Source organism: Lathamus discolor, chromosome 5 (assembly GCF_037157495.1).
Source record: "Lathamus discolor isolate bLatDis1 chromosome 5, bLatDis1.hap1, whole genome shotgun sequence".
Lineage (NCBI taxonomy): Eukaryota > Metazoa > Chordata > Aves > Psittaciformes > Psittacidae > Lathamus > Lathamus discolor.
The window spans coordinates 97294891-97439069 of NC_088888.1; the positions used below are offsets into that span (position 1 = coordinate 97294891).

At 40.6% G+C, this 144179-nt stretch overlaps 1 protein-coding gene across 6 annotated transcripts; it reads left to right on the forward strand.

Annotated features, from left to right (window-relative positions):
• The first annotated feature begins 9069 nt into the window (after positions 1–9069).
• LPIN1 (lipin 1) lies at positions 9070–61330 on the forward strand. Of its 6 annotated transcripts, XM_065681638.1 has the most exons (22): positions 9212–9277; positions 11458–11635; positions 18775–18975; positions 20321–20416; positions 21632–21966; positions 22342–22461; positions 23724–23831; positions 29089–29218; positions 31095–31404; positions 32895–32988; positions 34317–34504; positions 35693–35786; positions 38089–38158; positions 40851–40943; positions 42306–42382; positions 44385–44526; positions 46108–46256; positions 47011–47097; positions 52101–52253; positions 54081–54195; positions 56547–56650; positions 57811–61330. In XM_065681638.1, the coding sequence occupies exons 3-22, from the start codon at positions 18784–18786 to the stop codon at positions 57974–57976; spliced, it is 2823 nt and encodes a 940-aa protein (XP_065537710.1). In that variant the 5' UTR covers positions 9212–9277; positions 11458–11635; positions 18775–18783; the 3' UTR covers positions 57977–61330. The 6 variants fall into 6 exon arrangements, with proteins under 6 accessions (XP_065537714.1, XP_065537715.1, XP_065537710.1 ...); XM_065681642.1 differs by lacking the exon at positions 11458–11635 and having other exon boundaries at positions 9070–9277; XM_065681641.1 differs by lacking the exon at positions 11458–11635 and having other exon boundaries at positions 9267–9290.
• Positions 61331–144179: the final 82849 nt, after the last annotated feature.

Below are 144179 nucleotides of genomic sequence, written 5' to 3' on the forward strand. Positions count from 1 at the left end.
GGTGAATGAGCTGGGCCGTCACCTCGGGCTGCAGGGGAGGGGCAGCTGGTATCACGGGGATGAGTGCACACGGAGGCTTTTTTGTTTGTGCCCAAATTGCAGTGTGGGGGTGGGCAGGGGGAAAAACAGGGTGTCTGAAGAGTTCTAATCAGAAGCAGATGTACCTTGACATGACTCTGGGCTACGTGAACTCTGAGTGGGTACAACTTTGTTTTTTATTCTATTAACTAGAATTATTCCCTGTATTTTCTGACCAGGCCTTTGTCTCTTGTACTATGGCACAGCTTGATATAAGGTACTAGCTGCTTGCCTGTGCCTAGTCTTGCTTTTAAAAAACAAATTCCACCTGTTTGACACAATGAGCAAGACCCTTTGCTTGTGTAATGCAGAATTCACTGGCTTGAACAGGATTATGTTGCTTTGTGTAACGTGAGCATTAGGCCTGATACTTTTCAGACTCTAAGCTCACTAGGACGGGAATTCTCTTTGTGCATGATATGCTGAACACAATGTCACTGACATGCGAATAATAGTATAACGAGCTCATGTTGCTGTTGTGGGTAGAAGCTGCTAAGTTTGAGAGGCTGCTTGTGATTTGTCTGCAGTAGATAAACTGCACAGTAAACTGTAATGAGGGTAGCAGGAATAAGTTTCTGAATGAAAGTCTCTGACAAATTCTCAGATTTGCATAAGGGGACATGTAATGCATACAGACCACCAGGACAAAGGCTTTCTACCCAGAAATGTTTAAGAACTACCTCTGCTGAATTTATAGAACAGGGATAAATGATTTTCACAGTGTGCTACTTCTTGAATGCCAGCTTCTCAAAATAACTCTGAAACTTCCAATTTTTTAAAAAAGTTTACATATGTATGTGTATGTGCTTGTAAGAAGCTTCTTTCAAATTGTGAACAGAAATACATGGACACAGAGTTGACCCTCATTGGCTTTTATATAAGGGCAAGATCTAGAGAATGACACATAGCGCTGTCAGAATTCATTATACATTCATTTACAGTATTTTAATACTGGACTATCTAAAATTGTTTCAACTTTCTCTGTTCAACACTGAATTAGATTTCCTTATAATGGATCATTGCCTCCCAAGTGCCATTCAAATACATACTCATTTATGGTCAGATTACATAGCCACAATAAGACCCTTTTCATACAGGTGGCACTTGCAAAATCTTTTGTGCATTTTATTCTTCATGACTCTCATACTTCAGAGTCATGAAACATAAATTAATGAAATTCAATTATTAATATTTGAATCCTGACACTTCCCATTAGGATAAAATTCTAACTTTTGCTCAGCTTTCAGCACAACAGAAAAAATCAGAAAAAGGCAATCCTTCCTGTCAATCCGCAGGCTCTAGTTCCCTATTATATACTTCATTTTCTAACCCCAAATTGGCTGATACACACTGTCACAACAAACCTAAGTTGAGTTTTCTAAATAATTATTTTAGATTGATGGAGATGAAATGCTGTTTAGCTGAAGGTCTAAAATAACATTCATTACTATGATCAGGCATTGTAGTGCTATAACACTTTTTCAGAGACTACACTAATTTTGACACCAAGAATATTTTGAGGGAAGGATTTACTGCTGAGTTAAAAGGGACACTTCTCCTACCCATGGAAGTTTGAACATGAAACTGAAATAAAGTAATATTTTCATGATTTTGCAACACCAATCACATGTATTAACTATATTAATACTCTGGTTTTCTAAATAATAAAAATGAAGCCAGTTCCTCAGATGTCACATGGATATGCATATCCTCACAGAAGACGTAGTTTTTAAAAGATAGCGAGTACAAAACTGAAACAAATGACAGTGTTCCTGCTTTAACATACCTGACTGAGAGGTACCAGTGAGAGTTTTATATCTCGGCATAAACCAGGGAAATGAACTGCTTAGATAAGAGAAAGACCACAGTAAACAACCTTATTTACTGATTAATTGCCCAGGCTTGATGTAAGTAATTAGAGAATTTAATGTCCTGTAAATGCATGGGCAGGATCTAATTCTGTGCCTCAGCTCATTTCTAGCATTTTGACACAATCTTGATCAGGAACTTTATAAGTAACAATGCATTTTTGAGAACAAATCAGCCCACAACAGTAAGATTAAGTCAGCTCTGACAGCAAGCAAGACTGAAAAGATCATTTGCTTAAGCCAAATATTTGCTTAAGCCAAATATGTTTTAAAATATAATTTATTTTTTTTAATATAAATTTAAGCCAAATATATTTTTAATGTCTTTTAAAATATCATCATTGTTCCATGTAGCTCAAATTTTGCCTGAGGAAATTATTATCGCAAGCATTCAAAGGATGACTGTACTTTAACTCAAAAAAATGCACAGTCCTTGGTACAAGCTGCAGTCAGTAAAATCCCCAACAATGGAATTGCAACGAAAATGCCTCTCAGAAAGGTTACCCCGCCACAGTATCTCATCTCTCTCCCTGAATCACCCAATACTGAATCTAGAGGTTAAAGATCAGAGAGATCTGAAATACATGCTGCCAGATTATGGTGTCCTTACAGTTTAGCACACATGAAGGAATAACTGCGCAGTGCGGGAAGACCTGAGCGCCAAAGCTCTTGAACAGACAAAGTTCTTGCACCCTTACACCTGCCTCACCATTACAGAAAGCCTCATGGGGGGAAAGCGGGCACCGTTTAGGCAGAGGCTCAGGATCCACACCTGCTGCATTGGGAAAAGTGAAAAAGTGCCCTTTTCCATCATACAGACAAAAGATTTTTTTTTTCAAAAATTTCAAAAAATGCCCTAACCTGGTTACATTCTACCACTTCAAATATTCGAAAAAGTTCAGTCTTAGTGAGAGTGGAAAAAAAACCCCACAAAACAACCCAAAGAGTAGCAAGTGGTTGGATTATCTCTTTTTTCCCCAGCAAAACAAATAAGATAGGGCTGAAGAAGGAAACTTTCAGGCAAAGCTTACAGACGCCCTCCTACCATCCAGTTTATATGACAGCCTGAACTAATGGCAGTACCTGACATAGTGCAGAATCTTCTGACTTCAAAGCCAAGCAAACCTGTTGCTTCTTGTAAGTATAAGCAAGAGACAGAGTGCCCCTTCATTCACCAGGAGCCACACACAGAACAGCCACTTCCATACTATGGTCTGCACACAAGTGAAGATTTTTTCTGTCACAGTGAGAAGCCCCAAATATTGTTACTTTTATTATAAAACTGATTTTGGACACTTCACTCTCACAGTGGAGTTACAGAATGAACTTCAAGCTGAGCTCTGTTAGCATTTCATGCTTAGCATACCCTAAGGAAAAGCTTTAAACAAAATATCTCTTTATCTCACTATTATCTTAACTTTGCTATAGCTGTTATATCTTTATTATCTACAAGAAAGAGGTACTTAGTTTGCATAGTAAGGAGGTAACAATACAGTGGGCTAATCAAGATATGCCACTTTATAATCCCCAAGCAATAACCTTCAGAGCCTGTTTGCAAAGATAATTCAATCTTGGTAGGCAGTCTTACGCAGAAATTGCAGACATGAGGCTGAGAGCAAAGCAAGAATCTTCTCAGAAGAAGGAGCTGGTTTCCAAATATATTTTCCACTTCAGGATTAACATTGTTCTTTTAGTTTTCAAGAGCTGCAAGACAGTAAAGAAAAGATTATACCCTTGGAAGCAGAACAGCTTTGAAGTTCTCAAAGCATGTTTTGCACTATTTTGTTCTAAACAAATAATACTGATGATCGTGCTTTTGATTTGCTGTGCTGTGAAAACAGTGTTCTGGCCAAATGCATAGATTACTGGACTGACTAAAAGCTAGCTTTTGGGCTGGAAAGCATTTCAGTCCAAAACAGCACAGAGGAGTTTCCTATGGAGTTGTGTATGGTATCTAATTTCTCACATGTGTGTGCATTTTAAACATCACTATCTATTTTGCCTGAGCAGAGTACGGGTCTCTGTGTGAAGATGCCTACACAGGAATTCTGGCTTTTGGTCAAAGAAAGAACGTGGTAATGATTTCACTGTTATATCCTTAATCTCATACACTGTGGTTGCTTCGCTTTATCAGGTCTCAAGGTTTTCTAAGCTTTCTAAGATCGTATTTAGGGAGCTCAACCTTGGTTATTTACAGCTTTGGAGCTAAATTACATTCTAATGAGATTGGACTGGTACAACTGGGCCTCCAGCAGGGTTTATATATTTAGTCTCTCCTGTTTGTAACTTTAATATTCCTACAGTCTTGCTTTGGCCATGTTTGACTCGTAGGAGTCAACAGATGCCTCTGTTTCTCAGTAAGTATTTTGTAGCAGAGAACTGAGTTTTGACTCTGGAAAGAGCTGCTAGGATATAAAGGAAGCATTGAGGTTTTCATGGTTTTGCAAGGCTGGATATGGATTTAGAGGAAAAAGAAAGGTTCTTTTGAGAACCTTCATCATCAAGACTGGTTATATTCTGAGAAGGAAAAAAACCTCAGCCACCTGTCTGGTAGTCTGTCAGCTACAGAGCCTCTTTTGGGGACTGTATTTTAATGATGGGGGGGGGGGGGGGGGGAATGTGTCTGTCACACAACCAAGTCCAAAAGTACTTGGTTCAAAATCAAGTTTGATTATGCAATGCAACCCCTGATGGCACGAGAACTGATAAGGGTGATATCGTCACAGGTGAGTGTTTTGGTACATGATGGGTGTCTCCTGCTCTGCCTTTAACTCCAGCTATAACAGTTCCTGGAAAATTACAATCCTGCATTTGATCATTTGACACAATAATCCTCTCAGTTTCCCTTTTCATCTGTCACTGCGCTGCGTCATTAATGAGTTAAACTTTATAGTACTTCTGATGACATTGGGAAAAGTGACCATGTGGAAAACAAAATCCAAAAGCTGAAGTTGGCAAAGTGTGAGGAGCTCAGTCAGGGCAGATTTGATGGCTGGTGCAGGCCAGAAGCATCTGCCTGAATGCTGCAGATTGAATACACTGCCAAAAAGCAAGATTATTTCATATAGAATAAATATGAAATGGCTTTATATTGGACAAGGCTTTCATATACAGCTTTATATTGGACAAGGGTGGCATTCTTTCTCTTTTCAAAGGAAGCTGTTTACTGCTCAGATCTTCAAGCACCTGACACTGAAACAGCGGGGACAGTCAATCCCGGCAATAGAGATAAAGCAAACCCAGCAGGACAGACCAAGCTGACAAGTTGAAGTCAAGGGTAGCCAAACATTTTACAAATCTCTGTAGCTAAATACCATCTACATACACTTTTAAGAAAAAAAGTTCTCAAATTAAGCACTAAGAGGCAGATTAAATGCTAGGATTTACATGCTGCAATAACCAGCACTCTTGTACCTTCAAATGAAGGGCAAAAGGAAAAAAGGGAAAAGAAAAAGAAAGGGAAAAATAATGTGAACTGGACAGAGAATTCAGTAGATTATCACAGGCAACTGTAGGTACTGTATAAAATTACCTATTTATGTTAAGACAACTATTCCCTTGTTAAGAGGGTGGAACAGTTAATTAGGTGACTACAGAATCAGCGTCCAATTACTTTCTGATGTTTACACTGGAATAAAACTAGATCAACTCTTAATTTATATTGCCTGAGCTAATCCGAGTTTAGTGCTAATATAGAGGATGTCAACACCAGACTCCAGAGCCATCTTTGCTTATGAGTTCATCATAAATTAAAAGCTAAAAGCTCAACTCTTCTATTTACTGAATCATCTTTACATGCACAGTGTGCATGCATTACCAATTGCATGTATTTATACCTCAGGTACTATGCTCCTGAACATGAATTCCAGTTTTAGTAGGAAAATGACAGACACTACTGATAATGTATTATTATTTTTTTTTTTGTTTAAGTAAGTGGTTATTTTGCTCACTGGCAACATACATGCCAGGAAAATCTAGTGTCCCAAGCTAGAATGAAAAGCCTTTTTCTTTCTCTGCATGAATTTATGCAATGCTCTCTAGAAATCTGTTCTTGAGTTTTACTAAACTCTTCTGTGCTTGTAGCTTTTTTTTTTTAAACCTGATTTTATTAATTCACAGAAGACTACATAGCTCAACTTTCTTCTTACTTGTATTTTCATAGTAACTATGAGCCCAGATCATAGGCTAGAACTGCACTGTGCCAGAACTGTCAAAAAAAGTGAATATGTAAACTATAGGCTCTTTGGGACAGGAATCAAGAGTCAGGTAACAATGGATGGATATAAAAAATCCAGCAAAGTAGTGGAAATGAAAACTTTCATGAGCGGGTCCTTCGAAGGTCTGTGGACAGTTTTAATTCAAACCTTAGGAAACAAATATGTTGGCCAATGCAATGCCTCCAGAAAGAAACCTGTCAAGGTGGAAATGTTACAGAAAGAAAATGATAATAGTTCAGAATTTCATTATTCCTGAGTTTGTTTTGGAATGACACTGCCAGGGACTGTTCTTTTGCAAGGGCACAGCATGCCTCCTGACTGTACTCCCTCAGCCATTTAGTTTTTTGGGTAATTCCAGATTACTTTTTAGGAACTGTTCCTGACCATAGCGTCCACCAAACTCCACACTGGGCTGAGCCAAAACCACAGTCATGACCATGCTAAGGCATGGATGGTAGTGCTTGGTCCTTTCTATAGATTTAACTGGTGGGAATAGCTATGAGCTGGAGCGCAACACAAGCAAGGATTTCAGAATCAGTTGGCACAGGTTGTTCCAGAGAAGAATCTGCTGTACTGGGTTCAGCTGTAATAGTTATTTTTCTCCTTTCTTGTAGCTGGTGAAGTGCTGTATTCCAGCTTTAGTCTGAGAACAATGCTCATAACTCACCAATGTTTTTAGTTCTTCCTAAGTGATGCTTACCCTGATCAAGGACTTTTCAGTCTCATGCTCTGCCAGTGAGGAGGGACACAAGAAACTGGGAAGAAGCAGAGACAGGACACATGACCCAAACTAGACAAAGGGATATTCCATACCACAGCATGTCATGCCCAGTATATAAACTGGGAGGGAGTAACCCAGACAGGCAGATCACTGCTTGGGTCCAGTTGGGTACTGGTCAGCAGGTGGTGAGCAGTTGTATTGTGCATCACTTGAGTTCGTTTGTTATTTTCCCTTTTTAGCTTTATATTCTCCCTTGCTATTTCCATTGTTATTATTATTATTGGACTTAGTTACTGGACTGCTCTTATCTCAACCTGTAGCATTTACATTCTTTCAATTCTCCTCCCCATTCTGCCCAGAGCAGCCAGCTCCACAGCCAGCACAGACACAGCCTGTATTTACACCAGGGATGGGGTTATTTACCAGCACGTCTCATCGCCTACTGACTGCCCGTTGACAAGGGATTAGATACGATATGCCTGGGAAATGAAATTGCAGATACTTCTGAGCTCAGCTGCATATTGTTTTCTCCTTGGAATTAAGTAAACACCCTTGTTTGTTGCGCCAAGGCAGAAACTGATTTTACTGACTCTTCTGTTCTAAAACTGAGGTGAACTCATTAGTGTAGTGGTGTTAACGGGATGAAGGAGAACACGAAACAGGGATTTGAGTATGTGAGCACCAAGGGCCGTCACCCAGCAGTGCTGTCGTAGTTTTGTGTTGTAGAAAGTTGAGCAAACATGGAGACCGAGTTCACAGAACTACAGGAGCAAACGTGTCAGAGGAAGAATACTTTGAAGAATTACAATTGAATGATGACCTAGAGGTGATTGCACTGAGATTAGAATCATAGAATCATAGAATAGTCAGGGTTGGAAAGGACCTTAAGATCATCCAGTTCCAACCCCTCTGCCATGGGTGGGGACACCTCACACTAAACCATGTCACCCAAGGCTTTGTCCACCCTGGCCTTGAACACCAGCAGAGATAGAGCATTCACAGCTTCCCTGGGCAACCCATTCCAGTGCCTCAGGAAAAGAACTTCTTCCTTATATCCAATCTAAACTTCCCCTGTGTAAGTTTTAACATGTTACCCCTTGTCCTATCACTGCAGTCCCTAATGAAGAGTCTAACAACAGAGATTGTTTTACAATGTAACTGGAAAGTTAACTGAAAACAGAAGGCTTAAGTGCTAATTGCTCAACAAAGAACTCTTCCCAGGTTTCAGCTACCTATACCTTTTGGGAACTGCAATGTGTACATGCATGTAGTCCAGCTCTTGAAAAACTTGTTTTCAAGCCCACAATTAGCAGGCTGGTCTTCAGGTAATGAACTTCGATCGTTTTTTGTGCATGTTCTTTGTCCTCTTTTTAGAAGTGTTACTCTGTTTCCTGCTCATTTGTTTTGCATTTCACACCATCTTCTCCTGCCTTCTGTAAACAGACTTGGAAAAGCCTGGAAGAATCCTTTATCAATTAATTTTTATCACAGACATCCACTTCCTTATTGAGTTGTGTAAGGTGCTCAGTGCAAAAGCAGGTTACAATGTGATTAAATGGAAGGGGACCACTATCTGGTGGAAAACTTTTATTAATTCAAATCGATAAAACACATCACAGCAAAGGAAGCAGGTCCTTTGGTTGTGAGTGCTGTGGGTGGAGAACCCCAGCTTCTCTGGGTGCTTCCCAAGGATCCTGCCCGTGAGCCTGGGCTGCACAATTCCCTTCGCTGCTCTCTGGTTTTCCCACCTACAAACCTGAGTGAAGATGCCTTCTTTGACATGGACTGAAGCTGATAAAAATGTCTTCCGTGATCATTTCAAGCGTGAAGTAATGGTTTAAATAAACAAACAGACCACCCCGAGCTGCCAGACCCCCCCCGCCGGCCAAGGCACAGCAGCGGGCAGTGCAGCGGCCCCGCCGGTCCCTGAGGAGGCCCCGTCAGAGGCGCCGCGGCCCCGCGGGACGCCAGGGCCGCCGCCCTCGGATCACCTCAGCGCACCGCCTCCCGCGCTGACTCAGCCCTGCCGCGCCGCAAGGCCGCGCCGGCCAACCGCCGCCGCGCGGGGCCCAACCGGCTGCGGCCCCGGGGCTGCACTGGGAGGCGGCGGCGGCGCTGCCCGCCCCCCTCGGCCGCCGGTAGCCTGGGGCCGACCTGTCCGCGGGGAGCTACAGCACTCCTGCCTGCCCAGTGCGCTCCCCATCACCATCGCCTTACCCCGGCGGGAGGCGGATCAGGCAGGGACCGCCCCTGCCCCCCAGCCCCGCCGGGCGCTGCGGTCCCTCCTCCTGGGCGGCACCACCGGGCGGCCGGGTGCTTCCCCGTCGCCGCGGCGGGCGGCGAGCACAAAGGCGACGGCGAGCGGAGGCTGCGGGAAGCGGGTAGCGGTAGAGGTGGGTGCCGCCGGTGCGTGCGGGGAGAGGGCGGCCCTTCCTCCCGCGCTCTGATTGCTCCCTGAGCTGAGCGGAGAAGGCCAGGCTTGCCCCGCGGGGCGCTGAGGCGCTGGAGGCAGCGGGTCCCTCTGGCCTGGGCATCCCGCCGGCCGTGGCTGGGCTGCGGGCGCCTGTTCCCAGCACCTGCTTTATCCTTGCCGAGGAGCCTGGCTTTTGGAAGTGAGAGTGAGCTCTGGAGCTGACGGGTTCATCTGGGGTTGACAGTGCTTTGTGTAGGGTGTTGGAGGGGAAACGGAAATCTGATGCTTTCCTGGCTTATCGTCCGAGGGAGGTACCGAGCGCTGGGCAGCTGCGGGGAGTGTCGGTGCGGGGTCCCTTCGCCTGCCGAACTGTGTGAGATGGTGAAGTCCAGTGACTCTCCTAGCGCTGTTTCCCTTTTGTATGTTAGAGGTGGTATTTTGCCTCCCTTTGGCTGACAACTGCTGCTGCAAATTGCTGCATGAGTACCACTGCTTCGCTAATAGTTTCTTTGAGATGGAATAATGAAAGCTGTAGCAGACCAGAGGGATTTAATGGCATAGCAAAGCCTGGCTGGCAGTAGGGCAATCGCTCAATGCGAAACTAAGCTTTTAGATAATTTGGGTTTCTTTTATGGGATTCTCTTAAACATCTGTTAGTTTTTATTTTGATTAGACTATCTCCTCTACCTTCAAGAAGAGAAAGTAAAAGAGAATGTATCTTGTGGAGAGTGGGGAGAAGACAAAACTGTGCAATATTTGTGTTATCTCTGTCAAAAATAAAGGAATTGTGTAGTGGCCTGTACTAACAAAAGGATCTCAGCATTGATGTTGCAGATGTAGTCTTTGACCTCAACAGATCTATTGACCTCTGCTTTGCTTTATGGTCTGGAGGATGTTTTGGGGTGATTTGTTGATTTTATTTTCTGGGTGGCTTTTTCAATGTGTCTGCTGCCTTAGGGAACAAATACAGGCAAATGTTTAGCATGCACAACCTACTTAGAAGTGAGATGAATATACTTCTATTACTGTAAAACGAACCCAATTCTATGAAAAGAACTGAAGAAAAAGTGGGGAGACAGTGAAGGAGATAAGATGGGAAAGACTCAACATCATTGTGCATGGCATAAGGCCATGAAAATAGCTTCTGATTGCTTTAGATAGTTTCTGCTTTTCTGACAGCTTCAATTCACTAGCATGGAATATAGACTACCTGATAATATCTGCTTACCAGACTTGGTGGGTTCTGTTTGTAAGGGAGATAAGCAAGTTTTAGTCTTTGGCCCTTTTCCATACCTGAGGATGTGCAGGTGCACACATTTGTGTATCTGTGAACACACATAACACACAGCAAATATGAAAAACAGTTGAAATACAGTAAGAGCTTACTTTAAACTGTGAGAATGCGGAAAAATATAAAGTTACAGCTTAACAAACAAATTTGCTTTCTGATCCCAGTGAAGGCAAGTTTGCCAAGTCACATGCGGTATCAGCATAGAGTACAGCTATTGCTGTGCTTCCACTGTAATTTATGTTCTTTCTCTGACATCAGAACAGTAGCATGGGGCAGCACAGTACATGATCTACCATATATTCTCCACTTAATTCAAATGTTTTTCAATTTCAGGCATCAGTTTGTACTTTTCAATTTGTTGTAAAGTTTGATGCTGTTTATGCAGCACTGGTCCGAAGGGGTGTCAGCCGCTGTGTACATTCCCTCCAAGTGTCTCTGTAAGGAGGGGAGCGCTGTACAGCTGGGAAGCTAAGGCACAGGGAGATCAAGGGAAATGTGGAAGGACACATTTGGGAATGTGTCCTGGGGAACCCAGGACACCTTTGAGAATGCCAGAGACACGTCTTGAGCCGTGACTTCAAGATCGCCTGAAATGCCAAAAGAGGTGTCCCTGCTGCCACCCACCACAGACTCTTTCTCAGCTTCTCTCTTTAGTTGATACTAGCAATTGTGTGGGTATATGGTGAGTCAGATCATCCCATTGATCCAGCTGGAAATTATTTTTGTATGGTTTTAGTGGTATCAGTTTTCAGTTCTGACACCAGGGCAAGACTGGGGGGAGTTGGGAATATATGGTTCGGAGGTTGGTAGAGGGACCATGGTTGTACACTCTAACTGGCCATGAAATAATTCTCTTGGTCTCTTTTCAGTGTCAGTCCAATACCTTGACTGTGGGACTGAAGGCTAATCCTCCATTTGTTTGAACATGAAGATTCATTACAGGCCGGTTTTGAGTCTTCAGATTAAGTTTTTGCTTTCAGCTGCCCTCCAGAAAATATTCCATCTGTAACAGGCAGAATACAGGGACTTTGTGAAGTGTTGGACAAGGTAATGTTTCAACTATTTGAAAGACAGTGCAATACCAGAACCAAGTGAATAGTCATCTCATGGTCAAAGTCCATATCTGTGTATGAGTGAGTGAGTGAGTTCTGGGAGGGACTGGCAGCTTGGAAGATAAGTTTGACATTTGATCCATATGGCTCTCTGGCCATTTTAAGACGTCACAGTTTTTGGCACTGGTCTTGGCTAACTTGGAATAGGAGTCAAATAGTTCCTAATAGAATTAAGCTCAGAATAATCCCAACCTGAAAGTATTTCTGAAGATTTGGCTGGCAGGAAGCAAAATGCTCTTAACTCTGGTGTTGAGCCAGCCACTCACGTGCTGCGTGTTCCTTTCTGATCTGGGATGTACAAGTGAATTCTACCTATCTCCTGACTGATAATTTGATGTATTATCAAATCACCTGCAGGAATGTGTCTGTCACATGCCACTGTGACTGTGGGGAAGTCTGGCAAAAATGTGGTCACAGAATCATAGAATAGTTAGGGTTGGAAAGGACCTTAAGATCATCTAGTTCCAACTCCCCTGCCATGGGCAGGGACACCTCCCACTAAACCATGTCACCCAAGACTCTGTCCAGCCTGGCCTTGAACACCGCCAGGGATGGAGCATACTTAGGTTTAGACATAGTTTACCCTCCTATTTACAGATCAGCCGCAGTCACACTGCTCAGCAGAATGCTCTGGAGTTCTCCCTCAACAAACTGTCCAAATCAAGGTCGTGGCTGCCTATGATTCCTTTCCAGGTCACGTGCCCAGGTTTCCTTTCCCAGAAAAAAAGAATATGCAAGGAGCGTGCTTGTCTGTGTCTCACTCTGATGAGCTTGGCACGCTGCAGTTGGGATGTAGCCACAGTGATAGACCCTGCCTGAAACCAATGGGAGTGAAACATCCTCCGAAATCTAAGCCTTAGTAACTTGCCCAAGACTGTGTGGGCATCTTTTAGGTAAGTAGGGAGCTGGGCAGTAAAAAAGTGGGCCATGAATGGTATAATTGCTACCTTTTTCACTGGAATTAGGACATAGTCTGGTGTACCTGTATGAAAGATGTGGATTATCCCGATGGCAGAGCATTTGATATTACTGTGGCATCCAGTAGAGTGGGACTGTAAAGAATTAACTTTGTCAAGTCAGTCTTTGCTAAGTTAATAAATCAGTAGTGGGAACACCTAGCTATTAATTTTTCTTGTATTACTTATTTACTATTTAATTTATTTAGTTTTCATTCATTATGTCATTTAATTTTTTCCATGAGATGATCAATTCTGAAAAATGACTGCTGTCTCCAACAATCAGAGGAGTTGGAAATTTTCTGAGGCTCCTGGCAGGTGCTGCTACTTAATTTGACAGTAAAAATGCACTAGAAAATACTTTTAATTTCATTATAGATGCATAAAGTAAAGCTGTGGAGTGTCTACTGGCAAAGAAAAGAAGTCAAGCTATTTGAAAATCCTGACAGGAGCAGTACAGACTGTTCCTGTTTGCTGCAATCTTAGATCAAAAGTGTTCTGAATTTTCCCAGGAGAAAAAATACTATATGCTATGTCCAAGAGCATGGTATGAGAACAAGACTTTTACTAAATTCAGTCTAATTAACTGGTAGGCACTGAGTGTTTAACCTGTGACGTAAACTCATACTTGCTGCTGAAGTTGCTGCTGCCTGGTTAGTAAGTGAAAGACTTCTTGGAGTGGCCGGAGTAAACTGCCACATGCAAAACCACATGCAGTCTCTCTGGGGTTTGAAGAATGTTGATTTCCTGGAGTACTGGCACAGCATGGACTGACTGTAGGTTCGGAGTGTAAACTTACAAACCTCAAACTCCAAACAACCTCAGCTTTAGTTGGCATTTATAAAAGTTAGGATAAAGGGCCTACATCCATCAGAGTCCAGTTTGTGAACTCTCCCCTGTTTTAGCTACAGCGTTTTTTGTTCCCCATATTTGTAATATAAAACCATCTTTAGTTTCCTGAGGAAGTGGAGTATATAGACTCAGAATCGTAGAATAGTTAAGGTTGGAAAGGACCTTAAGATCATCTATTTCCAACCCCCTGCCGTGGGAAGGGGCACCTCAGACTAAACCATGTCACCCAAAGCTCTCTCCAGCCTGGCCTTGAACACTGCCAGGGATGGAGCATTCACAACTTCCTTGGGCAACCCATTCCAGTGCCTCACCACCCTTATAGTAAAGAACTTCTTCCTTATATCCAATCTAAACTTCCCCTGTTTAAGTTTTAACCTGTTACCCCTTGTCCTACCACTACAGTCTCTAATGAATAATCCCTCCCAAGCATCCTTATAGCCCCACTTCAGATACTGGAAGGCTGCTATGAGGTCTCCATGCAGCCTTCTCTTCTCCAGGCTGAACAGCCCTAACTTTTTCAGCCTGTCTGCATACGGGAGGTGCTCCAGTCCCCTGATCATCCTCGTGGCCCTCCTCTGGACTTGTTCCAACAGTTCCATGTCCTTTTTATGTTGAGGACACCAGAACTGCACACAATACTCCAGGTGAGGTCTTACGAGAGCAGAGTATAGGGGCAGGATCACCTCCTTCGACCTGCTGGTCACGCTCCTTTTGATGCGGCCCAGGATACGGTTGGCTTTCTGGGCTGCGAGCACACACTGAAGCCGGCTCATGTTCATTTTCTCATCAACCAGCACCCCCAAGTCCTCCTCTGCAGGGCTGCTCTGAATCTCTTCTCTGACCAATCTGTAGCTGTGCCTGGGATCGCCCTGACCCAGGTGTCGGACCTTGCACTTGGCACGGTTAAACTTCATAAGGCTGGCATCAGCTCACCTCACAAGCGTGTCAAGGTCCCTCTGGATGGCATCCCTTCCCTCCAGCTTATCAACGGAACCACACAGCGTGGTGTCATTGGCAAACTTGCTGAGGGCGCACTCAATCCCACTGTCCATGTCAGCGATGCAGATGTTAAACAAGACCGGTCCCAACACCGATCCCTGAGGGACACCACTCGTTACTGGTCTCCAGCTGGACATTGAGCCATTGACCACAACTCTTTGTGTGCCGCCATCCAGCCAGTTCTTTATCCACCAAGTGGTCCACCTATCAAACTGATGTCTGCAATTTAGAGTCAAGGATGCTGTGTGGGACAGTGTCGAATACTTTTCACAGGTAGATGACATCAACTGCTTTACCCTTGTCCATCAGGTCCGTAGCCCCATCATAGAAGGCCACCACATTGGTCAGGCAGGATTTTCCCTCAGTGAAGCCATGCTGGCTGTCACCAAGCACCTTGTTGTTTTTCATGTGCCTTAGCATGCTGTCCAGGAGAATGTGCTCCAAGATTTTGCCAGGCACAGAGGTGAGACTGACTGGTCTGTAGTTCCCTGGGTCATCCATTTTCCCCTTCCTGAAAGTGGGGGTTATATTTCCCTTTTTCCAGTTGTCGGGCACTTCACTGGACTGCCATGATTAGTCATGTGATTAGATATGTGGTTAATCTTCTAGTCCGTCTTTTAATTCCACAGTGATTTTATTGCACAGGCCAGGTTCAGCTCATCTTGAAAGGAGTGTCTGTCACCAGCTGACAGCTTGAATACGTCACTTTCTTTTTAAGGGATAAAGGATTTTCACTGTATGGGAGCAAGCTGTGCTGTGCCAGTTGGCCTCAGAGCCTGAAGATGGTGCCTAGCTTTTAATTCTTAAGTTTAAAAATAATCTCTGTGACCTAAGACAGGGCAGGCTGTGCGGCTAAGATTTCTTGTGAACAAGAGTAGTTGCAAAATTCTCTGTTTAGGAGTTTAGAAGATCTGATGGCTGGTGTAACTTGTTAAAGAGTATGAGCGCTCCTATTTGAGTTGTTTGCCCTTAACTTTCCTGAACAGTGGGGTGTATGTGTGATCTCAGCAACTGCGTCCCCACCAAGGAAGTTCTGGCTGTTTAACACCTAGAAATTTTGTTGCTTCAGCAGACCAAGCATTAACTGTGGCGAACTACACCATGTAATTCTGATTGTAGCCATCTTTCAGCTTAATCTAGCTCAACGAGAAATGTGTTGTCTTACTGTGCTTTGGGTTAGAAAAATCCCCAGTAGAAATGGAAGTATTTCTGCAAAGCAAAAGGATAGTTTTAAAAGTTTGCTTTCATCTGTCACCCTGGAGGCTTACTTCTGAACTTAGGGCTGTTCCTGTTTGGTGCCAGCTTTTTGAAGAGTTCATATGATGTCCACCAAGATAATTAGGGGGCTGAGAGCTTATGGCTTATGAGTGGAGGCTGGGAGAGCTAGTTTTGTTCAGTCTTGAGGGTATTCAGTTACCTGTTGTGGGGTATGGAGGAAACAGAGCCAGAATTTGAGAGGTACACAGTGTTAGGACAGGAGGCAACAGGCACAAGTTGCAACATGGGAATTTTAGATTAGGTGTTGGGAAGAAAATTTTCATTGTGAGGACAGGCAAACATAGGAGCAGGAGTGCAGGAGGGCTGAGAAATCTCCATCTTTGAAGACATTGAGAACTTGACAGGACCAAGGCGATGGGCAACCTGGATGAAGCTGGCTGCCCTTTGGGCCAGGTTGCCTCCAGAAGTCTGTGCCAACATGTTGTTCTGTGACACAGCATAGGGTGTGGCATGTGTTTCAGGTGCAGTTCCCTATGAAAGAGCTTACCACTAGATTTGCATTCAGGAAGGCATGTTTCTGATGTATAATAGAGGCCCAGAAGTGCTAATACTAATTGAATGCTGGAGAACTGAATATAATTGCTCTTTCTGCCATGAAGTTTTCGTGTGTTGACTTTCCAGTGGGCGGCACTTTCTAGATGCCTGAATTGAGGGCTGTGCGGAAATGCTTCTCCAAACAGTATTTAGGGATTATTCTTTCATTAGTTAGCATCTCTCCTGGTTTTGCCTGGAAAAGTTATGTTTCTGCCTAGTAGCTGTTACAGTGCTGGTTTTTGGCTTTAGTCTGAGAATAATGTTGATAACACACTGATGTTTTTAATTGTTAAGTAGTGTTTATACTAAGTAAAGGGATTTTCAGCTTCTCACATCTTGCCAGCTAGAAGGCTGGGGTAGGCACAAGAAATTAGCAGGGGATGCAGCCAGGACAGCTGACCCCAGCTGGCCCCAGCTAACCCAAGGGATGTTTCATACCATATAGTGTCATGGTCGGTATATAAACTGGGGGGAAAGCTGACCAGGAGCTGCTTCTCGGTAACAGGCTGGGCATTGGTCAGCAAGTGGTGAGCAGTTGCATTGTGCATCACTTCTGTTGTATATTCTAGTGCATATTTTGTATATTTTGTGTATAATATTTTATCATTATTATTATTTTGTTCCTTTTCTGTCCTATTAAACTGTCTTTATCCTTATGCAAGAGTTTTCTCACTTTTACCCTTCCAGTTCTCTCCCCCATCACACTGGGGGCAGGGGAGCAAGCGAGCAGCTGTGTGGGGCCTAGTCATCAGCTGGTGTTAAACCACAACAACATCTTGTACGCTAAATACTTCAAAAAAGGTTTCTTTGGTTTCCAAACTTAGTGCCTAGTTTTAGTCTTAGTCTTTTTGTGATTCATCTTCCCAGTTGTCAGATAGGGAAACCATCATTGCTTTTCAGGGGCAATGTAGTGATGATATCATAAACCTCAAAAGCAAATAAATAAATCTTTCTCGGAGCATTGTTTGTGTTCCGGTACCTGTGTATTGCAATAGAAATAGAGAAGAAAGTGAAGTTTCAGTACATCCTTTTGGAAAAAGAAAAACCACAGATGATCATTAATTAATTAGAATAGCTATGCCTGAAGAGACCAGCCTTAATTATAGCATTTCCTAACTTTAGAATTTTTTACTGTAATGCTTTCACTGTTGTGTTTTTTTTAATAGTTTTTTTGTTTGTTTTTGAGTGTAAATCACAGTGAAAAAAATGAGCTATTTTTGCAGCATTTCAGATTTAAAGCATTTTTGTTTTTTATGAGAGAACTCAGCTGAAAGAGAGTCTCTATTGTAGCAGATGATGCCACACAACTCAGTGCAGTGACTGTCTCTCAGACTCTGAGCTCAGTTCTGTTCTCATCACCATCAATGGGAGTTTCAGTGTTGCCTTCCCTGCAAGTGGTTCTTTTATTGATGTCCAGGTCATGTAGTACAGCCTAGCAAAGGATTTGTATGTGAGGTATGTGCTCTATACTGAGTGCAAAATGCTGAAATCAGTATCTTAGAATCTTCAAGAGGTATTGGAAAAATAATGAAAGCAGTAAACACTTGAATTCCTTAAAATATATACTACTTGGGAATGTATCTGCTTAAATTCATCTGTATTTTGAAAGCCCTTAAAAGACTTTTTAACTTTCAAGTGTGTCTAAGTATGCATGCTGTCTCACCTAGGGGTCTCAGTGTATTAACGAATCATAAACAGGATGTGCATTAACGGAGTAGAATCAGGAAACTAAATGCTAATTAAATCAATGAGCAGAGAAGATAAAGCCAATCACTTCAAACATATGCCTTATTTTCAATAAACCTGCTGTTACTAAAAGGTTGGTTTAAAAACCAAGAACAGTAAAGTTTCATTAGGAAGCACTCTAAAGTTCAGCTGCTCTGGGTTGAAGGTTGCTTGTCAAACCTTAATGTGTATCTATTGTGTGTATGCATTATAATAGTTTTTAATAGGAGAAATCACTGTAAAGTGGGAGAATAGTCTTTGACTTGAGTGTAGTGGAAAATTACATCTGATAATATCCATTCACTTGCCCTGCTCTTAAAAGCCTGTAGAAATGCAGAAGAAAAGTATATTTGTTGTTGATGGCAAAATAAATGGTAGGAGGAGATGTTATTTTGGAAGCAGTGCTTTTCTCTTCAGAGACAGTTGGAGGCAATTATGGGCTGCAGAGTCTAAAAGTCTGACAGTGGTTTTGAATGCAACTGACTTTTATGAACTTTTTGAAAGCTGTTACAATTCTCTTACTTTCAAGGTCTCTTTTGCTTTTGTCTTTGAATAGCTGTCTACAAACGCATCAGCTGTAAATAAATTAGGTGGGAAATCCTGATTCTATGTGAACTTGTTAATTTGTGAAACAGAAGAATATTCCACTGCTGGAATCTCCATCTATCAAATGTCTCTAAAATATAGAGTAGGGGTTAAAATCTTACTTATTCTATCTTTTGCCTTGCAGGTCCAAACCATGAATTACGTTGGACAGTTAGCAGGGCAAGTGTTTGTAACTGTGAAGGAGCTTTATAAAGGACTAAACCCAGCCACATTGTCGGGATGTATAGATGTAATTGTTGTATGTCAGCCAGATGGAAATCTTCAGTGTTCTCCTTTCCATGTTCGCTTTGGCAAAATGGGAGTTCTACGTTCTAGGGAGAAAGTGGTAAGAAAATGGAGAATTTTGATATGTTCTGTCTGTGGGTTGTCTCTAATGGCATGAAAGTTACTGAATGTTCTGTGGTGTGCTAGTCAAGGTTTTCTTTAGGCACCCTTTATAAAGTGGCCAGATTGAGGCACAGTTCAATTAAAATGGTTGTTACTGATTTTTCTATTTCATAGCATAATTTGTAAGGCTTTGACTATTGTAAAAACAAAACAAGAATGACATTTGTAAGTTTTATTTTCAAAAAGCAAAATTTTGAATGTGCTGATTTGGCCCTATACTAGATCTCATTAGTGACTGTGCATTAAGACCCCTTTTTTTAATGTGTTCAATAATAGTTACAAAAAGGGGGTAATAATGAAGTAGTATTTTTGGATAACAGAATGTTGAGGTTAATTGAAACTAGATAAAGCAGCATGGACCTTGAGATAAATGTAACCACTCTGAATAACCTGGCAATATGATGTCAGATGTGAAGTTGCCAGTGAGTGATGCATGACAGATTATTTTGGGAAATAATTTGTAACTGCATATAGTCTAGAATATAGTTACAGTTGTTCAACGGAAAGATCCTTATGTTATCTTGGACATTGTTCGAATCTTACATAAATCAGAAAGGAAGTCCAATATTTAGGATGGGTAAATGTTGAAAATGTTACTGTGTCAGTAATGTGCTGTGTCCTGAAATATAACATTAATATAGACTTTTCCAAGCCTCAAAAAAACCCCCAAAAACCAGAACAACAAACTTCAGTGAAAATGGAGTTGATGGCAAGAACAGTTATGGGCAAAGAGGGAGATCCCCCTGAGAAGAAGTGGAAATAGTTGGGGCTGTATAGTGGTGAGATAAATGCATGGAAGAAACAGATGCATGAATTGTGTCGAGAATGTAGGACAATTTTTCTTACTTGTGCTTTTCATGGTGTGAAGAGGAGCCTGTTCAATGAATTCAAGAGACAGCATATTAAGAAGTACTTCCACATGCAAATTCTTACACTATTCAAAATTAAGCTTTGAATTAAAAAAGCAAAAAGACTTGTGTGGCGAATGAAGCATTCAGACTTACATTTTAAAAGATTGAGGATTTATATAATGACTATAAACCTTCCTGAGTAGAGGAACAAGACAGCAATGAGCTGAATGAGTAAGGAAAACATTTTGACAGTTGATGACCTTGTGAAGTGGTGAGAAAAGAAAGAGAGAAGTTCACTATTTTGCTTGTTATAAGGCTTCCTACACTTCCCTGAGAAGCATTTGCCCAGTGACAGTGGTAGGATAGCTGAACAGGATCTGTGTATCTAAAAGAACTTTCTTTTCCTATGAGAACATATTTATTTTCTTCCAGGTTGACATAGAAATTAACGGAGAAGCTGTAGACCTGCACATGAAACTAGGAGACAATGGAGAGGCTTTTTTTGTGCAGGAGATGGATAACAACCAGGTAAGAGTCAAAACTAATTTAAAGTTGTCAAAAATTCAATGCCTGCTCTTCAGTCACTTTTGAATTTAGGAATTTTTGTTGAAAAATACACTTCTACCCATAGTGTAGTTTCAAAGTTTCTGGACAGCTTTCTGTTGTGGAAATTCAATACTGTGCAGTTTTTTGGGTAGCTGAGATTTGAAAAATCTAAAGAAGGCAATCACATAACTGAAAAATAAATAACAGTTTATGTGCATGCCAGTGTGTGAGCAGAAGTAACATGTACGTTGTTCACATGCTTCAAAGGTGTGTACGACAGAGATTTATTTGTCAATGACCTGTTTTTTGCAGAAATCTCTACTTTGAACATAAACACTAAGCAGAATGTCAGTAGAAGTGCACACACTGTATAAACATCTGTGCACACAGTGATTTTGGTACTCACCAAAGACGTGTTCATGGAGAATTATATCTAAGTGAGAATGCCTTCTGTTGAGTTGTGTGATTAAATATCAGTCCATATAAGTTGTGGACCATTCAAAATTAGTGTGATCATATGTAATGTGTCATAAGAAAAGCTTCCTGCAGCTATTTCTCATCAGAGATCCCCAACAAATTTTGTCACTGTCCATAGTGGAATGAGTTTTCAAATTCCACATTGAATGTGACAGTAGTTTTAAGTTTTAAGTGAGAGCTGTGTGCATGTGCAGTATTAATTTCTATATCTTTATGTTTAAATCTCTGTGTGTTAAACGGTTATTTGGTGACTGAAAATTGCTAGAAATTTTGCTTGAGTATCTAGAGATGTATATATATGATTAAGAGCGTGACCCAGTTATAAAATTCTGACCTATCAACTGCTGACTGTTATCTGAGTTATCTGAGTTGTGAAGAATTAGCTTTTACAAAATGTTCAGGTTATAAATTAGGATTTTTGTTTCTGCCCTGTATGTAGCATCAGGTGGATAGAGATTCATGCCATAACGTGGCCAATATGAGATACTCAGAGGATCCTCTTTATTACAAGTATTGTTCCTGGCTTGTCTAGGGAGATGCATCTGTGGAACAATTTCCATATGCTATAGAATCATACTGAGCATCCAGGTGTCTAATCTTTGTTACTTTTCTGTGGAATAAATCACTTAGATTTTGGCAATTGTGAATAGATTTTAGAACCAGATTTAAGACTGGTGGAGGAACTAATACGTTGCATGGTTTGGATTTTTTGTTCCTCAGGAGATAATTCCTCATCATCTCTCCACATCTCCCATTATGTCTGAGGGAGCTGCTTTAATGGAAGCTCAGCTGAAGAGGAACTCCATAGACAGGATAAGAAACCTGGACACCAGTGCATCCTCACAAGTACCACCCCAAGCCCATGGATCCCAGCTTTCTACTGAAACATCTCCAGTCTGTAGCTCTGTGAAAAAACGGAGGAAGAAGAGGAGAAAGTCTGCCCATAAAATAGACAGCTTAAAAAGAGAAGACAATGGAGACACATCGGAAGATGAAGACATGTTTCCCATAGAGATTAGCTCAGAGGAGGAAAAAGAACCGTTGGACAATTCACGGTATAACAGCGGAACTGAGATATATAATGGAAACCTGATGCTGGGTTAATGTTCCATTCCATGCCTTCCAACAGTAATTTCTATTTAAGTCGGTACGCATGGCTGATGAACATGTGTCTATAAGAAAAAGCTTTAGGCTAGAAAGCCATTGGGAATGATAGTAACAAAAATAACAAAAATTACATAGAAAACATAAGAACAACCCTCCATCATGCTGTGAACTAAAAGGTGTCAATCAGATAATATTTCTCTATATCCTTTTAGTTCAGGTTATAGTGATTCTGCTCTACAGTAGGGGTTTTTTGTTCTCTGAAGTATATGACAGTTCAGTTATCAAGTACGGTTTTTAAATGTCATGTCTTTCCCTATACCTAGAATCCCTGTTCCAGATGTGTGTGTTGATGGTGTATCTGACATGAAGGCTCCTGCAGCTTCTATGTTTTCTCAGTCTTCATCTTACCCTCATTCAGATGGAGAATGGTCACCTCTTCAAAGGTACTTTTTCTGTTAGTACAGTTCTAAATAATCTTCCTCTTTCCATTAATGTCTTATAGGCTAGTGCTATATGAAGTCTTACTAAAAATGTTGGTATCAAACATGGTCAGTGTCAACTACTAGATGAATGCTTTCTATATTTGAAATCAGGTAGTGTTAAAAAACTTCGGGTTAGCTTTGCCCTTGGTTCAACAAATGCATACGTACAAATGCAGGCCCATAAATTCTGAAGAATGTTTCTACCTGTTAATGCTGCTGTTTGTGTAGAAATACTATAGAGAGGATGAATATTTTGTGAAATCTGAATTTTTGCCTAATGCACACGCCTCGTAAGGACTTCAGTGAATGTCTGTATATAAATCTATAGTACTTTGGGTGTAATCCTTTTAAGAACTTTCAAGATTGGAGTTGATGTATAAAAATAAGATTTACTTAAATGAATATGAGCTTTTTGTGTCCCTTTCAAAGCTAATTTATTGAATTGCACAGTTAAATAGACATGTAATCATAGAATCGTAGAATCACAGAATAGTTAGGGTTGGAAAGGACCTTAAGATCATCCAGTTCCAACCCCCCTGCCATGGGCAGGGACACCTCCCACTAAACCATGTCACCCAAGGCTCTAAATATTACCCAAGTAATATTTACTGTGTGAAAAGAACACATACAGAAATACGGTTATTCTTTCCTGTATGTGTATTTATATGTGTGTGTATACCTTTGATGTCAGAACAGATCAGTTTGGACTGACTTTCTTGTGTCTGTGGAACACTGTCAGAAGGAGACAATTTTTTGCCTAATGTGTACTGCATTATAATTCCAATGAAATCTGTGTGTTTGTGTGCTCCAGTGCAGATGTGCCCCACATCCTCCATGCAGACCACTGGAGTGGAGCAATATTCACAAGACATTATTCTAAGCAGTCTAATTTCAATATACTGTCTGTGTATTTGAGGGGCAACGTAAGCAGAGCAAGGGCTTAACTGAAATGCCTTGAATTGCATTCTGGAAGAAACTTTCTTCACTGACTATAAAGCTTAATATGATTAGCTTTACCAGTTTGGTGACAGCATATGTCAATACCCTGCCCCTTTGATGCCTTTTTGAACTGTATGTTCTGTTTGTTTTTAGAGTGCAGTATTCTGATTTTTGAAAGCTCTAGATGTAAATTCAGCATTCATGCATAAAGAGCTAAGTGTTAATCAGCACTTGTGAATAATGACACCCTGTTTTCCTTTGTACCAACATGCTGTGCTGTCCAGTAAGCCTATAGATTGCATGGGGCAAACCTCTCTTCTCACTGTTCCAGCAGACGGAGGCCTATCTAACTCTTGTCCTCAACAATCTTCTCACTTTTCTCCTTCAGACAGGTAGAACAGTTGTCCTTCCTCTTTTCATTTTTAAATACTTTTAACACATTAATAGTATGTGAACTTCATGAACTTCTGATTGGGCTTTTTGCTAACCCAGGCACCTTGAAAGAGGCACTGAAAGCCACTTCCTCTGCTTGCTTCCTTGTGGCATTAACTGGAGGTAAATTACCTTGGTGAATCATCTGTTGATGATCGCCAATATAAAATCAGGCCAGTGAAAACCTGGATTAAAATTGAAGTTGATGAAGATGATTAAAAAGAAGAAAAAGGGAGGAATTTAGCTAGTGAGAACTTACATTCCTGTGAAGACTGGCATTTCTGTGTGGCTTTTTACAGTCAGTGTATATTTTAAGGACATTTTTATTCCATGGCTTTCCTGACTTGTTTGCTTGTGCATAGGTTGCAAAAGTAAAAGCAGAACAAAGGTCTTGGAGATAAGTGAGTGGCAAGGAGTACAGAACTTGGAGTGGGAGAAGCCCAGTACCAGAAGAGAACTTCTCTTCCTTTGTTCCCTGGTGTGGGGGAGGGGAAGACTTTGCAGGGGGGAAGTATCAGAGTAAAAATGACACAACAGATAAGGCATACTAATTTGCTATAGTATAGGATTCCTGTGACTGCATATTCTACAGAGCTGTAAGTGGATGCAGACACTTTTGATGATATCTTAAATTTGAGATGTCTCAAGATTCTGCAGCCAGGCTGTTTGTCTCCGTTAAGTGAGTGGAGAGCAACTCAGTTGAAAAATTTAAAGTAGGTGTCTGAATATGACCTGTACAATTCTCCATTAATGCTGGGGAAGCTTTGAGTAATATATCAGGCTAAATTGTTCTTTGCTTATCTCAGCAGAGATGCCATGCTAGATGCGTAAGTCTGCATCAAACTGACGATCTTGAGGTTTTTCCCAGCTTCTGGGTCTGCCCTCTTTAACCTGACCGTTACCTGATAGATAATGTTGCTTTACCAATCAAGGTGAGATCCTGGGACATTCAAGACTGTTCTCCCTAATGTTTTTCATGGCAATGTAGGGCAAGCGCACAGGTTGGGATGGAGCAGTGACGTGCTCTGGGTGGCTCCATGAATTCAGCTGTAGTGTTCACTTTCCTGCAGTCTAGATACACAGCTGAAGTGCTGTAGTAATTTGTCTGAGTAAGGTCCTCTCTGTGTCTGCAACCGTTCTCCTTGACGTGAAACAAGAAGCCCTACAATGGCCACCTCAAAGGAGCTTCAGAGGTTCTCAGCTGCTGTGACATGCATATGAAATAAGTCTCTTTCCTTCTATCTTTTCTCAGTTTATTTGGCCTCAGTCAGGACAGGACTTCTTCTCAGGTCACACTGCTGCTTTCTCAGGACTCTATTAGCTTTCAGTGGGAAACACTGCAAAGATCAGCATGGTTTCCTGTTGCAGAACTGCCAGCTACAGGTCAAGTTCTGTATTCTTGACACTGGATTAGAATCATAGAATAGGATCATAGAGTAGTTAGGGTTGGAAAGGACCTCAAGATCATCTAGTTCCAACCCCCCTGCCATGGACAGGGACACCTCACACTAAACCATCCCACCCAAGGCTTCATCCAACCTGGCCATGAACACTGCCAGGGATGGAGCACTCACAACCTCCCTGGGTAACCCATTCCAGTGCCTCACCACCCTAACAGGAGAGATCTTCCTCCTTATATCCAATCTAAACTTCCACTGTTTAAGTTTTAACCCGTTACCCCTTGTCCTGTCACTACGGTCCCTGACGAAGAGACCCTCCCCAGCATCCCTATAGGCCCCCTTCAGGTACTGGAAGGCTGCTATGAGGTCTCCACGCAGCCTTCTCTTCTCCAGGCTGAACAGCCCCAACTTTCTCAGCCTATCTTCATATGGGAGGTGCTCCAGTCCCCTGATCATCCTCGTGGCCCTCCTCTGGACTTGTTCCAACAGTTCCATGTCCTTTTTATGTTGAGGACACCAGAACTGCACACAATACTGCAGGTGAGGTCTCACGAGAGCAGGGTAGAGGGGCAGGATCACCTCTTTCGACCTGCTGGTCACGCTCCTTTTGATGCGGCCCAGGATAAGGTTGGCTTTCTGGGCTGTGAGCGCACACTGCCAGCCCATGTTCATTTTCTCATCGACCAGCACCCCCAAGTCCTTCTCCGCAGGGTCGCTCTGAATCTCTTCTCTGTCCAACCTGTAGCTGTGCCTGGGATTGCTCCGACCCAGGTGTAGGACCTTGCACTTGTCATGGTTGAACTTCATAAGGCTGGCATCAGCCTGCCTCACAAGCTTGTCAAGGTCCCTCTGGATGGCATCCCTTCCCTCCAGTGTATCAACTGGACCACACAGCTTGGTGTCATCGGCAAACTTGCTGAGGGCGCACTCAATCCCACTGTCCATGTCAGCGACAAAGGTGTTGAACAAGACCGGTCCCAACACCGATCCCTGAGGGACACCACTCGTTCCCGGTCTCCAGCTGGACATTGAGCCATTGACCACAACTCTTTGTGTGCAGCCATCCAGCCAGTTCTTTATCCACTGAGTGGTTCATCCATCAAATTGATATCTCTCCAATTTAGAGAGAAGGATGTCGTGTGGGACAGTGTCAAACGCTTTGCACGAGTCCAGGTAGATGACATCAACTGCTTTACCCTTGTCCATCAGGTCCGTAGCCCCATCATAGAAGGCCACCACATTGGTCAGGCAGGATTTTCCTTCAGTGAAGCCATGCTGGCTGTCACCAAGCACCTTGTTGTTTTTCTTGTGCCTTAGCATGCTGTCCAGGAGAATGTGCTCCAAGATTTTACCAGGCACAGAGGTGAGACTGACTGGTCTGTAATTCCCTGGGTCTTCCATTTTCCCCTTCTTGAAAATGGGGGGTTATATTTCCCTTTTTCCAGTTGTCGGGAGCTTCACCTGACTGCCATGATTTTTCAAATACGATGGCCAGTGGCTTAGCAACTTCATTCGCCAGCTCCATCAGGACCCATGGATGGATTTCATCAGGTCCCACGGACTTGTGCACGTTCAGATTTTTAAGATGGTCTCGAACCAGATCCTCTCCTACAGTGGGCCCAAGGTCTTCATTCTCACAGTCCCTGCGTCTGCCTTCCAAGACCTGGGTGGTGCAGTCAGAGCCTTTGCCGGTGAAGACCAAGGCAAAGAAGTCATTCAGAACCTCAGCCTTCTCCAAATCCTGTGTAGCCAAATTACGGATTACATTAATCGCAATCATAGTGGTTAAGGAATACATAGGACTGTGACACGAATATTCAGCATTTATGGCATGTGAATCAGACATGCTGATCTAAATGGTTGAACTGAAGTTTACCTTCTTGTGCATTGTGGACAGGAAGGGTGGCTCTTGTTTAATCTGGAATTATCACAGCAATCTATGTAAGGCAAGAGAATTTCAACTGGGCTGGGTCAGTGGCCAATTTAAGGACAGGGGAATTGCAAGGCATAGTTCAGTCCAAGACAAACATGTTGCTGGTGTAAGGAATAAAAAGCCCATTTTTAGTCTGATCCACAGATGCATTTGCAGGATACTCTCACTGGATTACAAATCCTGCACAGTCTTGGTGTTCAGACTTTCTGACCCCTAGTGCAAGTATAACATTAATTTGGGATTTAGTTTGACCTAATTGAGTTTAAAAATGAAATGAAAGGAATGGCGTTGTGAGCTTTATTAGTCTTCAGTCTTATTTTACATTGATGGCAATGGTGTGAAATGAACAGCAGCCAAAATATTCCCAGTGTGGGTAAAAGGAGGTGACATCTGGCATTACATATGGAAGCAGAACTTTACAAACAGGAAGAATACAAACAGGACTGTAGTAGGCATAATTGCCTATCTGTGTCCATAAACTACAGAGATTACTGTTGGTGTTCTAGAAAGATGTTAGCTGGAGACAGTAGGTATGAAGTGTTAAACAACAGTGTGGCTTCTGAAGAAAAAAGTAAAGGTATTTCTCTGTAATTCTCTTACAGCTCCATTTTATGCTCTGGATGATATAAGGAATGAGAATGCTGTAAAGTTTTTTATATACAAAATAATTTATCCCTGTTTGCCTTGTGGCTTCATGTTTGCAGTCTGATTTGCTCATGGGCTTTTCAGATCAAGATGACATTGCAATGATAATTCTAGTTTACCCTGAGGCTGTATTCACATTTATACACTAATCTACAAGGAGTAATCAACTGAAAAGAGTTCTAAAGATCTAATGGTTTGTTACTACTAAATCCGCACTTTTTATTGTATAGAAAAGTAATATCTATAGAATGAGAATTAAGATGTCACCATTGTGTTTGTGTCAAAAGTTCATCAGACAGTGGCATTTTTTCTACTTTGTTTTAGGACAGTGGGTAATATTTTGGTGGTTAGATGCCTACTCCAATCCCAGCCTACTTGTGGGTATATATGCTCAAAACCAATAAAGCAGACATGTGCATGAACCGTTGGACAGCCTTTTGCAGCAAGAGACTTATTCAGGGCTCTCGGGGCAAAACTCTGCCTTGTATTAACATACACACATATGGTATTAAAGGCAGAGTAGATAATTAGAATATTATAAATAAATAATGATTCACTAATTCAAGGACAAAAGGAAAAATGTGACTTGCTGTCACATTGTTGACTTTACCACATTACATATATGCTTCAAACTAATAATTTACTGATTATTAAATATTTTTTTTTATGTAGTCAGCAAAGCAAACAGTTAAACTTTTTTGAACTGGAAGAACTCAAATTCTTTGTACAGCTCTGCTGCTGTACAGGTTTCTCAATAAACTTGCATCCAAGGCTAGAACTGAGCAATTTAGTAGAAGGAAGTAATCAGCTGGATTCATTAGCTAATTTATTACTTAATCAGGTTAAAATGTCTTGCTGATGCGAGTAATTTCAGCACTTTCCATCCATTATAACAGTACTAACATCTATTCGTCTGCTGCTGCTGGTACCATCCCTGTACTTTTTTTCCACACAAAACCCTCCTGAAATGTTCAGGCCCAGTGGTCCTGTTTCATCTCTTTCAGCTTCTCAAATCCTGCTTCTGTGACAGCACTTAATGAAAAATGTATGAGACCTCTGAATGCCAGTCTGAGAGGATCTTGAACTGTTTTAAACTGTTTTTCCATGCTTTCACACTTTAAGTTGGCCAATGGCTGTTTAGCTCTCCAGTGCTTTCTGTTGGGGATATCAGTTTGGAAAGTGCTTAATGTGTTGTGGTTGCTTTTGGTTTTGTAATATTTTCTGTTTGGTTTCCTTCAGCCCATCAGGTTCACGTCCTCCTACTCCTAAAAGTGACTCAGAATTAGTCAGTAAACCTACGGACAGAAGTGGGCTGAAGAATAATCCCCACATGCACTGGGCATGGGGAGAGCTACCGCAGGCTGCAAAGGTATCCAATGTAATTTAATTCCTGCTAGCATCTCTTGTGCATGTGGACTTATTCTGTTGCAGACTACTAAGGAGGGAGTGGATCCTGGTTTTACTGAAAATTGTCATGTTTTATGTAAGAAAGAGAATTGCATCTTGCTCCTTAGGAGGTACAGGAAAGTACCCTGTGCTGGGTATGTTATGAACACCCATGATACATGGTAAAAAATGACCCTGAGACCTAACCTTGTAAAAGGTAGAAGCTTAAATAGCATATAAAATCAAAACAAATGTCCTTTGGTAAATCACTGAAATTCATAAATGATCTTAGATGGACATTAGTGCTTGGTATTAGCAGTGTGATTCACGAAAATTGAAATTGGTTGTTTTGAGTACATAAGCATCCAGAAACACAGTTCTGTGTCAGTGCATGCCCAGGCATGCTGTTCTCTTGGCTCAGCTGACTGGCTTGGTGCCTGTCTTCTCCCTGAAGCCATTTGGCTCAGTTAGGTGGCAGGATCTGTAGTGTGCCAGCAGCATTGTCTCCCATGTTGCACAGTAGCCATGTGTAGCTGTGTACACTGCAGGTCAGTCAGGTATTGACCAGCTCCATGTGACAGCTATGGAGCCAGAGCTTTCATAGAGGAAAGGGGTGACTTAGGGGTTGTGCCTGCCTCAGGGTATGAGAAACAAAGGTCAGTAGCATACTGCAGCTACAGGGGCAGGGATGGTGCAGGATTTGGCCTCTTCTTCTCAAAGCTGGCTTCTCTGCAGAAAGGTCTGCAGGAGTGTTGGGGTCAGGAACAGTATGAAGAAACAAAATAGCTGCTTTGCAGGTTGAGGGAGTGGGTATCCTCTTCAGAAAGAAGACTACATTCTGGTGGTGCCACCAGAAGTATAATGGTGCTATTATATTTTATCTTTAATTCACTGTTGTTAGCTAGTGACAAAAGAAGGGATGGAAATCCAGAATTCTTAATTCCTTCAGAAAACCTCTGGCCTCTTTAGTAGGCTGTAGATGAGCTGCTTCATCACCTCTGTGTTATTCTCCTCCTCATGTATGTTAGAAAATTGGGAGCTATTTTCTGTAAGTGGAGAACTAAAGTGCACAGGTTCTGGCAGGAATTTCAAATTGGCATTTCCGGTCTATAATTTAGGGTTTCCTGTTAATGGATTTAGGTGTTTCGTTTTTATCCCAGTCACACAGCCTAGTGTGTATAGCAAATCTTACTTTTGGAAGCTTTTGCCTCTGCAGTCCCTGCCTGTGTCCCTAGCCAATCTATTCAGAGTTGATCTGACCTTACCTGAATTGAGAGTTATGCTTTGGACAGTCTTAATTTTTGTGTAAGAATTCGTTTGCTATCATGTGAAGGTTATAGCAGCAGGGGTTCAGCTTTCCTCTGTAAGAACTCCTCCTGTCCCACACTGACAGAAGATTTGGAATTGTTCCTGTGAAGTGATTTTAAAGTCTAAATCTGGGGTATAGATGAATGACAGTGTCTGGTCCCTGGGAGCATCCTGATTGTGTACGGACTGCAGTCTGCACTTTCTTCTTATGCTTGTCAGGGTTACCTTCTGAAGAAAAGCTAGGATTTGTGCAGGAAGCAGGGCAGGGTAGGAGCTATGATATGCTCCCAGGCAGGTGAGTGGGAAATTAAGACAGTAAAGCACATTGCAGAGCAAGTCTTTCCTGGCCCCAAGATAGAGATGAATTTTGAGTAGCAGATACACAGCAGAAAGGCATTTTGTACACTGTAGTCTCCACCTCAGTAGTAGCTTTCTGCTGTACTTGCTTACCTTGAGAATCTGATCTCACTGAAGTGATCAGAACAGATTAAACCCTGGCTGTTTAGCTTTTAATAGCTTTTCTTTACAGCAGTCTTCATTTTTCCTCACAGGCCAGTCCTCTGCTCAAAGCAAAGGAACCCAGTGTGGTGGATGTAAATCCTTCTGAAAGCACTCACTTTCGGGTCATCCAGAGTTCTCCTATAGAGGAGTTTAACACCGAGTCTCCTCTACCTGCTCTTAGACAAGCAGATGCAGCAACTGCTGCTGAAAGTGAGCCCTTACCAGCTGAGACAAATAAGCCAGAGACAGAGTCTCCAGGAGCAGCTGTACCACCATTGCCTGCCAATGAAGAAATAAAACGAGCTACAGCTTGCTCAATGCAACCAGCTAGCAAGACAGATTCTCCATCCAGAAAAAAAGGTAAAGGTCTTGATTCTTCACTTTTATATGTATGATTTAATCTTTAAATTTCATGGTGATAAAGTATTTCATTGCCATTTAGATTAATCTGTTCCCTGAAGGCACTTTCACATCTAGAAAACTGTAAACTTTGGAAAGAACCTTCCAAACCTGAGCTGTGCAGCCTTCTGTTCACAGGAGCCATGTAGTAAGGCACAAGATTCTTCTTGGTTTGGGATTTTTGGCAGCTCTGTGTACGTGAGCAAGACTTACAAAATTTGTTCCAAATTCATCCACACTGATTCAGAGTTTTCAGGTTTTGGTACAAGCAAACTGGACAGCTGGTTCACCTGCTCTGACTACTTTCTGAGTTGTTATGTGTTTCTGGTAATTGTGGAACCTCTGTGCTCTGGTACAAAGTGGTAGTATGTCCTTTGTACAAACAGCAGATTTGCCACAAAATAAGGTGCTTTCGTTTTACATGAGCCATTTCAGTTCTTTGTGGTACACGTTCTGTTCTGAATTTGTGAAATATAACTCTGTCTGCTTTTCTACTTCTTAATTTCTGGGCTTTATATCCATGCTATTGTATAGTAAGTGTTACAATCTTTGCATGGAATTTATTTACTTACCAATGTTGTGTTTTAGAGCTCTGATAATTCTGTAATTATGTAAAGCCTATTTAAGCTTGGTTTATGCAGCTGATTTTAATCAGTAGACATAGAGGTTTCTTAACCACTCCCCATGTGTTCCACTGTCTTTGAGGATATAAAAATTACAGTGTTACTCTGCTGTTTGGCCTTTACATAACTTCTTTTTCTGATTTATTTGCTGATGTTTGATGTTGATAACTGGGACAAGGAGAAGTTATGGGTTTTAGAATGAATTCCAAGTTAGGTTTTGGCCTTACAACAGTTACTTGTCTAGATGAACCAGCAGCAGCAGGACAGCAATGACTGTGTGTTGGTACTAGTTAAAGACATGGGAGGGTTGTCTTGTCCCCTACAGTGGTGCATACACACACACAACACATCAGATGTATGTATGTGTTGAACTGTGAGTTGTCTCCATAACAAGCCAGTTACAGTGTATTAGTGACTATAGTATAGTCTGTTGTGTTATTTCCTTTTTCAAGGGGGCATTGAAGATTAGTTCTTAAAGGTTAAAGGCTCTGATTGCCTTACTGTGATACTAGGCCTATGCAAGTACTTTGCTGCTTTCCTACAGTTACTACTGACTTCTAATTCCCACTTGTTTTGCTTTGGACAGGGAGGCTTCAGCATATCTCAGAACTCATCCTCTGTTATCCCAGAGGACAAAATCTGAACAATGTGTATGAGCAACTTATTTTGAAATTTTTGGCAGTACCATTTTATACAAATACAGTTCACAAACTGTTATAATTTGTTTGGTTTCTCAATCTTAAAATGAATAGTTAAACAGTAATAACACTTCTGGCTTGTTGTTCAGAGAATTATCATTAATAGGCTTATATGTGCTGTCCCTTACAGACAAACGAAGCCGGCATCTTGGTGCTGATGGTGTCTATTTAGATGACCTCACTGACATGGATCCAGAAGTTGCTGCGCTTTATTTCCCCAAGAAGTATAAGTCCTTTGCTTATATTTTGACTATTTAAAGAGCTCTTGTCACCTTCCAGATTCATTGCCAACCAGATAAGACCTCTTTTTGCAGAGTCCAAGTAGACATGAAGGCAGAAGGGGAAAACAAAACTCTGTAGAGAAGAATATTAGAGCTTTTGGAAGGTTCTGCATTTGAGCCTGAGAAGTGTGTTCGAAACTGATTTTCTATTTTGATCAATTAAGCATCATATATTGATTGTGGATTGTTATTTGATATACACTGATGTTTCTGAGTGTTACTCACATGCCCTGGGAGAGCAATTGGCCTTGCGATATATTTATCCCCATGTACTTCCTTCTTACCATGAGGAACATAACTTAATAGTATTAGCACCAAATTACTGCTTTAGTGTTATTATACAGTGAGTGATCATCTATAAATATGAATATTGCAAAATAATTTTTGGAAGGTGCATTAACAGATCTATTTATGCAAGTATTGCACCTTGAAAATAAAATTTCCAACTTGTTCTGATCTTTATTGGAGCCTCTTATAACATTTATAGTCCTCTTTCCACATCATACTCCAGTCACTTCACAAAAGTAATTGAGCAACAACTAAAGTAGCTTGCATATTTTATTTTTCACTCTTGCTTGCTTAAACTCAGCTGTTGTGGTATTAGCATTTTAATAAAGATGAGGAAGATAGTAATATGGAGAAAAAAGTTAGATTGAAAGTTCCTTTTTCAAATGTATTCATATAAATCTGGAGTGGAAAGCAGAATTTGATGAGCCTGCACTTTGTAATAATGATCTCATCTGTTTGCAGATTTTAAGTGGGTACAATGATTTATTGTTTCTGAATTTTTTATCCTAGTAGTTTATATGTAGAGTATTTTATTTGTATATACATGACATAAATACACAAGCAGATGCATCTTTCATTTTGGATTTAGCTATCAGTTTGTATAATTAATAAAATAATAAACTAATATGCTTATTCTTGTGCCTGTGTGGGAATAGTTCTAGTATAAACTGTGCTTATAGTAGCAAGCATTATATAGTCTACTAAGATCATACAGTTTATTGCCTTATTTTTCCTATCTCTTGTACATATGTGAAGCTATAATTATACATGCTTAGTCTGGACAAATAAGAAGAAGCAATCTAATGTTTGAGGGCACATGAGGCCTATACTACTTTTATGGTAAAACCAAGCAAATTTCTTTAGGTTCTTCCCCTTTCCCCATTCCCCCCCCATCTGTGTGTCAGATGTAAAAGGTGCTTGCTGAAGGGAATGAATTTGGGAATGAATACATGAAGACTGAATTCCTGATTTTTCTTTTCCAGTGGGGATAATGTCCAATGCAAGAACACGAGTGACACAGGGCTGCGATCTGCCAGCCAATCTCCACAGTCTGGTGGGAGCTCAGGTGTTGACAGTGGAGTTGAAAGCACCTCGGATGGAATTCGAGATTTACCTTCCATTGCCATTTCTCTCTGTGGAGGCCTTACTGACAACAGAGAAATAACCAAAGGTACAGAATGACATTGTTAGGTAGGCATGTGCAGGCAGCCGAGCTTTAACATCCTAGACTGGAGAAGCAGTGCCCTCCTGTGGTTGTATTCAAGAATGTGTTGCGAGGAGAAATGCTGTCCTTGTAATGGCTAGATTCCTAGGATGTTTCATATTTAAAATAGTGGACTTATGTAGGAATGATGATTTTTAGTAATTTTTAGTAATTCGCTACATACTGGATTTTCTGAAGTATTTTATTGCATTGGGTTTTGTGTTTGTGTTTTTTTTTTGTTTGTTTTGTTTTTAATTTCGTGATAGTACTATGGTTTGTATTACGATAGTATTAATGGTATCTTTTCTGCTTGATACAGTATATAGCTAGGAAGTCACAGCTGTTGGTGTCAGGAATGAAAAAGGTGGTCTGTAAATGGGAACACTAGACGGGGGAGTTGGAAACTTTAAGCTGAGTTCCTGCTCTACCTCAAATTTCATGTGTAACTCTTAGATAAATCATTTACAGTGCTCTGTGCCTTAAACTTCCAGCTGCATAATGTGAACATAAATGTGTTAAGACTTGTGTTTTCTGTAGTTATCTGACATCATAAAAATCATATGAGCCTGATGCTACACTGATTGCTGTTTAGAAGCTAGTTGTAAAGTATTTCAAATATACTGTGATTTACTGGAGTTGAATTGTTACTGCATCACTTGTAAATTACATAGACATTGTGAAAGGAGTTACAACCACTGGAAAGGGGTATGCACAAACATTTTCACTTTACTGTAGGCCTTACAAGTGATAAGATTAAGTTTCTGGCTGTGGGTTTACATATAAGCCGAGCCTGTCGGTTCCTTCTCCTAACCGGGACAGAGGATCAGTGAAAGACATGATAAAGCACTTCCTTGCCTTGCTTAGAAGCCTGATTTTCCTCCCTCACAGTTCTATCCCTGAGCTTTCTCTTAGCTTGTATTTTGAACAGGAAAGGCACCCAGCAGAGAAAGAAATACTCAGCATCTTCTAAGATTGAGTCTCTGAATACTTTGCTTCCATATTAGCACTTCCACTGCTAAGCTCAGGACCCTTGTAATGAAGGGTTGACCCAGAATTGTTAAACCTGCTTGTCTGAGAGGTGCGAAGATGTTTAGGTTGGCCATCCCAGACATATATAAATGCATGCTTTACAAATGTAGTTTTTTCTCCCCACAGAAGAATTCTTAGAACATGCAGTAACATACCAGCAGTTTGTGGACAATCCTGCTATCATTGATGACCCTAACCTTGTGGTTAAAATTGGAAATAAGTAAGTATATTTCGAGGAAAAAAAAATACTACTGTTGTAACAAAAATACTTCTGTGGCACTTTAGAGAAATTGAACTGTAGCTGAAAAATAGGTTTTGAATGTTCATAGCTTAGATTCATCCAGAAAGAATCAACTCTTCAAAGAATTTGGGCCCTGCTAGCTACCTTTCCTGCTTTAAATTGAAAGTAAGGAGCAGTTTCAGATGACCTGTTATAGCTAATTGATACAATTTGAATTTAAAGCAGCTAGTATTAAATATTAATGGTGTTCACACTCAACTGGCAGAGTAAAAAATGAAATAGGACGTGAACTTCCTAAGGCTTGCCCTGAGCCAGTTTGAGTAATTAATATTTAGGGGGATATGGCAGTCTGCTTGCAAGCACTCTTTACCCAGCAGTTTGTCTATATATACTGAATATGTTGCTAATATGTCTCTATGGAGGTATTGCTTGTCGAACTTCACCCACCAAGTATGAGACTTCTATTTCTACAAGGCTAAGAGATAACTTCATATGTTTATACTGCTGGCAGCAGTGCGGCGCTATAGTCTATGCTGGGTGCAGCTTTTTGCATGATGTTTTGAGAACTCCTTGCATCTGGCATACAATGTTACAGAGTAGAAGAGAGATGATGGCATTTTGTTGCACTTAGAGATGAGGCTACCCTTAGGTGTAGACATCACTCATACAAATCTGACATGCCTGGTACATCCTTATGTGGTAGTTTGTATTGCAGATGTGTTACAGCCTCATACCTGACCCTCTCTGTGGTCTGTTTACCTGCTTATTGATGTACTGGGGAAGAGAGAGGAGTACTTAGTGAGGATATGACTGTCTCATTCTCTGAGTGTCATGTAATCTAGCTGGAGGTCTGTGACTAGTGGAGTTCCTCGGGGGTCGGTGCTGGGACCGGTGCTGTTTAATATTTTCATCAATGACCTGGATGAGGGAACTGAGTGCACCCTCAGCAAGTTTGCTGATGACACAAAACTGGGAGGAGTGGCTGACACACCAGAGGACTGTGCTGCCATTCAGCGAGACCTGGACAGGCTGGAGAGTTGGGCGGGGAGAAACTTGATGAAATTTAACAAGGGCAAGTGTAGAGTCTTGCATCTGGGGAAGAACAACCCCATGTACCAGTACAGGTTGGGGGGTGACCTGCTGGAAAGTAGCGAAGGGGAAAGGGACCTGGGGGTCCTGGTGGATAGGAGGATGACCATGAGCCAGCGATGTGCTCTTGTGGCCAAGAAGGCAAATGGCATCTTAGGGCGCATTAGAAAGGGTGTGGTTAGTAGGTCAAGAGAGGTTCTCCTCCCCCTCTACTCAGCCTTGGTGAGGCCGCATCTGGAATATTGCGTCCAGTTCTGGGCCCCTCTGTTCAAGAAGGACAGGGAATTGCTTGAAGGAGTCCAGCGCAGAGCCACAAAGATGATTAAGGGAGTGGAACATCTCCCTTATGAGGAGAGGCTGAGGGAGCTGGGTCTCTTTAGCTTGGAGAAGAGGAGACTGAGGGGTGACCTCATCAATGTTTACAAATATGTGAAGGGTAGGTGTCAGGATGATGGAGCTAGGCTTTTTTCAGTGATATCCAGTGATAGGACAAGGGGCAATGGGTGTAAACTGGAGCATAGGAAGTTCCACGTTAACATCTGGAAGAACTTCTTTACTGTAAGAGTGACAGAGCACTGGAACAGGTTGCCCAGGGGGGTTGTGGAGTCTCCTACACTGGAGATATTCAAGGCCCGCCTGGACAAGTTCCTGTGTGATGTACTGTGGGTTACCCTGCTCTTGCAGGGGGGTTGGACTAGATGATCTTTTGAGGTCCCTTCCAACCCTTGGGATTCTGTGATTCTGTGAGCTTCAGCTTCCCTAAACAGTATTTTGTTTGTCCTGCTGTCTGTAAGAGTTGACCCATGTTCAGCACGTAATAGCAAAAGCTTGACGTTATACAGACTACAGCCCCTAACATTTATGTAGTTCCTTGATGGAAAAACAGTGTAAACAGTTGTAAAAAAAAAAAAAAAAAGTGGCTCATGTGAAAGTAAGTATAATAAAGACATAAGGAATGTATGAAAAATACCCTGTCTACATCAGGACATAGCTTTTCTTGCATACCTTGAAATGTATATGTTGTAAATACCTGTGAACATAATGTGGAATAAGATGGGTCTGCTATTGCTGGTGCAGTATTAAGCCAGCTGGGCTTAAACCACGACACCTGCCAGATGATAAATACTAAGTAGATTGTGAATTGGAACCTTGGGATTACGAAGTGCAGTAATTGTCTTTCTTGCATGCCCAGGTACTACAACTGGACAACAGCTGGTCCCCTTCTGCTGGCAATGCAGGCATTCCAGAAACCTTTGCCAAAGGTGAGATTGAAAATGAAGGTTGGTCAGAAGATGACTTGTGATACTCTGCCATTTATTAAGGCAGGGAAGAGGGTTGTTGCACAAGAGGATCTGTACATCAGTAATACCTATCCACACGCAACCGTTCATCTAGTTTTATGCTAGGGGCTGAATAAGCAGGACTCAATCTGATCTGTGGTTAGTATTTATTTGCTTGGCTAAGAACTTTACAAATATTTTAAATAAGGAAAACTTCCTGTTTTCCTTCATTAATATGGATTATAAACAGAAATTTTATTGACCCATGTTCTTGTTTGCTGTAGCTGAATACCTGATGACTGCTTTCCATTTTATCTGTATAGAGCATATATTATCAAATAAAAATAAAGGCTAGAAATTTTAACCTCAGTGAATAAGCTTTAAATACTCGGTAAAGAAGGCCTGTAGCTTGCTAGTTTTCTATTTTTCAGTTGATTATTCATAACTAAACTAGGTAGGTAGTGGCAGATAGTTATGACTATGTGGTAGTTATATGTCTTGGCTTGTCTTAAATGCATTCATTAACTTAATTCAGTTCCATGGGACCTGGTGCCACATAGATGCTTAGAACAGAAAGTCACACTGCAATACTACTAAGTAGTATCATCATTGGTACTATTTTATATTCTGGTTAGCAGTGGATTTAATTAAGTTTGGGACTCAAACTCTCCTACCATTTCCAGTACTTCACATGTCTTTGGGTTTAATACATGTGAATTCAAATACTATCTCTGTTGCCATGAATGTGGGATAAAAATTTCTTCAAGACCAGAATACTCTCTACCACTGTGTTTTTTCTTAGAGCCACATCACATATGTATGCATATATAGCTGCACTGTAGCATCCCAATATAAAATAAGTTGATCCTAAAGGTCCCAAGCATGTGGTAAACCTGGCTTGAATTTCAAGGATGTTAGAACCACATATTTTGTGCTTTACTGCAAATATATATAATCAAATACTTGTCAAAGGTGGAATTCATCCATGGAACTCAAATGCCCACAGAAGGTGTATGGTTATCCTGGTCTGTATTTGTTGGGCATTTCCACAGACCTTGATAGGTGCCTGTGAGATCTCATAACGATAATGCAAAGTAACTGCATTTTTAATTAAACACTGATGCCCACGCTAGATGTTTTGGGTTTTGCCTAGGATAAAATTGAAAGAATGGAAATGAAATATTTTTCCAGTAAGGGAAATGGCAGTTCTTTCTACAGTGTTATGGTTATGCCATCATTCATATAGGTTATCAGTTAAGAAGTCTATGACTGTGAAATTCAGTATGTTCATTTTTTTTAAATAATCAACTTATATGCTGAAGGCTGATAATTTTCCAGACAGTGCAATTTGAATTTAGTGGACTAGCCAGTATATGTAGTTAGATCAGTCTGTATGATTGGGAAGGTTTACTTGACTGAACTGTGACTCTGAAACTGAAATTAGTAATTTATGCTACCAGTCATCTTGCTGGTTTTCTTAATGACTTGTTACTCACAGTTTTTATTTGCTGTAATAATGGAACGAAGTACTAAGATACTTTACCAAAGCAGGCTTTAGGAAGTGATTGAAAACTCAAGTTTTTGCAAAAAAACGTCACTTAATACATTTAAATCCCTAATTATAAGCATGTGAATTATCTCACTAAAAGTCAATAGGACGTGCTTGAAGTTGTCCATATGCTTAAGGACATCTTTAAATTGTAGCCATTGTTCTCAACAGTGGCATTCCGTTCTCACTTGCTCCATCTGCTCCTTGCTTTTCTTATTTTGTTTGAAAAGTTTTCAAGTTATTTGCTCACCTCGATTCCTCTGTCATTTCTTTTCTCACATACTTTAGCTAGTATAGTGAAGAAAACCCATGGAAAAAGTGAGAGAAGGGATGCATTGTTCCTTACAGTGGCTAAGCTATTTTTAAGGCACACCAAACACTGTGGCCACCTGTACTGTAGTATAATATTTTCCCATTCACTGTAGTATTTTCCCCTTTTGTCTTTTGCTTGCTCTCTGAGTGAAAGAATTCAGCTCTCCTTGTTAGAGTGCACTCTAGTCATTATGGGTGTTGAAAGACGAAAAACCCTTTTCTTTACTGAGGTGTAGTAGATATAAGCAAAGAAAAGTAGCTGGGGTTTAAAAAAAAAAACAGTTCTAACATTGTCAGTCAAATTCATAGCATCATACTGAACTCATAAAAGGTAGTAACTTTTTTGCTTATTTCTAAACTGATGATTAAATATGAACTCTAGCTATTTTTAAATAACTCTTGCATGTCTGTTACTGTTTTAATTGAGAACTCCTTTGGGAAGTGATATTTTTCTTTTTCCTTTTTTAATTTTTTTATATAATTTGTACTAAGTAACTTCAACTTTAAAACAGTAGGCTCTCCATTCTAGACATTATACTAATATCTACTTATGCTTTTTTTCTTCTTTGATTTTTATCTCTTTTTCATTTTCCTTTTAAAAATACCATAAGTATTCATGCTTAAGTTACTTCAGAGCAGCTCTGGACACCATTAGGTTTTGCTTTAGTAGAATTTATGGTCCACAGACAGTATGTTTATTTCTCTTCTATTTATTATCAGTTAAAATTGTGTGTTTTGCACTTTCTTTTATTTGCATATATCAGGTTGTCCTTTGTTTTGGTTTTTTTTTATGTTACCATCCATTTGTCACAGGCCACTGTGGAATCTATAATGAGGGACAAGATGCCCAAAAAAGGTGGAAGGTGGTGGTTTTCATGGCGAGGGAGGAACAGTGCTATTAAAGAGGTAAGTTTAAGAAGCAAGCAGTTTCCTTTTGGTTGCAGTGGGAAAGCTGGATACCTCTATATTCATCCCTCAGAACTTTGCTTCTGAGAATGACTCAATATTCAAGTTGACTGAGGATACACATATTAAAAGATGTTTAATAAAGGTCTGAAATCTGACTTCTTTTGACTTCAGAAAGTTTTGTTAGACCCTGCCTGAGACATCTGTCTGCAGTGCTTTGTTTCTGCATTTATTTTCATTGCACAAACTTGAGGCAGTATTATCTAATGGATTAAATGTGTTTGGAAGCTAGAATCCAAGACTGGTACCGCTAAATTAATGTTTTCTTGCAGATTATCTACCTTTCTGCAGATTTCTTTAGATAGCCGAAGAGCAGACATATTTATGAGTAGTAAGCTGTAAAATTCAGCAAAATCTAAGATGGAAAAGTAACGAAAGTCTTCTTATATTTCTTTTTCTGAGCATTAAAAGTTTGTGGTCTTAAAGCCATGGATGAACATTAAAGAACAGTGGAAAAAAACCAAAGCTTTATATGAAATATTGATCTCCTGTCTAGACATATTTAATCTTTAAAGTTGGCTAATAAAACCTCTTCATGTTAATTTATACTAATGAAGCATTAGTACTTGAGGGGAAAAAATGACTTCTAATATGTTTTTATGGTTGTGCTTCAGTTGAACTTTTTTAGCCTTGCGTGAAATAACCATTGTACTGATCTGTGGGTATGGGCTTCAGAGCATGAGATTTTAGTTTTTACAGTTCACTGAAGTTTTTAGAATTTCTCTCTTAGTGGAAGTATTTGGTTATCTGTTGAGCAGTGTCAGCTATCAAATGAAAAGGGGTGGTGGTGGTGGTGTTTGTGTGTTTAAAAGTCACTGTTTAAAAATCTGATGACATGAAATTGGTAGAATTTAGCATCTACTCAGTATAAAATCAGTTTGGAAAGTTTTCTTATGTTAAAGATTTTAATGATTCTGTGAAAGTTAGTTGTTTGTTTTTCTTCTACAGAGTCATATCTTGGTTTTTCAGATGAAATCTAGGTATTTCAGATGCATGAACTGAGTAGTTACAGGAATCTGTAATCTGGTATTTCTGTACTAATTCCACGCAAAACCAAATCTTAATTCTTCTTCTGATTTTAATATTTGCAATTTTTAGTTCTTTGTGCAGCCTTTTTTTTTTTTTCTTTTTTAAGAAATCCACGAAGTTTTCCTTACAAAGCAAAGAATCAAACATGCTGTTGATTTTTACCAGGCCTGTACAAGACAGAACTTGGTTTTCAAGCATTTTCCTAAAAATATTTGCTCTTTCCCTGAAAGGAAATTGACAACTTTTCATTTGTATTTTCATGTATTTTTACAGGAAACAAAGCCAGAGCGAGGTATGAGTGAGAGTGGACTTAAAGGAGAAGACTCTTCACAGTTGAGCATGGCAAACAGGTACCCCCGAATATATCTGTACTTGAAATTTGCAGGAGTTACTGTTTAAAAATAAACAATTTATTTGAACAAAAAGATTCTGTGTCAATGAAATACATTTAATTTGTTATTCAATGCACCAGATAAGTGAGGATAGGAAAGCTCTACCCATGGCAGGGTTTCAGAATTTGCGAGTGTGCCCTGGTGTTTCTGTGGTTTGGCTGGCAGCTATGTGACACAAATTCCAACCCCTTGAAAACAAACAGTTATTGGAGCAGTTTGCCAAATCTGTATGTATCTCTCTAGAGATTTCAAGGGAGCATCATAGACAACCCCATGCAGCTGTCAGATCTCAGTTGCTAAGGTTTCTGATGTATTTATGGCCTGACAATTTCATTTGTTTCTGCAGTCTTTGGAAGTTCAGGGGCCTAAGTCTTTGCAGAGGCTTTTTCAAAGGCAATATTCATGCTTTCTATTGCTTCTTTTAAGGATTACAGAACTTTCTTCTGTAGCATTCTCCAAATTAGTCATACTGTATGGCCAGAATCTCTCCTTCAGGAGGGTTCTGTAAGATGAGCTTTAACATGCTTCAGAGGGATGAGTTTGCCAGGGACCACTCTCCTACTTTGCCCTTTCTCTGTGCATGCAGATCTTGCTGTAAATACAGGCCGTATGTATGCTGTCTGCACTTAGAGCTGAAAAGGGCCATATTCAAATATGCTTTATGCTCATGAAGTTCAAGTATCACTTTTATGAAACAAAAAAGCATTAGCTGTCATTCTTCCTGAAGGTCAGCAGTCACAGTTCAGGAGAATGTGCTGGAAGGAGGGTTCCTCATTCTGTAGCAGACTAGCTGTTACCTCATTTGCCTCTCTGAGTTTGAGAGTGCCATGGAATAAATCAGAAAGACTGATTTTCCTTTTAAGGGTGACATGTGTCTTTTAGGTCTGTTTCTTACGTGGTTGTTTAAAGATAAACTTTAAAGTAGGATTAAGACTTCAAGCCCAGTAGCTTCTGTAATTGCTGTTCTTTGTTTAAATTTTAACTGGCCTTAGAAATCTGTCATTAAGAATTTATTGCTTACAAGCAAAATGTGATATGTAGGATGTCGAGTAAAGCTTTTGAGACCTGATGTTGCAAAGGGTTAGACAGGCTTTTAAGTATTGCTTGTCATGGCATGCGGTACCTTGATACTGGATCAAGATTTTTAACATCTAACAACATCCAGGTGTGACTGAAGTAAGAGGTCAAATGCCAGTTGTTTTAAAGATGAGACGTGTAAGACCTGAAAGGATGTTTTACCTTTTGCCTGAAGTGATAGATTTGTTTACTGTAGGAGAACTTTCTCTCTGAAATTAAAAAATTTCTGAAAAAAAAAAGTTTTTAGCAGAAAAAGAAATAAATGATATTGATGTGTATTTAAACAGAATTGTGTAAAGGAGCTCAGGTTTTGTGACTTTTCATCATCATATCCTGAATGGGATAATCCTGCAAATCCTGGAAAAGAATAATCCAGTGGTCTAAAGTTGCTCATTGAAAGCAGGAATTTGTAATCAAATTTCAATCGCCTTTATTTCTTTTATGAATTGCTAAATTCTTTGGGGGGAGAGAGAAGGGAAGAGAGAAGGCCAGCATAGTGAACTCCTCCTTTTGAAACTGAGGAATTTTTGCAGTTACAGTATCGAATGGGTATTATGTTTTGGGTTTTTTTGTACCACTATGAGATTTTTGAGTCGATACGGCACATTAACCTACATCTCTAAAATTGAAACAATGAGAACTAGCTTACAAACAAGTGAATGGCTAGTACAATCCAAGTATGAATAATGGGGAATATGCGTGAATGGGAATTCAGCCCTTCATTGATATATTTAAAGCCATGATGTGAATGACCTCCTGTGAGACAGTACTTAGGAGCAGAGAATCAATGGCTGACTTGGTGACTCACTGTTAATGCATTTTTAATGGATACTGAGATGCATTTACTGACATAACATCATTTTCTGTGTGTGCAATGTTCCAGAATAAAAGATGAATCTTCTTCAAGCGATGAAGACCCTAGAGTTGCCAAAGAAAATCTCGGATCATTACAAACCAGCTCAAGTCATCTCTCATTGTCTGGAATCAGTTACAAGAAAACGCTTCGACTCACTTCTGACCAGCTTGTGAGTTAATTTACATCCTTGCCCTGAAATGTCATTTCTAATACAACATGAACAATACTTTTACTCAGGTTTGCAAAGCTTAATTAGCTCTTAAGTCTTGCATTCAATTTTCTCTCGTTATATTTAAAAAAATATCATTTTCCCTTCTCTTTTCAATATTAAGCATCAGTGTTGTACCTTACAGCAAGTCCTGGGGTTCACAGATTAGGAGACATGGGATCACGTTTAGAAAAATGTCAAAATTCTAAAGCATGTCTAAATTTGTCATGTAACTAAGTGTACTGAACTATGTCCTTTTTGTATTATGTATACTATATATTATGTTAACCCAGAGGCCTCTTTTTTCTTTTTTCCTCCCCTCCTTTCCTTTTACTTCTTTCCTAGGGAGACAGTCACATTTTACATAAGTACGTTTTTCTGTTAGTAACTTCTGAAAGAGCTGCTTGTGAATTTACTATGAGAACAGGCTATTAATTTCTTTGGAGCCAGTTCTCTTCCTCTGTGACAGAGGTGTTTTGACTAATGGTGACAAAACTCTTACAGTTTTGTGTTCTGCACATTCCAATTTGATTTGGGAAAATGGGCTACTTGAGGGAAATATTTTCTGTCATCTTGTCTACAGCCAATTAATTTTCTGAAGGAAACCCACACAAGGTGTACAGTATTAAACAACCCATCGGTCACTGCCTGAACAGTTTGTAAGAAATGTAGAATTTATCCCTAGAGGCAGATAGGAAGTGTTGGTAATTTTCTGTAGCAAAGAGAAAACAAGGGTTATACAAATATACTGATAATTTTCAGGTTTGGAAATCTCACAGAAATTACCTGTAGCTAAAATTACTTTTAGGTTAGTTCTTGATGAAACAGTGGTTGAGACTCATCAGTTACCCATCAGTTGTCTGCATTTTCACCTCCTTTTCATTTTTAACTAATAGAAAAATTGCAATGAAATTAAGAAAAAAAGAGACACTTGAAGTATTAAACTCCTGCAGGCTTTATGAAAATGAGTATTTAGGTCCACAAATAGAATAACATCAGTTGTCTCTTGTCACTAAGTGGCACAGGAGACAGTGGGAGGGAAGGGCAGTGAAGTGGGAGAGTTAAGGGTATTTGGAGACTGAAGGGTGATGGGTCATATGTTATGAGTGATGGGTTATTGTAGGAAAGAGATGCGATACTGTAGGACACAAGTCCCCATATAAACACTCTTAATTAGGATTTATGGAACTCATTGTTACACCAATTTCTCTCTGCATATGTGTCCATATCTCAGAATGGAACCCCCCCATAGATAGTCCCTAATCTGTAATTTGTTTGTTTTTGTTTTGTTTTTTTTTTTTTTTTAAATAATATCCCTGACTGTGAAACAGAATTTTCGTTTGTTTTTGTTCTGCTCTGTAAATCGGTGCCTAACGTACACTACACTGGGGAAACCTCTGCTATCATTACGACAGTGGCTCTGCTGAAAGCAGTGAGATTCAGTGTGACCAAGAATGCAGTGATCATTTGTGGCTTTGTGTTTGCACTGTGCCAGTTTCACATACTCAGTTTGTTGATTATCTTGCTGGTAATGTCTTTCAGAAAAGTTTGAAGCTTAAGAATGGCCCCAATGATGTGACTTTTAGTGTTACAACACAGTATCAAGGCACTTGCCGCTGTGAAGGCACCATTTACCTGTGGAATTGGGATGATAAAATTGTTATTTCTGACATTGATGGAACAATCACAAGGTGAGTTCATGAACAGGGAGAGGCTTTATCTACAAGGACAAGTTTTTCTTTGGACTAGCTGAAAAAGTAATTAACAGAATTTTGAGCCACAGAATCATTGTATTCTTGTGTTTGTGTGTTGGGTGTGTGTTTGGTTTTTCTTGATTTGGCTTTCAAACAGTGCAAGAATCATTAGCTGAATTCATAATTTAATAAAGATGTGTGCCATATGTGCCCATTATTTGTCACATATTTTTTGATGTTTTGGTGTTTTATGATAGTATTTACAGGAGGACTTTATGCAGAATAATAACTTCTTTGCTGCATCGCATTTATAGGTACACTGGCTTCTTTTACCTAAACACTTCACCTTACAATACCATTGCAAATCCATCCTGTGTAGATTTGGTTTATTTAAAAAAAAATTAATATAAACCTCAAAAAGTAGGCTTGGTGCTGGTACTTGGTACCACGCAAGTGTGATTGATAGCCTATATGCTGCAACTTCCATGTTAACTTGTGGGTCACAAGCTTCATCTGTGATGGCAAATAATTAAAACAGTATGGTCAAGGATAGGCATGTCAGTTTATCTCAAAAGTAAGGGCAGTAAAATCATTTGATCACAATCAGTACCTTACAGAAAACCGTATTTTCCTTTGCCATTAGACAAATAAGTTAGTGCGGTTTGAATTAACCTTGACTGTTGTTATTATAAGTACTTTGTTTGGGTGGTTTTTTTTTTCAGTCCAGTTATATTGTTTTTCCTTTATTCAGGTCAGATACTTTAGGTCATATTTTGCCAACTCTTGGCAAAGACTGGACACACCAAGGGATCGCGAAGTTGTATCATAAAGTGAGCCAGTGAGTATTCAGTAAATCCATCCATGCATCTGTGACTTGTTTGTGTTTATTCATTTGCACATGAAAGAGAAAATTTCTGTAGGTTTCCCTTAACCTGTAAGAGTGACAATTTCGTCAATATCTCGTAACTTCAGTGATGCTGACACAGTGTAAACATCTGCTGTATGATATCCAGAGCAGAACTTGCTTTGTGGTATCAAAATCAAAAGCCCCCTATCGATGAGCAGTGACTGATCTTCCAACGATCCCAAACAGATAGCTACAGTTAGTTCCAAAGACTGCAATGCAGTTGCATCAAGTGCAGCATTTTAGTGAACTGTGAGTTGCAGCAGCATTAATATTTAAGATGCTCATATACCTTCCCTTCTCTCCTTGTTGAGGAGATTTGCAAAATGCGTAAGGACTGTGTCCTGAGTTCAGCAGTAGCAGTCATTTTTTCTCCTTCTAGCTACTAGCTGGTGCAGCGTTGTGTTTTTGACTTTCAGCCTGGGAACAGAGCTGATAACACTGATGCTTTTAGTTACTGCTCAGTAATGTTTGGTCTGACCAAGGACCTTCTGAGCCTCATGCTCTGCCGGGGAGGAGGGAAAGCCGGGAGGAAGCAGAGACAGGACACCTGACCCAAACTGACAAAAGAAGTATTCCATACCACAGCACGTCATGCCCAGGATGTAACTGAGAGTTACCTGGAAGAGCTAGTTCACCGCAGCATGTGGTGAAGTATTGGTCTGCAGGTGTTGAGGTGTTGTATTCTTTTTCCTTGGTATTTCCCCTATCATTATTATTATTGGTGGTAGCAGTAGTGATTTGTGTTATACCTTAGTTACTAAACTGTTGTTATTTCAACCCGTGGGAGTTACATTCTTTTTGATCCTCCTCCCCATCCCAGAAGGAGCCAGGGCAAAGGAGGAGTTTGCTTTGGTAGATGAGGATAGGTTAGGGATCAGCTATGCAATCTGGACATCTGTAAATTGATGGGTCCGGATGGAATGCACCCACGGGTGCTGAGGGAGCTGGCGGAGGTCATTGCTAGGACACTCTCCATCATCTTTGGTAAGTCGTGGGAGACGGGCGAGGTGCCTGAGGATTGGCGGATGGCAAATGTCACCCCAGTCTATAAGAAGGGCAAAAAGGAGGACCCGGGTAATTATAGACCGGTCAGCCTTACCTCCATCCCTGGAAAGGTGATGGAACAACTTATTCTTGACTCCATCACTAGGCATATCAAGGATGAGGGGGTCATTAAGAACAGCCAACATGGTTTTATGAGGGGGAAGTCATGTTTGACCAACCTTATAGCCTTCTATGAGGAAGTGACTAGGTGGAGGGATGATGGTAGAGCGGTAGATGTGGTTTTTCTTGATTTCAGTAAGGCATTTGATACTGTCTCCCACAGCATCCTCATAGATAAGCTAAGGAAGTGTGGGCTTGACGATCAAGTAGTGAGGTGGATCGAGAACTGATTGAAAGGAAGAAGGCAGAGAGTTGTGGTCAATGGCGCAGAATCTAGCTGGAGGTCTGTGACTAGTGGAGTTCCTCAGGGGTCGGTGCTGGGACCGGTGCTGTTTAATATTTTCATCCATGACCTGGATGAGGGAACTGAGTGCACCCTCAGCAAGTTTGCTGATGACACAAAACTGGGAGGAGTGGCTGACACACCAGAGGACTGTGCTGCCATTCAGCGAGACCTGGACAGGCTGGAGAGTTGGGCGGGGAGAAACTTGATGAAATTCAACAAGGGCAAGTGTAGAGTCTTGCATCTGGGGAAGAACAACCCCATGTACCAGTACAGGTTGGGGGTTGACCTGCTGGAAAGTAGTGAAGGGGAAAGGGACCTGGGGGTCCTGGTGGATAGGAGGATGACCATGAGCCAGCGATGTGCTCTTGTGGCCAAGAAGGCAAATGGCATCTTAGGGCGCATTAGAAAGGGTGTGGTTAGTAGGTCAAGAGAGGTTCTCCTCCCCCTCTACTCAGCCTTGGTGAGGCCGCATCTGGAATATTGCGTCCAGTTCTGGGCCCCTCTGTTCAAGAAGGACAGGGAATTGCTTGAAGGAGTCCAGCGCAGAGCCACAAAGATGATTAAGGGAGTGGAACACCTCCCTTATGAGGAGAGGCTAAGGGAGCTGGGTCTCTTTAGCTTGGAGAAGAGGAGACTGAGGGGTGACCTCATCAGTTTACAAATATTTAAAGGGTGGGTGTCAGGATGATGGAGCTAGGCTTTTTTCAGTGATATCCAGTGATAGGACAAGGGGCAATGGGTGTAAACTGGAGCATAGGAAGTTCCACTTTAACATCAGGAAGAATGTCACTCTTCTTTACTGTAAGAGTGACAGAGCACTGGAACAGGTTGCCCAGGGGGGTTGTGGAGTCTCCTACATTGCAGATATTCAAGGCCCACCTGGACAAGTTCCTGTGTGATGTACTTTAGGTTACTCTGCTCTTGCAGGGGGGTTGGACTAGATGATCTTTTGAGGTCCCTTCCAACCCTTGGGATTCCGTGATTCCGTGATTCTGTGATCCCTCCGGGAGCGGGGGAAGGAAAAGGGGGGGGGAGTGAGAGGTAGGTTGCGTGGCTGACTTGCCGACAGGGTTTAAACCATGACAGACTGTTTAGCCTAGGGCCACTGAAGGTAGAGTTCTTGCCAAACTTGACTCACCTGGAGTCATGCAGGGGTGGAATCTAAAATAAATGGAATGGATCTTTGTGGGCGAGTGCCCTTTCTTTCCACTGCATTGAAAGGGAGCTTAGTGAAACAGTTTAGGCTTGAGCTGTCTAAACATTAGGCTTCTTATCAAGCAAGATAAATCTCATCCTTGAAGCACAATACAATGCCTTATCTTGAGTTGAAACAGGCCTATTTTGGATAATCACTGCTTACATTCTTATTTTATTTGTTATATAAATAATGATGAGCTTCAAAGACATTGATTATGATGTTTACTACTAATGATTATACAATTTATTTTGTATTTTTGTATACAAATATTTGTTGTTATTCCATTGTTAATTTACAAAGTTAGAAAGGATCAGTCTTAGTGTCATTGGTTAATTTTGAGAGTGATTAGTAAACATTGCTTAAAGTGCAGTTTAAATGAATTGAAAGTCAGTAAGACATGCTGTGAAGAGCCTGAGGAACATGCTTTCACCTGGCAACACAAGTGTGAGCTGCTCTGTAATTGACTAGTACCTTTTGGTCCACAGTAATACATAACTTTTGTTTTTTCCATTAGCTATTGAAGAAATATTGGGTAACAGTAGATCAGCTGTGCTTTAGGTCAGTTAATGTTATTAACAAGGAGAGCATCCTGGAATGACATAAAAAAAATATATTAAAATCCTGTGGATGAATATGAACAGGAGAAAAAATTGTTAGGACTGTACTGACTCTTCGGGATGATGTGTAGGAACGCTTCCTGGGTTCAGCAGTAGCAGCCATTTTTCTCCTTCTTAGTAGCTAGTGCAGTGCTGTGTTTTGATTTTTTGGCCTGGGAACAGTGCTGATGACACCGATGTTTTTAGTTGCTGCTCAAATGTTTGGTCTGACCAAGGACCTTGTGAGCCTCATGCTCTGCCAGGGAGGAGGGGAAGCTGGGAGGAATCAGAGACAGGACACCTGACCCAAACTGACCAAAGAGGTATTCCATGCCACAGCACGTCATGCCCAGGATGTAACGGGGAGTGACCCGGAAGGGCTACGGGACTGCAGGGTTGGAGGAGGTATCGGTCAGTGCTCGGCTGGGGGGAGTGGGGCGAGTTAGTGGTCGGCTGGTGTTGAGGTGTTGTATTCTTTCCTCTTGTTATTTCCTTTATTATTATTGGTGGTAGCAATAGTGATTTGTGTTATACCTTAGTTACTAAACTGTTCTTATCTCAACCCGTGGGATTTGCATTTCTTTCGGTTCTCCTCTCCGTCCCTCCAGGAGCAGGGGGAGGGCAAGAAGTGTGTGGGGGAATGAGTGAACGAGGTTTGTGGTTGGGTTTAAACCACGACAGTGAGCAATACTAGTGCAAGAATACAGGTATACTGTTGGTTCTCTGGTTACATTTTGCAATGTAGTCAAGCCATTGTGTATTCTGGAGGATTGAAGACATAGTATGATGAGTTTTGCAATTAGTAATTGAGAGAAAAAAGGAAATGAGGAGAGAAATTAATTGATGTCTGAATGGGATCAGATGGAGTATCTGATTTTTAGCTTGTAGAAGGAGGATTAATGATTGCTGTCTGTTCAGGTTGATATTGCTGCTTCACACAGAAAATGAAATTGGTTTTCTTTTATTACATTAAATTCAGCTGTTATAGTCAAATTACTGTAAATGCTTGAAGAGCCTCTAGTACACATCAGAACTGTCCTCGTAGTTAATCTGATTTGTCCTGTGTGCTAGGGTTATGCTAAGGTTCATTTATTGCTTTTTGTTTTACACAGATGATGAATTATAAATTATGTATGATGGAATCTAAATTATACCAGAGACACTTGTCTGTGCTTTTATTCTATATAGACACATGTGGTCATAGAAAAGACAGGGCAGTCTGGGAATTCACATGCTGAGCTGTATTTAGTTCTGTGTATAACCTCTGCATTACATTTGGTGAAAATGTTAATACTTTTAATTGCAGTTGTTATTTCTGTGCCTGCCAGCATTATCAATTGATAGGGATTTGGTGATCATAAACATGGGAAAAAACATAGATTTGAGTCATGTTTTTCAGATTACCGAATTAATTATGTAGTGGTTAGATGTTACAGCTGGACACTGTATAAATGTTCAGTACTTAAATGTAATGACCATGCGTGCCCTCTTTAGGTGTAAACCACTAACTGCAGCGGAGACAGATGGATTTTAATTATCCAAGTTTCTGGCATAAATGGTTTTATTCCTTTTAAAAAAAGTCTAGGTTAAATGTAACAGTCACAATTCATGTAAAAATAAACCCACAAAGTAATTGTCTAAATACATGCCTTATTTTTATAGTAATTTTTTCTTTTATTTCTGTTCACAGAAATGGGTATAAGTTTTTGTATTGCTCAGCACGTGCTATTGGAATGGCAGGCATGACCCGAGGATACTTGCACTGGGTCAATGAACGAGGAACTGTCCTGCCTCAGGGGCCAGTGTTACTGAGCCCAAGCAGCTTATTCTCAGCTCTTCACAGGTAATGCAATTTCACTTTTGTACAGAAGGAAACTCAGAGGTTGGTGGAGGTTAAATTCTCAGCTTAATTATTTATTTATTTATTTATTAATTAAATAGTGCTTGAATTCATTCATAGTAGGTTTTCTTCATACGTATTGGTGCAAAATGTAATAAAGAAGAAATTTTGTTTGGTAAAGACCACAGTTCAGTTTAGTTTATCTCTTCATACATGTCTCAATATACATCTGTGTTCACTGTTTGCCAATAGGTACTGCCTGTTGACTTCATGTGTTTTAACATGGTGTGTTAATATTTAGCTATGGGGAAAATGTGAACGTTTTAATAACATTCACTCTTGACTTGTAAGGTGTTCCAATTGGCATAAATATTGTTTTGTGGAAGAATATTACTTGGTAGGTTTTGAAGAAACTCATGTGAAAATGAAATTAACTTTTTACACTCCTGACTGCACTGTGTGGACAATGTGTTTTTCTAGGTGTGGAACTTTAACAAGTGAATAATAATAGCACAGGTTATGAATAACTTACCTTCTTCCTAATTCAGTGAAGAATGTCAAGTGATTACTGAAAATATTTTCAGCTGTTAAAAGCTGCTGTGACAGGATATATTTCATTAGAATTTTTAATGGATGGTTGTTCAGATGTTCTCCTGATTGAGTGACATGCTACAGACTGTCTTACCAGTCATGTTCTAAATATAAGAGACTGTGGAGGTATTACAGTATGCTGCTTAGACTGATTAAATAATAAATGCAGGGTAGTTACTGTTATCTTATGCTCCTCATATCTAGAAATACATTTAAAGTGATACTCTCTGTGGTATCTTGGTTAGACTAAAAAAACCCCGTTTTTTGGTATACACTGCTGTAGCTGCTGTGATGTGTGGGCAATAAATGACTTCATTGTTATCCATAGATTTAATCATTGTGGTTTTGAGGCTCTGAGATCAGCTGTATATGAGACTGAGGAAAGATGGTTTTGTTCCTTTTTCTCACATTCTCAAACTTTGATTTATACATGGAGCTGCTGTTCCAAAGGCCTGTTTTACTCCTATGAAGCTTCTGCACTATTCACATCTTCCTTGACATATGTGTTGGTACTAGGAAGTGGGATTCTAAGCTGCTTAAGCACTTTTGTGTCATGCTGGCATCTTCCTATGTTATGGGAACTCCAGACTCTGCCACCTGTTCAGTCTCCTTGCCAAGGGAAGCTGTTGTGGAAGGGCTTTTGCCCAGAGATGAGAACTCCTCTGTTCATTAATGAATTCTACATTCTGTAAGGAGCAACTGAAGAGAAACAGAAGATTCCGTTATTCAATTAGCAGTGGTGGAGGACCCTGACTGTAGAAGTGTCTTAACAGGCAGAGGAGCTTCTAGCACATATGGTAATGGCAATCCATTTAAAAAACTAAAAAAAAAAAAAAAAAAAAAAAAAAAGAAAAAGCTATGCACAGTGAAGGCTAATAAAATCTATGAATCATTCTGCAGTTCTCAGGAAGCAGGTTACTTGATGACAATTTGTTTCATAAGGCTTTATTTAGCAGCTACTCCTGTAATCAACCATCCTTGCTCAGCAGCCATCTTTACAACAAAGGTTTAAACAGAAGTTCCCTTGTTTCAAAGCATTTATTTACTGTGCCATTGCATAAGCTTGGAGATGCTGTTTTGTCTTTGCAGACACTGTGATTTCCAAATGAAGATCATTGGAGAAGGGTGGGGACTCTTTAGGAGTATCCAGCTAGGTGGAAACATTTAATAAAGAAAATAAAATGTTTTGTGCTGTATTTCATGTGTACTTATTGAGCCTCCCTTTTTCTATCACTTCAGGGAGGTTATAGAAAAGAAGCCAGAAAAATTTAAAGTTCAATGTTTGACAGACATCAAAAACTTGTTTTATCCTAACACAGAACCCTTTTATGCTGCTTTTGGAAACAGACCTGCTGTAAGTAATACCTGAATTTATTTCTATTGCAAAGAACAGAAAGTTTGCTGTTATTTCATGGTTCTGTTGAGGCTAGAAGTTTTAAATGGGAGTTGAGATATTTTATTAGGCCCTGCATGAAGGGAAATACCAAGGTTCTCCTTAAAGATCTTGCAATGGAGGATGCAATCAGAGATGGAAGAGCAGCAAAGTGACTACATTATATTTAGCTAGCAGTTAAGCTTGTCTGAAAACACTGATCTCATTTTAATCCATACTGATACAGTGTCAGATACATGTGAACAGACAGAACATCTTTCAGATGCGTGTTGGTCGGACTTACACTTCAAACTCTTAAGTATGCTCAACTTGCATGTTCTACTGAAATCAAAAGGTTTTACTTTGCATAGAAAGTGAAATGTTTCACATGGAGAGGGGAAGACAGATCTCCTTCAGCCATTTGCAGGTTGTATAATTGGGCTATAGGCTTTTCTTAGTCCTGTTCTAGCCCCAGAATTATTTTACTTATACAGAAAAGGAAAGACTCAGGGGCTAGGGCAAAGACAGCAACCTTGGCATGTGATTATCCCTTCTTATAAATTGTTAGCATGATCCAAGAGTCTGTTTTGACACAGGCAGCTAGCAGTCTTCCAGACAATTCCTGGGTATGATTGCTGTGTTAGGTTGTGGCACAGATTCTTCCCAGTGGATTTTTGATATAGCCATGTTGGGGTGCATGTGTATGTGAAGTTGTGGAGGGTTGTTTGTTTGGTTATGGGGTTTGGGTGTTTTTTTTGAAGGGAGTAGTATAGAGATCTTCATAACATTGTCAAAGTGTCAAGAGACTTTCAAGTCTGACAGTGGGCGCTCTCACTGTTTAGTTTATTAGTGTAGGTGCCTAAGGAAGGATAAAGGCTTTGATTCACTGGAAATCTTTGAAAGCATCTTGTTTTCATAAGGAGATATTTAGAATATCTGCTTCTTCAGATGTTTACTGTTTCATTGGACACCTAAGTTTAGATGCTTACTACATTAGGTAGTGGGTCCTTTATTTGTGTCCAGGAGCTCCACAGAGCACTTAGTACTTCAGCTCTGTATTGTCAGGTAATAGTTCCTGTCGAAACTGGTATGTGGTGTAATAACTTGTAACAAGAAACCTGGCAACACCTTTGTGGTGTTTATGGCTAAGGACCATTGGCATACTGTTTGGGTGTATCCACTCTGCCCTGAAAGCTAAACACAATTAACTGTATGCCTCTGTCCTGGCCATGCCATTAGATCTGAAGAGCATGGTTGTTCATCCTTCCTATTTCCTAGTATGATTAGCCAGAGAACACTCCAGTTGGTTACATTGTTCTTTAGTTGGTGCAGAGAAATGGGACACACGTGGAGAGTGAAATTTCAATACTCATGGACTTTACTGGCGTAACCAGTGCATGGGCTTCCAGGATTCTTGAAATGACTGCTGTCAACTTTTGTTCAGTTCTTTAATTTTTTTGGAGCAGTCTTCATAGAGATAAAAATAATCTTTGTATCTTCATTAACGTTCCAGTCTTCCACCACCTCAGCTTTTTTAACCGTGATTTAGATGACTAAAATGGAAGCTTGTTTTTGCTCTGATCATCTGGATGTTATTTTCATCTTTGCTTTTGTCAAGCTTTTCTTCAGACCAGATCAACTTACTCATTGCTTTCCTTAGAAGTAAGAAATGCTTCTAAGAAATTCAAATTGCTAACTATACTTCCCAGAGTTGCATCTGCATTACCTGCTGGGGCTCACAGCTGCTATTTTGGCATGTGTTCCTTGATTTCTGTTCTTTTCCCTTTGCTCTGACATGGTGTCAATACATGCCACAAATCCAAACTCAGGAGCCAAGAGATGTTTCCAGGAGTTTTAATGTAGACACAGTTGTCTTGACTTGCCTTCGTTTGTAAGACCAAGGCTACAAATCGCTGTTTTATGTGTCATTTATGTTTTAACCACTGTACATTGTTGCAAGATACTCAGTGCAATGCACTCAGGTTATATTATCTGAAAGCAAAATGAAAGTGCAAATGCTTTTACGCTAAATATCGTTAGTTTTTTATTGAATGTTATTTCTGTGTCAAGAGAAGTTACTGAAAAAATGAACATGGTTTTGATCAATAGTTTAAACTGAACTGGCAAACTCCTTACGTAACTGCAAATTGTTCCATGGGTATTTGTTATACTGACCTCTTTTGTAACATAATGGAGAATTACACATACACAATAGCTAGCTAAATTTATTACCAATACTATGCAAATATGTTCTTCTGTGTAATATATTCCAGCAAGAATAAACCTTATTGTGCAAAGGCAGTGTCATGATTTATTTTTTCTTTTCTCTTTAGGATGTTTATTCATACAAACAGGTGGGGGTTTCTTTAAACAGGATATTTACAGTTAACCCCAAAGGAGAACTTATACAAGAGCATGCAAAGACAAACATCTCATCGTAAGTAATCTCTTATACCTAACACCTTATTGACTAAATTAATGTGCTAATTTATGACTCAAGTTGGCCAAAGATGCATTTGATTTTACTAATAACAGATTCCTTAGGAACAAAACATTAAAATTTTTTTAATAAAATACAGACTTTCCACTTTCCTTCGCTTTAACGGAAGGAAAAAAAGTTTTGTCAGAAACACTGACAAAAAAAAAAGTAATTTAATGTATTCCATCTACCTTAATCATGTGAAGGAATTATCAGTGTACAGTTTAGTCTGCATAAAAATCATAGAATCATATCATAGAATGGTTTGGATTGGAGGAGACCCTAAAGGTCATCTAGTTCCACCTCCCCTTCCGTAGGCAGGGGCACCTTCCAGTAGATCAGGTGGCTCAAAGCCCCATCCAGCCTGGCCTTAAACATGTCCAGGGATGGGGCATCCACAACTTCTCTGGGCAACCTGTTCCAGTGCCTTACCACCCTCTTAGTGAAGAATTTTTCTTAATATCTAATCTAAATCTACCCTCTTTCATCTTAAAGCTATTCCCCTTTGTCCAGTTACTACATGTCCTTGTAAATTTCACTCTCCAGATTTCTTGTAGGACCCCTTTAGGTAGCTAGTTTCCTGAAACTATCTACCTTTTCATGGTCTTTTCAAAATGTCTCTGTCCTGGAGCTCCTATCTAGAAGGGCCTGAAAATCTAAAAATAAGGCTAAGGGCTTCTAGCACAATGCTTAGCCACACTAGTGCCTAACATTAAATGGAACACTAAACAGAAATGGGTTTTAGTAATGTTAAATGTGTCTGGTGTATAAACCAGAAATATAATTGATTCAGCAGGGAGCTGCTTGAGCCAAGCTGGATAGAAATGGAGAAGGAAGATATAGAGCAAGATATAGGGCTTGAATAGTTTAGCAGGTGATCTGGGTGGAAAAGGGTATCTGTTTCTTAGTAGGTAAGTATCGTTGCTTAGAATGAATGGATTTTTTTATCAGAACTGGGAATCCTCTCTGGAAACTAGACAGTAAATTGAGTTCAGTTTTCTTCATTTGAGGAGGGTGACTTGTTCATGTAAGAGTAGCCATTCCTTAGTGGTTGGGGACTTAGGAAAATTCAGAGATCTTAAATGGTTCAGCATTCTTTTTATTTGTTTATTTTCCAGCTATGTGAGACTATGTGAAGTGGTAGATCACATTTTTCCTTTGCTAAAACGAAGCCATTCTTCAGACTTCCCTTGTTCTGATACCTACAGCCAGTTCACCTACTGGAGAGAACCTCCACTACCTTTTGAAACTCAGGATGAACATCCACCTTCAACAACCACTTAACTTCATCTCCAAACTGCTGGCCTCAGCTCAGACAATGAGTTAGCTTGTACTGAAAGGCCACCACTTGGCTTTTGCTGTTGACAGTTCAGCTGGAATCTGTGATGTTGTGAGCATTGTATTTATTTTGCTTTGAGCAAATTAGAAATGCATTTTTTTCACATTTCCAGATGACAAGAAGGAGTCTTACTACGAACAGGAGTTGTGTTTCTGGCTCCTCATCCAGCTTCTCAAATTGTGCCATACAGTTTCAGTATTTGAGGTCAAATAAAAATGAAGTGGTGTTGGAGTTGCAGTTAAACATACCAAAAGTTTGTAAAGTGGTTCTGTATCTTCTCTGCAACACTGAAATCATCTTCCATCTCATCAGAACCCCTGCAAGTAAGGGAGCTGAAGGTGCTCACCATTCCTGACATCATCTGGTGACACGGACTGGGATTACAATCAGTATGTCAAAATTCCTTTCTCTGAGGGAACAAGTGATTCTTCCTCTTTCCCCTTACTTGTCCAACAGCTGTTTGAGTTAATTACTAGATCCTCAGCTGTTGTAAATCAGTGTAGCTATCAAAGCCAATTGAGCTATGTTGATTGATTTATTCCAGCCTGTTGTTTTAACATGGTAACACTTTTCTGAGGAAATAAATCATGTGTAGTCTAAAGAGAAAGCAAATGAAATAAGATAGCTGGATTCTGGCAGTCTTTCTTAATCTGAGAAGTACCATGCTTCAAGAATAGCTATTTGGACTAAGGTAAGTGTGCAAGTGGAAGATACAGGCTTCTGTGCATAGTGCCTATTTTAGTGAAGTCAGTGATTTTTCAGTAGAGTCATCTTGCAGAATGTGCTGAGGTTCAAGATTATTACTGAGCCAAGAGCACTGAGGATTTTGTCAAAATAGAATAGTTTTATTTGAAACATTATTTTGGCTAAAATGTGAAATTTGATGCTGGTGAATGATGCATCTCAGGTTTTTACTGTATGGAATTTTTTTGTTTTACGTCATAAATAATGGATACTTTTAGTGCAATTTACTCTCTTGTAAGATAATGAAATATTTTTTCTGGGTTTTTTTTTTTTCCCCTTGTTTGACCAGACACAAGCTGTAGATACTGTGTTTGCTACCTGCTTTTGACAGCCTTAAGACTTTAACTGTGCATGCTAAAAGCAATACTGCAGATCAGTTGATAATGTTTTCCAAATGGTCTGCCTTTCCACAATGCGGTACTTTACTTAAAATGTAGACATCAAGTGACCATATGCCAAATGATTCTCAAATGTGCTTGTAGCTGGGAAAAAAACTTTTTTCTTTTCTCCTTTTAAAGTATATTTAAAAGTCTGAAACACTGAAAATGGCATCATGGGATTCTTTATGTTATATTTCAGTATGGCTAAACAGTGGTTTACAGGCTGTGGTCTCTGCCAGCTTGTCATCTGTGAGGCTATGGTACATGTTTTGCAGCTGCTTTGTAGTGTTTTCAGTTAAGAGTTTAATAATAGGAAGGCAGAATGGTCCAGGAGAAATTTTAAGATGTGATTGTGGTTGGTTAGCACCCAGAAGATTGGCAACAGCTGCTCTGTATCACATTTGTTCTGTTTCAACAAATTCTGGGTTTGCATGTCAAGAGTGATAGCAACGTAGGTAACAATGGAAATTTTGTAATAGGGGTTTTCTAACTTTCAATGCTGCACTTTATCTGTGATGTCAGGGGCCAATTCGTGATTTCTCTGTGCCTTCAATAGTACTGGATATAAGTGCAATCCTGTATACAGCTGCAGTGTGCAGTGGTGAGCTCTCTTCAAGTCTTCCTTTCCTCATGAATGTTGCTGCTTCAGGCAGGATGCATGCCCACTTTGGAGATACCAGGATTAGATAAACACGAAGAGGAAGAAATGCATGTCTAACAACCCATACTTGATCATGCCCTCTTGAAAGTTTAAGGAAAATGCAAATATCTCAAAGATGGAAGAAATGTGGTATGGATTTTCTGATAGACAATCAGTAGTGACTGCAGGTTGCCAAACTGGTTGCATATCTAAATATAGCCACACTTTCCTTTAAGTATCTATTAATACATGTAATTAGTGATTGAATAAGTGGATGAATATATTAACTGCATCATATTTCTATTCAGTTTTAGTGAAGGCGTATTTCAATCCATTCATTTTGCAAAATAAAACCAAACCAACCCTTCTCTTTGGAGAGAGGCTGTCAGTTCTATGGTAGATAACATCTGTTTTCCTAAGGTACCATATATAGTAGCTTCCACCAGAAAAGACGGTGCCTGAAAGTTCTCCACAATTAAAGCCTGTGATGTATTTATTTATAACTTACTAAATAACTAATCCAGGGTTGTTTTTTGCCATTAGTATTTCAAACCACATGATAGTGCAAATGGGTGGTCATTTTAATTCAGTCAGACTTGCAGGTGCGGTGCAGTGCTGGTACAATAACCCTGAGACATTGTGGAATCTCTGTCATGGTGTTTTTCAAGACTTGGTTAAACAGAGTTATGTCTGACTTGATCTAGTGTTGGCAATCATCTGCTTCAAGAATGAAGTTGGACTGGATGACCTCCAGGGGTCCCTTTTGACCAACATTTCTGTGATTCTGTGAGGTTAAATGCTTTACTTCTGACATACTGTATACCCCTTTGTATCTGAAAGTTGAAATATAGCTGAACAGTGAAATGAGTGCGTGTTTCTATAATATTTATAAAATCTGCTCACTGGACATGAAAAAGTTTTGGCTTGCTATAAACATCACTATGCTTTTTCAGAGGATATAAGATCTTTTGATTTGGTAGTGGAACAATTTTATGCATGGTATTTAAACTGCTTTATTAATTCATGTAGAAGAAAAAGGGATGGTTTAATAAATTCTTACTCTTTCTGTGAAAGAAAAAAAAAAATCAGCCTTGCTTGCAGTGTAAGGCTGGTTTCTGTAACAGACTATTTGGCTAACATAAATACGCAGACACATTAAATCACAGTATATTCTATGTATACAATACACATGAACTAGAATGTGCAGCAGTTAGGAGTGAGTAATGTTTATTTTCTTGAAGCTGATGACCATACTCCTCCAGCTGTGTCATGTGAGGGGAAGAATACCATACTTGTTATATTAGCTAGGTTGAAGATAAAATCTTGCTGCTGTAATTTAGGGAGGGAGGAGAAAGAGGTTATTGGATATTTTTTTATTTGTAGACATGATTATTCAAAGCCTATTTATATATAGTATTTACTCTATATATGTATACGCTACTGCAATGATGGAAATCATTTTAACACCTCATTTTGATCCGCTGAATGCAACAAGGGTAGAAATATGTATTCTAATAAAGGCAAATACAATTTTTTCCCTGACTTCTCTATTTTTCTGCATGCTTTTGGTAAGGGCGGAGTGCTCTTGCAGAACTGCTGAAACTCTGTAAAGCATGGCTTTTCTAGCTCCTGTCTCAGTTGCCTGCCTCTTCTCAGGGCTAGCCTGTGTTACTTACAGCACTTGCAAAACTTTTGCTGTTCAGCTACCACCGCATTTGACCCAGAGCCCTTTCAAGTGGAAAGAGTTTATTGAGGAAACCAGGGCCAGGATCTGGGCTCTGGCTGTTCTGGGGTATGGGAACAGCACCTCGGAGCCAAGGGCAGCCAGATGGGAGCTGGAGCAAACTGGACCAGTCTGGAATCCTACCCCAGCCCAGAACTGTTTTGAATCTTCCTTTTGTCTAATTCGTAGTGTGACCTAAGGAAAAAGTAGCCATCTGTTTTGAATGGGAATGTTGTCATTCATGGCAGTGAGACCAGATAGTTTGGTGGAGTGTTTTCTATTTTTCTTTCTCCTACTCTTTGACATTGCCCGTCTGCTGGTGCATTACCCTTTCCTCCTGGCCCTGAGAACGCAGCGCTGCCTTTTGCTCCCTCTGCCGGGTTTGCTGAGCAAACACTGCAGCGTGGTGATACTGCAAGGCTTGTGTTAGCTGGTAAGAAAACAGAGATGTTTGGGGTTGATAAGGCGCAGCGGCAGCTCAAGTTCTGTGTTAAAAATACAAGAGCAGCCGTATTTGGGCAGCCTGCAGTCGCTGCTTCTTCAATCTTCTCTATTTTCTGTACGTCTCTGGCTTGTATAAACATTTACACTGGGAGCTCTAGAGACAGGCTTTGAAATGAAGGTGCCTTTTTAATTAAAAGTCAGAGAAATGGTGCTTTTGCATCAGTAAACCAAACTTTATAAGGACATATTCATTGCTTCTGGAATAGCCCATTAACACTAGAAGTAGAAAAGTCTGAGGGAGCAAGCTGCCTGGGGAGCAAAGACCATAAAGTTGTTGGGTTGGGTTTTTTTGATGCCATGGGGATTATTCCCAAAATACATCAGTAAATTTTTCAATATAAATAAATAGTTTTCATTCATTATACATTGCACATGCCATCAAGTACCTCAGGACAGTTCATTGCAAGAGGCAGAAGACTGCTGGTGCTAAGAGCTAGTGCCTTAAAAATATAAAGTAATACAGCTTTCAACTCTTCTGTGAATGCATGAAAGGGTGAAACCTGGAGGGAGTTCTTGGTGTGGGGCTGTTTTGGGGTTGGTTTCAGTATTGTTTTTTTCTTTTCAAGAAAGTCCACCAAAGTATGGTGGTGAAGGGGTTGTACACACAGAGACACAACCTCAAGTAGTCCTAACTCTTTTGCTTGCAGTAAAATCCAGCCCCTCATTTCTGTAACATGTTGAAGATATGTGAAGAAAGGGCTAATTATAAGTGGGAGATGGAAGACTGGCTCTAAAGAAAACCCAGCAGTGGTGCAGAGGAATTAGGGCTGCTGGATGCGCTGGGGAAGAGATCTTCATGAAGACCTTTCCAGCCATTGTGATGTGAGGGACAAAAATAAAAGAAAAATGAGAAATGGGTTTTCTAGGAGGAACTAGAGAAAGGGAATAAAAACAGAGCAAAGAGCTAAAGCACAGCTTCTTCTTTCCACCTCTGTACCTAGGTGGTACCAGGTCAAGCACTGAGATCTCCCTTCTCCCTCTTAAGCAGTCTTGCCTTATCTCCTATGTGTCTGCATTGCACAGGAGAGGTGAGAAAGCCATTTTGGTTTCGTTTACGAAACGAGAGAATAACATTGACCAAAAGGAAATCTATGCCCAAGTGTCCTAGGGGTACTGCTAACAGCAAAGCAAAGTTGCAATTACAGCTAAATTTTAAGCTTAGGTAAGGACTAGGGCTTCTTTATTTTTTCATGAACTTTGGAAACAAAGCTCTCACCTGCAGGATATACACCTCTATTGTACCATCCTTTCAATAAGGCTTGCTTTGGAAAATAAATATAGACATAATTTATCAGCCTATTTAGATATGTGCTTAAATCACCCCTCCCTGCACTGAAACATATGCATATTCTGAACCACTTCGCTGGAATAAGCCAACTAATGCCAAGGGAACTGTGTACCAAGGAGATACTGTTTCCGAGCTGAAGAATTGATCTGGCTTTTCTAATGGTTATCCTTGGACTGGTTTTTAGCCTCCAGCACTGTCAGGTGTCCTGCCTGCTGCCAGCAATCTATTTATTGATACAGGAAATCCATTTTGCCTTGCCTTGCTTTTAATGAGTTTTGCAAGCAAGTGGCCCCTTCCTGTGACTCATTCTGTGTTTTCTGAGCGGGAGATTGTGGTTTTAAGTTTCACATTGGAAAGTAACCGCTGTGTCTGCTTTCCTTGTCTCCTGGAATCTCAACAAGAGGAATACATTTTGGAACAAAGAAATGTAAATGGAGTAGAACAGTTCACGTTTCTTTGCAGAATTGTATAAACATCCTTCTATACAGGACAGTTAAAAGGACTAGTGCAAAGTGAAAATAGGTCAAGCTTTAGAATAACAACTTTATCTTAGAACATCACTGTTAACACAGGCAAAAAAGACATTTTCCCTGACATCTCAGTGTGTGTTGGCCCTTTGATTTATAGCCAATAAATATCCAAAAATTAAACTGTGGAGGCCTTTCTCTGATCTTACTGATGCAGGAACAGCTCTATTGGCATCTGGTTGGCTGCTCAGGTACACACAGCTCCAACTGTGACATGAAGGGTGAGCAGTGAGTGCTACGGATTTCCATCCAATTCCTGGTCCCTCTCATCCCTTTAGGATACTGGAGGCAAAGAGGTTCGAGGTGCAGATGTATTTGTTTCTGACTTTTGCCAAAAATATGGTGGCGGAAGGAGAGGGTTAAGGTAAGCTTGGACCGTTAGCCCTGAAAACTAAGTTTTATGTTAAAAGCAGCCATAAATACATCAAAACCAATGACCAGGACAGTTTCCATTCCCCATTTGTAGACACAGCTATTTATATGTCAGGCTCAGTGGCTATGTCTGCACAGATAAATCGCTGCCCAGTGAAGGGCAGGAACCAACCGTTCTAGGGCCCCCTTGCCAACTGGCATGCTTTGGCCAGTGTCCAGCTGCCTGCCTGCCACGTTGGGGTAAGCACTGGTCTCTGCTGACCCTCACACTGTGCTTGCACATTGCCTGGGGGCCACTGGCTGGCCTGGCCCAGGACCATGCGGGGGACCATGGAGGCAGCATACTGGATAGCTGGTGTGTGCCACAGCCTGGGTTTGCACCCTGCTGGTTCGCTGACGTGTCCATGCTTTACCTGGGAAGAGCCGGCTCTGGGTCCTGGGTCCAGGCCATAGCTCTTTTCCCTGCATGTGACCAAGCTGGCTGGGTAAGATATTGGTGCCTCTGCTTCCACAGGTTTTGGGATGAGCTGGGATCTCCCTATCGGCTTGAGAAGGCCCTTCAGTTCTTGTGTAGTTCACCTCTATCTCAAGAGGAGGCACTCTCTGGTCCTCAACTGCTTTCACCTCTGTGCAATATTAAAGCATGGTAGCACAGGCTTCTTAGAGGCAAAGTGGGAATGGGGGTGCACAGAGGATCATACCTGAGAGAAAATAAACACCTTGGGAAAGCAGGAATTCAGCAGATCGTGTTAAAAAGGTGACCTTCCAGTTACACATCTCAACTGTCAAGTTTGAGCTGGCAGAGACAACAAGTGAAAGGGAAAATTGTGAGGCTTAGAAACTGAAGCAGCTTTTCTGGAAAATTACTGAGACGAAAGAAAGAGTGGCACCCAATATTGCCATGCTTACTCTCCTGAAGGGATACTGATATCACGTGAAAATACAATGCCCTGTATTGTGGACTTAATTTCCGATCCATGTGCTGTGTGAATGGAAGGAACATGGTAAATGTCTTTATTTCTCAAAGTATGATGGGGTGGGGTGGTTTTGGGGGGGGGGGGGGAGGGGGGTAGCTGTTTGTTTTATATTGGTAACAGATTGTATTGAAACACAGTGACTTAGGGAGCAGTTCAGCTGTTCCCATCCTGTCACCTTCTAAAGCACTCCCTGCACAACCTGAGAGCCCGCACAAGTGTTACACCTTCCTGCAAGGCTCATTTCTTCTGCCTGTCTGGTCTGCTCCTCTGCACATGCCATTGGCGTGGGATCACTTCCATTTTCTTTGGGCCTAGTAAATTCTTGTAAACCAAGGCTGTGGTTTCATGGGTGACTGATCTGATCGACTGGTTTGTTATCGCCTAAAGCACAAGGTCACGCTCCCTGTCTCCTCCTTTGCTCCTCCTCATTCTTCACCCCACACCCTCAAGTACTCCCAGGATGGTTTTGTTCTGCATTAGTGAGTTAAGTGGGCTCTGCAGGAAGCAGGACCTTATGCTTTTGTCCATGTCCCATGAAAGTGCAACCTGTGTTTTACTATGTCCTCTCCATCCTACACCTGACCTCTTTGTTCTTATAGTGATAGTCATATAATTGTGGGCAGACCTTTTAAAGTGACATGCCTGGTGTCTATCAGTGAATGTGAGAGCATGGCTGTAACCACATCCAGATGAGACTGTGAACAGTGACGTACCACAAGTAAGGAAATCACAGGATCAAAACCATCTGCCCGAGATGGAAGGACTGATCGGGAAGCAAAAACCTGGCCCCAAGTTAGGAACAGGATCCAGCCCATGCCCTGCCACAGACATCTTGTGTTGGCTGAGGTGAATCCTTCAATGTTCTTTGTGCCTCAGTTCTCTGAGCACAAAATGGGGATGATGGCAGTTCTCTCTCCCAGCCATGCCCTGAAGATGAGGCTTTAACACATATGAGATGCTATGATAGGAAACAGGGGCACTAAATTGGTGTTAGTTATTGTAAGAGAGTAGTATATACCAGGGCATCCTGGTTTTTGTGGGCTAAGTCCAAACAGGGAATCTGCTCTTGGGGTCACTGCACAATGTTTGTTTGCTTGCTGGTTATGTCCCAGGTAATATTGCAATGCGAGTCTAAATCCTTCAGCCGTGTATCCAGTTTGTAATTTAAGCCTGCATAATTTTATCTCTGCTTGCTTACACCCACTGTCTCCTGGTTTACACAGGCCATAGCTGGTTTCTGTGAGAGTTGCCGCATTGATTGATATGCGAAACAGGAAGGTAGGATGTTTTAATGTGGAACGGTATTTAGAGAGATGCAGCATCTGTGTCTAAAGTGAGAGATAGTTACAGGGTTAGACAAGTAGGCCATCAATTACCGGAGACTGAGGTTAGGACCATCTGGCTGTTTGAAACAACACCAGGTGTTAGCAGAAGCAAATTTCCTGTGTTGCGACATCGGAGGAGGGCAGCAGGCAAGGAGCAGCCTTGCAGAGCAAATCTGAGCCATGAAGGAGCCCGCTTCTCCTTTCCCCTTTTAGTACTCTCTTGTGGGAAAAATAGCGCTCAGGGAGCCTGACACACCTGTGTCTCCTGGTTGTGCCTCCCGGGGCTGCTCGGGGGGGTGTTCTCAGCCAGGGATGGGGACCCCTCCTATGGGGTGGGCTTAGCAGGATTTGTACCCACAGAGCCAGCTTAGCCAGCTCTTGGCTTTTAGTCCCAGCTGCATCCTGACGCTTGTTGATGCACCTGAGCACCAGCATCCTGCTTTGTACACATACAGGGTCCTCTTGAAGCTCTCCTACTGCCTGACACACACTACAAGGTGTCTCTAGTCACATGCAGCCTTGCCTCAGTTTCCCTCCCCACCCTGAACTGCCTCCGTCAGCGAAGGGAGAGGCAGCCAAGGGTGGGCTTGTTGCTGGTGGAGAGAGTCAAGAGGTGCAGAAGGATGGCCATCACCCACAGTCTGCTCAGGAGAGAAGCAGGCATTTACAGCCATTTTCAGCCATTCAGGGCTGCTGGGCCATATTTTTTAATAGACCCTGGCTTGGTGTATGCAAAAAATATTGCTGCATCACCCCTGTGTGTATGGTTGAATCTGAGCAAGCCTCTCATATGCAAGTTATGCTGCTTCAGATTTTCTCATGTATACATGACAATAATAATTATTATTTGCATTAAAAAGAGAAATGAACCATAATGCTGAAATTCATCCAATGTAAAAGTTATGCTGATATAAACGTCAGGAAACAATCGCATCTCCCACTAAAGTTGTTCTTACCATACTCAGCTGTAAGTGTAGCTAAGACTTGATGAAGGCTCTGGTAAAGGCAATTTCCGAGGCAAGACCCGCAGCTCAGCAATGTCCTCTCACAGCAAGCAGGAAGGAGGATAAAAATTAGACAAATGCAATCTCAGTAACTGGCAGCAGAATCTGAGATCAGTATTTTACTGGTTTCTAGTTCTATCACTGAGAAACAGCTCTCAGGTTTATTTTAAACTTTAATTATTACACGTTAATTATCTCACCATAGAGGGAAAAGCCTTTGATTTGGTTAGAAATGCTGAACTTACATGAATTCCCCAATATAACACTGAATTTAGGGAACACAGCAAAGGTTGCTAAGTGACAGTGATGCAGTTCTGTATCAGAGCACTTCCAAAGCCCTACTGCAGGGAAGAAAATGAAATAGCTGGGGGCTCTGGCATTTGGGCAGGGTGGGGAGGCTAAAGGGCTCTAGCTCATAAGCAAGCCTGTGCCTATGTATTTTAGCTACCTATAAAATGCAGGCTGGCTTTCAGAAACTCTGGGTACTTACAACATCCACTGAATAATGGCAGTGGTGTGGTGTCCAGCTCACTGCTATCCAGGTACTCATGTGAAAGGGGATATATAGGCGTTAGCTTTGGCTGGATTTGAAAACATGGGTTATTATGCCAATCAGAAGGGCTCACACCGTTCATTAAAATGCAGCAAGATGAGTGTTGACTCAGGGATAACATTTCCAAAATGTATCTGTGACAAACACAGAAGCGGAGTTTTGGCTAATGTGAATTTCTAAACATTGCCTTTTGAGAGAGAGCGTCCAGCAGGGAATTCTGCAGGTAACAGCATCAACCATGCCCTGAAAATAATGTTCTGATTGCAGTTCTTCATTAGAAAAAAAATAAAAATGGAAGATTTCAGCTGTCTGGTCCAATTAGCTGCCTGCTGATTTACCTGTGAAACTGATAGGTATGTATTAGGGATAACCACATGCATGACCTTCCATAGTGGTAAGCAAACACTTAATAAATTCAAGAGGTATAAGCACATAGCCAAATAAAACCATTGCCTATTTTCAGGAGTGGGGTAATAATTTTTACGTTCCTTTTTTTGAGAAATATTTTGTCGTATGTGACTCTTTCATATTTTGCATTTAGGGATTAAAAAGTATTTTAATGGTGAGCTACTAATGTATTGTAGTCATTAACTCCTTAAAATGCATTTTAAAGATTTTATGTGACAATTTGTCAGGTGTGGGCTTGTTTTTTTTTATCTGGAATCATTTTACATTAAAAGAAAATCTTATTTGCAAAGCAAATGAAACTCCATCTTCTAAAACTAGGTAAAAATGAGACAGAGACTCGGTTTGACTGCTAAATGAATATATAAAGCTAACACATAACCACAGAATTCTAAGGTTGGGTTAGGAAGAAAATAGCCAGAAAACTGCATTGACTGCATCTATCCAGCCATTCGCTTTGGTGTTTTGGATGGATTATTGCCTTTTACATATTTCTCTCTTCTTTTGCATCCATTCCTCTCTCCTTTCCTGGAGACTTGTACTCGCATTTCAAATTGTGCTCTTTTCCTGAATGATTTATTCTTACCTTCCTTAAGACTTGCCTGTTTTGCGTGCCAGTCTCAGGGTCTGTCTCTATTGCAGGCGACTATGAGATAGGGTTGCATCAGGCCTGCTCCTGCCTCTGTGCTCATCTGCTTCTCTGTTGCCAGGAGGCTAGGCTGTAGGGTTGTAGCAGGAGCAAAATGATAGCAGCTGGTGGCACCAAGGCTGTCTGCAAAGGTTTCACAAGGACTCACTTTATTTATTAACCTCTTGAAAACTGCTGGAGCTGCCCTACCTAAATCAACCTTCAGCCTACCCAGTCCAGCAACCTGTTTTAGCTAGGAGTAATGATGCAATGGGCTTGTGCAGAAAAGCTGTGTAACATCACTTACAAAAATACTTATAAAGTGACCTTTATAAGGGCCTCATATAGGAGCCAGATGACTGGTTCCATTTGCAGCTCTAGCCTGGCTTTGCACATACTTTCTACCCCACGTAAGAGTGTTTAGAAAACTTGGCCTCAGGCAGCAAAAATGTTGTGGTGAGAGAAGTACTGCTCAGCACAGCTTAAGCTCAGTCTGGGGCTTATCTAAGCTGCAAGGTGATGGATCGGGCATGGACCTGCTGCACTAGATGAAATATGGTCCTGCTTGGGCAACCACCATTGCTTCGGCTTTTCTGTATCACAGCTGAGTGCTGCTGCGTGCTGGCCATGCAAGGTTGAAACTGTTGAATATGAAAAGCCAGACCCATATGCCAAATGGCTCCTCTGCTTGATCAGGACGGTGCAGGCATGTGGTAGCTCATCTGGCAGCAGGTTGCTCCATGGTAAAACAAGCCTGGCCATGAGGCTGGCACGCCCTGAGTGAGTCTGCTCCTGCAGCCAAACTGCTGGTGCCCCAGTACATACCCCAGGATATTTAAATGCCTCAGGCTGAGAGCAGTGATGCTGAGGATGATTTTGGCCCCTTGGCTGTTGAGTCAATTCCTGTGCCTTATGGGCCATGAGGTTGTTTCAGGCACAGCCCTGAGTAAACACCTATACAAACCACTTTGCAAGTGGTCCTGGGTGACACCTTGCAACCAGCTCCCCTGCATTTTTGCTCTGCAGAACAGGATAGAAAACCTGATGCTGGGATCTGCAATACAACCTCCTTCCCTTTGACTTTGTGGAGGAGGATCCCAAAGAAACCAGAGAAGGAAATAATATCACAACTGTCTTTGATCTGATTGAGAAATGCATTCTCAAGAATAATATGTGAGAAAGGCATCAGAATTCTTGCCCGCTTAAAATTTCCCATTGTCTTCTAAGCAGCAAATACTTTGGTGTATAGTTTGTTTAGCCGGATTCTTTTGCTATGATGGTCTGTCTACACTGACTAAATTCTTGTACTAATGGCTCCACGATGCTGCATTTAAAGATTATAATACATTTATAGCCCACTGATAAAAAAAAAAAAAGCTGTATAAAAGCCAGGTATTAGCTATTATTAAATAAAAATAATTTACAGCTTACCAGAGTCACAGTGAATGGGATTGACTCACTCATAGGCTTTAGGACATTTTTTTCTAGTCTTTGTTTTACGAGACTGTGCATGAAGGATGTTAGCTCAGTTGGAGATTTTCTCTTTTACCCAATGCCAAGGTTTTCAGAAGTGACTAATGACTTTGGGTGCCTAACTGGAAACATTGTAATAACGCCTGAATTTCAGAATGGCTGAGCACCCATCATCTGAAATTTAAGTCCTTTTATGGTTGTTTAAATTCAGCTCTCAGGACTAAGATCCTCTAATTCATCAGGAGCTCTTCAAAAGCTTGGAAGTTATGGAAATATATTTAAAAATTTAAGATGCAATTTCCTCCTTAAAAGCCTCCCCATACCCAATTTTCCATGTCCTAATATATGTGGAATGAGCAAAAAGAAATTGGCAATTATTGAGCGCAATATGCTTTGATTTTATGATAAAGAAAACATTGTGTTCAATTCTTTACTACAGCGTGGTAGCCCTGCTTTTCTGATAAATCGTAACATCCATAACCTTGTTTTTAAAGAGCATTGTGTCAGTTTTCTAGACCTTCAGCACAAATCAATGAAATGGTTGTGGGAGCTCAGTCTGTGTTTTGCAGCGGTGGACACAGCTCTGTTGTCAGTATATAGGGAGGAATGATTCACAGGCAGTAGCAAGCACAAAAGGCTTGGGACACCTGGGGATGAAAGTCCCAGGCAGACTGGCAGTACTCTTTGTTTCGTAGACTTTCTGGTGCTGTGCTGCCACAACCCCTGGTTACTTAGTGGATGTTAGTATTATCTTTCACTAACATTGCCTTTCCAGATACCGAGTCAGATCTTTGATGTCACCTGGTGCAAGCTACCATCAGTTAAATGATGCCATTTGACACCAGGTGGGCTTAGTATTTCATTGCTCACTGGGAGGTGAAGCCTTTGCTTAGATAGCTGGAGAGCGATGGCTGATTATCTCATAAAAGTCAGCTATTGCATCAGGCACAGAATAGGAGGAAGTTAGTCTCTTAAATGAATTGTAACTGGAAGCTTTTAGTCTGTCTGGCCAGGCTGTTACCCACAGCTTAGATTAGATCTGATCTTTTTATGCTTCGCTACAGGTTTGCTTTGATTGTCTCCCCGTTTTCCAATAAACACTGTAAGAGACCACTGGGCAATTACTGAAGAAGTCCCTGGGAACTGTTCCCAGCAAGTCTGATCCGCGCCATACAAGGTATAAGGCACTTGCCCAGGATCACATACTCCCAGATACCCAGGGCACACGGATGGCTGTTCCCAGAAGTGTATGCCAAGAAGCAAGTTAGCGAGGGGCATGGGAACAGCCTTGTGACGCAGCCAGGACAGCGGTGGGAGACTGAGGGCTGCAGCTGGAGTGTGAGAAATGAAGCAGTGTGTTTGGTTTTCAAGTGAGAAACCCGGATTCTTTAAAGCACACTGGGCACCACCGAGCACCCAGTTTTACAGAGACAGTGCTACACAGAGGTGCTGTGAATCCTACGTCTCTACCTGACTGATCACTTCATCACCCAGGTGGTCCTGAGAATTTAGCTCCAGGCAAGGACAGAAGAGTAAGTTTATCTTGGCATCTTCTACTCTCTTTTTATTAGAGGGTTGTAGCATCTATTATTTCCTCCCACAATTTCCCCACATCCTACCTCTTTGAGCCTGGGCTGAAATCCTGCACTCATTCCTGTACTGGCTACCTTCCCTGTCTCTGTCTCTGTCTTCTTATCCCCTGCCTGTGTCCTCTCTGTGGCTTTGGCCAGGTGACCCACTGTCTCTGTGGAGGACATACTGTAGCCAGCAACTCCTTGTACACTTTATTGTAACTTTATTTTATTTCTTCTTGTTCAGATGAGCCTATTCCATTCTGCCATATTGAAATCCACCAAGACACATGGGAATCCCCCAGTGTGCAACCCCAGCTGTGGCCAGGATCTGCAGGACCTCACTACCCACATCTAGTCCTCTGTTGGGCAGGTTCCTCTCCTCCTGACTGTGGCTGCTGAGCCCCAGGTCGGCTCAGGCACAAGGTCTGGCTGAGAGCAGCCATACCCTTTGAGCAGTTAGGGCTGCACCACCTGTAGCTGCAGCAAGACTTTGCTGCTGTCCTGCATCCTCTGAATTGCCAGCCTGGCAGCTGAAGACCTCAGCAAGGCAGACACCATGGTGCTGAGGGCAGCCTAATGCCATGTGCTCCTGCACTACTCCTTCTACTCCCTCTCTCTTTGCATGGTGTGATGTGCTGGAAGCGTTGCAGGAAAGGTAATAGAAGGGTAAGGAAACCTGGCTGCCCAGCCACCCTTCAACTGATGGTGAGCAGCTTGTGCTCCTAGGCATACACTGATGTCTGGACACTTCTGTTCATGGTACCTATGGCAGGGCAGTGTCTGCAAACACCATGCTGCTACAGCCCCACTGGCTGCACCCAGGCAGCAAAGTCCTCATCAGAGGCACAGCTGAAGGGAAGGTGCCTGCTGCCCTGTGTCCCCTTCTGCACCGCTTTTCCTGGCAGAGTGATTTTGCTAGCATTACTGTATTTTCCTGTTCCTAGCAGACAGCTCTGGGAGCTCAGGCTCACGGGAGATGTTTTCATATTTACTTGGCTACACGAGTGCCTGTATTTGTCAGTGCTGTGGACAGCACTGCTTATGTCTTGATGGTGTAGGGCCCTGTTGGGACCACTCTAGGGGTTTTCCTGCAACACAAATTCAGGGAAAGTTCAGTACCCCACCTGTCCCATCCCTGTACCTTCAGCAGTCTTTTCCATCCATGTGAATGAAAAGCTGGTGAAGTGGCTGTTTGCCAAGCTGGTTAGCTGGTTGGGTGCTCCTCCTCCTCCCTCTGCTTTCCCAACCCACAGCCCTGTGGGATGCTGAAGGTCTGGGTTTCCCCCTTTCCTGACAGGTGCTCATGAGCAGGGAGAGGGACATTCCTGTAGGCTTGTGGGGACTGGGGTTTTTCTTTGTTGACACTACAGTGGTGGGGACACAGCACTGCACATCTGTGGAAGCAGAAATAAAGCATCGCATAGCCAAGACAGTCTAAAGGACCTAATGGATACATCAATGGGAAATGGTGTCCTAATAATTTCTCTGATAAGTTTCAAAAAGAGTTAGCACATATGTCTGTGTCCAGTATATGTGCCTCATTTTTCTTTCCCTTCATAAAATGAACCTAAACCAAAAGTGCATTTCACTTTGAAATTCTGTAGGAAGAAGTAATTGGTATCAGGTTTTGGTGGCTTCAGGAGACACTCATTTACTGCTGCCAGCACTGCAAGTATCATAGCAGCAGCAAAGGCAACAAACTTGAAGGTGCAGGATCAAATCGATCCTCATTTGGGACGAAAAATGCACAGATGTATCTTCATCCCTGTAGGAAAAGCCCCATGAAGGTAAGAAATATACTTTGTTCTCTTTGTAACGCACCATTTCCTTCTCTGTCTGTCCAGCGGTGGCTGTGCTGATGAGCAGCACAACTCTGCTCATCATCTCTGTAGGCCACCCCTGCAGACGCCACATTCTTGAGAGGTCTTCCCCAGCTCCATACCGTCCCAGCACAGAACCGCCCCCTCCCTTCCTATTTCCCTCTTGGGCTCTCAGGCGCCTGAGCCTAATCGAGGCAGCGGCTGGTTTTAATATGACGTCTGAACACTGAATTATCTTTTGGGGGGATCCTATATTGCTTTTAGAAGGCTGGTGCCGCCCCGCACTGCTCCGGGAAAGTCGGGCCGGACTTTGCAGCCTCCAGGAGATGGTGCCCTGCTGTTAGAAAACAATGCTGCGAGCAGCAGTCATTCCAGTTCACTGGCACAATGTCACACAAAACGCTCTGTGTCTGTCAGCACATTCCTGGAAGGTCACAGGGAATGATGAATGCTCCTGTGTAGGAGCTGAGGAAGGTTCCCCCCCCCCCTTCTTCTTTTTATTTTTTTTTTCTTCCCCATGAATTGCATCACTTGGCAGCCTCTTGGCTTCATTCATTTGACTCCTGTGGTTACAAACCTTTCCCAATTGTTGTGAGCCTGCTTCCTCCACAACCCCACTGTGGCCAAAGCAGGATATTCATGACTAACTGGCCTGGAGTAGCTGGATAACGTCCAGCTACTTTCCACAGCAGAGTTGCTCACTTCCCTCCCCCTGAGGTCTGAAATATCCTGTGGTTCTGGTTAGCTTTCTCTCCGGATGCACATCAGCTAAAGCATATGCATCATCATGTGATACCCAAGGTTGTTTCAGAGCAGCTAATTGTGACAGAGGCTTTATTTAGCTGCCATGTAGAAAAGGATGAGTAAAGCACTCCAGTGTGGAGTCAGAAGGATATGTGACTTGATCCTGAATGAAAAGCTGCTTTTCACTGACGTGTAGCAATGGAGTTCTCCACTGAGCTTTGCACATATGTCTAAGATGTTTAAATAATTCCAATAAACTATGATGTCATGTTTCCAGCTCCACTGCCATTTCCTATGATTTGGTTCATGATTTCTTTCCTCTCTGTTACTAATTGTTCACGGAGCTTGTGCAATTGAGTGAGACTCTTCTGTTTTTTTCATGCTGCCTAACCATGTACAGAAAGCACAGACCTGCTAGTTTTAACTGGGGAAAATCACCTACATCCAAATTCAGCATTACTTCTCACTGGGGTTTTGCCAACACCTGAGTGCCAGTAATCACCCATCCGTCCTTACTGAAGGGTATTTTGTTGGTATAGGGAGTATATGGATGGGGAATAGTGTTCAGGAAAACCTGAACATTTGCAAACAGTGTTTATGGCCATGTTCACAAGAGGGCACATGTCCTTCTAAAGGATGGAGACACACTCAATAGCCAGGACAGGTAAACGGCCTTCAGTATGCCTGCTTTTGTTTGCACACATGCAGCAGGGCAAAGGTGTCAAGGTCTCATTCTCTGTCCCTGAATCTGGCAGCATCAGTACTGTTAAAGTGTCTTTGCCTTCAGAACAGGATGGCAGTATCTAATCTGCCTCGTGAATAATCCCTTGTCTAGTCCAGCCCCTGCACTGTGCAACATCCCTAGCTGTGCCCAGGAACAATTCGGAGGATGCTGGCTGGTCCATCTCAGAAATGCTCCTGGTACTGCTGCAACCATTCTCTGGTTCAGATGATGGGAGTCTGTGCGTGTGCCCTGGCTCTACTTAACTTGCTATTATGGATGTGGCTGGACAGACTCCTGTGGGCTGTACAGGGCTCACCTTCAGGACTGGGAATCTTTATTTTGGATAGAATAAAAACATCCAGAAGAAACTGAACAGGGAGAGAGGCTCAAGATAGAAAGTAAATGCTGTGTGAGAAAGAGGAAAGTAGAGTTCAGTAGGAGACTAGAGTCAGACAGAAGTAAATTCAGAGGCCAGATGAGTCCTTAGGAGTCAAAGTCTGTGAACTAGAGTAGGATATATTCTCCAGAAAGCTGCAGGAAAGCACACGTTGCTGCCAGTTCATTGGCACATATGGAGAAACTACTGAAACATCAAGGGGTTTTTCACCAACAACAAATAAGGACATTTTGCAGAAGCTTTGGTGAAGACAAGCGCATTGCAAACTGCTCTGCAATAATGGCTACATATTGCAAAATGTGGGATGAAAGAAGAAGATCTGTAAAACACTCTATTCCACGCTTTATGCATTTCCAGAGAATTCATCAGATCTTTCAAGTTGTTGGAGAAACGTCAGGAAGTGGAAAACCAGAGGTTTTGCACAGCTCATGAGAAACTTTTTAAAAAGGTTTGACTCTAGTTAGAGAAAGTAATTAAAACTTGTTTGGGTTTATTTTTATTTCATGAAATCCCTTGGCATTACTTTCCAGTCTGCATTTACAGGCTTAGGTTTCTTCAACACTTCCCTTTGTACAGACCAAGAGCTCTTCCATATACAGGCACACAGCATCAGAAACCTTTGAGCAGAGGTCACTTCAGATCAAGTAAGCTCTTTATCAGCATCTCTAAGAACTTGATAACACTATGGTGAAGCGGGTTGACCAAGAGACCTAACAGGGCTGAAGCCATCTTTTTCTTTCCACTTCAGCATTTCTTAGTGTCAATAAAGGGAGTTGCTAGCACAACCCTTATCCTGCGTATTGCTGTATCCATCCATGGTGAGTTGCCCTGGGAAAAACACAAGGAAGTACTGATGTCTACAGGGCTTTGCATGAAGAGCTGGATGCACTGTATGGTGTGAAGCTAGGTCTCAGTGAGTGTGACGGAGGTCCATGCAGATGTGCCATTACCAGTTAGAACAGCCCAGCTGTGGCTATGTAGGCTTCACCAGAGGTTGTGTTCATGTGGGATGCTGGGTTTGCAGCTGGTGGCTGTAACAGCACTGTGTCTGCTCTTCACAGGCTGCTTTCAGCTCTCTCTGTTGTGTTTACCTGAGAATAGGAAATCCTTGGATCTCCTTGCCACATAGGCACCATACTCCCAGTGCCTCTGAGGAGGAGATGCCACATACACAGAGAACAGTAAGAAGGGCAATGGTGCTGTCCGCACCTGTCTCCAAAGGCTTTCACAGAGATGTTTGTATAGTATCTCAGTGATAAGGACTACAGCTAATCTGACTGCACAGGAGAAAAAGACTCATAAATGTCCCTTTTATGTCTGTCCAAGGGTAAACCTCAGTGTGCCCTCATGCAGCCAGAAGAGCCTGCAACAGAGAAGATAAGGAAAAGCAGCCTCCTATCATTGTCAGTGCAACACAGCTTGAGTACTCATGAGTCATAGTTTGCACTCAACCTTGACTGAAGAAAAATGCCTGCTGGCATGTCAAAGGAGCTTCAGAAAAGTAAGTAAGGATCTTCTCAAGGAATTCTGATGTGCACACCACACCGTTTGAACCTGAAGAACAGAAAAGCTTTTTTTACCCATTATCAGTAGAGTGACACCAAAGCACACTTATTGGGATGGAGGGAAGGAGGGGTTTTAGCACATGCACATGCACATATGAGGGAAAAAAATTGTAAGTTCTGAAGTTCTAAGAAGGTGATGTGCTGTCTGGCTTTAGTTGCCTGCTGAAGTTCAGACACTTTTTCTCACTCTGAGTTTTGACCCATGCAGATAAAAACTTCTGCACATTTTGTCCTCCTCAGATAGCACTTATATACAAAGGTTCTGAGCACTTAGAGCTACTTGAGAGTGAGATCTCATATCCTGTAGACAGTGTTGTTGGAGTTTCCCTGGCTGTTATAATCCACAGTGGTAGCAGAGCTACCTTAGAAAGACAGCATGGCTTTCTCTGCTATGGCCCAAAACTGGCACTGGCAGAGGAAGGCAGCACCATTGTTATGTCCTCGGCATTCTGTGGGGATGGAGGTGGGCGAGGACAAACCTTCTCCACACATTGAGATGGCTTGCTCTTGCATGGTGTAGAACTACTGTGTCCTGGCTCCTTAATGTGTGTGTCACAGATAAAACCCATACTTCCTCAGAGGACCCTGAGAGAGAAAAGCCAGGACAACATGCAATAGATGTGGAAAATGTCAAACACGCTTCTCAATTGCCAGTACAGTCAGCACTGAAGTCAACAGGGGTATTTCTAATTGCTTAAGATGCACTTTGATTCTTACTCTAATTGCATGCCTATGCAGGGTTTGAAGACTGGGATTCATCCACCTAAATGTAGGCATTTGACGAAGATGTTTAAGACAGATCAGTGCAGAGACACATGCAGTCAGAGAGTGGGTCAGACTCTGTGAGCCCATCCCACACCTTTATCTGTTAAAGAGTTGTTAGATAGATTAATATTCTAATTTGGTGCTTTGGATAGTGCCCAAATTTAGTGGGAAGAAGAGGCTGAAACACCTAGGTACCCAGTTGAAACAGTGGGAAAATTATTGCCTGTTTTTCTTCTGTGCAACACTTACTAAGATTAAAGTGGAAATGTGCATGTGTTGCTGTGTCTGATTGAGGGATGAAGAAATAAGATAATAAATTAGAAAAATTAAAATTAAAATAAACTTTTATTTTTATGCTTTATCCTAATGTAGCTAGAATGTTAAGAATTTATCACCTGAGGTAAAAGACTTAATCCTTACTAAACCCTTTGGCAATTGTTTTAATAACATTAATCAAGATGAGCTCATTTAGTGCTAATAGGGGTGTTTTACGTTTTTTTATAGGATTTTCACTGAAATTCAGAATTAAATAATTGGGCCATTATTCCAAAGTGTTTTCGTCATCCCTCAGGGAAGTCCCATTTTCTTGGTTTTTATCTGCTTGGTTTTATTTCCTCTCAAGCATTAATTCTGATTGCCCTTGACAATTTTGGAGCACACCCTCCCACTTATGAATTTGACCCTCTTCTGGGCAGTCTGAGGTTGGTTGCCCCTGATAATCTATTTTGTCAACGCAGTCATGGACAAGAAAGATTTAAAATACCACTAAATAAGTGTGTAGATGGATGATGAGACTAAAAGAACAGTGATTGCCGTTTGTTAAAGGCTCTAGTGAGTTTTTCCTAACAGCCAGCCTGGATGAGCTGTTGGTTAGTTAATTGCCCAGTTCTGCATGCTTAGTCCTTATTAGGACTAAGCATGTTGTATTTGCAATATGCAATGCATCAGCAGTTGCTGAAGGTGTTATGGAAGGAAGGGAAGGCATTATGGACTTATGTCAATTGCCTGAATTTATGTTTTTAGTGCCAGCCGATATGCCTAGATATGTCTAAAACATTCCCATAATGGCAGATGTAAGGCAGGACATACAGTAGACCTTTGCCTTTATTGAAAAAACAGATGCCATGAGTGATTCCCTGGGCATCTGAAACTACATGAAATGTTTTGGGCAGCTGTATTGGGCCCTGCAGTTGGGAATCCATTTGAGATTAAGACTCCATGTGTACCCATCTACACATGAACTAGGTATCTAGACTCCTGTTGTAGTCAGTGGAGACGTAAGAGCGCAGAATCTAGCTGGAGGTCTGTGACTAGTGGAGTCCCTCAGGGGTCGGTGCTGGGACCGGTGCTGTTTAATATTTTCATCAATGACCTGGATGAGGGAACTGAGTGCACCCTCAGCAAGTTTGCTGATGACACAAAACTGGGAGGAGTGGCTGACACACCAGAGGACTGTGCTGCCATTCAGCGAGACCTGGACAGGCTGGAGAGTTGGGCGGGGAGAAACTTGATGAAATTTAACAAGGGCAAGTGTAGAGTCTTGCATCTGGGGAAGAACAACCCCATGTACCAGTACAGGTTGGGGGGTGACCTGCTGGAAAGTAGCGAAGGGGAAAGGGACCTGGGGGTCCTGGTGGATAGGAGGATGACCATGAGCCAGCAATGTGCTCTTGCGGCCAAGAAGGCAAATGGCATCTTAGGGTGCATTAGAAAGGGTGTGGTTAGTCCTCCTCCCCCTGTACTCAGCCTTGGTGAGGCCGCATCTGGAATATTGTGTCCAGTTCTGGGCCCCTCAGTTCAAGAAGGACAGGGAATTGCTTGAAGGAGTCCAGCGCAGAGCCACAAAGATGATTAAGGGAGTGGAACATCTCCCTTATGAGGAGAGGCTGAGGGAGCTGGGTCTCTTTAGCTTGGAGAAGAGGAGACTGAGGGGTGACCTCATCAATGTTTACAAATATGTAAAGGGTAGGTGTCAGGATGATGGAGCTAGGCTTTTTTCAGTGATATCCAGTGATAGGACAAGGGGCAATGGGTGTAAACTGGAGCATAGGAAGTTCCACATTAACATCAGGAAGAACTTCTTTACTGTAAGAGTGACAGAGCACTGGAACAGGTTGCCCAGGGGGGTTGTGGAGTCTCCTACACTGGAGATATTCAAGGCCCGCCTGGACAAGTTCCTGTGTGATGTACTGTAGGTTACCCTGCTCTTGCAGGGGGGTTGGACTAGATGATCTTTTGAGGTCCCTTCCAACCCTTGGGATTCTGTGATTCTGTAATTAATGCTGTTGCTGAAACCCAGAATTCATTAGACTGCTTAGCTACTGTCTACAATCACGAGTCACCCTCCAGACTTTCTTTGGTGACCGTATTGAGTAGGTCTCTGCTAATATAGTGCGATGTTGGATATCTCAGGCTAAATTCAGGTGACTAAACTGATGACTAGTGCCATGGTAGATGCCCTAGACTAACCCAGCTGGCCTCTAGCTGTATCTTCAGAAGAGGCAGGTTATCTCTGCCAGCCCAATGTGGATGTCTCAGACAATTCTAAAGACTGTAGCAAGAGAGCTACATTTGACACCAAAATACTGCATTTTCTCACAGATCATATGATGCAATGCATGAACTCCCTTCAGTGCAAATATAAAATTCTCTAGTATGTTCATTTAGATGGTAGTTGTATTAGAAGGTTTTGTTTAATCTGGTAGGAAATTATTGTATCAGTCATTCCTAGTTTTGATAATCACAGGGGATGTTGCCATTTCAAACTCACCCAAGTGAATTGTCAGGTCATATTCTACCAGCATGTTTGGGAATGCACATGCCTGAAGAATGGCAGCAAAATTTCACTGTAATACATTTAAGCATGAAATAATGCATATTTTTTTTCATATTCAACTGACCTTATGACTGCATTTTTTCTACTTTTTCTCAGAATAACTGAAAGTTTCTAGTCTCTTACTCCATTATAGTGATTCAAAATAATGCAGGCTGGTAGATCTAGAAGTATAAGGGGAAAAAGAAGAGGAAGAAAGTATTTTCACTTTATGTTTTGCCTGAAAAATAAGCTCTGAAAATTTCTTTGAAAAGATTATCCTCAGTGCAAAGATCTTTACTCAGATCTTTGTATCAAGCACAATAAACAACTTGCATTACATACAGCAAAATTCCAGCTTCATAAATCCCATTTTCCAAGGCTTTATGTGATAATGGAACTCACATTTTGTAACAAAAAAGTGTATATCTTGCAGCTTGTACATTTTGTTTGATTTCAACTGCTGGCAAATTGCGCAATATCTCAGATAGATTTAACACTTCTTATTTCTTTATTTGCAGAGCTATTACACTGAGCAATTAATATGACTGAGAATAGTTATTTTCAGGATAGCTTAATCATTGGGTAAGATTGTTAAGATGTCATATTTTTACTGTGCAATGGAAGCATCTCTATTTTTGTGTGCTCTGTGTTCCCACAGATGAGTCTCCGGTTTTGCAGCATGCATTGGACATGGCTTGTAGCCATGCCAAATATATGAGTGCAGGATCCAGGTAAAAATACAGATTTTTACATTTTTAAAATACATATATTTAAACACGTATCCTGTTTACACTTACACAGTTATAATAATTCAGTCACCTACACAACAATGATGCAACAGGGTTTCCATTTTAGGAGGTAAACTCTGCCCACATGTGTGACGTATGCCCTTAGGTATTACTCAGCTTCCTACTGTTGCAGGCTGCAGCTGACAGACATTTACATGTCTCCGCTACAGCTGCATGGTACTAGTCTAACAATATTTACTGCATCTAGTCCCTGAAATTACTTATTCAGATCTTCCAAAGGTCTTACTTGATTTGAGCTTCAGCTATTCCACGACTGAGTAAGGATTTCAGGGTTTCAGTTACAGCACGTAACCAATGCAAAAATGAAGCTGAAAGGTTTGACATCTCTTGTTCGTTTAACCACTTTGGCAGTGGCTACACCAAACAACAGTCAAAATAGCCATGTCTTGAAAGGTTTATTTTTTAGGACTAGCCCTGTGAGTTAGAGTAGAGGAAAAACAGCTTGATTAATCATAACATTTGTTTTCATTTAATAGATTCATAGATTTCAGGTCTAAAAAGGAGCACTCTGATTATCTAGTCTGACCTCATGAAGAACAGAGGAACTTCACCCAGTGATTCTTGCATGGACCAAATGGTTCTTCCCTGGTCCATAAGGAAACTCTCCAGACAGGTATATGGGTGAGTGTCACATCATGCAATATACTGGGTTGTACCCTGAGCTCATTTTGCCAGCTTGTAAATATTGAGAAGTTTCACTTGGAAGCTCAGGGCTTGCATGGATTATGGAGAGATCAGAATTTGGCTCACCCTTTCCCACAATATGATATCCGGGAAAAGTTTTCTTTACTTCCGTGTATAAAAAAGTACAAGATACGTATTTATATATTTGTGGTAAATTGCTTTAATCTGAAGTGTAATATTTAGATTGAATTGGTGAAGTTGATGTAGCTGGCCAATTTGGTCTGATCATGAATTTAGCTTGTTTAGCTGAAAAGGAAGAATCCTCAATACTTTTATTGCAATTTATAGGTGTGTCTGACTTTCTGCCTTGACACATCAGGTTTGATGTGTAATATCTGCACTGAATCCAGCACTCCTGTCATCAGAACAAATTCTCTGAAAGACTTAAGAATCCACCATATTATTAAGCAGCTCTCTTTAAGCATTTTTAGAAGCTACATGCCTATCTCCAGAAAGGGAAAAAATGAAGAGAATTAAAGACTGAAAATCCCCAAGTGTAGTCAAATTACATATTTATCCTTACTGTTAAAAGCAAACCCAGCATATTTTAAATACAGCTCAATCTAATGTGACAAGAAATGAAACGATTCAATATAGTCACTATTCAAGCTAATATTCTGTGACTCAGAAATATTCTGCGACTCAGAAATATTCTGCATCTGAGCATCTAATTGTAGCTGAAAAGCAGAAAAATACAGTTAGATTATAGTCAATGGGGAAAAAAACATCTAGGACAGGTTATTAGGTAGCTAATTTTTGCTTTCTTATAGCCATAAATGTTCAAGGCCTACATTTGGCTGAGATTGCCTTCTTTCTTTGATATGCACTTTTTTCAAACCCATGATCTGTATGTTGTGCGTTATATTGCTTTTCAGAAGAAAAGGACATAGTTCCTTTAAGCCTAAATCTAAAGTGAATATATGAAAATGATCCATGATGCTATTATGCTAACCACACTTCCCAGGTGATACTTTCTAATACCAGAAAAATTTGTTTCCATGGTGACTGGCCTGACCTCAAACAGTTCAATTGATGCTGATTCCTTTCCCTTCACCTAAAAAAAGAACAAAATATAATCTTTTGGAAAGGCAATTCTTCTTTTTATTAGGTACCGGCAATCTCTGATGGCCTTTTGTTCGTGCCGTACTGTCTTATTAACACTAAGAAGAAATAGAGTTTAAAGAAAAGTGGGCTTGAAAGCAGCCTCCAATTTTAACTGAAAATTATCCTTGCAAAAAGGGTGCTGTGCCCACCCATCTCAGGGCATCATCTAATTTTGCATCTTCTGAATGGAAGTCGAGAGTTCAAATGTGCCATTAAAAATGCAAGAACTCCAGTAGTAGGTGAATTCAGCATTACCTGCCTACAGATGAAGTGGACAGTGTCACTTTAAAACTTCCTTTGATCGTTAGCAACTTAGATAATTGTCCTCACCATTAACTTGCATCTAACTTTAATCCTGTATGGGATTAAAAGGTGATCTTCTCAAGTGATCCTCACGTGACAGAATTTTTTGTTGAAAATTTTCTGTTCTTTGACAGAGATGCTAACAAGAAGGAAAAGACAAAGATTACCATTCTCCTGAAGCTCCAGCTGCACGCTGGGACATCTTGCATTAAGGGCTAAATAAAGGCTGAAATCCACAAAAGATTACAAGCTGCTGAGGAAGGTCTCAGATGGCATAGCGGTGTTTACAGACCAAGAATGCAAATCACAAGGCCCATAGCAAGAACTATGCCTTCACTGGTTAAGTTTTCAAGGCATCTAGGGAAAGAATCCAACTGCTTTTGCTTGATCCAGCTTGCCGAAGGGGCATGAGTAGGCTTCCTAAGGGCAATAAATTGAAAAAGCTTATGTATATAGCATGGAGGTGAGGGCAGCCTGTCTTTAGAAAGCAGACCAGACTTCCTAGGTACTTCGGACTGCCTGTATTTCTCAGGATTTCTTTTTTCAATTACCTCAGTTCAGAGATGTGGGCTTTAGCTCAGGAGTGGAGTTTGGAGGAAGGAGCTTGAGACCCTCCCTGTCAACCCCCCCAGAATGAAGCAGCATACTCTTGCCCATTGTACATCAGCAACAGTATTTGTCCCTTTCTCCAAATACAAGAGTATTTGTCTCCCTTCTCCAGTAATAAGTCATCTTTCGTATACCAACATCCTCTTCGCAGCTGAGTGCTTTCACCACCATGTTGCAGACTTAGACGTCCCCTTGTTTCTTTTTCTTTTTGGACCAAGGGTTTTTCAGGTCTTCTGTATTTATCATTCAAATGATGAACAAATGATGAAGTCTCACTTTCTGATGGGAGTACAAACTGTGAATTTTGGTCTTGCATGGGCCTCTGCTTTGGAGACAGACATACTGGCATTTACTGGTGCACTTCTGGCCAACAATTCATCCAGTGTGTTGACTTCCAGGTCTGAACAGGGAAACAAGGGACTGAATGCATAACGGTGAGTTCAGAGTCATGGGAAGTGTCCCAATGTCTCTTTATGGGATATGGGGTATACTAATGTCAGGAAAAACAACTAGCTTACTTTGCGTTCTCTTCACACCATCTCACCTTCCTAAGGACTACCTTCACCACCAGCAAGAGGAGGGGACTTATTAGGAGCTGCTCATAATATTTACACTGAAACAATACCTGAATAGAAAATCAGGTTCTTAGCTAGCTGACCAATGAGACTAATAGAGAACTTCCACATTGCTCCAATTTTTCCCCCTTTTGGTTGGAAAAATTATAAAGTAGAATTGTTTGGCTTTCAGCCATGTTTAGCTTACAAGATTTTTTGCTTTGCTAGATCTTTTTGCAGGAAAAGATCATTCTGAGCATCAATATTTATATGAGACTTTTCAGAAAGTAACAATGAAAGATGATCTTGAAGTGTAACAAGCAGTAATGTTATAATTGAGTACACCAGCAAAGCAAGATTTGTAGGGAGAGTGATTTCTTTCAGTATATCAAGTTATACAACTGGGGAGGGAAATGGACATGCAAAACCTTCTTCAGACCTCACTAACTCAACTTATAGAAAGGCCCTAGCTAGTAATAAAGGACAAAGAAGTATGACTTCAGCTTCTCCAGAATTGCTCTCTAGAGTCTGTAATTGCTCTCTTTCACACACATGTACATACACAAACAAGTTTGAAAACCACTTATCTTGCAGGGGTCTGCATCTGCCAAATCCATGTTTTCTGAAAGGTTACAAAGAAGCATGGGATTCCTCTTACGTCAATGAACTAACTGACTTTGACAGCTAAATTTCCCCTTAAATATGTTTAGAACTTCGTTTATATAGAAATGTGAGTCATTCTGACAGGCTTAATTTGTACTGAAAAATGAATGTGTTAAACTTATTAGCCATTCAGGTTAGAAAGAATGTAAACTGTAGATTGATGACATTTGCACGTCGTGTACTACACACTGTGTGCCTACAAAGTGAAAATATAAGAGTTAGTGAAGTGCATGCTGAAGATTTGATTGAAATTGTATCCTAATCCCTTTCTGCTCTTGACTTGATGTTGCCTTGTTATTTCATTTTCTGTAATGAAGAGAATATGTATGAGAAGATGGCCTTTTTTTAACTGCATCATACTTATGGCAATATATGGATTTTTCCAGCGGAACTAAACAACTAACAGCAAATGTAGCAGTTTGTTGGAATTAATAAAACGTTGCATGATAGACCAAAAAATATGTTTGAGTTTTAAGACCCATTAATTGATACTTGAGGAGAAGTATAAAACTTTGTTTAGTAGCCTCGAGGATATCTGTATCTGAATATCTCTGGCTTGACTTCTGTGCTTAAAGCATGCCTGACTTGTAAATAAGAGTGAGTGGAAGGGAGGGGGTAGTCACAAAGTCAAGTGTGATTTACTTGGGAAATCTCTCAACCTCCATTTCTTCACAGTGGTAAGAAAAGCTTTCCAGAAGGTGACTCAGAGGTGAAGCCTGACTCAGATGCTCATAAGCCACCCTTAGTATTGTCAAAACAGCTCAGGGCGTGAGCTGACAATTGAGCCCAATCTGCACATGCCTCTGTGTCACCTTGTTTGGGGAGAGCTTTCAGGCTCTGCAGGCAGGGAAACTCAGGCAAAAGATTTCATGTGCCTTCTCCAAGGTCTGAGCCTGCTGGTTGTACCACTGCATCAGGCACTTTTGTCTCAAGCATTGCTATGAAGGGTGATACAGATCTCATCTCAGAGTCTGTGAGTCAGTTTTCTGGTTTGAATGGTCTTCCAGATGAATTCCTTTAACTCCCTGTTTATTACTAGGAACATATAAAGCCAGCAAGTTAATTTAGGATAAATAACAGTAGGAATAATTCCTCCGTCCCCTTCATAAACAGAGTGGACAAAATCATACAGTCTGAGAAGGCTCACTTGCTTATTGTGGCATGATCTTGGCTGTCTACACGAAGTGGCTGATTGGACTTTGGATCCAAATCAGCCCCTGTCTCAGTAGGTCAGCAGGATGGAAACCACTAGCTAATGCTGAGGCTGATTTTGTCAGTATAGTCCTTTCCCTGTCTCCAATTCTTCAGCAACTAGCAGTTTGAAAAGCTTCAAGAAGCTTAGCCAGATAATGTAGGGCAAGGTATTTCAATGTGCTTCATATTTATTTTATGGAAAATTTTCTATAACCAAGAACTTGAAAAATCAATGCTGCTATGGGGAGATAGTCTCTAAATTAGCGACATTTTAAGGATTTGCTCAGAAATTATAACCTTGTCACAGATACTTGAAAAATCTTTGTAGCTCACCAAATCCAGTGACTATATTTTCCTTCCTGTAGTCAAGAAGGAGATGTTTGCTGAGGTTACTTTCTATTGCTATACAGACCTTCCACATCCCTCTGGAAAATATCATGAATGTGAAAGAGAAGATAATGAGAATGCAGAATCCCCGTCAAATAATAACCCACAAGAACAAAAGAGGATTAGAGGTGTATGAAAATGAGCGCTCATCTGATCTGAATGTGCCAGTTCTATGAACCCTTACACGGGTGCCAGCTTTGGTGTGATGCACTCTGCAGAGAACTTTTCTGCTGGGAATCTCTTGCATTATTATTTTCTACAGCAAATGTTTGCAGCCCAGTGGAATGGATAATGAAAACTTGTGACTCATTTGGGGCATTTTAACCAGTATATATGTGTGTGTATGCTGTGCATAACAAAATAACCCTATTTGAATGTCTGTAGTATCTGAACTGTACCGTGGGTTATGTATCACATTGCCGCCAGGCTAGACTGCAAATCTCCAAAGTCCGCAAGGATAGGACTCCTGTAAAAACACGTCAGAAAAAGATGCAACTGTATAAACAGAACCAACACAGGCAGCTCAAGTACATACTGAAGTACAAATGAATTTAGGTCTTTTGCATCTTTTTTGTCTGATATGCCTATCTTTTCTGATAGACTACAGCAAATTGGCATTTCCAGATTTTTTACTGTAGTGAATTAGAAAAGATAAATCCAAGTGAATTTCTGTGCTCTTGTTGCCCCAGGATTATATAGTTTATGTGGTGCAGTCTAAGCTAGGTTGCATAGAAAATACAAATAAAACAAAAAATTCTGCCCAGAATCTAACAGCTCTTTAAAGAACACTTCTAGGGTTGCGGATGTAAATATTAAAAAATTAACAAAATACCAAAATTGATGTTGTTTCTGGTTTTTCATCCACTTTCTTAGGTTACAGTCTTGAATTAAATAGTCACATATGATTTTTCCCACTTTGCCACGGGTATGAGTCACAACTGTGCTGTGAAGGCATCTGTTGTCTGTTAAGTCCCCTGACTCATTTGTTGAACAAGTTGGAAGATATGAAGTGAATGAGGCAAGGAACAGCAGAGAGAAAGCGGGTTGTCTGGTGGCTGAGGTAGATAAATGTCACTCAGGAGAACTGGATTTCATCCCTTCCTATGCCGCAAAGATTAATGAGGAACTGTGCAAATAATATAAACCAGGGTTGTTATTTCCAATCATGATCAAGTTAAAATTGCACTTTAGTCTTCCTATTGCCCAGATATGGATTTCAGTTCCTTCATAGATCTCCCTGATACAACCAAACACTTTCTGGCCTTCCTGCTCTGCCCTTGCTCTGGTGAGGGGATCAGGGAGCTGAGTCACTTTATCCAGTAGGGACCATTGCAGGACCTTGACAATTACCTTACAGTATCTGTGGCACCTCTCTCTTGGATCCTGAAAATCACTCAGGACAGGGCAGAAGTGTCCTGGGAGAGGTGAAGGTACAGAATGTGCACTACAGCCAATGGATGATCCTTTAGCTAAACAATCCTGCGATGTTTTCCACAGTTTTGAGAGCTAAATAGTACTGGATTTTGTTCACATTGAACAGCTTAAAGCTGACCTCCTCTTCCCAGAAATTCCCTTGTGCTGCCTCATGCAGATACCTCATTGCTCATCAGCAGTACTGCATCTGGCAGAGCTTGGCTGCTTGATGTTAACAGAGGTGCTGCAGATTTCGCACATGTGCACTAGCAAGGCATGGGACATGTAGTCAGGAAAAGGACTGAGCTGAAAGATTCTGTGCTTACTTTGCAGCTCTGAAGAGGATTGCGTTCATGGTTTCTGCTCCTTAAGCAGAACTCTTGGGATGCCTGCTCTTGTTTCAGTCCTGTTTCAGTCCCATTCCTGTCCTATCCCAATCCTATGCCTAGCTTTTCACTAACCACCACAGAAAACTTAGAAAGTCCAGGTATGCTCCATTTGGGGATTCTTTTCCTATTCTCACTCTTTCCTTTCTCCAAGCTTCTTTCCCTCACCAAATCTTCAGTCAGTCTTGGTCAGTCCTCAAACATTTTTCATCAGCATTATTCCTCTGCAGCACTCAGTCCGTGCCCATTCCTTGTGCGCTCGTGAGTGCATTTTCCTTGCACACACAGAATCCCATCTCTTTCCTCAGCATGGCCATGCCCGCTTCTTGGACCTATGGCGCACCTTGCAGTTCCCAGGCTCTACTCCCTATTCCTCTTCCAGGTTTCCCAGTTTGCTGGGTTCTTCTCAGACAAACTTGAGGATAGACTTTTTAGTAGGGCCTGCTGTGATAGGACAAAGGATATGTTTTTAAAACAAAAAGAGGTAGATTCAGACCTGATATAAGGAACAAAATTTTTATGATGAGAGTGGTGAAACACTGGAACAGGTTGCCCAGAGAGCTAGTAGACGCCCATTCCCTGGAAACGTTCAAGGTCAGGTTGGACAGGACTTTGATCAGCCTAATGCAGTTGAAGATGTCTTTGCTCATTGCTGGGGGGTTGGACTAGATGACCTTTAAAGGTCCCTTACAACCCAAACAATTCTGTGATTCCATGATTCTATGATTCCCCTGGTTTAGTCCCACAACATCTAGATGTAGTGATCTCCTTCAGAAAAATCCATCTTTTTCCATGTTTTTCCACATGCTTCCTTTTCTTGACAGCCTTTGATTTACCTCTTTTCGTTGTCCAAGAGGAGGTTGATGCCATTTTAGCAGCTGGTAGACTGAGATTGCAAGAGAGACTAGCTCCCTGGTGCCACATCCAGTGCCCGGGACTGCTCCAGCTCAAGATACGTGGGGAGAGCCATTGCAGAGGAAAATTGATTTGATTCCTATAGCCCTACGCTGCAAAATACTTTTTCAAACTTTCTTCTTCAGTGGCTGTGAAGCACATATCATTCAGCCTCATACAGACCTTGTAAGGAGCTGGGACATATTCAGTGAAGACAAAGTGCCTGGAGATTTCTGCTATTAAACTCTGGCAAGCCTTTGTGAAGTATGTGTAAACTACTACTTGTCAAAGACTTGTACATTTCTAGGATGTGGATGTATTTCTCAAGGAATAAAAACGAATAAATAAGGTTTATCCTTATCAACTGCTGCACTTTTCCTCTGCACAGGGTTCCTGCAAAACACAGAGTTCCAAAGCTTTACATTTTTTCAAATGTTGTTTAGTGGTTGTTTCCCTTTTTTCTTCTGATTTTTGTTTTCAAAAAGGTCTCAGCAATTTCTAAAGAATAAAGCAGCATGAGAGATGACAAGTGTGAAATCTGCGAAAGTTTCTCTGAGCTTCAAATGAAAACACAGTTATACAAAAAGAAATGTCAGGCAGCCTTAGCTGGGATGAGATAGACACCAAGTTGAAGCACAAATGGACTGCTATTTATGTTCATACCCACATGTTCTTTAGCCAAAAATTGTCTTAGAAGTCAATTAGATTATCTCTAGTCTTTGTACTCAAGTACTGTAAGATGATATATGCCTGTACAGATAAAGAAAATGTCTTTCCCCATCCTTCAGTGGCAGTCAGACCCAGACTCCCTTGTTCACTGAGGAGTAAACTACCTTAAGAGGAATGGAAAAAGTGAATATATGTGGTCCTACTGGATTCGCCACACTGCAGTGGTGGTTTGAAGCCTGTCAATGGCAGCGCCTGGCCTTGTGCATCCTCATGGAAGTGTGGGGCTGCCTCTCTGGAATGTGTAGCTGAGTGCCGGGAAGCCACAAACGGGGCCATTCACTCTGTCTGGCTGTGAACCTTGTCTGAGAGGAGGAGAGGGAGATCTCATCGCTTTACTGCTAAGCAATTTTTGTTATGGAAACTTGCTTTTAATTTGTTCCATATGAATCCTGGGAAAACGAACCATTTGAGAAGTTGATCATAATTCTAGTCTAGATAAACAGCTCAATGAAGAATGGAAAATATGTATTTTGTGAGAAGGCACAACTAAAAAATATTCACATATGGCAATGATTTCCTCAGTATTCACCAAAGGGTTGGCTCAGGAGTCTTCTCCTGTAGATACAGATCAGATTTATCACTGCGGTAATGTCACCTGACTTGTATGATGTTTAAACTGTGAGTCAGCAGAGCAGAGAGACGTAGCTCTCCAGCATGTACAGTATTTATCCTCTCCTTTTCCACTCGCTGGCACTGATTTTGTTTTTAACATTACTGAGGAGTGATTTTCATAGTTAAGGTTACAAATGAGTTAGTCTTAGAAGTTTGTTTTGGCTTCTTCCTACAATACAGCCAGTCACTCTGCTGCAGCGGGACCTCGGAGCCGGTAATCTGAGCTGAGAACAAGATAATGTGTCTTTTCAAAATGTGGAAGGTTTGCTGGGTTATGGCTCTCAGAAAATGAGAGTGCTTCCACACCAGAAGAAGTCCTGTTCATTTTGCTGCTTTAACCATCTTCTTCAAGAAATCAGCAGAGAAATGCTCTATTTCTCTGTGGGATATTCTAGACGTTTCCTCACTATCCTGGAAAAAAAGCTCCTGTTTTACTCATCACAATTTAAGGACAGACAGTGGTTAGAATAAGAAAAAAATACAACAGAGGAAATGTATGCCAGCATTAGCTCTTTGTAATGAGTTGAACAGATTTGAGAGCTTAATGTCTGTGGGGCAGTGATGTAGATTTAGGTTCATAAATTTTAAGATCTGAATGAAGATGCTGAACCTGAATAAGAAAACGTGACCCAACTAAATAAAAATTGTCAGCCTGAGGCCACTGATACTGCATACCCCTCTGTTCAGTCAGTGTGGCCCTGGGTATTGTGTCACAGGACACATAAATAGTTTTTACTGGATTTCTCTCCCCATACAACAATGCAAAACATCAAAAATCAGTTCAGTGTTTAAATAATTTGGTTAGGTTTAGTATATTGTTACTATCTGCAGAAATTTTAGCCTAGGCTCTCAAACAGCAGGTTCCCAAATATGAGATCCTAGTCAGTTAGAACAACTCTCACATGAACCCTTATAATTTGCTCTTAGTCCAACATACCTGGGACATGTCCCACTTACCATAGAAAAGCAGGGCTGAAAAGGTCTCAGGAGTTTATATTCCAGCCTCCCAGCCCTACATCACCAATGCCTGTCTGAGTCTTGTGAGTTATTAGGGTAGTCTGCTCCTAAAGATGCCTCATGGCATTTTCAGGCAATATGTTACACCAGGCTCACTGTTTTTTTCTTGCTTCCTCTTTGCACTGTCATGTAAGTTCATTATGCGTTTTTGTTTTCTGTCCCTAGGCACAGAGCGAAGAATACTCCTTTCCTCTTTGCAGCTGCTTTTCTGTATCTGAACACAGTTGTTCCATTGCTACTCACCCTCTGTTCCAGTCTCTACATCTCCTTTTCTCTCATTCTTTCCTGGTAAGCCACATCTGAATTAGGTCTGATGGAAAACTTTGGATATTAGTTGAAAATAAAATAACACGACAACACCTTTGTGATGGGATCAGCTGGACACTACTGAACCAGAAAACAATTTCGGCTGACTACTTCAAATTTAAAAGATCAATTGATTTCAAATGAGGCAGCAGCCCAGAAAAATCCCACAGTAGGAGGGCTCCCTTTGCAGATGTGGGAAGTGGTTACCAACATCAACATTAGAGCTGAAACCAGTATAGCTGAAACTGTATCACAAGACAGACCATCTGAAGACATATGACTGGCTTAAATAGCGAGCTTTAGAAATCAGGAAGCATTATTAACTACTTTTATTTTCCTTTGGTTTATGAGCCTGCTGGGTAACATACTATAACATTTCCAAGTTTTCTCCTGGAAGCCGCTGTCAAAGAGACTGAAAACTGAGATATTTAGCTAATCACTTGGCTCTAAGAATAGAGGCTTTGGGAGAGCACCAAATGTTGTAATTACATTTCTAGAATAGGTGTCATAACATTTTGTTTCTTTCTGTGTGGAAAATGAGAGAACTGCAGTTGTTGACGAGTTCTTGGATAGGAAAAAGGTGATTCACGCAGGAGCTCATACAGCCTTTTCACAACCATCAAGCTTGATTCATCCCGACTTACCACTGTGAGGGATTTCAGGTTGTTGTGACAACTGATGTGAAGAGAATTCAGATAGAGTCCTATTGCAGCTCCCTATGCTATGAATAGGGGATCCAAGGGCACCTTAAAGATTTTCTTGGACATTGGGTTAGGAGAATCTGAGCTTAGCTGACATATCAGGTGGAAATGAATTGTCTGAGGTATGTTCAGGTTTATCGTGAACTTTTACTAAGTTCACCGTGAGATGTGGGAAACATCAATAGTTAATTTGCAAAGTATCAGATAACCATTAGTGAGAATCTGTGGGTATACACTGACATATCAGATTGCCACAGCACTAACTCTAAAGGATGTTTTGCATTCTATTGATAAGAATTTAGAGGAGAGAAAAATATTTAAACTCAAGATAGAGCTACAATTATGTGTGATGGATCTCAAAGTAGTTCAAATATTTACTTAATACATGCTAATTTAAATGAATTAGACATTAATTTACAATTGCAATCAAAATGTGTTTTTCCTAAGACTTTAGCTGTTCTAATGATTCTTTAAGTGTAAAGAAAAGCCTGCTGCTTGATTGAAACATGTCCAAAAGGCATCACAGCTGACAGGAACTTGAATTGGTCTTCTGCATTCATCTCTGATAGCAGCGGCAACATAATCTGACAGCAGATGTTAAGCAGGCAGCATTTCTCTTTTGCTCCTAAAAGCAGCTGACAAGTATCTGCAGCCTAACTTGAGACAAATAAACAAGCAAAACCATCAACAACAAAGTTGTCCAATTAAAATTGAATTACTTCTTCAGACAGAAACACCATTTAAAAACCAGCAGGGGCAATTAACAGGTACTGATTGTAGCAGTGAGTACTTAATGTATTTTACATTGCTTGTCTAATTTTAATGTTTCTGACCTCTCTGTTCTAATTTTCTTGCTTAGCCATTTTTTTAACTGTGTCAGACTGATCTGCATTTCCAGAAAGTAAGGAACACTTTCAAAAAACACACTGAAAAGGCTTTTTCCTTTTAGGTAGGAATATATGATACTTATTTACCTCAAGAGCCTTCTGAACTGCTCTTTGAGCTTGAGTACAAATTTCTTATATATATCTCAATCGTACAATGATTTCTTATTTGTCCTCTCTTGGAGTATTGTGTACAGTTCTGGTGTCCTCAGCATAAAAAGGACACGGAACTGTTGCAGCAAGCCCAGAGGAGGGCCACGAGGATGATCAGGGGACTGGAGCACCTCCCGTATGAAGACAGGCTGAGGAAGTTGGGGCTGTTCAGCCTGGAGAAGAGAAGGCTGCGTGGAGACCTCATAGCAGCCTTCCAGTACCTGAAGGGGGCCTGCAAGGGTGCTAGGGAGGGACTCTTCATCAGGGACTGTAGTGACAGGACAAGGAGTAGTGGGTTCAAACTGAAAGAGGGGAAGTTTAGATTGGATATAAGGAGGAAGTTCTTTCCTGTTAGGGTGGTGAGGCACTGGAATGGTCTGCCCAGGAAAGTTGTGAATGCTCCATCCCTGGTGGTGTTCAAGACCAGGTTGGACAAAGCCTTAGGTGACATGGTTTATTGACAGGTGTCCCTGTCCATGGCAGGGGGGTTGGAACTTGATGATCTTCAGGTCCTTTCCAAACCTATTTTATGATTCTGTGATTCTCTGTAAAATGTGCCAGCTTCTAACAGGGGGATTAAGATCTCTTACCACAATATTAGTTTACCCTAATAATCAGAGTAGCCTATGGCCTAAAGGTTAAAGCTTTCATTTGTCAGCAGAGGTTTTGCCCTTATTTTAAGATACCTGTCTACATTGGTGTGTCTACTTGTGCTGAAAGAGTCTAAACTCCAGTGGTAGTCAGTGGAAAGTTAGCGCATCCAGAGAAGCGTAAAGAACAATTTAGATTACCAGCTACTACCTACCTCATGTGGAGTGCATTGAATCACTCTGCTAGCTATATTAAGTAGCTCCCCAGTAACTAAAAAGGGAGATTAAGCACCTCCAGCAGATCTCTACCTTGATTTAGGTGTCCTACTCGTAAGCAGAAATTCTACCTGCAAGGTTCCAGTGTGTATTTCAACCAAAGACACCTACTGCAACTGAGATGCTCTACGATATGCACAGTGTCCATATGGATACAAGGTACGATGCAGGACCTATGTGAGAACTCCATCTTTTGGAGCAACAGCAGCAGTGTCAGAAGATCAGGTATAGAACATCTATATGTCTCTGCCTGGGCAAATGTATCAAGCATGGAGAATGCAATTTAGTTGCCAAGGTGTAGGTGCTTACTGCTTTTTGGGACACCCTTTGCCATGCCAGGAATCTTCAGGGATCGCAGATGAGGTGAAGAATTTGTGGGAGACCTACATCATTCTGGCTAAAGCTATGGCTTTAGGATACTTTCAAACTCATAAAGTGTCAGTAAATGCCTGCATTCAGACAATCAAGTCGTAGTTTGAGAACTGAATTAGGTGGCTGAGTCCCAGTGTAACTCCCACATGCAGAAGAGAACTGCAGCCAGATTTCCTAGGTTCTACCTTGGTCCTATCCCAGAAGGTAGAACCTCAGTCCTAGCAAAACTACATTAACACATGTCCTACTCAGCATGTTCTACAGAAATGTTTGTTGAGGCTCCCATCAAGAGATAGCTTTTTGTAGACATCTTCTTAAACATGGTCTCTCTTTACACTCTGTGTAGAGCACAAAAGAATCTGAACACTGGGTGCTTTTACACTGACAGTTAAGAAAAGTACATGTTTTATTTATTTATTTATTTATGCATGCTTAGGATGTGGCTTGATCTTTCAGGTGTTCTAAGCACAGGCACAGAATGTATCTAATATGGAAGATAGGAAATTGCTTTCAGGACCATGAGCAGAGAACCCCGTTGTTAACTATTATGAATTGAAGCAAACACAGTACATGAACCATGGTGAGCTCACATATGAAACAGAACACACTTCTATCAACAGAAGAGGGATGAAACACAGTTTTTGAGTCCGTACCAGCAGTGGCAGTGATTTAATTTACAGTAGATTAAACGTCCCACTTCAGTTAATGTTTCATTATTAGAAATGTTCATGGGACCTTAGGTACCTTTTGATAGCTGCAGAGTGTTAATTAGGAATTAGTTCATTAGTCAATACCAGATTAAAGAACAATTATTACAGTGTGCAAGCAGTTTTTCTTATAGTTTTATCAGCTGTAAGGGCACAGGCAGAGCCTTTACTTCTGTACCTGGAACATTGTCCCTTAACTCTTAGGCCTGGTTCGACACTTTCAGAATATGAGTTTCCTCTTGCAGTTAAAATCAATCTTCTTCTCTCCCCAAAATATTTGAAGGGATGTAATTGTTTGCTGATGATAATTGCAACAAACCATTTTTATTTAGGAAAAGTCAAACGTTATAAAGGATCCAAACCAGATTTCTCCTAAACTTGTGCTTCACTTAAAATTAAAAAAAAAAATGGTATATATTTAAAAATCTTGAAAACATTTGAAGTCTTTCTCCGGGTCCTAAGGAGAAGAAAAATCAAGGCTTGTCCTAGCTTTCCCTGTACCTTTTTGAGATGTCTACACTTCCCTTCAGCTGCAATAGGACTACAGTCTCTGAGCAGCACTGGGCCAAGGCCAGGGCCTTGCTACAGACTGCCTTCCTTTGTGCACTGGATACAATAATGAGAGAACACAGAGTAGCCAGAGGCAGTGCATGATGCAGCTTGCAAAATACCTCAGTTACGGGTTTGTGCTTCTGTCCTCAGCGATGCCTTTAGGCACATCACCCTTATGAGTTCCTGCAGGAGCACCTGACCATTACTTTTTCTCTTAGCTGACCGAGTCCCTTAGAGCCGTAATTTACAGCCTGCACTTTGGTAGTGGAATGACCCTGACATGTTAAATATTATTATTATTCCTGCAGAGTTCATGACCGTATGAATGAATGCAGAAAACACTCTCTTCTCTTTACAGTGGCAGGTCATGCAGTTTTGGTGATTTCTGCATCCCAAAATCATTGTCTAGATAAAAATTTTGATCGTCAAAATGATCAATAGCCATACAGTGAGCTATTCATTAAAATGCCTTGCTTCATTACTCCACTACATGCCTTCATGTAACTCCACTTGAAAAAAAGAAACCCAGACAAACCCCCAAACAAGGGTTTCACCCAAACCAGCAAAGCCTGTTTGAAATCTATGGCTCACAGTACATCCTTGGAGCAATTTCTGTATGGTATTCATGCTTCATTTAGCTCTGCATTTTGTTCTTCAGGAGCTTCTAATAAATATACTCAGGATTTAACAGTTTCCTGTCCAAAAAGGAGCAATTTCAAGATAGCAAGACGTTATCATTCACAAAAACAACCAACCAGCCCCCCGGCTGGCCTTTTCCTTTTAAGCAGAAAGCCTCAGGTTGATTTCTTAACAATACTGCTGTTCTTGAAGTAGAGGGATCAATCTGCAGTATTTAGTTTGTTTAGTGACTGTAAATTGGATAAAAATCTCTGTTTCCCAAATTTCTTTGGCTCTAGGCTATAAGCACGTTATCACAATTGTAAGTTATAATTATGAAATTCTGACTAGTATTCTGGTCTGAGAAAGCAGGATTTTTCTATTGTTCTACATCCCTTTCTTTGCCTGTAGAGACTGTACTGACCGATAATTTACTTCATTAAGCTTGTCTGAGGAATTATAATTTAGAAATGACAGTAGCATACATTTTAGTCTAACACACTGTGTACACACTAAAATGAAAATATTTTCCACTACCTATAATAATCAGCATTGCTCATCAAATGAACAGTGTTTTCAACCCTCATTCACTTGGAATGTCTGCGCAAACCAGACTAAAAATCACCTGTATTAAAGGTGAATTACCTTGTTCAAATAAATGTGCACACCTATATGTAAACGAGTAATCATCTCCTTTTAATATTAGACAATCTTGTAAAGAAAGTATTTAGGATCACTATCAACAACAACAACAAATATTTCTTCTCCTTTAACTGTCATCAAGGACTTTTAATGGAGAAACCTAATTCGATGCTTTCAGGAAAGTATGTCTGTGTCTGATGAATGACTAGCAAGCCCTTCCACCCCCCTTTTCTTCTTCAAATGTACATCTAGAAATTTCTTGGCTAGATCTTAATTTTGAGAAAGAATACAGCCAAAACCTCTGGAAAAAAAACACCCACAAACAAACAAAAAACACAAAACAACAAAAAATAAACCACAAAATCACAATAGCTCATTAGTGTCTTTATTCAGATAACTGACTGACTTAGTGGAAATCTGGTTTATGGCCTATCAGACCGCTGTAAGGATACATGAGAGCTGTGGGGAAAAAATAAGTAATTAAAAGACTGATTTAAGCAATATCCTTAAGCTAAATGTCAATAGTAAGAATGTTGAGCCTAAGGTTACACATATATTCATGTGTGTGGTGGAATCAGAACTTTAGGTTTATATTGAAGAGATTGAACTTTTTTCCTCCTTTTTTTTTTTTTCTCTACAGAAATAAATAGCTTCTCAAATTGATATTCTCTACAATGTCCCTACAAATGCCAAAATATATTTCTTGTATACTACAGAAAACTCATGGATATTAAGAAGTTACCCGGCTCCTAAATGATACACAGACCAAAAGCCAGTGATACTACTAGCCGTCAGGCACCTAATTGCATTTGTTGCTATTGTCCATACAGCCTACCTTTGTGATATTGTCATGGTTTAAGCCACTGCATTAGCTGCTAAGAAGGTCACAAATAACTGTTACAGCTGAATCCAGGACAGACATATCACTTACATGCATGGCTTTCTAAAACTAATCTCTGTGTGTATTCAAAATGAGATGACCATCTGATACTAATTACTGTTCAGCTTAAGTAAATTGATCTTGCATGCTCTGCTTCCATCGCTGTGCAAGCACAGATGATAATACTCAAAACTAGTGCAGACAGTGACAGAGAATAATTTTCAGAATGCTCTCCTTTGGCAAGACAAACACATTTTTGGTTTTATTTTTTGTTCTGTTCACATCTATCATCTTAGTAGAGATGATGCAGCCAAACAAATATTCCCACTCATTTGATTTCTGTGGTTTAATATTTGGCCATGACTCCTTGTCTAATTCCTACAGAAAGGGATTCCCACCTAGTCTCTCAGTGAAGCACAAAACTATTTAGTTGTTATGATGAGACCAGACTGGGTGCATTCAATCTGGTACAGCCATAAGTAAACTAATATGAAGAGCAAGAGAATAATAACTAAGATTTGGAAACTGAATATCCCACACGAACCCTTGAACAGTCAAATAGTCAGTATTCCGTGATTCAGCACATTTGAAATTATGCTTAGGCCTTCATTCTACTGCAGAACATTTTTCCCCATGTAGATTTCACTTGGATATGTTTCTGACCTGAGCCTCCAGATCACCTGCTGGATTAAACATGCTCTTGGTTTTCTTAGTGGTTAAATCATTTGGACTTTTTAATCTCTGGAAAACCCCACCTGCAGGAAATCACCAACTTCATGGTGAATTTCGCACCCTTTCCCACCTCCAGTTCTACCAGGTAGACAGATTGTTTAAGAACTCAATGTCTTAATGATTTGAAACATTCTCCTAATTTCCAGTTTAGGTGTACTACTGGCTAGTATATACATGCCATTAACCTGTTGCTTGAGGTTAACTTTGAGTAGTGTAGTACAGTAATATAATACAAAAATAAAGCACCAAAGGTGTATCAGGAAGCCAGGTGCCAGGAACTATGCTACTTGGCATTGCTGTAGCTCCTTTGAATCTAGCATATGACTTGCACCAAGTGTGCAGTAGTGCCATCCAGTACACGGATCATCACTACCCAGGAAACCCAAAATGGGTTTATGTCCTGGTTCCAAGTTGCTTGTGACCAAAGCCTCATAAAATGGCATGGCTCACTGAGACCTCAGAAAAACATGTTCACATTGCAAACACTAGCTATCTCAGTAAAAGTGGCACTCTTCCTGGCAAAGAGGCAAAGGACTGGATGGACATGCACTTGAATTATTCTTTGTTGATACTGGATAGCCAAGCAATAAGACTTTCTTTTACCAGAGTGTTAGGAGTCAGGAGAGACTAAGATCATCAGGACATCCCCGTCTCTTCCTCTGATAAATCACACCTTTGAATAAAATTGTCATCCAACATTAATGTTCCTTTCATGCAGAGTAACTTTATTTGATGACTGACTGCAGGAATCCTCTTCAAAGCCATCTCAGGCAGAGCCCTTGCAGTCAGGGGCTGCTGCTGCCTGCAGTCTCGGGGCACAGTCAGTTTGATCTGCACCGCTCTTCTCCCCAGGAAATGAAGATTTTCTGCAGCGGTTCCCTCATGGAGGAGGGACTGGAATGACCAATAACGCATCAAACTTACAATATAATTATTTGATCTAGCCTCCTGTTCAGAATTTGACAAGCTTTTTTTAAAGAACAAGACTTCCATTTCAACCAACCAATAAAAGTAGACCTTTGCAGAATGGGGGATGAAGAGAGGAAGGTCCAGGGAAGAGGAGATTCTGACATAAGAGAGAGATTATGTCTTTAATTATTTTCTAAATCTCTGATATACTCTGCAAAGTCATGGGCATAGTTTCATACTTCAAAAATAGATAATAAACCATGTAGGCAGTTTAGTAGATGATTAGACCTATGGTATGAGGCAGAGATGACAGCGAGAAACGCACTGATCATGATGCATCTTTCTTGTTGATAGAAGCTGGCTATTGACACTAAATAGATGTATCTCTAGATAAATGGTTGGTTGGTTGGTTAGCACCAACATATTTCACTAGTATTGAATTGACATATCATTATCTGGATTTCTTGTATACGTTTGTCTTTGCTCTTAGGGATAGGTCCTCTTGGAAACAATTTCTGTTTTTCTTAGTGTTACTTTTTAGAGTAGGGGAAAGACGAGTCATTTGGCACCTTAACCTTTTCCAAATACATGAACAGCTCAGCCTTCCCATTCAACCAGGGAGTTAGAGAAGGGGCAGGAGAAGGGAAAGTTATGAGGCAGAAAGTGGAAAGCTGGTAAGGGGTGGAAAAAATTACTTAGCTTAGCTGATGTAGTAGAAAAGAAAAAGAGATGCATCTCTGTAAGAAAAGGGAGACAGCAAAGAAGTTGAAATAATCTGATGTTAGAGTTTTCTATTAGAATTTTAGTAAGGTATTCAGACACATGGTGATGAGCACAGCTGAAATATCTAGGCACTCTAGGGTAGAATATATTAGGAAAAAACGATAATTAAAATAGAGCTTATTTAGATGAGGGATGATGTCTCAGTTCCTATGCAAATGAACATAGTTAAAGGATCACTTGCCTTTTTATGAAAATGAATATTGAAAGTTTGATGAGAAACTTGGGAAAGAAGCATTCTTGAAGTCAAAGCAAATGCAATCTCTATATGCAAATGAAATCAATTAATTTTAGCAGCCATATATGAGTGTAAATGAGAAAATCAATGATTTTCAAAATCTAGTAATTTGATAGCCATTAGTCTCATTAGACTTTCTTTTTAAAGCTTAATTATTCAAAAATACAACCCAATTGAAGTGTGGTTTAGAAAGGATACATTCTTAAATTAATTACAGTAGTGATTTTCCCTGTAGCATGAAGATACAGTGCCAGTACATGACTTTGTAGATAGACGGCAATATGTTTTTTTTTCTGGACTAGGGTCTTTATTTCAGTAAAGAGTCCACCAAAACTCTACAGATCAACTAAGTACTTATGTAGAAGCACGTGAGTAGTCTCACTGAAGCCTGTGGAAAATGTATTGCTCATACCTCACATGAATTTTATGGACATGCATGGACTTGATGAAGAGTCCAAGCTGAGCAGAGTGGTGAACCTGCGCAGAGAGCCAGCCAAATGGCATTGCTGGCCCTGGGGCTGCATCTTCTCAGCAGTGGCTTGTACCTTCCCTTAGCTATCTCTGGGGGAGGAACTTCTGCTCATCATCCTCAAAACAGCCTCCTGGCTGCAGCACATACTCAGGAAATGGTGCAGTGAGGTTTTTGTTCTTTGTCAGTCAGGAGGAGATTTCAACAGATTATGACTGCAAATTTGATCTTTTTGAGAATTGTCTGTGAATTTGATGGGCTATAAAGACCTCTCGAGTCCTAAATAGCACATTATCCATTCAAGATGGGATTTATTGTTTACGTCACTGACATCTATAAAGAGGATAGCACCAGGGCCTCTTTTCTGAACATTGGGTCCCCATCTGGTTTAGCTAAAAGTGGGTCATATTGAACACAGTTACCATGTAGGACAGGTGGCTGCATATAGACTGACTGTCAGAGATGGGCTCTGGCCTTTGCTAACTCCAGAACTGTGCCAGTTCCCAACTGGGAATTGTTGAATGAGTTTTGCCTGGCTCAGGCCATTCTTAAAATTTACCAGTATAGACGATGAAGTTTATATCCTTGGGAAAGACCATGGCACTGCTTCATTTACTAGTGTTTGTGAACTTTATTAAATAAATTATTCCAAAATCCCAAACATTTTAATACATTTCTTGTAGTAAGAAATGTGATTAGCTGGATTCCTAACTACATTTCTTCACCTTGTCTGTGGATCTGCCCTATAACTTTTCTGAGGAGCACACTGTGATAACTCACTCCACTACTGCAACACTTGACTATTGTCACTCCTTTGTCCTCCTCTTCCACTCCTTGCAGATCTCCCTCTCACTTCTTCCCTCTCACTTCCTATTCAAATAATCAAGATATAAAGAAGATGTACTTTCAGAGGGCCAATTAAACACAGCATGGCACCAGCTGAGACGAGGAGCTGCAGTGAGTGAATTTAAATCAAGCTGCAGTTTCTGAGCGATGATCTCTGTACCATCACTGGAAAATTTGTTAACAGTAGCAAGGGCTTCAGGCAGATCTGCACACCAGCAGGGGAAGCTAAGCCTTACTCAGTATCACTGTGAGCCAGAAGTGTGAGCAAAAAAAAATAAATAAAGAAAAAAGGTAAATTATTGCTTGTGAGTCACAAACGTGGCTTCAAAATTTTGTACTAAGCTCTTCCAGGTGACAGCCAAATGAGGAGCAAAAGAGAAAGCACAGTTGTGTAACTCACAACATTGGCATATATTTATGTAACACATGATTGTAATGGCTTAGGATTGCAGAGGGTTTAAAAAATAATTCTCATTTATGTAAGGTGGCTACTTTTCAGGAGTGGCATTATCATCTCAAGCCTGTACTCTCTGCTTGACAGAGACTTTTTCAGACACTACAAGAGGTGCTTAAAAAAACTAGGAATCAGTGCAACCCAGTGGATTTTACACCGGCCACAGTTTCAAAGATAACCCAAAATTTCAGCCCCTGTCATGGAACCATCTCCCCCAGCCCCTCTTTCTCATTCTTCCACTGCAAAGTCCTTGATCTCCTGTGGCGCGAGCCAGCCTTGGCCCCCTCGGCAGATGGCGAGGGCTGCATGACCATGTGCACTACGCCGCTGCCGGCTGCACTGCTTCTGACCCCACATCCGATACCCTGCTCCTACATGGCTGCTGGCCAAAGATCCTGCTCTCATCTGCCTGTGGTGTCTTGGGTGAAAGCAGCAGCTGTGTGGCAGCGCTGTAAGATGGGTTAGGATAGGAAATAAATAATTTGTCCATCTGTCTCTGCAGCATGAAGCTAGGAGATAAAAGGTCTTTTTCCAAATAGCATCAAGTCTGCTAACCAGTGAAAGCACTTCAAGGTTGTTCATGATGCCTTCTGTCATTGAAAGCAGTGGGAATTTTGCTTTCATTTTCTATGCCAGAATGTTGAGAGGTAGGACAGACACGGGGTTCTTCAAGTTAGTATCTGCTTGCAGGTTACTTCACTCTGTCTTGTGGTGAAGGATGTGTCATGTGCTACATGTCCTGGATTTCTCATATAGCGAAAAGTTTGCTGCAGCTGAGACAGTGGCTTTCTCAAACAAGAGAATTAAATTGGAGTGAAATATCTTTTCACCTGTGATGCTTGCAGGGGTAATGGCACTGGAATATATTTCTGGAGTGCAGAATGTCCCAGAGCTCCAGGGACACTCCATATGTGCCACCGTGAGGCTCTGCCACCACAGGAGAGGGGTGACAGCAGCACTTCTTTAATCATCCACAGCAGAGCAACAGAGCACTTTGCAAATGTCCTAAAGACAGAGAGTGTGTCCCTGTTAGTGCCCTACCTAGCAGCAACAGCAGTAGAAGGATTTCAAGGCTCAGCCTCTTTCCACAACTCTGCTCCTAATAAATGATTAAACTCTGCACTTAATAGTAAGTGCTGGTGAAATTTAAATGGGTTGCAGTGCTCGAGCTTGACTTTTCCTCCCTTTTGGAAGCAACGCTTAAGACAGGCTTATAAAACCTGAAGAAAGGCAGCTGTGACTAATTCTTGGCTGCAGCTGGGGGAAGAGAGAGGGGAGGCATAAAGGCCAAAAAGGGTTTTCTTGAGCACTCACTCTGTCTGCTTAGGCTGTTGAGACTAGACAAAGTGACTGCATGGCTCATTCCAGTTAGGTCTACAAAGAGCCCCAGGTACATGGCCTGATAGTTATACGAACTAATAATATAAATCATAAAATTAAATAGTATGAGTTCATTCTACAAATGATTTGGGGACATAGTTTACAGGAAAGACAGAACACAAAGGAAAATTGTATTGCATGTTGTAAGTCTTTATGAGCTTTTTGTACTTTAATATGATATTAAATTCATATTAATAGGTGCCATTTTTATGAAGAAATTTATAGCCAAATATGGCAACTTCTTTGCTGCAAGAGTTACATAGAGAAAGGTAAATTTGACCATTGCTTTTTAAAAAAAAATGTATAGATATTTTGGTGTGAAGCAGTGAATTGTTTAAACTTGAGAGCTTTTATATTATTCACTTTTTTTATTGGCCACTTTGTTCATGATCAGCTTTTCTGTGGCATCAGTAAAAGAATATGGAATCTGTCCATGGGCCAAAATGACATCTGTACATTTTTACTTGCATCAGCTGAAGAATGTGTAGCCTAGAGACACAATTAATGTTAAGCTGGCCTCTTCCCCACATTAGTGGTCTCCTATGCATAGATTTATAAGCCATATGTGAAAGGCCAAATTAGTCCCACTTGGGGCACACTTGCCTTGATCACTTCAAGAACTAACTCCACAACAGTGGCTGTTTGTAGAGATGTAATTTTGAATGGCTGAACTGGTATTTACCTGTAGAGGGATTTTTCCATTAAACATTCTGTGTGAGATGCTGGGACATAAAACACACAGAGATATATTTATTAGTGAAAATCTATCAAGATTAAATGCCTCTTCTGAGACAAAAAAAAATCTAGGTGTAAAGGCTGCTGCTATTTTCCTTCGACTGGTGGTGTAAAAAAGTACCCTAAACTGTATCTGCATACAGATGTGGGAAATCGCCTGCTTTCTTCACTATGGCTTCAGCATGGTTCTTCAAACACAAAAGCACAGGTTTGCTACCTGACCTAAAGAGTCTGTGCCAGGACATCGTAACCAAATGCAGTTAGGCATACAGAGATTGCTGGGGATGTGGCGAATACCAGGGTCTGGCTGGGTAAGGGATTATTTCCACTCCTGGCATTGCTACCCTTGGCAACCTTGCTATGGGACTGAAAACACAGAGGAACATACCTATGGGGAACATGTTCCAGGCAATTAGATAAGGCACATGGGCATGTTACTTTCTATTGAGCAAAAAATATCATAGCATCATAGAATCATAGAATAGTTAGGGTTGGAAAGGACCTCAAGATCATCAAATTCCAACCCCCCTGCCATGGGCAGGGACACCTCACACTAAACCATCACACACAAGGCTTCATCCAACCTGGCCTTGAACACTGCCAGGGCACTCACAACCTCCCTGGGCAACCGATTCCAGTGCCTCACCACCCTAACAGGAAAGAACTTCCTCCTTATATCCAATCTAAACTTCCCCTGCATAGAATCATTTAGGTTGGAAAAGGCCCTCAAGATCATTTAGTCCAACTGTAAACCTAACATTGCCAAGTCCACCACTAAACCATGTCTGTAAGTGCCGCATCTGCATGTCTTTTAAATACCTCAAGGGATGGTTACTCAACCACTTCCCTGGACAGCCTATTCCAATGCTTGACAACCATTTTGGTGAAGAAATTTTCCCTACTATCCAATCTAAACCTCTTCTGTCAGCACTTAAGGTTGTTTCCTCTCCTTCCATCACTTGCTACCTGGGAGAAGAGACCAACCCCCACTTCACTATAATCTCCTTTCAGGTAGCTGTAGAGACCAACAATGTCCCTCCTGAGCCTTCTCTTCTCCAGACTAAACAATCTCAGTTCCCACAGCTGTTTCTCGTAAGACTTATTCTTCAGACCCTTCACCAGCTTCATTGCTTCTTGTCTGGACCTGCTCCAGCATCTCAATGTCTTTCTTGAACTAAAGGACCCAGGACCGAACACAGTAGTCAAGGTGTGGCCTCACCAGTGGCAAGTACAGAGGGGCAATTGCTTCCCTAGTCTTGCTGGTCACACTATTTCTGATGCAAGCCAGGATGCCATTGGCCTTCTTGACTACCACCTGCACACATATTCAGCCAAGATGGTAAGATATAGAGGAAAGTGGGAGTTAGAAGTTGCACAACACAAAATAATTTGTGCTGTCCTTCTCCTCCAATTTGCCTCTGAGCCAGAATTCATAGCCAGCTGTGATGTGCTGTGGTTGGAAGTGACTGAAGGCATCACGCCAGGAAGAACTGACACACATTTGGGTGATGTACTTTTGCATAAGTGCAGGGGTGCATGGGCTTTCCCACTGTTCACATAGGAAAGCAAGTACGCCATTTTGATGAAACCCTGAAGTACATTATTTTGATCATTAGGCACATTATTTTGATATTTTGGAAGATAATTTAGAGAAAGTTTAGAAAAATTCACAAAGAAGGCAAGAAATATTTCTATTTTTTTATCTTTTGCTTTAAAAAACTGGCAGTCTACATTATGTATTAAGATATGGTATTAAGACATTACAACTGTAATGAAGAAGTTTTTTTTTAATTAAAACTATCTTGGAAACAGCTTAAAGAACCATAAATATTATAATTCTTATATAATAATTATTCATTTATTATTTATTATTTGTTTATTAATTTATTGTTTGTGTATCTGGATAGTGGGAGTATTGTTTAACCTCTTTACTATATAATTGCATGCCTTAAAGCCTGGATAATTTCCCAGCAGAACTTTAGTTCTGACTCTCTTATTTTGGACTACCTAACAATGGGATAATTGCAACATATGAGCAATACTTTTCATCTTGATTGACTGATATGTATGCAGTCTTAAGGTAGCTTTTTTGCTTGATAGTATGTTGTTTATATATTTACAATTCACACGTCTTCTGGTTTATATTAGAAGTTATTATAAATGAACAATAATTTGAAGACCACCGTCATATGTCAAAACCTCTTAATTTTTTTAAGCACTTCAAAGCACTGCACACTAGTGAAGCAAGTCTGCGATAATATGTGTGGGACACTAACTGATATCCTTATAAGATGTAATTAGAAATCTGTTTTGAAGTAAAACAAGGAGGACTGTAGAAAATGAAAAATGGTGAGAGGAAAGTGAAAACATGGAAATGAAAGTTATTCCTTTTAGGTCCATCATCTAGAACAGGTCTTTTAATGTTAGAGAGAAAATAGCAAAAGATTTTCCTCCAAAATTCATAGGAAGACATATGAACATTTTTGTCATTGTGTAACATCCATGTCCTTAGCCATTTAAATTAAATAGCTAGAGGTAGTCTCTAGACGGAGAAAGGTAGTTATATGATCAAAACACTGCCTTATGCTCTTGTTTTTTTCCATGATCAGTTCAACCATGTATTTATTCACCAAAGTCATTAGAAATGCAATGGTAAGCAGAAAGAGGAAATGGTCTCCATCTATCATCCTATTTCTAACAAGAAGAGGTAACAGACCATTTTAGTTACAGTGCATTAATGCTCATTACTGCCCTAATGAAGATTTGTGTTGCTTTTCCAAGAACCTTGAAGCTAATCTTCAATTTCCTTCTAGCTTTCAAAGAAACACCAGTTTTCACATGACTTCAGTCCACTGGAGCAAGCAAAGAGATATTAGTCTGACCATTATAAAACACAGTTTCATCAGGGAAATTAATAAGAAAAACAGGAGGTAACATCTAGTTATTTCATTGCTGTGTCTAAATTCTGTGAGTTTGGCAAACAGTGACTGACTCAGTTCCTGTGCCCAGACTTTTCTCCTAGCAGCTGTATCTATATTGCTTAACACATGGCTAGTATAAAACTATTACTTATTAAACTATTATCACATATTCAAGTGTATATGATTCTGGTATATTATAGTAACCAAATGGCCACTGCACATCTTGCCTAATCTAGATTTCTACAGAATTGGGATCAAGGTTATTTCAAGTACCTTCATTCTTTCAGTGAAATGATCAGGCTGCTATGGGAAATCCCAAATGCTCTTGGCTGACAACTTTTCTTGATGTGTCGTATGCCACTAAAAAAACCCCAGCCAAATACATCTCACAGTGAATAGTGCTTGGGAACTGGCACCCCCTTGGACAGTGCTTGTGGTGTTTATCCAGTCCTGGTGAGATTAAGTTCCAAAGGAGAGCTGTATGCAGGGCATATTGCACGTCCCAGAAAGAAAGGCATGCCACAAAACCTGCTTTTCCAGTGTTCCATTGCACTGCTGTCTTGGGGCTGGACACAGCTGACAAGCAGACAGGTGACTGCACTTTCACTTACTAATGCATTAGCACATTGTGTTAGCATTGTATTAGCACATACAAAGCACATTGTCTTCTGTAAACTGTGGATTCAAGTTTTCACTTTGGTTTTGCAACCAACAGAATTGGGTGTTTGTTCAAACTGAACACCTGTTTAAATATCCTGCTCTATCAGACAACCTCAAATATCTGAGGCTCCCAACACATAATGGGTTACTGTCCTGAGCTTTGTGTTAAGTATCTGTTGGAACACGTTCATCCATAGTAATTACTTGACATTTGGACACAAAGAATTCTAAAGGAAGGAAGTACCTTAGTAGACTTAGGAACATTCAAATGCATCCTAAGGAAAGACCAACGTGAGTGTTATTAGAAGAGCTTTAGTTTTGTTGGCAGGGATACTGGGAACTAAGAAAGCCCTTTACACTTGGAAACAAGCTTGCCAAACCATTTCCTTTGCGTATCTTGTTCTGCATAAGTAACAGAATATTCCGTTCCTGAATATTTTAATAATGCCAAGGGAAAAGGTGTATGTAGAGTTAAGGACAGCAACCTTCTGACCAAGCTGTTGCTGCCTGTTCCCATGGTTTATGTGTAATATTGGTGACAGACAATTCCTCCTTCCTGTGGAAAGGATATCTCTCACAAAGAGAAGTTCTGCTGTTCTCTGAAAGACTGACCTTTTGTACTGGTAGCGGCTTGGCAGGTGTTTGGTTTAGTTTTCAGATATGCAACTTGCAAAAATTAAAATGGACTCTAGGGATTTGACCATCGTTCTATTTTACATCTGCTTTCATGATCACAGCTCCATTGCCTTGATTCATGTTGGTAGGAATGAGAGGAAAATTAGGCTCTGAGTTTCCATTTTTTACTATGCAGAAAAACTAACATTATTATAAAGAGAAGCAGTTTAAGGATACTATGGAGTATGTCTATATGGGGATATAGATCACTGACTTGGGTTACATATGGCAGTCAGTTCTGTGCCCGGTAGTAGGTATTTGAAGAATAAAGAACTTAATTGTGAACAGCTGTTTCCACATACTTAATAAAGTGTGCATGGCCAGTTCAAGCTCTATAAAGTGTTAAACATAGTTTTATGAAGCACATACTGTGGCTGTGCACGTTTTTCAAAGAGTTCATCATTCATTGTGACCGTTAGGTCGTGTCTAACTTTTAATTTCAGGCACAGATCCTGAAAATATTTTTCTTGTTCTTTATAGTGTAACTGAAGCTTAGACAACTCCTTAATATTTGTGAAAAACATGACAATTCTTACGCAAAAGGAACCCTAAGTTATAATTATTGTTGTCTATCAACCTCATCTGTTCAATTTTGTGATGTTAAAAGGAAGAAAAGGTAGTGGTTTTCAGGTTGGTTTTATTCCAGGTTGGCTTATGTCTTCAGAGCTATCAAGAATATCAGCATCGCAGGGGAGCTGGTATGGATCAGCAATTAACAATATCTAGTTAATCTGCAAAGTGTGAGTGGGAACTTAGAGCCCTGGGGTCTAGAAATGACCCACAGCTGTTATTTATCCTGCTGTCAATCCCATGTTTTTCTTTTCATGAATGATGATTAATGAATATTAAGGTGTGTGGCCAGCCATGGAGGTTTGAAATGTGCTTTGTGGCCTGAGCAGCTAGCATGTTTTCATGCTAGTTTGTCCTGTTTTGAATGAGGAGTCACAGGATTTATCAAAGGACCCTTTCCAACAGCTTATCTGCAATGGAGTTGCATCTGTGCCTGCAGTTGGTGTCAGCTCTGGTCCTGCAGAGTGGCCACTTAGGTTTCTGGGTTTCCACTTGGGCCCCTCTGATGTAGTAGGTCAAAATGGCAAGCCAATGCACATTTTTTTTAATCACTTCTTTGTCCAAGGAACAGGAATTATTCTACAACTTCCTTTGGAGACCAGGGGCTGCTGGGTCTGAATTTGTTTATTCAGAGAAGTGAAGGAACTCTGCAATGGGTTAAACAATCACACTAAGACAGGTGGGTGAGAAGAGGCAGCTTTAAAGAACAGGTTATACTACAAGTTTTAAGGGCATTTTGAAAACTGCTGTAATTTAGAAGAGGTTTGACTAAATTGAACTAAAACAAATCTCAGCAACAGGTTTAATAACAGGAATTTGCACCTGTTGAAATAAACCCATGTAAAGAGGACCTTCCTTAGATTTTCCACATCACTACTTGAAATGAATAAACATTAGTTTCAAAAGTACATATTTCTGCATTTTACATGAATGCACAGTATTCTGCCAGTTAGCACCAAGTATGTACAAGTAAAACTAAATCCAAATAAAAACCAACAAAGCAACATGCCCAAATGAAGATCAAAGGGGTTTTAAACAGTCTGTAAATCTCTTCCCTTCACTGCCCAGTTTCCATGCTCCTGTTTCTTCAGTTGGCCTTTAAGCTGGAAAGGAGAACAAACTTGCACATCCAGTATAAATAATTGAATAACGAAAGCGGGAAAGTTCTTTTTCTTTTTGTTTTTATTTGATTCCATATCTCTCATGTACCTTGTTCCATGTCTATGCAAATGATGCTTAATGGTTATGAATATTACTGAGTAAAACATCAAGGAAAGTGAACAACAGTGCATGACAATTACCTGTTGACATTTTGTTAAGTGGTCATGTGCATGGCAATTTGTGCTCAATTATCTTTTACTTTGGACTTTTTGATGTAATTTACTATGTTTATTTTTGATAATGGGGAAAAAAAGATTTCCCAGCTTCCTCCTCTTGATCCTTTTGTGAAAGTTATGAAGCAGCTTGGGCTCTTCATACCTGCTTCTTCACACGACCAGGGCGCACAGCTGTCGCACATCTTCAAAGTGGACCTGGCACTAGAGGGCGATGGAGACATACACTTTTTCCAGTGTATCTCAACAATTTGTTAGAAAGCAAAAGCGGAGGAGTAAGAAAGACATTAATTAGCAAGTTCTTGAACGAAGAGTGTGCTACTGCTCTGCCATCCCAATTACCTTCTCTTCTGATACCTTCAATCTGGTCATGGGTCAAGCTGCTCTCATGAAAAATTTCTTGAGATGTATATTAGGAAGGAAGAGAGCTGTCCCTCAGAGTTACCAGCTTCAGTCCATACAGTTTTTATTGTACTTCCATTGACTCCTCAAACCTAGGACTCTGCAGACTTGGAAATACATCCTGGATTTGTTACTTGAGCACCTTTTTCTCTTTACAAGAGACTCAGGATTATTGCAGGGTGCAGGCAGCCTGTCCTTTGATGCGTACTCTCACCTGCAACATTATTTTTGAGTATCAAATATGCCATAGGTCCCCCACATTGTCCTTATGCACGTAACGTCATAAAGCCACTTGAAAGAAGATGTGAGGGAAAAACAGTAACAAAAGGGGTGTGGAGTCCACTACAAGCCACTGTAATTTTTTAAGAACATGCTTAAAATTGCATTAGTAGAAAATACTGGGTCCTGAAAATGGATAATTCATCTTGTACTTGCTTTTTGTAACTGCATAACATACGGTGTTACTTCACTCACTCATGTTGCTTCTCTGTCTGTGAGCCTGATGGGCATGTTCTCAGTTACCATGAAGATGAAACTCACCAGGCAAATGGTACAGTGCTCCTGAGCTCAGTGAAGCTGTAATGTGGACAGTTCTCGAAAGCATCAATTTTTAAGTTATTAAGGTGACAAATATTTCCTCCTCCTCTGGAAAAAGCAATCTCTTGCCACATCACTGCGAGATGTTATTCGAACTGTGTTTCCCTGGAAATGACATGATGACAGGAGAATACATGATTGAGAATGAGAAAGTATCATACAGGCTCACATTCAAATTCATTATCAGGCAGGGAGACTGATGACTCAGAGACAGAAAAAAATTAAATGACCAAAGATCGTGTCTCAGTCAGTGCTCATAACAAAGTTGAATTCCCATTTGCACAGCTCATATGCATGGGAATTACACTGCATGCTTAGAATCAATTTGCATATGCTGTTTCTACTCAGTCACACAACAAATAATGTATTAGGAGCGCATTTTAATACACTATATTATCATACAGCTTGAAATGCTGTATTCTGTTTATGTGTTTTTCAAAAGGTGTGTGCATGCGTGTATGTTTTCACTTGCTCATTCCCTCACTGTTCCTCTTAGCATAAGGAGGTCTTCTACATGAGGTCAGTTTGGGACTCTAGGGGTTTGTTAGAAGTAACAGATAGATGGGCAGATTTTAAACTGAAGGTTTAAATTCCGTCTTTAGCACTGGAGAATTATCTAATATGCAAGCAGATTTCAGAATCTGGGCCAGAGTCCCTGCCAAGGCAGGCTCACGTGGTCTCCATCTGGCCTCATCATCCAAAGAGATCAGGCCTTTCATTAACTGCAGAACTATGATCTCAGTCAATCAGCCTGAGTGGACATGCTTTGACAATGTAGTGCTTTTTGCTGTGATGATTCACTAGTTCTGCAGCTACCAGAATGTGCTGCATCATTAGCTGATTTTTTTGGATCACTGATAGTAAATACAAAAACTGACAAAAACATCTGCACCGGGTTTCCAGTAGTCAGAAAAGTAAAAAAGCAACACCCTCATAACCCAACAATAACCTATCAATTAATCAGATTCAGCAAAACAAAAAGTACGTTTTGAATTTCAGCCTTTCTGCTGCCATACTGTTTGGAAGAAAACCTGGGTGTCATGGAGGGGGAGATAACCAACACCTTTACCTTCCTTGCTATTCAGCTATTTTTAATGGCCATTTTTATCTTTTTTTCCTGCAGAGTACCTGGAACAAATATTGGCTGATGTGCCTGATGAGAGGCTGTGAGGGTTGCATGGGCTTTTTGAGCTCTAAAAAGCTGTGCAAGTGATGGGGGTCTCCCTCATTGACTTTCTGTGCAAGATTTACTGGTGCTATCCCTTCAGTGATGGTCTCCCAAGGACTGTGCTGCTATCTTATTCCCTTTCCTTTCCTTCCTGATGTTGGTGGATGAATTTACACAGACATTCACACATCATGTCTTACACTGTATCATCGTCTTATTGCTGTGTATCAGGCTTTTCAGGTGACTCAGAGGCAGAATAAACTAAAATCCAGATGCGTTAACTGAACAATGTCAGGACCTGTTTACTAGCCTGAAGGCCAACAAGTTTGTTCTGGCCACATCCATGCTGTTTAAACGTCTTAATGGAAGAAAGAAGATGTGCTCTATGCAACTATTCATTGAGAATGGTGCCTGGCCCATGCTAATTCTACATGGCTGACCTGAGCCAAAAATCATAACAGGGAACATGTTTGTGGGCAGTAAAATGTTCTCCGATGTTCTTTAAATAGACTAAGCGTCTATTTTTGATTCATTCACTGCTACTTTTTATTTGGTTTTCATTAACACCATTAGGTTATTTGGGGGAAAATAATGGACACTAGTGATCTGCTGATTTTGTTCTCCATACATGCCTAATCAGCCTGCAGGCTTCAGGTAGATGTGTGTTTCAGCCCCCTTTTTCTTGGTCACACTGGCAGTTAATTTGACCAGTTAGTTGCCAGGTCACACTGGCAGTTAGTTTTCTGCTTGAATATATGTTTTCATCACTGGCTGTTAAATAGCATGGGACTGGGTATGGATGATAAAATTTATTCCATTATCCGTGAGTTAGTAATGATCAGAAGTGATGTACTAAAAAAAGTGATGGCTTCCATTAATATTGTTTTATACTAGTGTTTACTAGGCACAAGCTTGAGATAATTGTCTCTTATTGGCTTTGATTGAATGCTTCTAAAGATTTTAACTGTCTACAGATATTTGAGAAACACTTGGAAATAAAGCTAAGAGGGCCATGCCAAGAATAAAACGCAGTTTTTCTGAAGATTGCAATAGATACTGTCTCTGAATAGCTAGCAGGGACTTCAAAAAAGCACCTGACTGTGGTCATTGAAATAGCAATATTTTATTATACCTTCTACAGTCTGTAAATCAAGAACAGGCTTGCAAAGCAAATACCACATGGTTTTGCAGAGAACATGGATGTCACAGTTTAAATCCTCAAATGTTCTTTTGCATATTATTTAAATTATTCCTATTAGCTTGGTACTCCCAAGACATGCAGGGCATACTAGTTATCCTAGACACACTAGAGTTATAGCCTCATTGTAAATCTGCCTGCGGTTAAGGGCTCACCCTGGAAAACAACTAAGAGTCTTGGACTTCTGTTACTTAAGGGCATCACTTCTTAAAAATGGTAATTCATCATTAAGTGACTTGAACAGAGCACAGTCTACTTACTGTGTATGTCAACCAGTTCCCTAACATAGTGTTGTCTCATTGCTTATATTCTTTCCACAGGAAAGGTGTTAGGTTATCCCTGCATTGCATAGTGCTTGATTCTGGAACAATAACAAATTACCCTTAAACATTATTCCACAGGTAAAGAACTGCAGAATTAAGTTAGATCATCTGCTACTTGGCTGTACTAAATTCCACAATATACAATAGAAAAATAACTTTCAGAAGGAGGGCACACATGGATAACACTTTGAAATATCAGATGACATAAACCGGCTGTAGAGATTGTTCTCCTCATTTGCTCTTGTGTACTGCTTGCTATTTATACAGAATTTTCATATCATAGTGGCATATACTGCCCCTGAATTTTAGGGAATAAATAAATAAATAATTTTCAAACATGGTTGTGGGATTTGCTTGAATAAGTCAAGAACAATGAATATTAAATCTCAGTGGAAAATCCATTTTAATGCATTGAAGAAAAATTTACATGGGAAATAGCCTGTTGATTGCGTATATAATATTTTCTTTCCCACAGACTGAAGCATATGGGGTTTAACAGCTACACTAGGAACAACACATCCATACTGCACATATGGCACAATGATGTGAGCAACACAGAGCTAGAAAACCATCGAGGAAGATGAAGAGTGGTTTCATTTAAACATGAACACATAGAGACATGATTAGCAGGGCTGAAATGTAAGATGTTTGGATAGAAACTTCTGTGGGAAGGCAGTGTCCTTTTTGGCCCTCACTGCATTAAATACAAGGTGAGGAGCAAGACCACTGCTGGGCTTTGTGTTGGTACTAACCAGGACAGTTCCTACTCCTAAGTGCCTGGAGAAAAAGCACAAAAGATGATGCAAAGCAAAACCTATTCTGAATATTGCTGCAACTACTGCTTTAACAAGATGTCTAATTCAGGCCTGCAGTTCTGGCAACAGTGTTCTAGGCAATTTGGTCCCCCCAGTAACATCTCCAAGCAAAAGGGCTTAATGGTCTTTAATTCGTGGGGTACTATCTTAGGGTGAATTAATGTTTCTGAATGGGATATAATGAAGACAGTTCCTCTAGCTTTAGAAACAGCTCAGGAAAAATGTAAAATAGACCTTTCTGCAGAAACAAGAAAGTACAGAAAGAGAACACACAATCTCAGACCTGCTGTTAATCTGTTGAACAAGTTTAGGGAAGTCATGTAGGGTGGAATTTCATCTACCTCTGTCTCTTGCCCTGTGCAACAACAGGGCCATCAAATGAATCCATACAAAGACAGGTTCAGAAAGAACAAACAAAAAGAAGTGGCTCATTATGCAGCAGGTATTTGAGAATGTTCTGGTTGTTTAACATATGCATAGGTGTGAGGGAGGACTGAACAAACTAATTGAAGAAATTTCTTCAAAGTACATATAAATGTTTATTTTGAAGATGTTTATTGAAAGTGAAAAATGAGACTGGTTTTGCATTTACATGAGCAACAGAAATAGATTAGATGTATTTGGAGAGTGGCAGAGGAGAAGAAATGAGGCAAAGAGAACTGCCATGTCCTCTAGGAAATCAGAGACCTGCGGTGGTGGAGCACAGTGGTCCTCACTGAGACCTTGGCAGTTCATGGAAATTGTTGGTTGCAAAGAGGACATAAACATGTCCTCAGGAGAGGACCAGTGCATGCAATCATTCTCCACACCTTCCACACATTTCTTGAATATGTGTGGTTTTGACCAGCACTTCTTCACGAATTCTGCTAAATTTACCAGTGGGCCATATAAAGTAGAACTAGATGACATGTCTGCTGTAGAATTCACATAAGGCTAAGTTTTCTGAATGCTACAGATGCCTGATTTTGAGTGAGACTCTGATTATGCCTCTCTTTCTTAAGCTATAATTATATAAACTGAATTTCACATCCACTGTCTTTAAGAAGTGTATACACTGTGTCAGCTGGACACTGTATTTTTAAGCCAGTATATCTGACTACAAGAAGACAAATCTGGGGACTGAATGGTAGATTTTTTTTAAGATGCAGATGCATCTGAACTGAATCTAATAATGAATTTAAACTAAGTAAAAACAGTAGCTGCTCTGTCTTCTTTTTATTTTTTCCTAACAAAAAAAAAGAAAAAAAGAGAAGTGCTAGAACTATCCAGCTGTTTTAACACTTAAAACCCCTCAAACAAACAAACAAACGAAGAAATCCAACTCAGTCAAAACCCTTTTGACTCTTCCTTTGAAAAATGATATAAAGGTCAACGTCTTTTCCTGAGAAAACTCATCCTGCCAATACCTCCTTTGCACCCACACAGCTGATGGCATGTAATGTGCTGAATATCCTTGAATGGTGCTAACTGAAGTATCCAAATGACATGAAAGGTACCTGAAATTTAAATTCCACCCACCCCCACCCCCCCCCCCCCCCCCGCCCCAGGCATGAATGTGTAAAAGAAAAAAATGTGATTTATTTAATCTGGCCTAGAAAATCTCTTGGAAAACTGATGACTTTTAACAGAAACCTTAAGATCTCTCGAATTTCACCTCACATAGCTATGGATTGTCAGTATAACGGTCGTTAAGGTCAAAACTTGATGACCATACTGACTGATCACCAAACGTTTGTTTACATGCCTTTAAAAGAAGGAGATTATATTGGTTGGTTTTGGCAAGTTGTGCCACTTTAACACAGGTTTTACTTTGTTCCTAGAAATTTACTCCACCCCCTAAAGAGCTATTAATCAGAAATTAGTGGACTAGTATAAGTCTGTGGGAGATGAGATGAAAATCTCTGGAGACACCTTTCATCCAATTTTATTCCTTTTATGGGGCCTCAGATTCTTTTATAACAGTTCACTATTTAATAGCCGCTGTCACTTTAGCCTGGAAGTTCAAAACACCTATATATTTCTTGAAGCAGCTTATCTGACATTGAGCAGGAGCGCTACAATAAAATATGACAATAAATTAATAATCAATAATAGCTGACAAGGTTTGTTTTTGCTCTCCCCTGTGAGACAGACTGAACAGTTGGGCCATGAGCAGGTTTGTGTCTGACATCAGAGGACTGCAAAGCAGAGCTGGAGTTTTGGGTTTTTCTCCTGAGCTGTTACTGTAAAGACATGTTCATAGCTCAGACTGCTATTTTACAGCCTTAACTTTTCTGTAGTTAGATTCAAATGAGAAGACCTGGAAAGGTGAGAACTTCTTTCTTTTTCACAATGGGCTGCTGGCTTTGGAACCTGGTTACAACTACTTGAACACAAAAGCTGCTATTACGTTAATTACTATGACTTTAAGCCAATGTGCAGACAATTAATAATGTTTTTATCTTTGATGGGGTATTTTTCCTAAGGAAGAAATAAAAAGACATCTCAGCTCATTATGTTTTAATCTCCCCCAGATGTGGAATAGGTTAGAGATTTCTGGTTACCATCCTTCTCATAACTACCTTTCGTGTTGCATCTAATATAGAAAATGTCCACCCCTGATTGTCATCTCAGGATTTAACTATGCTACCGAAGTGATATGTGCACAAGAAAGAGCAGTTGAATTAATTTGTGCCTACCCGTCTCTATCACTAGGCTCACTCAAGGTCGGCCTAGGAATCTGAGACAGTCTAATACACCAGAAACACAATGGATGCCCAGCAGTTCTTTGGACATGTGAGTTAGAATCAATCTGTCTTTATCGCTGAACCATATAGCACTATTAAGTAATGTGACAAATATCTGTCACATACACTTAATTTCCTCTCTTGTTTGATTTGTTTTGCACTCATCAGTACCTAAACTTCACTAACTAAACAACCTTAGAAGATTTCCTAGTCTAGTTTCTTTCGTCTAAGAGTTATAGGCATACTAGATACTGCATGCTTACCTGCCAGGGCTACCACTGTGATATCTCTGAATGATAAACCCTGCTGTTTTCCAGCTGATATAGGGCTAGCACTTTGAGTGTTAAGGAGTGGGACAAAGAGCTATGAAGTGTTGACTAGCTAACAGAGATATTCAGCACTGTCCCTGCCTTCTTTAAGCTCCCATTGCTGCCTTATGCCGAAGAAGTGGCATAACACTTCCTTGTTTTTTTATGCTGTGTTTCAGAAGGTCTGAGTGATTTCATGGCTGAATTCAAACATATCACACGGAAAACTGGATCACAGAATGGCTCTGTAGAAATATTTTTCTACAAGATTTGAAATATCTTATTTCTTGCCTTACAAACAGGTTTTAACAACATTCTTCTGTAATGAAAATTTATCTGAATGACAAACAGGGCACTGAACAGTGTCTGGATATTTCCTTCTGGGTGCTCAGATTCTAGCAAAATCAAAGCCTCCTGTATAGGTAGGTGTTACACAGTTTGCATACAGGGAGTAACACTTCCCAGTCTATTGGCCTGACCAAGAGGACTGCTGCTGCTATAAGAGGTGTCTTAAGACAAACAACTTCTGTTGTTGCTGCTAGTAAATGGGGGCTGCAAACCTGTCAAAAGAGAGGCTTATGGCTACAAGTGGGATTAAAGCTGAAACAAGCTTGAAGGGGTGTTTGGTGCCAAAGAAGTTTGTGGTGGGTGGAAGAACACACAGAACATTTTCTTTTAAAAAAAGAACTGTTGTTTGCATTCATGCCTCCTATATTAAACCCAGAAATTCTTCAGTCTTGTGAGATTCTTTCGGAAAGTCAAACCCAGAGTACTGAATATGTCAGAAATGAGTTTGACTTTGAAGGTTTAAGGAATGATAACACCATGGCTCCCTAAATTTAAGCTGGTTTTGCCTGCCTTTAATTACATATTCAATTAAAATATTAGTCTGCATGATACAGTTTGTTCAAGTAATTTGTTCTGAGTTAAGAAAATCTTAAGCTTTATTATAATAATTAATTCAAAGAAAAGACATTATTTTGTTGAACATGTTCTTCTGTGGTGGGAATACTTAATAAGACATTAATTAATATCACTGCTATTCAGAGCACATTGATGTTATCAGATTGCCATACCTTCATTTCTGCTGGAAACATTGCACACTTGTAGAGAGGTGGAAGGAATTGCAGACACTCTGTGGTACAGGTTCCTAAGCTCTAGCAAATCAAGGTGTGGACCTTGATAGGTGTCCTGTGAATTACTGCATTCCAAACAGGATACCGCAGATTGCCCACAGGTGGAGAGCTGGTTGCTTTAAGCACCTCTAGAGAGAGTGACAGCCTCTGTGCTTGTTCGGACATCTAAGACAAGACCCAAGCCAATAAACTGAGCAGAGCAAGGGCCTGTTCTCCAGCTCTGAGGCCACACAGTGTAGAGTAGCCATGCCCATGTTAAGTCTGTCACTCCTTTTCCTTGCCCCATTGAAATTACACCTCACCTGCTGGAAGGGCTCCTAGTGCATGTCAGTGCCTGAACAATACTTGCAAGACCACTAACTGGCTGAAAAAGTGCCAATCATGCCAACAAAAAAGAAGTGTGGATGGCTGGATTCCATCATTTGTGCCTGTGCCCTAGCACTGCTTGTTTACAGCCATAGCTTGATTAAGGAAGACTATATTCCACCTGAGATTAATAAAATACATCTCACCTCTCCAAAGTCGATGTGCAGTAGATCATGAGTCACAGTGTGCTACATTTATTGTAACTTCAGAAAGTTATAGCGGTGGTTTTATATACTACAGCTGCACTGGTAGCTGAGCACACTAACCCCAAGGAGGTGACAGTTTTAGGATGCTGCTTCTCCTACAAGGCTGGAAGAGCACACTCTCATGCTTTCTTTGGCTCTCCATTTTTCCACAAGTGACTCTGAGACTTATCACATGTTGCCTCTCTGCTTGTTTTAAGCTTCACTATGAATTATGAGGCATTATGAAACCTCATTCTGCTTTTTAATTTCACCTGGTGCATTTTTTCTTCCAGCTGCCCTTCTAATAAACCCTCTCAATAACACTCCTGACATTTTTTAAAAGAGAAACAAATGAAATGTTCTGGCTTACTTATGATCATTCACTCTGTGTTGGTCCATTGCCATTCCTTGTTGGTTGTGTGTGAACTAAACTATACATTTCTCAAGACCAGTATATGTAAACGGCTACTCACCCTGTGCAGAGTTAGAGTCTGGGTTGAAGCCACACAGAGAATTTGGCCCTTAACACTGTTTTAAAGTGAAAGATGATGTTTGGAGAGCAATGCTGAGACATTAGACTGCCTTCTATATATCCAAAACCCAATTTTACAAACTGCAGAAACTTTTATTATTTGAAATTACTCCAGCCAAGAGCTATATTTTTGATGACATAACTTCAACACAGACAGTGGCTTGAACATTCCCAGCTGGAATTCCTACTCCCAGCAGTCAGATGTGAGGCTTATGTAAAGATGATAATCACCTCCTGACTGCTGACTTTCCCTGCCCACTTAGTAAAGTATGTCCCCTCAGGGCCTGAGCTAAAACCCATGTGAAGTTTATGGGATACTTAGTACTGATGTTTGTGAATGTTGTATCACTTCAAATATTTTTTAGCCCAGGCTATCTTAAAGCATATTTTATAACTAATCATCAAGAGCTTTTACCTACAGCTACAGCTGGGATGAGACAAGTAGCCAAATAACCACAATGACATACTTTGTACCACTGACTACAAGTACTGCTTTGGCCATAGGTCATGACTCGTTTGAGTCATGTGAAACCTGCCACAGTGTGTAAAGTTTACCACAAGTAAGAGGACTTCAGGTTTTTAATTTTTTTGGCTAGCAGGCTGCGGCCGCTCCCACAGTGAGTTCCATGGCATCCAGTGGAGCCTTGGAAATCTCAGCGTCCAAGTCAGCTCTTCCAGGAATCAAACAAATTGTTCCAGGGAGTCTAAGTATTTGACCATGAAACAAGTCCCACTCTCCACTTAACTGAGGCTAGACACACAGATTGTTTGTACCTTTTGACTACATTCCACATGATAGGCCATAGCAAGCAGCCAAATTACTGCCTTGAAAAAAATTTCCTTCTGAAGTCTGCCTGTATTCTGGGATGCTCTTTATGCAGTCCCTTTATGACAGAGCGGTAACATGGGAGAGTACAACCCCGCAAAATATAAGTCAAATGAATTACATCCAGATTGCCTAATGCCCATGAGAAGTCACTATGGAGGAAATCATGTATTTATGGCTAATGTGAGAGACTGTAAAGGAAAACACATTGCTCATGTTGGTTTTGCATGCTGTCTATCATATTGCATGCCAGCCTTTGATATAAGAAAAAATATGAAAAATTTTCCTTTAGTTACAGCAGTCTTCATCCTATCTAACATCCAACAGCCAAGCAGTGAGGTGAAATACTCAAAGACATGTCTTAATCACGGGATGCCTGTTTATGCATCATGGTATTATTGCTGGTATGTATCATATCTCTTTTAGGATGAAATTGTCTATCAGTACTGAACAACCATGAAAGAATGAATAGATGAACATTTAGAAATGTGACCCCAGTGTAAGAAGGACATTTACCTGTTAGAGCATGTCCAGAGGAGGGCAATGAAATTGTTCAGAGACTGGAATACCTCTCTTATGAGGAAAAGCTGAGAGAGTTGGGGTTGTTCAGCCTGGAGAAGGCTCTTGGGAGACCTTATTGTGGCCTTTTGGTACTTAAAGGGGGTTTAGAAGAAAGATGGAGACAAACCTTATGCAGGGCCTGCAGTGATATAACAACAATAATTGAAAGAGGGTAGATTTAAATTGGACATAAGGAATAAATTTTTTACTATGAGGGTGCTGAGACACTGGCACAGGTTGCTCTTAGATCTGTGGATGCCTCATCCCTGGAAGTGTTCAGGGTCAGATTGGGGTGGAGTTTTGAGCAACCTGGTCTAGTGGAAAGATATTCCTGCCCATGGTTAGACTATGATGGACTAGATGATCTTAAAAGCCCCTTCCAAACTAGATGATTCTGAGGTTCCATAAAATGTACACTGCTTAACTGAAAAACCATGCTGCTGCTGCTGCATACTTTTTCAGTTTACATCCCATTGCCCCTGTTACCCTTTTGTGTTCATTGTTTTATTCAGTGTATTTGAGATGTTTTTTGTTAGGTCTTGTTTACATAGCTGTTAGTACAATGAGGCCAATTCTAAACATGAAAAATGCTATCACAGCCGTTTTTAGGTCAGACAAGATTTAGAAGTAGTAACTCTATCTGAAACTGTGGGACCAAAGTTCTTGTTCTTAGTAGACCGTCCGCAGTCGCTGGCCAGCTATGAAGACTTCAGTCATACTGGATGGAATTCATCTCAACTAGTCTAGAGCCATGCTGTAATTATAAGTGCAGCATCTAAGCTAGTTATGTCAGCTACATCTAGTCCAGTAAATAAAATGAGACAGGTCCCTTCCTTTGTGAGTATTGGGAAGAGTTCCTGGCTAGCCCCTGAAATATATCTAGACTTTGTTTTGGAGACTGCTAGATGACCCGAGTCAAAACTACACCAGGGACCATCCTAACAATTAAGCAGGAAAGGTAGCTGCATGCCAGAGGCCAACCATATACACTAGCTTTAATGACTTTATTAATTTAAACTTGCCTTAGGCATTGGAGAAAAATGTGCACTTCCAGAGGATAATTCCTTGCACGTATTGATAACCATCTACAATAGATGGTATGAAGCTGTCACTGGAGGTACCTGTGTTGACTGGACTGAGGCCTTATAGGTACATTGAAGGAGCTTAAACGTTCCATTTAACACAGAAACTTAGGTTTCTGTCCATTGTTCCCCATGCATAGATGGAGTATTTTTTAGTGCCGTCTGCTAATGTTTGACAAATAAGGCACATGACTAGTGGACCTCCACATCGTTCTGCAACAGCATCTGCAAGAAAGCAACCAGTCCCTAATGGCTTTGGATGCGTATTTTGGACAAGAGACTAGTGCTTCTCTTATAAACAGCAGTTACGGCATGAGATGAGGTCTACACTTAGTAGCAATCATATAGTAAACATAAGCAGAACACATAGAGAGACAGAGAGTAGTGGAAAGGGAGTAATACCAAGAAAACAAGAGGCATAAGTCCAGGTTTCCAGTGCAAAATTGTAATATGCTAACTGAAAAACTGCAGAATGGGTTTGAAGTGATGGAAACTGGGCCTGAATGATTGCATAAAAGTGGATGTGAATGCAAAAGTTTACTTTTTTTACTGTAAATGTGTTTTATTTCTTTGCTGGTGAACTGTATGTGTGGATATCTGCATTATATAATTTACTCATGTGTTTTGCATTCCTCAGTGATATCAAGTAAATTCTTTGGTCGACTCCTATAAACAGTACTTAAATCATAAATGAATCAGACATCTCAGATGGCCATTAAGCTTGTGCCTGTGGAAATATGGACGTTTTATATTTGCTGGCATGTGGAAAAGGTCATTATTTATTCTTCCTAGCCAGCTAGATGTATGAAATTTTACTTGCTGGAATGATTCCTTGGCATTTCCTACCATCATGGAACATGCTAAGTATTTCTTTTTTTAACAGAAGACAAAAAGGGAATATGACTGTGTTGCAAATGTTAATTGGAAACAATCTGAAATAGAGAACTAAATGTTCATGTTTATCCAGGAAAGGTAGATGGAAACTTGGAACCACAAAGGTATTTTCAGCTAAGGAGGTCTGCGCGATCCATTAAGCACTACTGCATCATTTTCTTAAAAGTCTGGGGCCTCATCCTCTTCCTCTGGAAATTAATGGCAAATCTCCTATTAACTTCAATGGGAACAGAGTCAGGTTGTATGTCCAAAACTATTATCCTCCCCAGGTATCTAAAAAGATCTAAGTGATTAAAGAACTGGTTCTAGTCAATCCAAAACTGATTTTAATATAAGTAAGAGTTTGGAGAGCTGTTTTCCATGAGACTGACATCCGTGGGCAGATCTGTTGGTACACTTTTAAAAACTGAGATGCATTGTGCCCATGGCTGTCTGGGAAATAAAGTATTCCTTGAGAACCTTGTTTTAAATGAAAGCTTTTGAATTCTGGGCTTTCTGCTTGTGAGTAGGTGAACATAGTGGCAAACAGCCAGAAAAACACTGGAAGCCTTGAGAGCCACAACATCCATCACTGAATCCTTCACTAGGTATTGTTAGGAGTAGTCTCACTGAAGCAGAAGACTTCCTATTCCAGAAGAAGGGGAGCTCTGGCAATAGACCTTAATAGTGGCAGAACCTTGGAAATTGATTTGGATTTTAGCTGGATTGATTTGCCCTCTGTAGCCTTTTATTTTCCATTGAGGAAGTAAGGATCCTGTAGAGATGATAGTTTTAATTTAGCTTGTGTTAAAAGCTCAAAGTTCAGTGGCATAAATGACTGCATTAGTGTCATCTGAGAAATTAAAAAAAAGGAAAGTGAGGAATTATATTTACTCGAGTAAATATAATGCGTTCTTCATCCATCTCATGCATTCTCCTTCATAATTCTCTGTTTCATAGAATCATAGAATCATAGAATGGTTAGGGTTGGAAGGGACCTCAAGGTCATCTAGTTCCAACCCCCCTGCCATGGACAGGGACACCTCTCACTAAACCGTCCAACACAAGGCTTCATCCAACCTGGCCTTGAACACTGCCAGGGATGGAGCACTCACAACCTCCCTGGGAAACCCATTCCAGTGTCTCACCACCCTAACAGGAAAGAATTTCCTCCTTATATCCAATCTAAACTTCCCCTGTTTAAGTTTTAACCCATTACCCCTTGTCCTGTCACTACAGTCCCTGACGAAGAGTCCCTCCCCAGCATCCCTATAGGCCCCCTTCAGATACTGGAAGGCTGCTATGAGGTCTCCACGCAGCCTTCTCTTCTGCAGGCTGAAAAGCCCCAACTTCCTCAGCCTGTCTTCATACGGGAGGTGCTCCAGTCCCCTGATCATCCTCGTGGCCCTCCTCTGGACTTGTTCCAGCAGTTCCATGTCCTTTTTATGTTGAGGACACCAGAACTGCACACAATACTCCAGGTGAGGTCTCACAAGAGCAGAGTAGAGGGGCAGGATCACCTCCTTCGACCTGCTGGTCACGCTCCTTTTGATGCAGCCCAGGATACGGTTGGCTTTCTGGGCTGCGAGCGCACACTGAAGCCGGCCCATGTTCATTTTCTCATCGACCAGCACCCCCAAGTCCTTCTCTGCAGGGCTGCTCTGAATCTCTTCTCTGTCCAACCTGTAGCCGTGCCTGGGATTGCTCCGACCCAGGTGTAGGACCTTGCACTTGTCATGGTTGAACTTCATAAGGTTGGCATCAGCCCACCTCACAAGCGTGTCAAGGTCCCTCTGGATGGCATCCCTTCCCTCCAGCGTATCAACTGGACCACACAGCTTGGTGTCATCGGCAAACTTGCTGAGGGCGCACTCAATCCCACTGTCCATGTCAGCGATGAAGATGTTAAACAAGACCGGTCCCAACACCGATCCCTGAGGGACACCATTCGTTACCAGTCTCCAGCCAGACATCGGGCCATTGACCACAACTCTTTGTGTGCGGCCGTCCAGCCAGTTCTTTATCCACCACTTTATCCCACTCTCCTGTTGGTTTTCCCTGCATGCTTGAGACTCAGGTGGCATGCAGTAGTCCAGACACGAGTGTGATTGATAGCCTGTTTGCTGGTATATGAGTTATCACAGGCCAACTGCATACCTAGCACATGAGAGAGAACAGTGATGTACTGCATCTGAAGTATGCCAGCTCTTGTGGCTCTAGAAAGTTGTGCCTTGTGTATTCCACTGACTGGTAGCATCTGATGCATTGGGTAGGCTTCTTGGTGGGAAAAAGGCCACGCTGTTACACCACAGCCTGGCAGGAGATGATTTATTAATCATATAGCTGAAGAAGATGTCCTTTTTAAAATTCTATACTTTTTTAAACATTGAGGGTGACAGGCTGGGATTTATAGAGTTTTAGGTCGGCAAGAATGCTTAGGAACTTCTCACTTGGTTTCATTAATAAAACACCCTGGAGGGCCACACAGGTATTTCTTCATATCATACCTTAAACAAGAGATGCCTATTCTTAAATAGTCTGGACTAATTTGATAGGGTAATTATCTATTCACTGAGTGCATGCCTTACAATGTGTCCTTAGAGGTAAAAGCAATAGCATGGCAACGTGATTCTTGATCTTGTTTTTAAATTGGCATAATTTTTACCTTTCTACTTAAAAATCTGACTGTGCAGCTCCAAAGATATTTCTATGACAGAATTTTAGTGTTAGTTGTAATACTGTTCTACAGCCAAGTTATTAACAGCCCAGGTAAACAGGAACTTTGATGTCACTATAATGAGGACAGCAAAATTAATTAGCCTGTTCATAAACTCAATTTAAACATGCAGAGATTTAAGAGTGTTATTAAAGTACTTACGAGAATGCTATTGTAAATGTTAAATAGTGGAAAAGTATGCATTTCGTATTGAAATGGTGAAAGAACTAATTATATGTGAAAATACATTGCTCTCTGTGCGTGTTTAGTCAAAGGATAACCTTAAATACTCCTCTGAGATATTTGTGTTATGTTCCTGTGTCTGATATACCTATTATTTTTCAACATCTGATATGAACATTAAGTTATATAACTTTTACATGCTTTTTACTGTATATAACCCAAGTTACATAAATTCCAGGCCTTCTGACTGTTTGCAATCTTTAAAATGTAATGAGCTGAAAGATTAGCTTTGAGCCCTGGGGCTGGATTGATGTTTTGCTTAACCATTCAGCTGAGAACAGCTTTTAGAGGGATAACTCATGCTGCATCACATCAATAATAAAACTAAAGACCTAGATCCAAGCAGCTATGAATGGGAATTAGGTCTCTCAGAATGATATAAACTTAAATGAAACAAGTCTTAAACAGAAGGCAGCTGCAGGCACTGGATCTAAACTGCATTAAGATGACATAATATTCTTTTGGAAACAATAAGACTTCCATTGACGTGTTCTATAAGACAATCCCTCAATGGAAACGAATAACTAAATTAACATACTGTGATGAAATATGACTCATACTGAAATACAAGTCTCAGTGGGGTTTCAGCATCTGAGAAACATATTCATAAGTAAGACTGTAAAACTGAATGTTCAGCTTCAGGGATATTCTCTGATTAGCTACCATTCACAGAAATGCAGGGGAAAGAGTAAGATTTTCCATTGATGGCAGTGGAAGTAGGACCCGGACAACAGGAGAAGGTTTTTATTAAACATGTGTGTTTTATTGAAGATACTGCTTTTATTGAAGATGTTTCTGTTGCATCTGTTTGTCCAAAACTAATAATATTGGTTCTCTGTTCTGAACAGTTCAGACTCTTAAGACTCTTTTAAATTTCTTGGTATGATAATCTCTTTCAGTATTGCTGCATGAGATGTCACTGACTTTTTGATTGCCATTTCCTCTGCCTCTCAGTTTTGCCTTTATCATGCATTGCTTTGTGTAAGTGTAGTGATATTGTTGCACGGGAAGGGGGGCTGTCTTCAGCAAGTAGAACTTTGAGTACAGAGATCTACATTGTGTGTGACCAACTCTGCCTGGTTGCATTCAGAGAATGCCTGTGAAACACTTAAAGATGATGGAGAAAAGGTGATCTCATTTCTAGAATCCATTTTGGGTTTGAGAGCACACTATAACAGAAACATTGTGGTGCATAAGTCAGCCAAGACACATGCACTTTCAGGCCTGTGCTGAAGAGAGATGTTAGTCAAAATCTAAGGTGAGTAGGATTCACACCTTCCTAGTTAGGCAACAGAAGAGAAAGTAAGGATTTTTCTGTTTAGTTTCTTCTAAGGAAATCCAGGGAAAGAGTGCGAAGGATACCTCATGCTGTATCATGCCCAACACCAGTATTTACAACTGTTAAATTTACAAAGGACATAAATTCCCTGTCTGCCAGGCTTTTGGTGATCACAGGGGATGTTGTTTGGACATAATGAATAGCATTCACAAGCTAGATGCGTGGCACTCTTGTTCTGCAGAGTGCACCACCATCTGTTACATGCAGATTGATACTCTTGTTCCTTGGAGGAACTGTTTCTGTTAGGGTGTCTCTCTGCAATATGAACTCCTGCCTGCCATCCTTTTCACCCTGAATCATTTGGTTTAGCTATTCAGTGACCAGCCTATGGTAATTCCATTTAGGTGGTTAATTTTTGCATGGGAAAACTCAAGTGTTTCTTTGGTCGACTGTGACATGGATGGGATCAAAGTCAGCATATCTAGTCTGCCACATCTTTGCATACTGTTGAAGCTTATACAGCTTGTGCGAGGACTTGGCAAACACTGCTAATTGAGCAGGATGACTGGGTCCTTCCAGGACATGCCTTGGTACAGCCAGCTCTTCTGTAAGCAGGTGGCCTCATTCCCAGCATCAACAATTAGTACAGGGAGACATCATGACTTACAGACAGTTGAGGGCTTCCACAAATACATCAGCAGCAAAAGGAAGCCCAGGAAAATATGAACACACAGTTCAATGGGATAATGGGCAAGCAAAAGACCACGGTACTCAATGTTTTTTACTTTATGCCCTCTCCCACACCCCTGAATTTAGTAACCCAATGTGAGCTTATGAAGGACTGTCCACAGTACAGAAAGGTTGAATAAGGAATATGTAAACAAATTGGACATACAGCAAGAAGGGAATGTCCAAGAGTGCTGAGGGGGCTTGCTTGATGCCTTTGCAAGGTTGTCCGTGTCATTGTAGGAAGACTGTGATTATTAAAGCAGGCTACTCATGACCGTCACCCTAAACAAGGACAATAATAGGAACTTTAGGCTGGCCAATGTAACATCTGTCAGTGACTTCACAGATGGTACTTGACTGGGGAAAGCAGTCAATATGCTGTTGGGTGGAACAGCTTTTCAGAGTGACCTTGAATAAGCCAAAGTGTATGTTGTTTTTAACGAAAGAAAGGAAGCAAAACAAGCAACCAAATCACCACAATGCCAGTGTATCCTTCAAATCTTTCTTGGTTCTGTCTGAATGTAGATGCTGTATGTAACTTCTATAGAGGTTATACATTAGGAGTCTGTCTAGTCTGTACTGTGGGAGTAAACAGACTTTAAGCTGTTTTCAAATATACTAATGTTTGCACATGATCAATCAGGAAAGCAGTTGCCAAACTAATGCCCTAATCTCTACATTAGCTTCCCTTCTGAACTACTACTTGCCTTGATGGCCTAATCCGCGTAATTTAGTAACATTTCATTGAAATGACAAATTTTGCTCTAGATTCCTGGGGAAAAATATGTTTCCCAGTACTACCTATGCATTACATTCAAGGCATTAAAAAAAAATGTATTTCTACATGCATGTCAACAGTGTACCAGGAATCATAGCCAACATCTTTACATAAGGAGTACTGCTTGTTAGAGCAAAATGGAGTTACCAATGCTAAAATGTGATGAGAGACAGCAACGAGAGTTTCATTTTATGTTCACAGAATACACTGTTGCAGAGGGCTAAAACTTCATTTCTGCTGTTCTGTGTGATTTCTTTTTATTTTTTAAAATTCTTACTGGAAATAGTATGAAAACTGCAGTTGGCATAAAAAGTCTCTTGAACAAACACCATAAGAATATTTCAGTAGGAAAACAATGAGGTGTCAAGTACAGCTGTGCTTTATATTCAGGTCTGCATAAAGCTGAACCAAATTTACTTTCCCTCAATATCCTTGGAAGTGAATATAACACAAAATTCATATGCTATCATGAATGCAAATCAGATTTGAATGCATGCTATAAATGAAGGTCAGAAAAATAGTGCTTTCTATTGCCTTTTGATCTAGAGAACACCATACTTGAGGCCCAGGGATTCTCCTTCTGAACTATGGAAGGTATTATAACGATTTCCTAAGAAGTTTGTTAATGCATCAACTTCCACTTCAATTAACAATGGATACCATCTAGGAAGCCACTATTAACAACAATTATGATCATTTGGTTAATAGCATTTGTTGCCCTTTGTCAAATATTTCAGTCCATGAAAGAGTCATCCGAAGAGAAACAAAACCCAAAAAATCCTGATTTGGGAACACTTCAAAACACACAAAGCAGACTTGATTATACCAAGAATGCTGTAACTGCAACAACATTTCTTGTAATTCTTTCACAGATTTTTCCTCTGTCTCTGGATCTTAACGTCAACAAACTTTGCAAAGATGAAATGAAGCAGTTGGTATGCCGACAAAATTCTGCAGCTGTTGAAAAAAAGCACAAAATCACTGTTGATCTTTGCATGCAAATGCCTGCATTCCCAGTTCCTTATATTTGGTTGGTTCATGCTCTGTAACTAGTGAACAGTCAAAGGTTTTACTTTGACTGGAATTAAAGCTGCAACAGATAGGTGTTTGTTATAAAACTGAAGTACTCTAAATTTCATCTTTCAACTACATTTCAGGATACAGCTCTTTGCAGTATGGTAGAAAGCAATTTAAGGTGTCATTACTTTTCAGCTCTAGGTCACTGGCTCAAATATGACCTAATCAGTAAAGACTGTGAATCATTTCCATCTCATGTATGTTTAGTAGCCTGTGTAAAATGCATTGGTAGATACAGTGAAGTTTACTGAGAAAAGGTGCCCACATCAAAAAATCTAATAGTACAAGTCAGGAGATCGGCTTCTACTTTTAGAAGGAAGAAAGAACTGAACTGGGATGCAGGCAATTACATGTTTATCAGATGAAAACTCACCAGATTAACAGTATGTAAAATGGAAGCACAACTTCTTCAGACTGCAATATGGGTTTGCAAGATCCAAATCTGATTACTGTTTCCATCACTGACAGTATGATGAGCAAGTAATTTCAATGTTGTTTTCCATCTAACCCTAAACATTTGACTGACCTAGAGAAGTCCTTTAAGACACACAATTTGATTTTTAAATGTTATTGGGCTTAGATTCTGTGTAAGATTTAAATGTAAAACATTCATGTAGCACTAATAGTGGGAGATAATCTAATACTGACATTTTATTTGGCAAGAGCAACAACTGTATACTTGAACTCCTTAGGATCTTGTAATTTTGATACGTTCCTTACTAGATAATTTTAAACTATAAATAAGAATATTACATTTTCCACCAATAGAAACCATTAAAATCTTGGCATTTATCACATCCTGCTCTTGAATTTAGAATGGAACCTGCATGATTCTGAGTATATTCTAGTACCTAGGATGTGCACTGAAAACTGTTTTAGCTATAGTGGGGCAATACTCACACCTTAGGTTTGATTTCTTTAACTTTCTTGATGGAGAAATTGGGTTTCTTCTCTGTTTTACATGAACGTGCTGGTTTTTTTTCACGATGTGTCTTATTTAACACAAGATACCTTGACTCCGATTTCAAACTAAGTAATACTGTGGTCAGATCCTGAATAGCCCCATTGCTCCCAGTGCAATCACACTGAAGTATGATCTTCATCTCTTCCTCACCACAAAACACTGAAATATGAACAGTTTTCAATTTCTCCTTCTGAAATACATTAATTTAAAAGCTCTTCCGCTATAAGAAAGACTTGAATCACCAAATATCTTGGTACCACATGGGAGATACAGTAATTGAACATTATATTGAACCAATCTCTAGGCTTCTAAAGAGTATAGATGAAATTGAATCTTGTCATCTTGATGGATAATGCATCTGTAGTGGGTTGGCCTTGGCTCACAGCTAAACACCCACATAGCCACTTGCTCACTCCCCCTCACTCCCCAGTGATATGTAGGGGGAGAAAATAGTAAGGATGAGAGATCCAGAAGAATCATGGGTCAAAATAAAGACAGGGAAGTTCACTTACCAGCTACTAATGCAGGCAAAAAAGATTCAACTTTGGGGAGCTAAACTTGATTTATTATTGCCAACTAATATAAATATTTGAGTATTGACTAGGTTATTGGCAAAGAAAAACATAAGAAATAGATATTTGCATACTTACTTCCCCATTCCCAGGCTCAGCTTCACTCCTTCACTCCTGGCTCTTTTATTCTTGTTATCATCACAGTTATCATCACTCAATCTCTTCATTATGGCAACAGCTGGAATGTGGGGTTCATGGTCACAACAGCAGTTTCTGCTGCTCCTGTTTTCTTACTTCTCCTTTTTTCTTCCTGTTTTCTCCTTCTCCTCTGATATGGATCCTCCATGAGCTGCAGTCTTTTTGGGATTATCTGCTCTGCAATGGAGTGTCTCTTCCTCCTCTGGCCTTGGGGTTCCCTCTGCTGTTTCTTGCTCCTTCTTTTTGTTCCTTTCTCTCTCTCTGTCTCTAGTATTTTCAGTGCTTTCATAACCATATTTTCACAGAGGCATCACAAACTTTGCTAATGGACTTGGTTTTGGCCCAGGAAGCAGTTCTTGTTTGCAGTACAGAGCAGACCCAATCTTTTAGCACAGAGGAGGGAGTCACACTCCATCCTCTAGCCCCTCCAAGCCTTGCCATGTACATGCAATTCAGCATCTTCTTTTGGTGTTAGCAGTGGCAAAATTTAGGTTTATGGCAATCTAAAAGCGTCATGTGAAGGATAAAGGTGAAGAAGGTCTTGGGAAGGTTAGTAGGGTTTTGAAGAAAGATACAAGAGGTCTGTGATTTGAAGCACCTTTTGCTCAGAGACTTCAGCCTGCCTTTGTAAACCAGCCTGTGCTGACCAGCAACTCCAGGGGAAAAAAACATCATACTTTATCAGGTGAGTTTAAGGGTATGCGACCTCCAACGCTACCCCAACTCTGAGTGCCACACCATCTTCCTTACTCCTTGTTGACTCTCCTCCACTGACCCTGGGACAGCATGTACTCACATACCTCATGTCTTCTGCCTCCATCCTGCCTGCAGCATGTGACCGGAGTTCCTCTGCTCCTCTTCCAAAAACCGTGCAGTTTATTTTATTTAGAGGTAGGCAGAGTGGACCCAGGCAATGGTGCTCTGGCCATTTTACACTATTGGCTTTAAAAGGAAGCATCAAATTTGTCAAAACCCAGAGCCATTTCACTATTATACATTTTAGACCAAGCGGTTTCAGAATTTAGTTTATTAGAGTTAAATTCCTTTTTGATATTAAGTTAAATAGAAACTTATCTGTATTTTATTGCTTATCTGTTCTTTCTCCAAATATATTTTAGAAAATAATCAGTATTAGGCATAGCACTAAGTATCATTGCTCTGGGCAAAAGAGAAAGATTTCAGAAATAAATTGCTATTTATCCTTCAATGTTCTTTGCTACAGTCTTGTAAAAGTCTTATGAACCATTCTGACTTAATTGTATTCTGTCATCCATCTCTCTTTTTATGAATTATGTCCAAACTGTTGCCAGTTTAGATTAAGTCTTTAATTCTGATAGGACTTTCCCTCTATTTGTTTTCTTCCTTTTTTATTTCTATTTAATTCTGGACATTTTACTATTCATGACTGTTTGGCTTTTAATTTTCTGCTTAATTTTCTGGGACTTTTGCTCTAGACCTACTGAAATCCGGACGACAGTTATTTCTGACTTAAGTAGTCCAGAATGTGTACTTCTTTTTTTCTGTTTCCTGTTAGTCTGTATTTGCTTCAAAAAAAAGGAGAAATTTCTCATGTCCATAGCACCACTGATTCATCTTATATTGACTGAGACATTTCATTTGGAACAGGAACAGCTGAACAGTACCTTAGAGCCTCGATTCACCAAAACATAAAAACACATGCTGAACTCACATTGTTCTATTACCTTTTTTGAAACCACTTTATTAAAAAGAGATTCCTCTGTGACTCACTAACCACAGTCGTTTTGGTGTCACTGAAGTTTATCTCTATTCCACAAGACAGGGCCTGACTCCATTCTAAGCAGGCGTTTAAGGTTGGCTGGGGAAATGTCTAATGGCTTTACTGAAACAAGAGCAATGTAAAGCTGGTGTGTATACTGTGAGGTAAGAAGAATAGGTATTTCATGTGAAACTAGCCCAATTTATGTCCTGTGTAATCATTCTTCTTTCTACCAGGTGAGCTAGCAAAATTTCTTGCATAGTGGCAGATAAGGAATAAAATATAACTAATTAGAACTGTGAGGAAAATAAAGCTTTGAAGGAAACGTGGCAGAAAATGTGAAACAGCGAAAAACAAATGTTCGTCTGCCTTGCATGCAGAATGGATGCCACAGGGAGAAAGGCTTTAGGCAATGTTATTCTGCCCTGTGGCAGTCAGTTACTATGACACATTGAAACAAACCGGAAATTTTCTGTCAAAATATTTTTAATGGCAAATTAAGCTTTTTGCAGACTGAATATTTCTACAGAATAACATTGGGTTTATTGATTAAAGCAATGTATAACAGTAATTTATGAGCTTCCTTTTATCTTTGTGGTATATTTTACGTACCTCACATATCTGCGTGTTTGTCAAGGTCCCACGGTCATCACAGCCTCTCACTCCTTTGCTATAGGGAAGTATGGAACAGTATAGGAGATGAAGTCCAGCTGGGAATCTTGATTTAGAGGCAAGAACAATGCAGTTGCCCATGATGCAGTTGCCCATGATGCAGTTGCCCATTTGTGATCTGACTGTGATTTCTGCCCCAGACTGATTTTGAATTATCTCTGTAATGGTCACTCAGATTACAACTATTTTAATATATTAAACCATGTCAGGGTCCAAGCACAAGCTCTGAAATGCAATAATCTCTTAAATTATTAGCAAGATACTTGATATACTTTGAGAAGGAGGCAACTAATAGTCTCCCAAACAATTCCCAGTCATAGACTGAGAGGTAGCATGAGCCAAGCCCAATTCCCACCAGGCAGTTTGGATATGACACCTTGTTTTGAATTTTGAGAATAGAGATATGGTCAGACTGCACTGGTTGTTGTCCCGGTCAGAGAATTCACTCTAATACCATTTAATTCTCTTGGTATAGATGTAGCATTAGTCTGCTATGCCTTAGCCTTGACGATTTAACATTATGTATTTTTGCAATAATCTGTCTTGAGTTCATGTCCTTATGTAAAGGAGAGGAAGGAATGGCTGAGGGAGATTGAGGGGGATTTACTTCTTTTAATAACAGCTCTGGGCCCTTGTATGTCAGCAGTGTGTGCTTTTTCTTGCTATCTACTTCATAACAGGATGCCTTTCAGGGATGGTACAGAAGCTTAGACAGGCTAAAAATATGCTCCTGAAGGGTTTCTGGGACATAAGACTGATGATGTGTGTACTCTGGGGGCCAGCTAAAATTCCTGTCTTACTACAGTTTGGTCCATAACTAAATGATGAATTAAAGTGTCCTTGAATTATATGGGATTTTGTGAAATTGCTGCATCTTGAATCTCTTCAAATTTGGAGCTGAGGAGACAAAGCTTCAAGCTAAGCTATCTCCTATAGAACACCAAAATTAACGTGCTGTCCTTGGCTGAGTGACTTTGTACCTGACCTCATTCAGATTCTCAACGTTTCTTGTCCAACCTTAGAGAAATATAAGTGTTGGGGAAAATAACAGCAGTAGAGAGGAAGCCATGAGAGGAAGCCATGAAAGAAGCCATTTCCTGACTCTTCAAAACAAAGGCTGTGCAAGTGACTCGAAGTGCCTCTAGTCTGGGCCCAGGCCAAACATCCATGTAGTATCACCCAAAATGTATAGATATCTCCCATGTAGAAGAAGAGTTTGTCTGGGAATTGAATTCACTTGTGATCCAAAGAGCTGATCAGGTATCTGCATATGGGCAGAGCAGGCATTCATCTAGAAGGTTGTCAAGAGCAGAAAAAATGCCCTGGCTTTGCTTCCTGCTTTGCCAGTACCCAAACCCTGGGAAACTAGGTTTGATGCTGCTGCTGTTGGTGAAGGCATATGATGATACGGCTGGAGGTCTGGTTCTACAAGAAGCAACAGTCTCTTTGTTCCCTTTTCTTCATCCAAACCGCCTCCTTCATAGCAGCAGGGAACAGACTACTTGCTCTCAAGGTCAGTTCACTTGCTCTCTTACCACTCTTGTCCTTTCCTAGTCTGTTACTCCATTCAGCGGTAGGATCAGTCCTGTTCCAGCTAGGCTTTTTCCTTCTTCCTTAGTTTGACATACAAAATTTCTCAGCTCTGAAAATCCTTGGTTTGGGTTCCATAAACAGTCCTTTGCTCTAAGCCTTAGGAACACAATTCCCTGACAATGGTATTTTTCCTTGTTATGTTATGGTATTTTTCCCCAACCTTAATTTATGTCATTTGTGAACCTAAAAGAATCAACAATTGCTAGTCTGATACAGATGTGCTTTAGTCTGTTCATCTGCTCAAAGTCTGTCTTGGTCAAAAAGTGGAAGCATAATTTCAAAGGCGACATGATCCCCCTCCTTATACAATAATAGCAGAGCAGTAGTACAGCTAGAGTGAACATTAGGGAAATCCACACATTTGGGAACAAACCAGCTAAACTGTTTTGCCTATAGCATTATAATTAAAAGGGTATACCTTCTCTGGTAAACAGATGCTCAATTTAGACTGTGTTGTGTTTAATCTCTGATATTCACTCTGATTTTCCCTTCCGAGGCTTTTTGAAATTTTACCTGAACTCCTTTTCAGAATATGGGCACAAAAATAGTTCGCAGGTTCAGCGTCTAAAAATTAGACCATTGATTGCTTTGTGCTATATAGAAAGTCAGACAAAGAACTGAAAAGGATCCTGACTCTTAAGAAGAAAGAATGATATAAAAAAGGCAGCATTTTTGGGGAAAGGAAAAACAAGAGGACAAAGCCATTGGTCTGTATGTGACTGACTTCTATATCATATGAATTTTGGGAGCCATTAGTTAGTTAAAAGAACCAGAATAGGGCTTGAAATTATATCAAAGCTGTTTGTACCAAGGATTTAGAGCTGCATTGTTCAACAGAAAGTTATAAAACAAGTGACCAGGAACTGAGGAAATGGAGAATAATATCTGTTTATAGTCAGTATAGAAAAATGTTCCAAACATAGCAGGGATCCTTAAATATTCATATCCAGTAAAATCTACCATCATAAGCATGGCTTTAAAAACAGTATGCAGAATATTAACAGTGACTACAGGATTACTTCCCTGAGACAATTTCTACTCTGTTCATCCTTGCCCCCCCAAATGCTTGTTTTAGGAAAACAAGGTCTGGAGAATGTATTTTAGGCTGCAGATAAATATCCTATTCCAGATCGCTCCATGACAGCAGACATAGCTTTCGGGTCCTTGGTCTTGACTTTCTTCAGGAGGTTACTGCATTTGCATGCCCACAGGACACCTGTCCAATGCAAGCTCCCTAATCTGTCTCAATCAAAATGAGATTAGCATGACCAGTGTTTTGATAATTTGTCTTATCTTGACTGCAGCAGGTACAGTAGTTTTTCCTTCTGCAGCTCTGCTGATAACCTTTGAGATGAGGGCATGATAAGCAGTTGGTGGCAGGCTGAGGATGGTAACTTATTCCACCGACACAGGGCTGCTTCTGCATAATCCCCATCTGCTTATATCTCTGTTTCCTTCAGTTACCATTTACAGCCAGCACTTATGGTATGAGTTCTGTTTAGTATTCTGGGAAAAAATATGCAAGTATATGGCAAATACAAGCCATGACAATGACTGATTGCATGAAACAGGCTTGAATGCATCAAAATAATTTAGTTTGTACTATTTTTTTTATTTTTTTATTTTTTCAGTGAAGGGTTTAATTTTCCTCTTAGTACCTTAATCATATCTTCTTTAAAAAATTGAGGGGAGAAAAAATATTGAGGTTCAGTGTTGGTGTAAGTCCAGGAGATATGTTGTCATACACAGGCAGAGGCTTTCATTGCTGTTTTAAGGAACTTAACTACTGGTTTCTTCAATGCACTATTGTTTTCCTTTTTGTGGCATGGGAGATATGCCTAAAATCCTTAGGTGCCTTTGAAAATCATATTGGCTGAAATCTTGTAAATTTGGTTCATCTAACTAAACAGACCTAGTAACCAAGTTGTTTGGAAATTATTTTCATAGAACAAGACTTGCATTCTTCTGTTCAAAAGCTCAAAAGAAAATATTTCTGTTGCATTCCGAAAGAATCTTCTCATAAAACCCCCTGAAGATATGAGAAGAAAAAGTAGAAATCTAAGACCTTAGGAAATACAGCTACATAAAACTTCAGGAAAGTACTCAAAGCATTTCCCTATAAGTTAGTATCCAATGTGCCTTTTCTTTTCCATGCTTTTTAGTGGCACCAGCAGAATTTTACAGTGCAGTATCACTATACAATACATTTGCTTTGTTTCCGCTGCTTTCATCTGCCTTTTGAATTTCCATGCTTACAGTCTATTTATTTATGGAAACACAGGGTTGGGTGAACCACAGAAGGTTTAGGTTTGGCCCTGAATTTAGCAATGATGCCATATGTATTTGTAGCCAGAAGTTCTGCATTTGGTTCAGAGCGTTTGACTTGCATGTGGGAAGAGTGTACATTTTTCAGTATTATTCATCAAAATAATCCCTGGAGTATTTGGAAGCTGTGTAGATGTGGCACTTGGGGATGTGATTCAGTGGTGGACTTGGGTTTGTGATTGGATTTGATATCTTGGAGGTCTTTTCCAACCTGAATGAGTCTATGATTCTATAAAATCTGTGTATAAAATCTGTCTCCTCTTTTTAACACCTTCTATTTAACCTGAACTGTAGTCTTAGAAAAGTATATGAAGGGGAAAAAAAACAGTTGTTTTGATGGGGAAATATTAAGAAAATAGAATCAAATTATATTTAATTTACAACTTTAAAATAATCTTTAATTCAACTGTCCATTTTGAGCTTGTTTACAGGGGCCTGAGTAGGTATCACAGTGTTTCTAAGAGAAAGCCAGCATTTGAGTGACTTGGTCTAGAGGAGGGTGTCCCTGCCCATGGCAGGGGGGTTGGAACTAGGTGATTTTAAGATTCTTTCCAACCCAAACCATTCTGTAATTCTATGATTCTGTGATCTTTTCTGGTGTATAAGGCTATGCTTAGCCTTAAAAGAAAAACTGTTTAGCCTCTTTTCTGCTTAGCCAGACAGAAAAACGCAGACGAAAAATCAGGGCCATTGAAAGCAGTTTAGTGCTTGTAGGAGCTTGACTCTCCCTGTTTTTTGTTAAGCACTTGTTAACACTTTTCCTAAAAACCCTTTTCTAAGCCAGTGCTGCATTTTCCACAGTGGTCTTCAGAAATCACTCCTTTCTAATAAATTAATAAACTTTTTGAACTACCTTTGATGATTTTTATCTTAAGACAGAAAAACCACACTGTTCTCTACATGATTGTACCCTTACCAGTTACAGTAATTCTTTATTTTATTTGTGTAGGGGAGAGTGAAAATACCTAGCCCTAGGGCTGTTTGTCACTCACTGGTTTCTAAGCTCCCAGAGGAAATCTATTTCATTGTATTCAAGATGCTGGGCTCCAGATGTGGACTTCTCAAATTCCTGCACTCTAGGCATGGGACATTCATGCAAATCTGGATGTCAGTGATACCTGATCTGTTGGCATAAGAAATGCATGCAGACTGGAGGGAGGCAGGACTGTGAGATGGGGCTCTACATTGTCACTTACCTACTGGCAACCTGGCAGACTTGCTCTATCTCTAGCTGAAGGATACTGAGACATCTTAATTAGAGTTGAATCAGTTGAACCAAAATGAAGTAAAGGAACACATTGTTCTAGAGGTAACAGATGACTGACAGCTGTAAATAGGCTAGACTTCTAGTTTACAAAGGGAAAATATAAGGAAACAAAGCTTAATGGTAACATTTGTCTTCTGTAGATGGCAGAAGTTGAGAAACCAAAGCCTGGTATTCTGTAATTTATGCAGTCTTTATGCCTTACAGGCACTTTACACAGATGTTTATGGTTTGGGAATAAGAGATGTTAGCAACCAAAGATCTATCTCCAAAGAATGTGTCTGAACCAGTCACTCAGTTGCCAAAATCCACTTTTCAGTTGTGCTGGAAAAAAAGTCTGGGCAAGTATGAAACCACTATCAATGAGCACAAATGGCATAGATAATTTTACACTGGTTTTTCATTTCCTTTCTACGTAAAGGACAAATAAAGAGCAAGTTGCATAAAATACCTGTCCTGTTTGGTTGCAGAGGGCATGAAGAGTGTATAAGGATTTTCTCCTGTGTGATCCTTTTGATCTTACTGCTGAATCTTGCTTTGTATTAGACAAGCTGACCTTGGATTAGGCAAATAGCCTCCAGTACCACCTCTCTGAAACATTTGCTGACCCAGGTAAGAAACAATTTGTAGTTTGAAATTCTGAGAACAAATCTTATAAAATGTCTTGAGCAATTTTCCAATACAGGAGTGATTGAAGAAGTATAAAACTGGAGAGCGGGAAGTAAATAAATGCACAAACATGTAAGAGGTTCTTACAGAGCCTTTGAGATTTCTTACATAGGTCTAGCCTCAATTGCCTAATCTTGAGTGGCCAAAGTTAATTACCTAAATTGGGATTCATAGAACTGTAGAATGGTTTGATTTGGAAGGGACCTTAAAGATACTCCAGTTCCAACCCCACTGCCATGGGCAGGGACATCTACCACTAAACCAAGTTGCTCAAAGCTTCATCCAACCTGTCCTTAAACACTGCCATGGATGGGGCAGCCACAGCTTCTCTGGGCAACCTGTGACAGTGCCTCACTGCCCTCATAGTGAAGAAGTTTTTCCTAATATCTGATTTAAATCTCCCTTCTTTCAGTTAAAAGCCATTTCCCCTTGTTTTGTCACTATAAGCCCTTGTAAGAAGTCCCTCTCCGTATTTCTTGTAGACCCCCTTTAGGTACTGGAAGGATGCTATGAGGTCTCCTCGGAGCCTTCTCTTCAGGCTGAACAACCCCAGCTCTCTCAGCCTGTCTCCAGAGCAGAGGTGCTTCAGCCCTCTGATCATCTTCATGACCCTCCTCTGGACTCACTCCAACAGGCCCATTTTATTCATATAAAAGTTTCCAAACCACTAAACACCAAAGCTGTTTATACAGGAAAAGTGCTGTTCTTAGGAAGTTGGTGAAAAGCACATTTGTGTTCAGGTTTCCGTTGTCATCCACATTATCTGTAACCTTTGTGCAAATGTCTCTGACTTTTCATCAAATCTCATGGTTTTGAGCTACCACCTAGAGAAAGAAGTACACTTACTCAGGTGCTAATTTGTCTCGTGTTCCCTGACTTTAGAAAATGAAGCTATTCATTAACATCTTATGTTAACTAGACTGGTAAGAAGGTGAAAAGAAAATGGGAAAATAGGAAGAAGGAACTAGAAATCCATTTCCTACATCTCCAGCTCCTCTCTGAGCCAAGCAGAAACATGTTCAGGAGAGACCAAGTAAAAAAAGAACAATTGGAATACATGGCCTGTCTTTATTTTATAGCAAAACAAAGTGGCCAGCTTTTAAGTGGCTGATAAGATGTTCATTCACCAGGGAGGAACACTGAAGCTGTGTATCACAGTGCCTTGGAGGCTGTCCACTGCCCCATTTTGGGTATCAAGGACAAGCATCATCACTATGCCTACAAGCAGGAGAAAGGTCTTTCAGAGGAATTGTCGTTGACATTGCAAGGGAGAACTCTGTTACTTAAAACTTTTGAAAACCCAAATAAGTGGCATCTTAATGTATACCAAACCCTAAGTGTACAAGATGGTCCTTGAACTGACTAATGCAGGAAGGTTCACATTGTGGATGTCTTTTGCAATAACTTTTCTTCAGAAGTGGTCTTTCCCAAATTTATTTAGGATTAAAACAACTATTCATTCGTGTGCCCAAATGCAAATACAGGGTTCATGAGCTGGCCCTTACAAAAATATCCGAAGGGATAAAGTTTCATAACTCCACTCTCCCTGTGCAGTAATTCACCCCTTGAATCATCCCACTAAAACCAAGGGGGCATTTCAAGTTAAGTGTGAGTAAAATTCTGACCCCAAATGATGTGCCAGGATCACACGGGGAACCTGTGGCACCCAGCCCAAGTTTCTCAGAGGGTATCAAGGTAAACTGGCTAAGCAGTGAAGGTTTTGTGATATGACAAGGCATGGAGAAAGACTTCAAGGGGGTGCATTGTTCAGCACATCTGGCTTGCAACTCCACAAGCATTTTTAGAAAAGCTGGCTGTGTCAGCTAAACTAGCCCTTGGGCAGGTCTGTGTTTCAAGGCCAGCACTTGTGTGCTTGGTAACATGAGCTGACACTGACTTTGGTAGCACTGCAGGGGTAACATTTGGGTAAGAATGTGTGATTCATGACTGGTTCCTCTAATCTAACATGCACATGCATGCTTCTCTCTAACATCAGCCAGAACTAGCTCCTCTCCCTTTTAAAAATAAACATCTTCATTCTGATCAGACCAAGGAAATTTCCATTCCTTTTCTTTATTTTGAGAGCTCTTTCGACTCACTGAAAATGCAAATGGTGAGCAGCAAACCCAAGAGTTTTCCCAGCTCAGACTATTTTAAGGGGAGAGGAATGAATGGCGCTAATCTTCAGAGTTTATTTCTAACATGAATAGAATTGGAAGTTTAGCAGTCTCATATTTTTATGGGATTGGTATCTGCAGTCTGTAAAAATACCTTGAATTGCTCCTCCTTTTGCTGTTGTGTCTACTTCTAGGTTTAAAATATGATCATGTTAGAATGGGAGATTTCTTTGCAGGATTTCTGCAAGGTGACTAATGCTGTTGAAAGGCTGAAGGAGCATCCCCATAGTCTGACCTTCCTTTGGGTATGTGGTGACCTGAACTATTGATCCATTCAAAATGTGAAAGACTTCTGAGCTGTCCAGGCTGTGAATGGGATGTGTGAAAATGATCAGGCACAAAAAGAAAAAAACAAATGTTACAATTCACTGCTCATAAAAACCTGATGCACAGTGGCAGTCCCAATTAGAGTTATGTGAGAAAAATC

Excerpts from the sequence above, each read along its gene's own strand:
- LPIN1 (XM_065681642.1), top strand. The coding sequence starts at position 18,784 with ATGAATTACGTTGGACAGTTAGCAGGGCAAGTGTTTGTAACTGTGAAG. Across the intron at positions 23,832-29,088 it reads CACTTTTCTCCTTCAGACAG|CCCATCAGGTTCACGTCCTC; the intron begins GTAGAACAGTTG and ends GGTTTCCTTCAG. Across the intron at positions 35,787-38,088 it reads GTGGTTAAAATTGGAAATAA|GTACTACAACTGGACAACAG; the intron begins GTAAGTATATTT and ends TTGCATGCCCAG.